This window comes from Leptidea sinapis, chromosome 15, assembly GCF_905404315.1.
Source record: "Leptidea sinapis chromosome 15, ilLepSina1.1, whole genome shotgun sequence".
In the NCBI taxonomy this organism is placed as follows: domain Eukaryota; kingdom Metazoa; phylum Arthropoda; class Insecta; order Lepidoptera; family Pieridae; genus Leptidea; species Leptidea sinapis.
In genome coordinates this window covers 10,015,284-10,159,462 of record NC_066279.1, presented here as the reverse complement: position 1 = coordinate 10,159,462, position 144,179 = coordinate 10,015,284, and the positions used below count along the sequence as shown (strand labels likewise).

Below are 144,179 nucleotides of genomic sequence, written 5' to 3'. Positions count from 1 at the left end.
TAAGGATTAGTGTATTAAAAGAAAAATAGCAAATTATACAAAGATATTTAATATTAATACAATGTAACAGGTTAAACAATAAAAAATGTACTCTCTATACAATTAATATAATAACACGTTTTCCATTTTTGTATTGTACTTTCTTCGCATTTTCCACAAGTCATGGTTAATCAGTGAAATTTTTCATTGTATTTTAATCGTGGCGTGTGGAAAGGGCCAAAAGGTTTATTACATTTATAATACATGTGTTAATTCTGTAGACCCATACTTGAGTATGAGCGTTATTTAACAAAGCAGGGTCGTATTTAGATGAATATTTCAGTCATTTGGTCGATTCAAGGCTTCTTGTATGGTTTCTCGGTGGCTTCGACGTAGGGATGAGCCTTGATGTATTCGAGAGCACGAACGATATAGTCTGGGATGGGTTGTGGGGGAGGTGGAGTAGGCAACAAAGCGCCCTGTAAAAAACAAAAATAAATCATTAAAAAAACTGAATAATTAACGCTTTTTGAACATTTAATTAATACTGCTAATGCTCACAGCGGGTTCAAAGATAATTGACTTCCTCGTTGTTTCAAATATCATGATGACATGGCGATTGAATTAGCGAGTGGTTGGCAAATGTATCTTAATAAATATCTCTTTATTAGTAAAATAGATTATTATTTTTACCTGTGGTTGGTATCCGTTTTCATTGGCAATATATGTGAACTCTACTTTCTGTCCTTCAGGTGAAATATAGCTGTTTGACCCTGACACCTCAAGAGCTACTTCATCCTGCAAACAAAGTAAACATACATTTGATATTTGACAATATGTCTCTTAAATCTTTAGGTAACCAAACATAAGTCAAAGAAAATACGACGTTTTACAAACAAGATAAATAAGGGAAAAGATTCCGAAATCATCTTAAAATTTCTAGCGTGAATATTTGTCGCATCACACACACATTATGATTTCACGAAAGTCTCTCTCTTTCAGTATTATATTTGAAACATATTATTCCTACCTTTCCATACACTTTAACTTTTCCTTGCGCATTCGACGAGATTCCATTGTCAGTTTCATAACTGTACTGGTAGTTGCCATCTGGGTCACTCTGGAAGTCACTGCGGACTATTGATGACGCTTGGTCAGATGGAACGCTGGCTGCGAAGACGCAGGCAACCACCACGGATGAGACTACGAAGAATTTCTATAATAAAAAGAAGACACTTTATTAATTTATGAGTTTTGTTGATAATTGCGAGCAAATTAATTAAAGGCTTTTCAAATTGGTTTTATATAAATATATATTAGATCACTTTGAAAAACATTAAGACGGGTAATTATGACTGAATTTGGACATAAATTAAGACCGATATAACGCTTATTTTAATCCATCCAATAAGAATGTTATTTAAACTTGCATAATGAAACCAAATTGTATGTGTATTTATTAAAATATATATCGGTGATATAACTAAAGTATATAAATGTATCTTTCGAATCTTATGAAATTATGTATCCGTCTCTATTACTGTCGCTTTTTCGCTTCATCTAGTTTCAGATCACAACGATGCTAAGGAAGTTATCACTTCAAAGTCGAAAACACTTGGTACGTGACGGGTGAGGACCGATCCGGGGGCACCGAGGTGGAAGTTAACTGTTATACCTAATGCATTACCGACCCTTTATAGAATAATATAAATATTAATATAAAAAATAATTAAAATCTGTAGGCTACCAACAGCTTAATTTTACTGTTTAATTATTGTATTTATGTTACAAATTAACTTATAATGATGTTAATAATGTAAATTCAAATATTTTTATTCAAAATAGGATGTGACATCACTTATTGAAAGTCAAAAAAACCACCACCCATTCCAAAACGCAGCGGGCATTTTTTTCATCAAAAAATATGTTTACAAAGTAACATTATACAGTTAAACTTATTAATAGATTATAATTTAATAGCCTGAGGGCGGTCGCTCCATTCCCAATTTGTGGTATCATTAAGAAAGTCATTTATGTTACAGTAACCAACATAAACGTTTTTTAACAATTCTTTTGAATAACTTAATACTTTTACGTTTTGAACATTTTCTGGGATCTTGTTGTAAAAGCATATACATTGCCCTAATGTTAATAACCATTACTGAATTATTCGAAAAAAAATCACTTTGTTGACCTTATATGGGATAAGGTATCGTAAAATAAATTTGACCATTTATATTTTCAAATCTGCCTGAGACAATAATAAATAAAATAAATAAAAGTATTTATTCTAATCGCTTATGTTAATTTATACCAGATCTACCTTCGATGGGGGCAAAAAATAGCTTTGCGACTTTTGCAACCTTGACCTTTAAAGTTTCCCATTACCTACACGTAGCTTCGAACAAGATTCAGTAGAAATGTTTGATCAATAATGAAAACAGATTTAAATTTTAAATTATTATTATCTTGTTCGGAATTGACTTACAAGTGATAAAATGGAATTGCTGGAATCAATTTATTGGACAACTGGCTATTTACATTCACGCACTAGTAAAAAAAGGATTCCGCGCCGTGATACAAGTGAAGCACCTTTATGCTAGTGTGTGTGTGCGGTTACGGGGTATACCAAGCACACAATTTTTTTCCCCTTAAATAATCATATATCCAAAAATACTTTTATAGTATTGTTTTTACACTTTTTCACAACTCACGACGGCATTTTTAAAATATTTTATTGAGACACAATCTGATCTAACACAGACGATGGCGAATCTCATAATGGCGGCCGATCGGCTTGTATTAGTGTTAGTGTATGCGTGGGGCTATGTATTTACACGTTTACCGGCTTGTTTTGGTGCCTCACTGATATGAAAGGTGACACGGAGTCCTTCTTGTTTTACTCGTCTGTGTTTACATTATCATGTTTCGACGTGACAAATTTCGAAAGCGACACATTTAAAGACAAAAAGTCAGGATAGAGATACTTTTCAATGTGTATTATCTTAAAACTTTAAAACTTGTTAATCCTCTTCGCATAGGATACATTCGGAGATGTTTTAATTAAGCAAAAACTCGACCAGACGGGCAAAATTATTTGAATTAAATATTCTATTAGATTTGAGAGAACTTTTTAATTTTTATGTGTTATTTATACGAGTACAAAGGACCATAAGCGTCGATTATCTTATATATTTATTTCTTGTTACGCAATATGATTTTTCACATTAAAATAATTATATTTTTTATCCCAGAACTGAAAGAGATAAGTAAAAAATAACAAAATGCTTAGATTTGAAAGAGTAAAGCAAGTTGAGAGAGCAAAAAGTGTTGGAAATTTCAAGTCAATTTTAAATCATACAATTATTATGGTTGGTTAAGCTGTTTGTCCAAATGATTTGACTTTTCTTTAGTGTTAATTCCGCCAATATTTGTCTTTAAACAATTCGACAGGTGTTTCGCCTGTCCACGAGGCATCCTCAGGACATGTTGACTCGCCAAAATCTGGCACGAGAGTCAGTCTCGTGCCAAATATTGGCGAAATTAACACTAAAGAAAACTCAAATCATTTGGATAATTATGGATTTCCGCAAAGTAACGCCTGCTTCAATAAATTTCCTAAGCTGTTTGTTTCAAGGGAGCGATTTTTCCGAAGGTTCGAGTCGTGTATCGTCCATAAATTCTGTCACATATAAAGATTTGTTGATATCCGTCATCTATCTATTTTTATGTTATAAATTAGAAAGACGTGTTACTTTTTAATTTACTCAAAAACTACTTTAAGCACCGAATAATATCTTTTATCGTATAAAATTTATATCGCCATATACTCGTAGAGAGATTATAATTAAATATTAAGTATGTAAACATCATAGCTAATGTTCGATTGCAACACTTTGCTATGAAAAAACCGAAAGGCGTTACTTTACATAAAGGCGTCGCGTTACTTTACATTAGCTAAACTGGCTAGTGGCTTACATGATGGTAACCGCCCTTAGACATTCACAATACTTGAAGGCATGAAGGAGTATACTCTATGCTTGAAGGTTTATTAGTCGCATCGGTTCGTGAGAATACATGCTGACGGCTGGTATTATTACAGAAAATGACAGCCACTTTGTGTGTGAGGTAAAAAAAATGATAAATGCCAGACTGCAACGTGATTCTAGTAAAATGATAAATGCCAGACAGCAACGTGATTCGAGTAAAATGATAAATGCCAGACAGCAACGTGATTCGAGTTAAATGATAAATGCCAGACAGCAACGTGATTCGAGTAAAATGATAAATGCCAGACAGCAACGTGATTCGAGTAAAATGATAAATGCCAGACAGCAACGTGATTCGAGTAAAATGATAAATGCCAGACAGCAACGTGATTCGAGTAAAATGATAAATGCCAGACAGCAACGTGATTCGAGTAAAATGATAAATGCCAGACAGCAACGTGATTCGAGTTAAATGATAAATGCCAGACAGCAACGTGATTCGAGTAAAATGATAAATGCCAGACAGCAACGTGATTCGAGTAAAATGATAAATGCCAGACAGCAACGTGATTCGAGTCAAATGATAAATGCCAAAAAGCAACGTGATTCGAGTAAAATCTTGTTGTTGCTGACCAGAGTAGCTTGTTGTTCCCCAAAAATTCCTCGTGGTACGATTAAATATGTATGTATGTACAAATTGAAAATGATTGTACATATTAGGATTTATAATTTTAATAATGCTTAGATCATTTAAACGTCAAGATATACGTCGAAAAAAATAGCAGCGATCTGTTAACCTCTATTTTAAGCAATGCACGTACACTTACACAAAACGATATACATATAGCTAGTGTAAGACGTGGCTTGCATGCACACTAAAGTTAACTTGACCTGTTGTCATGCGTTGTCTGACAGCAAGAGGCGCTATCTAGACATATAAAATACCTTATTTATGCATTAATTTATAATCTTTTTATGCATATTTTCGGTCAATTACAAGAAATTACAAACAAGTACAAATCAATACAAAGTTTTGCCAAATGTTGACATGCAATTGTAATTGTTATGACTGTCGGCTCTCATCTATACATCTATCTATACATAATAATATATAATATAAATAAAATTGGAGTGTCTGTTTGTAGTATTGAAATAAGCGTTTTTTACTATATGTATATGAATATATTATATAAGGTACACACACCAAATTAACATTTTTTACAACTTTTACTGTCTGTCTCTTTGTTCCGGCTAATCTCTGAAAAGGCTGGACCGATTTTGACGGGACTTTTCTTGGCAGGTGTCTGATGTAATTAGGAGTAACTTAGGCTACGTTTATTTTAGAAAAAATATTTTATTTAAGAAAGATAAAGTAGTGTTGCAATGTCCAAGAAACGCTCTAACTCTTAAAATAATTTATACTTATGGCAAAACGACGTTTGCCGGGTCAGCTAGCTTAAAATATAACTGAATCTTAAGAATGGAAATCAATTTAAAAATAGTAATAATTATACTTACCATGATGCTTTTCTTAGTTCTTCAAAACGAATGATAACTATTATCGGCAGAATTTGGTACTTATATACTTTTGATGGGGATTTCATATCTGACCTATGCTCGTATCAGACGGACTTTACCATTTGTTGTTTTTTCAATTTTTTTTTCCCAAAGTGCACATTATCTTATAAATTGTTCAATATTTCGTGAAACAGCTGTTATTTTTACTATTAGCAAAAAATATTCACAATTTTGTCTCTCAAAGTAGATAATTAAAATATCGTTAGGCTGGTTTCACATTAAAGTCAGTTAACAAAATACATTTCAATAAATTGCGAAACTTTCGAGTTTCTTTTGTTTGAGGGGCTTCTATTGTTGGAATTTCTTGAAAGGGTTTTTTTTATTTCGTAACTTTATGAACAAATGCTAGCTGTCATAACGTAGTTGTTCCCTGTGAAGTTCTTTACAAGTTATAAGTTTACAAGTAATATTATTATGACTATATGATGTGATTATATTATATACTAGAAATATTAAAGTTTATTTATTTATTTATTCTTAATGATACATCAACAGTACACACATATTACAATTACATAATATAGAATTACAAGAAATTAAATTACTGATGTGAGTACCAATAACAGATGTACACAACATTCATAGTTGCTGCTGTGACAATTAACTACTTACTACTTACAAACTTATTATTACTAACTTTTAACTAATAACATAATATAAACTAAGATAAAATAACAATTTAAAGTTGATTATGTAATTTAAGATTGTATAAGACTACAATTATTAAGATTAAAAAAGGAATAAAAGATAAAAAAATAAATGCCTGTTGGTTTTTATTAATTGGGATGTTTTCGTAGGTTAAGTTTAAATTCCTGTGGACTATTGGTAAATATAGTTAAGTTCTCTATTTTTCTATTCATCTCATTGTATTGCCTAAGCAGTCGTGGTAGTGGTGAAAACGATCTTAAGTTTGTTCGATAGCGTGGTATATGAAAAATACATGAATCATTAGCTTCATAGTCCGGTCAATTTCGACATTCGAAATTACATAAAGTCCCAACAAGCTGAAATCAGTGAATTTGTTCAAAAAATTGTTATAAACAATGTTTAAAAGTTCCCCATCATTCCCATGTATGGAAAAAAAAATTTAAGGTCAAAGGTCAAAAAAATGAGTTTTTCACGATTTTCAGCAAAACGGTAAGTTTTATCATGAAAGTATCTCAGACAAAAGTTGTATATCATAAAATTATCTATAAAAAATAAAACAATACCTTTTTCTTACGAGCCACCGTTTCTGAGATATAAAGATTCAAAAGTTATTAAAGTTGTTATCGTCATAATTTATTAATATGAACACGTTTCCACGCCACCTATGAGGTAGTTGTACTTAGTGCGTTTTTATAACTTTTTGAATCGTTATATCTCAGAAACGGTGGCTCGTAAGAAAAAAAGTATTGATACATTTTTTATAGATAATTGTATTATCTACAATTTTTGTATGAGGTACTTTTATGATAAAATATACCGTTTTGCTGAAAATCGCGAAAAACTCATTTTTGTGACCTTGAATAAAAAAAATTCCATACACGGGAATGATGGGGAACTTTTAAATATTGTTTAAAATTATGTTTTGAACAATTTCACTGATTTTCAGCTTGTTGGGACTTTATGTAACTTCACTCTCATTTTTTGGTCTAAATTGACCGGACTATTACGAGGCATATTATGAGCGATGTATAATTTTACAGTTTCTAATAATTTTGGACAGTAAATAATACCGTTTATTAATTTATACAAGAAAACTGAACCTAAATTATTTCGTCGATTGTAGAGAGTGTTCAATTAAAAAAATGTATTTCTGTCTCTGTAAGAACTGTGCGATATACCCTGAGGAGTATATGCCAAATATTCAGTAAAATCCTTTGTATGGTTTCCAGTATTTGTGAATGAATCCTATAGCTTGGGCTCCAGACTATGCATGCATATTCTAAGATACTTCTAACTAGAGTATTATATAAGGTGATTTTGGTATTTATTAGTTTGAAGTCTTTCGTGTTGCGTTTAACAAAAGCCAGCATTTGTGCATCCTTTGAAACTACAGAATCTATGTATGCCTTAAAATTTAATTTTGAGTCCACTATAATTCCGAGATCCTTTGTTTCAAACACCTCCTCGAGCTTAGAGTTATTTAGGTAATATTTACATACAGTATGAATGTTTTTCTTAGTAACCCTCATCACAAAACATTTTTTTGTGTTTAGGACCATATTATTATTATAACACCATACCTGTATGTTGTTAAGGTCAGCCTGAATTAAATAACAATCATTATTATTACTTATTCTATTTTTATTACTTTATATATTTTTAGATCCTCGGCAAATACGGAATCATGACAATTATGGATATGATTGGTAATGTCATTAATGAATATGGTAAATAAAATCGGTCCAAGATGGAAAATAAAATCCTTGTGGGATGCCAGACGTAGCAATTATAGTATCCGAGTCATATACATTTAGTGAAACTACTTGAGGCCTATGATTGAGATATGATTTAAACCAATTTAAAACAGCTCCATGTAATCCATACCTGGCAAGTTTTTTTAATAGGACTTGATGGTTCACTTTATATATATATAAGCGTTAGAAAAATCCGTCGATTTGTGCACCGTGGTCCACATGCCTGGAAAGATCAGATATAAAGTGTACCATATTGGTATGAATTGAGCGAGTTAAAGTTAGTAAGAAAACCACCAAATTTAAAAAAATATTATCAGGTCCCCGGCACAACATACCTCGCTATAAAAAAAACATTAAAAATATTTCAATAACCTAAATTCACATTTCTTACCCAATGTGAATTTTTATAATATGTTACGAAAATATTTAGAAACTGAAACAAATATTAATAAATTCGTAAGCTCTTTAAAGAAGGTACTTCAATACTTCGAGGAAAAAATTTGAATGTCTGCCCCTCTGCTCTTTGATCCCCAAAATTTTTGTTGTCATTTTCATATTGTCAATAACTAACGACCTTGCTAAGAACCAAATAAAAAATGCAAGTGTATCTCTGTATCTTTTACTGTATTTTTTTTGGCAAAGTCGCTATAAGATTATAATTTTCCATGTGAACTTGTTTATTACAGTGTAACGCTTTAGCCGATCATCATGAAATGCACATACAATACCAGGAATACTGAAAAGGATATACAAGGTTAACGTTTTAGTACCGAAATTTACAAATGATCTCGAGTACCTACACATGCATATAACGCGGATAAGTCGCGTACAATAGCTAGTATTATATAAAATAATCAAAAATTTTCGATTATTAAAATTTAAGATTACTTTAACTCGTTTAGATATTTCACATTAGTGACTGTAAAAGACAGAAGGTATATCATATAATATTTTCGTACTTTAAATTAAATTACACACACAGAATTAAACATAAAATGCGAACTTTTTTCTCTCTTTGCAATACCTGTTTTTATATCAAGTAAGTCAATTAAGAATTTTGTTCAGCCCATATAATTATATAAAACCCCTGTTTTCTAATATTTTGTATTATATTTCCTAGCCAATAAGTGTTCTCTAGATTTAATAAAATAAAATATCACACGCTTTAACAGCAAACGAAATACAACTTTTTTATTCAAATGGATCAAAGAATACAGAAATTGTGCGCTATTAAATAGCCATCTCGCAAAGAGCTGTAACGTGAACGCAGCTTTATTTGACATTTGCCATCAAATATGAAACACGTTTTGGTCGTTAATTAAAAAAAAAGTTGTTTGCCGGCGCTTCTCCGCTCCGAATAGTAGTTTCGACAAATAGAACGTTTGTATGGCAGATTATATTCGATTTAAAATTTTTTTGTTAATTATATTAAGCAATTGATTTGTTCGCTTTGTGTGTTGTGTTTGTTTTTGCAGGTGACTTAGATCATTTAAAATAAGTATAAAAACATATTACGAGGACATCGGTTTTTTGGGGATACAAAGATTTGCCCTCTGTTGTTTATGTATATGTTTGACTTGTTCTTGAAGCTAAAAAGAGATACATTAGATATGATTGCATAGCTATGTATACGTATTAAATTTGAGTGGATTTCCAACTACTTAAAATCCTTTTATCAGATCTGAATTAGGATATGTGACATTTTATACGAAAAACATTTTTTTCGAATTCCTACAAACACTACATCTACAAAATGCTTGCCAAAAGTTTTCCCTGCCATGTTTGATAGCGACCAAATACTGAACTCCGCGGGATATTGCTTCACCAGGATAACTCGCCCGCGTACTAGCACTCTAAACAAAGGATTTCCTGAAGACCACACCGGTCAAACATACGGGTCAACCTCCTTACAGTCCTGACCTAGCACCCTAGGGTGCTAGCACCATGTGACTTCTTTTAATTCCTTAAAATAAATAACCAACTGAGAGGGATCCAGATTTCGTCGCCGGAAGTTCGAGAAGGCCGAAGAAGACGTTACTGCGGCTAACTGGAAAAAGTATTTCAAAAACTGGCTTAGACGAATGAGACTTTGTAAAGATGCTGGTGGAGAGTACTTTGAAAAGATTATTTAGTTTCTCAAAACTTTCTGAGTAACCTACGTAATATAAGACTGTCGCAAACATTTAAAAATTCACGCAAATTGTAAATCCCCTCCTTTTCTCGTCGATAGAAATATCGCACCTGTATTTAACTATAAAAATATTGGTTTTAAATCCACCAAAATAAAACACATATCTTAATTTTTTTCATTACATTATAGATAGTATACTCGTAGTTTAACAGATGACAGTTAAACTTGAATAATATTTAAATTCTATTAATATCTCATGCATTAATTGACATTTCCTGAATGCCTTGAGATTAAAATAAGCAAGATGAATCAAAGTTTAATGATGAATGTTAAAGATTTAAAAGTAATATTTTAAGAACTGTACAAAAAATTGAAGGTTTTCAGACGAATAATAAAATTAATACAAATATCATGGTTTCGAGGCTCTTTTTCGGATTCCGTACAGAAAAAAGAAACATCTGTCTGTCAAGGAACTAACTGTCTTTCTCCCTTGAAACATTATAAAAATCAAACTAAAAAATTTGCCTGCCATTTGAGAGGATGCCTAAAAAACAGATTGAAATGGGCGTGGTTTAATCGTGATCTAACCCTTTTAACCCAATCCCAGGTAACCGAGGAAGCAAGTTTGTGAAAGCGATGAAAAGCAATTTACATAAGCACCATAATCCTTTTTTTTATTTGTAAATTAATCAATGATTGTGTGGATTTTTTTTGAAGTTTAAGTAAAAAAAAATAGAAGTCTACAAAACTTTTTAACATCATTATATAGTAGTAAAAAAATTTTTTTGAGATCGGCCGACAAGGCCATAATTGAACACTTCGCGGGTACGTCGCGTCGAGTTGCGATATAAAAAGTTTCATATCCTTTAAGTCGCGCGTTGTAATATAAGCTTTTTTATAATTTGTTTTAGTTAGTAAAAAGTAGTTGAAACTTCGTGTTAATAAATCTTCATGGTGCTGTCCAGCATGTAGAGAAGATCGGATTGAGGACATTTTTTTATGACTAATGTTCGCGACGAGCAGGACGTTCAGCTGATGATAGATGCACCCTGACTTTTGCTGTACCGCTCAGGATTCTTGAATCCCAATAATTCCGAGCCATAAGATGTTAAGTCTCATTTGCCCAGTAATTTCACTAGCTACGGTGCCCTTCAGACCGAGACACAATAATGGTTACACATTACTGCTTCACGGCAGAAATAGGCGCTGTTGTGGTAACCATAATCTAGCCGGCATGCTGTGCAAAGGAGCCTCCCAGTGGTGAACAACTAGACATGTCATAGTAATGCCTTACATACTATCTGTTATCATGCGCCACGTTAGTCTGTCTAAGATTGTAAGTAGGTATTATATTAAATGATTAAATTTCAAGAGTGATTTAAGAAATATTTGTAAAAGTCTCATTATTATCCATTGTATTCAACTGCTACGTTTTAGTAGTTGAGAAATCAAAGATTATAATTTGTTAGTTCCTATCTTGCTTGGTCTTGGCAGAAATGTCATTTATGGTTTGTTTTTTGCACAAGTGTATTTCTGTTTTGTAACCATTTAAATAAAACACTTTTAAAGGATTAAGAGGCGTGTAAATGTTACTGTTTTTACATTGTTTAGAAAATGAAAAACGGCTTAATGTAGAAAGTTGCCAATACTTTTATTGTTTATCTTTAAGTAATCTCCGTTCCTCTCTACACATCGTCGCATTCGATGGAACTACTGAGAAAAGCAGTGGGCTCATTCTTCATTAGAGGTCTCTTCTATGGCTTACACCGCATCTTCAGAGCTCGTAAAGCGAATACCTCGAATTTTATCTTTAGTCCTTGGGAATAGATAATAGTCGCAGGGCGCCAGGTCAGGACTCTATGGCGGATGACTCATTATCTCGACACCTGCCATGGTCAAATATTCAACAGTCCGTTTTGCGGAGTGCGCATTGTCGTTGTGAAGGAGGATCCTGCTTCAAGGGCGCTGCTGTCGAATTTTTTGCAAGACAACAGGCAAACAGCGATTAACATACCAGTCTGCAGTAACTGTCCTTCCATATTCTACACAACTGTCGCGAAATAACCTTTCCGACCAAAAGAAAGGAAAACTTTCTTCCATTCTTTACCTTAGTTGACCGATTCTCGAAAGGAAACACCCACTGAGTTCAAATTCAAATTCAAATTCAAAAACACTTTATTCATGTAGGTCACAAAAATGACACTTATGAATGTCAAAAAATATATATAAATATTGTTTCTTATTGAATTTACCGCTACTTCGTAAAGGGTTAGGCTAATGAGAAGAAGTAGCAAGAAACTCATTGCCACTCTTTTAAGTCAAGATTTACATTTTAGTTGTTTTACAAATCATTTCAATTACAATATATGCAAAGTGACGCAACAAAAATACTCAAAAGTCAAAAACTGAAAGGCTTACATGAGTAAGTCAAAAAAAGAAAAAAAAAGAAAATTAATACTTATAAACACAAGAGTTATTGAGTATAGTAGATGCATCAATCCACACATACCGTGAATAAATAGAGGCATTATGTGAGCATTTCATAAAATAAAATATATAATAACTTTAACTTTAAAGGAAATAATAATAATAAAAAAACACATCAAGCAGACCTCCCGGTAACAAGATCATCCAGCCCCCACGAGTAGCACCCGTTCACGAGCATGACGCATGGACCAGCCATCGCCTCCCTCGACCATATTTTAGGGAAGGGAACGACCCGCCCCACGTCGCCACCACAAGCAGAGGCATTTAAGCGAGCATGACGATACCTGCCACGAGAAATCTACCGAATAACAAAACAATTCAAGTTCATCTATATATTATGCAATACTTACTAAATGCCTCTACTTACAATTTTGTTTCAAATTACATAACTCATGATAATGATTATTAAAATTGATTAAACAACAGAAACAATATCCTTGAGCCTATCGTAAATAAACCTACACGAATTAATTCGTGCCTAGATCACATTCACGTAACTTCTAAGTACCACTCGGAGTCAGTTATTTACAAATCAGATATTACAGATCATGATTTTGTTATTGCCGGAATAGTAACTAAAGATACCAAACAACATAGAACTTGCAGACTCACAAAGAATTATAATCTAGAGCGCATTGTAGAAGAATTAAGACAGGCTGACTGGACAGAAGTCTATAATAGCATTGATATAAACAAAGCAGTATCTGTTTTTGATACTATTCTAACAAACATTATAAGCAAACATTTAGAAGAGAAACGAATAAGTCGATCCAGAATTACCTTCAAGCCTTGGATGACGCCTGGTCTAATTAGGTGTGCTAGGCACAAAGATCGCTTACATTTACACTTACGTAAGAATCCCAACAATAACACGGTCAAACTCATTTACACACGTTACCGAAATTACTATGATCTTTTGCGAAAACTAAAACACAAACATGAGTCATTTGAATTGGAAAAAAACAAACACGACCCTAAAAAGCTCTGGAAGAGTGTAAGAACAATTTCCCACACCAAGAAAATAAATCAAGTACCACTAGAACTCACCAATATTAAAGATACTGTAACGGAATCTCTGGATTATTCCAATGAATATTTTGCAGGCATAGGTAAAACTCTTGCAAACAAGATACTCACAGCATGCAATGAAACAGAAGTTTCACTCGCTAGTAAGATAATACTCGAAAATACTCCAACGCAATCATTTTTCTTAGGACCCACTGATGAACGAGAAATTGAATCCTTGATAACTAACTCTAATCTTGACAGTGCTCCTGGACTGGATGGAATATCAAACCGCCTTTTGAATATTAGCAAAAAATATATTACTCCCCCCCTGACAAGCATGTGTAATCTAAGTTTATCTCAAGGCATTTTTCCTACTGCCTGGAAAATGGCTGCAATTGTTCCTATTCATAAGTCGGGTAACAAATTGAATCCTACGAACTATAGACCGATTTCTTTATTAGGATCATTCTCAAAAATTTTGGAAAAACTAGTACACAACCGATTGACAAGTTTTCTTGACGCACATAAAATAATATCTGACAGACAATTTTGGTTTCGCACTAAAAAATCAACGGAAAACGCTGTAGACTTAGTAACAAAAATTATTTCTTCCAAACTAGATAAGCAGCAAGCATGTATCGGTGTATTTTTAGACCTCGCGAAGGCTTTTGATACAGTCTGTATTCCTATACTTTTACGAAAACTTGAGCTCCTAGGTATTCGAGGTAATTGCCTGAACTGGTTCAAAAGCTATTTAATGTGCCGAACTCAGTGTGTTATAGTGGATCATAAGAAAAGCAATCCAAGTACAATAGATTTTGGCGTCCCCCAAGGAAGTATATTAGGCCCCACGTTATTCCTTTTGTATATAAATGACATCAAAACTAAAGTATCCAGCTCTGACGTCATCTGTTATGCCGATGATACAGCTCTTTTATTTTACGGGAAAAACTGGGATACTGCACTACACACAGCGGAACAAGGAATGAGGAATATTGCAACTTGGCTACAAAATAATCTTCTCACTTTAAATCTCACTAAAACACAGTACATCTGTTTCCATAAAACGAAAACTTCATCCCCTTCCCACATTTTTGATATTAAAGTCCACTCATGTCCTGTTGCTCTATCTGGCCCTTGCTCTTGCAATAGTATAAGTAGAACTACTCATATAAAATACTTAGGAGTCGTCATGGACGAAAACTTAAACTTTAAGCAACATCTTAATACAACAGCGAAAAGAGTCCGCAAGCTGATCTATATTTTTAAGAACTTACGCGCTTCGGCATCTTTAAATCTGCTAAAAACCATTTATTTTGCAATCGGTCAATCTGTATTATCTTATTGTATCACCGTATGGGGAGGGGCGCCTACTTCACACATGATACTCTTAGAAAGAGCACAGAGAGCTGTCCTTAAAGTGATTTTTAAAAAACCTATTAGATACCCAACACATAAACTATATAAAGACTTAGAACTTCTTTCTGTCCGAGGTATATTTATCTTGCGTGTTATGACAAGCATGCATAAGGAGGTCTTGAATTTGCCTAATTATAAAAACCTACTAGATAGCCGTTCGTACAAGATTCCAACACCAATAATAAATACAACATTTGCAAGTAGATTTAGCCCATTCTTACATACATATATATACAACAAGGTAAATTTAAAATGTTCTATTAAAAATTACTCGGTCCATCAGGTCAAATTTAAAATACAGAGATGGTTACACACACTCACTTATGCAGACATGGAAGCTATTCTTAAAGTGATAGCTTAGCATTCATATAATGTTAATACTTTGTAACATGATTAATCAGATACTCACACTCACTCACACCCACCCTCACACACACACACACACACACACATACACACACACCCAGAGACACACACGTGTACACACACACATATACAGAGTGCACTTTTTGACCTTTCGGTTCATATTGTTAACCTTAGGATGTAAATTGGTTGCCTACAGGACAGGCTACGCCTAGTGTAGGGACCAAATATAATGTAATATTATGTGATAAAGTGTATATAACTATAATGACATTTATCAAACTAAGACAGACATGTAACAGCCCAGCACCTCAATCCCAAGGGTTCTTTAGATCCAGATATTCAGATATTTTATAGTACCCTTTTGTATACAACTTTTTCTTTAGCACTGATTTATATTCATTTAAAGGTAAGTTCTGAATATCAATAGGGACCTTATTATAAAAACCTATACACAGACTTCTGAATGAAGTTGTGACTTTTTGGAGTCGACTTACATGAACAGCAAGCCTATCCCTATTTCTAGTATTGACATTATGAGTGTCACTAATTTTTTTAAACGAATTTATATTTTTTTTTACATAAACAAATGTATTGCGATGTCAAAGTCAAAACTTTTATTTCCTTAAATTTTTCCCTTAGTGACACTCTTGGTCCTAATTTATAGATGGCACGAATAGCTCGCTTCCGCAGTGTGAAAATGGTGTTAACATCGGCAGTATGTCCCCAAAGTAAAATACCGTATGTCATCAGACTATGAAAATAGCTGAAGTAGACCATCCTCGCGGTATTTATGCCGTAAGTTGCCGAATTTTTTTAACTGTGTATGCTGCGGAACTAAGCTTTTTCGCCAAATTCATAATATGAGGACCCCACTGAAGTTTGGTATCTAAGGTAATCCCTAAAAATACGGTTGTATCTATAGGTTTCAACTCATCGTCTTTTACTACAATATTTGTGTCAACCTGTCTAACATTAGGCAGGGAAAATTTAATACATTTGGTTTTTTTTCATTAAGAAGGAGATTATTCGTAGTGAACCATTCCACTACTTTGGAGATAGCATTGTTCACGTCATCAAAAGCAGTATGCTGTCTATGTAGTTTAAAAAGTAAAGAAGTATCATCTGCAAACAATACTACCTCATGTTTATTTTGTACAAAGTATGGTAAATCATTTATATATACAAGGAATAGGAATGGCCCAAGAATCGAACCCTGTGGAATGCCCATGGTAATGGGAGATCCAGCTGACCTCTTACTGTTCACTTCAACCATCTGAAACCTGTTGCTCAAATAAGACTTCAGAAGGCCAAGTGCTTCTCCCTTGATACCATAATGATGTAGTTTCCTGATTAAGATTTCATGATGAACACAGTCAAATGCCTTGGATAAATCACAGAAAATGCCAACGGCATCCTGAAAATTTTCCCAGGCTTCAAAAATTTGCTGAATAATTCTTAAGTTATAATTCTGCCTAAAATATTGGAATAAGTGGCCCCAGGCATACAGATATTTAAAATATTTTGACCAAAGTTAAGATTCAGTTGTAAACAAATTTTTTTTCCAATCTCATCACTGTACATAATAATGTTATGTTTAATATTGGTTTGTAACTCTTGATTTTGTGAGAGGGAAATAGTTGATATGTCTAATGATATGCAAGGGTTCTGCACTTGAGGTATAAGCGACTCATGCTCCGGCTGTTGGCAAGCTTGAGAAGGTGTCCCACAAAATATGTTTTTTGCCACTAGCGATTCAAATGTTTCTAGGTTATACTGACTAGACTTAATAAGCTATTCCATTGCCAAAACATGTTCATTTATCTTATTTTGAACCATATCATATTTATACGTTATTTCCTGTAGGGTTTTGTTCATATTAGAGAGTTCTGAATGAAGCTGCTGTATCTCATATTCATAATTACACCTACATGATTCTAAATCTGAATTACATTGATTAAGTTTGTTTAACAATTCTGATCTTTCTTTACGCAAGTACAAATTCTTACTGAAATTATGATTTTTTTTTTATTAATTTTTGGGTCGACTTAATATATTTGTTAATTTTAGCATATTTTTTAAATTTATTCCTACTAAAGGACAATGTTTGGGCAGTCACAGAGGTATTACATGAAGAATTTTTACCAGTTAAGTCAATAGTGACACTGGGGGAATCAGAATTACTAGGTGAGTTAGCAGAACACATTGTAGGTGAATTGCAGATTAGTTCTTCAAACAGTGACTGTGTGTGGGACATATTCCTGTTATTTTTTTGTGAGTCCAAGATAGTAATTTGCTTATGAGCATCCCTTAGCTCCCATTCTAAGTCAGCAATGCGTTTGAGGGCAACATCAAAAGCATCACTGCTTTGGTCAAAACCAGCCAACACTGTCTGAAGTTCATCTCTATGACTTTGTATAATAAGCATTTCAGAGTGCAATTCTACCAACTCACTTTTCATCTTTTGGTTTTTTCCTAATATACTCAACATTTCCCTCTCACTATCCTCTCTCTCATGTAGTAATTGCTCACATTCTGCCCTGGATGACTTTAACTCTTTGAGAGCCTGATGTAGCTGGTCTTCCAATTGACGGATAGTTGTTTTGCGGGTGTTCATGGTTTAAAAATGTATAATATTTCGCAAAAAAATGAGGTGAGCAACGACCAAAAGAGGATAGAGCGTAGATTGATATTTTGTAATATAATATGTACCTATATTTTTTCGATAAAAATATTATGTATTACTTACGTAAGTTATTAAATAAACAGCACTACACTTCAATCAAAGACCAATTTTAAAATTGGCGACAACGGACTTTAGAAACAAACACAATTATTTCCACAACACTTACGTGCATAGTAAAATTTTGTAAGAAATAATACTACAATAAATAAGAAAGACACTGGGATTACATATTATCATCAGTTAGTATTTGGTATTCTTATTAATTTCAATGTAAAATAACATGAAGCGTATGCTACAAACTTTGAAAGATGCCATTGAGTGTCAAGACACACACACAAGCATCTAATAGTTACCGTAATAAAGAAGCTATTGTTCTGAGGTAGTGCGGAATCTACATGGAGAGCAGCGGAGACCAATCATTAATCTAAGTTTATAACCTCAGGTACGTAATTTTGTTAAAAATATTTAAATTACTTGATAGAATTTAAAATTTATATTTGAGTAAAATGGTAGGTATATTATCACTGAGTCACATGGGTCGTATTATATTCAAAAAATGCAAATATCGCAACAAATTTGGTTTCAAAAAGTAATAAAGAATTTGTTTTGTGAGACTTTGGTGCTAAAAAGAGGCAGGCGCTATTTTTTTGTATATTGTCAAATTCAGCTCAACAAAGTCGGGGCGAGTGGCTAGTGTGGCTAGTGAACAATTAAGATATAATGTAATATTCGCAATGTATCCCCACACGACTTCAATTACATAGACTTCAAACACTCCTACGTGATTACATACACCTAGTAGGTTTCGCGGCAACTTAAGGCTTAATAAAGTCGGATTAACCGCCGTCACGCAATTAACCTCCGCCGTAGTCTAATATTATAAATTGTGCTTCACGCTTCGGGGCCTACGTGACAATTTTCCGTTAAGATAAGCCCGGGATTAACTTTGATTTGTCACTCATTATTTGCTGTTATAAAGAAAAACATTTTATTTAAATACAACACTTTTTGCAGGTTTTAAATGCGTATAATTGTTACTGTTAACGTTTACAAATTCCATTTTTATAATTATTTTAGCTAACCCGACTTTTTAGGACCTTTCCAGGGGAACTGATATTACGAGACGTTATACGTAGGGTGAACTAAAGTAATAATAAAAATGTAACTTTTACACAGTCTTGCACGATTTAAGGCGCAACGTATGATGACTTAATATTATTATGCGGATATTAATGCGGTATGACTCCAATTAGTCTAATGAGTTTTGGACACTGGCTGCATGTTAATCTGAGACTTTAAGATTATCTCAAGTGCCAGAAATTACTCCGATAACTACAACTGGATGCGCCGTATTCATCGATTCTTTATTTTATTTTTATGGCAAGCTATAGTGCAGACGGTTTCTGTAAAAAAACATAGATAGATACCATAGACAACAGACGCATTGGTATCTGATTGGCTAATCTACGGCAATACTAATACTTCATGAGTGGTAACGACCGAATCGCATCGCATCAAGTTCTCTGTGTAACGCAACTAAATTACATTCTACAACGCCAAGAGGACAGTAATACCCACTTTAGTGGTGCCAAAGGAACTCCACATAGTTCTTAGAGGATTGGGGGCAGGCCCCCGGCTGCAGACCATCTCTTCTCGGAATCTCAGGTATGTCTGTCTATATTTCGCCATAAACGATTTGCATTTTTAATATCATATGTTTTCCTACGCACGTGCTAATTCAAAAATCTTACCTCCGTAATATAACAAAACAAGTGCACTATTTGATGGTAGAAATTGAAATCAAATGTATAGTGCCGCTCAGAATTTTTGGGTTTTTCAATAACCTTGAGCGGCGCTGCATTGTAATGGACAGGGCGTATCAATTACCATCAGCTGAACTCCCTGCTCGTTTGTTGAATTTGTCACTTATTTTCATTTTAAAAAATCTGGACATGTGGCTTTCTCTTACACTGAGGTTTTCAAGGAACTTTATTAACAAAACATAAACCCTATTGAGGCATGTCAATCTTTCCAGAGAGAAACCAGAAACAGGTATACTTCTATAAATAGCAATTGTATAAAAATATAACAATGTGATTATACTGAAGTAATAAGGCAATCCGTATTCAGAAAAGCACAAATTGATATAAATAACGTCATCAAATCCAATTTAGTTACTAATTTCACATTGAAATCGGGAGAAAAATCCCCTTCCCATTCAGAGACGTACGATTGGCTATTCAAAACGATTTCCGACGACGCTTATAACGAACTTAGTATAGGAGAATAAATTGCCATCTTTGATTTCAAAAATTTGTTCATTCACGTATCATTTTATAGGAAAATAAATGATAAAAGTATTAAAGTAGGAATTAAATTTTATCTATGAGAAATAATAATTTAAGTCGTTTTTTTCTTGAAAATTATGTGGCTTCCGCCGAAGACACATAATTTTCAAGAATTTAACTCATCTTAAGTCGATTTCTTATAAAATCACCAGACGATGTGAGTCACCCGTCCTGCCTAAATACATTCCTTAATTCAAGAGCAAATGAAAACCATAGTAAATCACATAGTGCTGGTAAATCACCGTAGCTTTGGAAAAAATGCCAAAGTACCACACAATAAAACAAACAAGTACTATAACTTTATAAGTGATATCACAAGAAACTCTTAATTTATTCTTAATAATGTTATATATGTACATAGGCACTTAAGTGAATTTGCTAGAAACTGTCATAACCTTAATGTTATCAACAGGACCATACATACATTGCCTACTACTCGGTTAAGTCAAGAAAAAATGATTGTGTGGTAAAGGTTGTTATAAAATAATTGACTTCTTTAATGATACACAAATTGAGAATAGTTCGATCGGCCTCAGGCTATTAAATAATACATTTTATTGTACGATATTACATTGTAGCATGTAATATTTTTATAGAAAAAAAAAGAAGCCCGCTGAGTTTCTTGCGTCCGTTCTTCTCAGGTCCAAGGCATACTTTTTCGAATGGTAATGGTAGTTTTTGACTTTCAATAAGGAATTTTATATCTTATTTTGAATAAACATCTTTGAATTTGAATGGTTACGTAGAATTTGGTGCGAGAGCTATACCAGCAAGTCCTCTATACAATCTGTTTAAAGTACTTGCTACTATGTTATACAACTACACTTATAGGATCATATTATTTTCGTAAGTACTAGATAACTTCAAATAGTTATTCTACTACGCCTCAAACAAATAGCACATGAATCAATAGGAAAAGCTAATACTTTCCAACACAAAAAGTTCGTTAGAATTGCGTACGTTTTGGAAAAAGAAATAGTGGGGAAAGTATCCTCAATCTTCGAATTTTTTCTCAAGATTTTTCGGATTTCGAAATTATAATATTACAATTTGTCAACTCTTCATAGAACAGCAATGCTGTGATTGCTCTGGAGTTACAAGAGATGATGTTCCGCGGTGATCTCAAAGCAACACGTGCCGCGTATGCTCATTTCTTGTATGACATACATGTTTAAGATACCGTGCAGATATTTTATGAAGAATAAATTAAACGTCTGGTGAGTAAACATTTTTCTTCGCATATATCAGGATATTTGTAACAATCTCAATAATTATTGTAACGAGCCAATTTAACAAGAGTAAGTAAGAAAGATATGTTGTTTCTAAAGACTCCTACGCTAACGCAAATAAGCTGGTGTCTTCTTCGAGAATTGTCTGTGATGACAAAGGAGGTCTAAGGAATCTGCAATATATTATTATTTTACCAAGTGGTTATTTCATGTTATTAATACGCATTAATTAGCTTCATACGTATGATAGTATGTTGGGATGTAACCGAAACTTTGAAATTGATTTCCACCCACATTAAAATGTTGGATTGAATTGAAACTCTGTACACTTATCAAATACCTATATATATACATTAATTTAAACAGTCTGTTCCACTTTTATTAGCTCAGTGTGTATGACTGTTTGTATGTTATGGGATCTTTGAATGTGATTTTTGACCTCTTCAAAACCTCGGATTACTTTGAATCTTTGTACACTGGTCAAGGATTGGTGTCAATGTAATAATTTTATGAAGCATCTTTCAATTTTCTCAATAAGTCCGATACATGATAGGGTATAGGGCTTATAGCAAAGACTATATGGCGGAAGCTAATTCGTTTCGACGATATTGCCATCGTTTTAAGAGGAAAAAAAAACAAAATTAAAAAGTAGGCAGAAAACAATACCAAAAAGCTTTTAAAGAAAACCAAACAAAAAAGAAGGAAATATGTTCTTACGATAAAATACCTTTTTTTGTTACTCACTCACACTTTTTATTATTTATCCTTATAATTCTCTACTTTTTACTATGGTTTTCTATAAAAGATTGTGTTTAAGTTTTTTTTTCTAACCATTACTTATTTTTAATATAAACAGACAAAAGGCACACGCAAATGGAAAGTGAGTAACCAGCTCATGTACATCTGCAATAAAAGAAATCAAGAGATGCATTGCCCAAGTTTTATTTCAAGTAAAATCCGGGATGCACTTGCTAAAATATATTTAACGATTTTGTATCGTTTCCATCAAATATTTTCTTCTTATTTAAAATTCTTTGTTCGTTATTAATTGCAGCTTACAAATATTTTCTAGGTAAAAAAAGCGGCCGTTTGGTTTGTTGCATGTTCTTCTCACGAGCTTTAGTTTTTCCCAACATAATATTATGGTAGTTTCAGTAATATAAAAGAAATATTTAGTTTAAGCCTAGGTTTTCGTTTAAGCCCACATTCATTCGGCGCTCCACAAAGCGCATTTTCTGTGAACGGCTGGTTTACTTGGCGGTGGGTTGAGACGTCGCTTCATTGTGTATCTTCTACCGCGGGGAGTGTTCAGAAGAGCTGTTACACCTGATTCGTGCCTCCGAATCCCACCTTTGCACGACTCGCCATAAATTAGGATATACCCAACATCTGGATGTGTGGTGGTCCTCCACAGTGCGGTTTTCAGGGAGCTTTCTTCCACGTACTATAAAGCGTTGGCATGAACTTCCTTGTGCACACAGCACAAGGAAGTTCATGCCAACGCATATACATGTTCCGGGACGATACGACATGGGTACCTTCAACAACTGCTCGTACACCTTCCTTAGAGACCGGCAACGTTCCTGTGATTCCTCTGGTGTTGCAAGAGAATGTGGGCGGTGGTGATTACTTAACACCAAGTGACCGTTTGTCCTCCTTTTCCATAAAAACGTCTTGTTGAATAAAGTTTATTTGGCTTTTAGTTTATTTTGGAACTTTGGTAGATAGCGGGCGAAGATCGAACCGGGGGCTCCGTGGTGAGAGTCAACTATTATATATATTGCGCCACAGATTCTTTACTCGTATGCCTGTTACTTATTTATACCGACAACCCACACTGCTAGTAGTAGCTGCACAGTTATTTACGGCAAAAATAGTAACAGTATAGTAGTAGCACAGCTTAATCTTTAATTACATATAAAAATTTTTTAACTGGGCAATGGAGAGTGCTATGCTAGGAGTTTCCCTACGAGATAGATTCAGAAATTAGGAGAACCAAAGTCACTGACATAACCCAGCTGGTTGCGAAACTGATGTGGCAGTGGGCAGGGCACATAGCTATTTGTTGTTTTGTACTTTAGTTACATAACGGACATATGGCCGTTGGGGCAGTAATGTCCTCGAATGGTGACCACGTACCGGAAGACGCAGTGTTTGTATATCTCACACAAGGTGGACTGACGATCTGGTCAAGATCGCTTGAGGACTTTACTGGGCCAACGCACAGATGGCCGTTGGTGCAGTAAAATCCTCAAATGGCGACCACGTACCGGAAAACGTAGTGTTGGTAGGACTGACGATCTGGTCAAGATCGCTGAAATGGAATAGATTTAATTGTTTAATTAATTCGCTATTCTTCCAAACACGATACGTGTTTATAAACAAATACTTAAACGTATAACAATATGAGTGTGACAGCGAACTGCGTGAGTGATTACGTACACTAGTTTATATCGCTATTATAAGTGTGTATGTTTTGTCAATATCAATTAAGTAATACATACTATCGACGATGATATCAATAAACAAATACTTCAGATAGTGCTGCTATAACAGGAATGATAAAAAAAGACAGCTTAATACAATATGTCTGCAACTGTTATCAGTTGGTTGTGACTTTGTCATTACTTTTGGAACATGAAAAAATATAATCATTAACTTAAAGCAGCAAGTATTAAAGTACTTCCCCGTACCCCTAATAATTGCACATGCGCAGTAATGACAAACGACAAAGACAATTCGCAAGCGGTTCGATACATTAAAATCATTCCAAAATAATGTGAATAAATATAATTAGAATTGTAGACAGCATAACTAAATATTAAGAATGTGTTAAGACAAAGTTTTATGTGAAAACAAACGGATAAACAAATAAATAGAGTGTCGCTTACATTGCACGTGAATATGGATGAACGTAAGATCTTATTTTTTATATTCTTTCTTATTATTTACTGTCTGTACAACGTAAACATGTGGTTAATGGGGATAAACAATCGCGAAACACTAACAGAAACAAAACAGCAGCCAGAAATAAAACGATTTATCCCTGAAAAATCAACAGAGCGCAAACCGATTCCATTATTCTTCAAAGACGCATGCAGCGTTTTAGATATTTTTACGAAGGCGCCTAAATTTATTTATAAACCCAAAGTAAAGAAACGCAAAACAATGGATACCGCAAATAATACAATATCAATGATAGGAATAACAGTGTTTCTAGTTATACTAGTTTTGAACGCTGCTATAGAAGTGATCAAAGAGAAAGAGGAAAGAAAGAAGAAATCTGTACCAGAATTAGATAGGAGACAATCTCTAGCAGAATTTGCGAATAAAAAACCACTTAGACGTGAATCTAGTAAGTTTGGCCCGCAACTATTCCAAATTGATGAGTCGATGGGAAATGATTCAGAAGATAAAGACAGCCGTCGTAGAACCAGGCCATACACAAGAGGAGAATCGATAAACTCTTATCTAAGTGATAAGAAACAAGAGGTGGAGACAGCGCCTGGCTCAGTGGGTGAGACAAATGCTGAGCGAAAAATTCTTAAACGGCAATCGATTGGTAAGTTGATTGGTATTTCCTGAATATTTCCGCAAATTAAATGTTCCATGTTTAATGTTGTATGCAATGCTTAATTCGATTTACTTCATAATTTATATATATTTACTACGGACCGATTTTAAAACTAATTTCAAATCCATACTTCAATACATATATGTTCGGCTACCTTCCTTTATATTAATTTAATACAAATTTCCTCTAAATCCTTTCCTCGTAATTGCTTATGTAAACAAGACTATCTATTACAAATTGTTTGTGTGTATGGTTATATGTTAATGTCTAAACTATCTTCTTATTTATTTTTTCATCGCACATGGTCTACCAGCTGACGTTTGAGCAATGTAAGTAATTCATGTTTAAAATATCACATTTTAATCATATGCATGTTTATTAATTACTTAAATAATACATCGTTGCCCTAAATGAAAACGTATTCTCAAGTCTAAGTCCAAGTAAGTCCTACTAGTGAAAAGGATTCACAAGCGTATGTTTTCAAGGCATAATGGCAATATTGACGTCATAAGCAGTAAATGGTATTATTTAAGCCTTGTATCACCAGGATCTTTTCTAAATGAATGGTTTAATTAATACAGTGTAAGTGTATGGGATACCCAGACACTTTCTAATACGAGTAGCTCTGTGTCTGTTAAGATAAAAAATGGGACCACTATGATATGCTCAATATCGTATATAAATAAGGTTTTATTAAGAACTAAATAAGTATTATGAGTTTAATTAAAGATTTTAAAGTATTTTTGATGTTAAGGAAGAATTCAAATACTTATGATTTTAAAGGTATATGATTTGTAGGTTTATGGGAAAAATGCCTGAAAATAAATGATTTATTATTTATTATTATTATTATTAAGGATTTTATTAATGTCTCTACATTTAATCGCTTCTGACCATTATATTTACATAATTTATTACAGTACTAGTAAGAGAACTTAGCTATAATAAGACAATAAAAAAATCAATATTAATTATAAAAGCACGATTATGTGCTTTAATAAATAAGATTTAATAATTGTACAATTAAAATAAGTAAAAAAATCTTAATGTTAACAACTGGCGGGCGTTTTTGACTTACCGGCACGGCTCAGCCACGTGCTGAGGATTTGTTTCCATTAGGTTCCAACCTTCGCTTAGTATTCATGGGTACTGAAACGGACGGCTGCGATACATATCGATATAAAGTGACATATCGGACATCGCAACAGTGGAAGTCTCGTCAAGTGACGCATCCATCTGACCTACTCCAATCCGCACGCACGCCGTTCCTTCACCGACACCAACAAGTGGAAGGAAACGCCAAATATATTTTATTCATAAAGTTTTGCATCCCCGGCAGCTGAGCCGGTAAAGGTGGCGTGACGAGCCGACGAGCTTAAAACGCCCATTGGCTAAATAAGATACGAAGAGTTCAAATTAGCAATCATTTGTGACATAGAACATTTTAGTGTCAAGCCGCAAAAATATTTGTTATAACATTTATGGGGATGAAAAATAGATGTTGACCGATTCTCAGACCTACCCAATACGCACTCAAAATTTCATGAGAATCGGTCAAGCCGTTTCGGAGGAGTTCAAAGTTTAACATCATGACACGAGAATTGTTTATATTAGAAGATGAATCTACATTATTGACCTGTAAAACTTATATATATGGCGAGCAAAACACGATTCTAGGACAAACTAGTTTTCCAAGACCAAATCAGTTTATCCTTTAGGTGATAGGATAAGCCGATGATTAAAAATAGATTTTAAACGAGGCATAACTAGTATAAATTAGGTCAAACCAGAGTTAATCTAAGGTGTACTTATTCATGTTAGGCTCAACTAGTTCAGTTTTGTCCAAACGGGTTTGTCCAAAGGCCGATAGAAACTACTACTTCAATACTACATTCAATTAAATTTTCAGGAGCGCGGCCAATTCCAATGGTTCGGAGATCTTCATTTCCCGCGTTGCCTCTGAATCCAGAAGTCCAAGCCTTGATGTTAACCAACAGACAACCGTCTTTAGACAGTGATGATGAAAGTGATGGAAAAGCTCGAAGAGTTCGAATTATACGTCGATATTAAACAATTGGATATCGATTTTTAAAACCAATTCCACATATAACGAACAACGGCAAGCGAAAGCTATTCCTCCTTTTTTAACTCGCCGCGCCACACATAATCTTTCTTATTCTCTTTCGTTTCTTAATTCGTTATATGTGGACCAGTCTTTAGCATTTATAATGCGAATACGGTTTTTTGTGATTCAATTTAATGAAATTTTATGCTACACATCATATTCTGCTTACCTTTCAAAATATCTTTTTATCCAGTTTGACTGTAATAATTGTGTGAGTTTTGTATTTCTATCCTCCTGTTAAAACGAGTTCATTATTAACTATGGATAGACAATATGAAAAGAATTACTTTTAAATAAATGCAAAATAAAATCTTATCAGAGTATTGTTACATTTATAAAATTTACATATTATTGTTAACTTTTGAAATAAGTCTTTTGTTTGACCTATAAAGTTGGGTCCAAAATGATATTTATAATTAATGTTTAAATTGATTTTAGCACCTCTGATAGAGAACGACGCCAATTAAATAATACTTAAACAAAGCATAATATTCTTGGAATTTCAATAAATTTTTGACATTTAGTCAAGTTAACCAATTGTACATGTTAGAAATTGACGAATTTCCAAATTTTTCTTACTGAGTGCTAAAATATTTCTAAGTTTTTACTGAATATTTCGAACATCTTACCAAGGATTCTACTATAGCACGTATGTACCTGCTCGAATGTATATATTATTACTTATTATTTATGTAAAGTACTAGAGACTGAACTAATAAGTTATCAAAAATAATTAATCGAATCTTTATACTTAATAACAATTTTTTTATTTATGGAAAAGGAGGACAAACGAGTGCATGGGTCACCTGGTGTTAAGTGATCACCGCCGCACACATTCTCTTGCCTGTTATAGAGTGCAACCAGAAGAATCATTGGAGCGTAAGGTGTACGCGATCTTTTTAAAGGTACCCATGTCCTATCGTCCCGGAAGCACCGTAATATAAGCCTCCAGCGGATGTCCCCCAAGATATTATATAACGCTTATATCAAGGTCCTTATTCTTATATAGAAAATGATATTTAGAAAATATAATAATTTAAAATAGAATATTATATACACAACTTCAGAACGCCACAAGTTAAATGCCACCTCATATTTGACATTAAAACAGACGTCGTGACAATTCCCTATTGGCCTATTTAGCTTGGGGCGCAACTTGGGCGCAAGAATGGGAAATCCCAATGCACCTTACCATTTTTCATCCACATAAAATTATTGTCAATAAATTATAAGCATTACAATTATTTGCTGTTTGATCTCGTTTGATGTAAGATTCAACACCAAGTCGCTCTCTCTAACATCACTTATAATAAAAACGTCCCTTATGTGTCACAGATTAGCCTTCCTTCCTAGGCAAAATCGCGAGCTACACCAACGTAACAGGGTAAAGGAAAATTATTTTTTGTCGAATAGTAAACAAATATTAAAATGGCTATCGGCAACCTAAAATTATGATACTCACAGAAAGAGCGGCATTGTCAATACTTTTCTCTCACTCGCACAACAGGTCTTTTGTAGTAAGTTCGTTGCTCCGTTCTAAGTCCTTACTCCTTAACCTAGAGCTTTACTGGTGGCTAACCATTTACTGTCAAAGTATTTGACAATGTTTACAGTAAATTACTTACTTCTGACTATCATATGTTTTAGAAAATATTCAAATGTTTGTATTTTATTATGTAGATACTTCTTCTGACTGAATCAATGTGATAATCCTTTTTCTAGAACTAATAAGATCCAAGCGCTGGCAGCTATTACGGCCAACGGAAATGCTGCCAGTGTTCTTGGTACACTACCTTGAAGTGATAAATATTTACTTCATGTAATAATATATATAGTTATTAGCATTGTTTTGTTGTATAAATGTATTAAATGTTTTCTGAAATAAATAAGTACATAAAATATGTGATGTTTGTTTTAGCACCGAGCAGTTCTTACTTAGAATATGCGCAGAGTAGAAATCGGGATAAAAAAATAGGCCGTGAATGCTTAAGCTACGAATTCCTTGTTTCTCTTAGTGTGCGTAACGCAAAACATGCGTGTGTGTGTGCATGTTACATTGCTAGTTTATCTGAAGATACCAACACGCGAGTCGTTTGGAGATTGGCGTAGTTAGAGCCAATATGAAAAAAGTTTAACTGCTCGCGCTAGAACAAAGCGGTTCGTAGAGACAAACAAAAGTGCCACACAAACATTTATTGTATTATTTGTTTATAAGCACCATATGTTTCGTACAAGCCTCGGCCTACAGCGTTTGGAAATACGCCAAATATGTGCTCACCGTTCACATAAACATTAGCGCAAGACATGTGGGAAAATATGCGAATGAATTTTTGAGCTGACACGCTCGAATATGTTACGCTTGTTTGGGCTAAGTAAGGAAGCGTAATTAGTCAATTCAGAGTAATATAACATATATTTATTTACCCCTGTCTAATCATTTAAGTGTAAATATTTAGTATTTTGTATTACTAACCTCTCCTGAAAGTTTTCAATTCTGTTGTTAGTTTTTATAAACTGTGCTTGCACACATCATTTTGGAACGAAGTTCCTTAAGGGACGATGCGGAGGGGTACCCTAACCGGGAAATACGCCCAGAACGTAAGATTATTATTATTTATATATAAATAATTGACAAGTAACAATTATTGACATTTGACACATTTCTGACAAATTACATTGATTGTTTATTTTATTTATTAAGATTTTGGAGCATTCGTAATAAGGCCAAACTAAACCAAAATACAATAAACGAATATTTAAATAGGTTTATAACTGCAAAATTACATTCACACAAAACATGTACATAATGTGTACCTTTTTGATGTTATTGAAGATAAATTTCTTTGACAATTACGTTACGCGCGCACAACGAAATCTAAAAAAAATAATAGTTAAAAAAAACTAAAAAGCACGCTTTATATAAAATTCAACTAAAAAATAGAAAATAAATTTAAATTGAAAATAGTGTAAAAAAAATATATTTTATTGTAAAAAAAAAGTGTGGGGTGTAGAAGAATTATTATTTTAATAATATCGTAAAAATATATTTTTTTTACACTATTTTCAATTTAAATTTATTTTCTATTTTTTAGTTGAATTTTATATACCTAAAGCGTGCTTTTTAGTTTTTTTTAACTATTATTTATTTTTCATTTTTTAGTCAAATTAGTGTAATGTCATCGGTCATAAATCTACAAAGTTTGAACGAAATCTGGCCGTTTAAAGTGGGTCAAACTCGCGCTCAAAGAAGTCCGTTACAAACATACCAACATACATACAAACATACAGGTGAAGCTAATAAAAAGCGTATAATAAAAGTTTTCAGAAATTTTTTGACGCTTGCGATATTAATTAATATTTTTGGTTTCTTCGTCCATTATTAGGACAGGCAAAGGGTTCAAGCCAATACAGCCGTACTCGTTAATATTCAATAATTTATTTCACGATTTTTACAATATTGTTCTTTCTAGAAACGTAGAATAGCACCACGAATAAATAATTTTAAGGATTTGTTTTGTTACGCCAAAGAAGTATAACTTCTTGCGTGCACACATACACTTTTTTTATTTTAGGCAGTGGAATTCAGTGGAAACTGCAAAATCAGTAAAATTAATATTTTTATAGTACGGAACTTCGTTCCTATCCGGAGTGCCACGACACCACAGGGTGATACACAAAATGTATGTAAAAAAGGTATCTGTTGTTACCTTAACCGATTTTGATTGACAAATCTTAAATAGTCACCTGATTCCTGCTGCCGAATTCCACCTTCGCACGACACGCCACAAATTAGAATATTATCCCCACCATCTGTTTTCTTCCACGTACTACAAAGCTGTGGAATGAGCTTCCTTGTGCGGTGTTTCCGGGACGATACGACATGGGTACCTTCAAAAAAAGCGCCGACTTCTTCCTTAATCGCGGCAACACTTCTGTGATTCCTCTGGTGTTGCAAGAGAATGTGGGCGGCGGTGATCAATTAACATCAGGTGAACCGAACGCTCGTTTGTCCTCCTTTTCAATAAAAAAAAAGTTGTTACCCACGCTTGGCAGTAGCTCCTTAGTATTTTGAACAACTAGATAACGCACGAATTAACATATTAGACAAAATTGGTCAGGTCCTCTTTACGCTAGTATATTCTGTGTATATATTCAAAAGTCAACAAAGGGTGAGTTATAAGTCAGAGAAAACACCCCGCTATAATTCATAAATAAAGTACGCCTTTAAAATATATTTATAGGCTGTCAAAAAGATTCAAATAGATTTCGCATTGATTTTGTGTTCAATTTATAATAATTGATACTTAGATTATGGATTGGTCTCCGCTAGGTTTGTGAATTAATTCCAAAAGTGAGTCACAGTATAGTATCACTTTTAAAACATAACAAATTGCTTAGATTTGCAAGAGCGACATCTAAAGTCAATTTCCTAATATGCAAATATTGGGGTTGAGCAGGTTATAGTAATTGATACGCTCTGCCCATTAAAACGCAGTGCTACTCAGGATCTTAAAAAAACTTAAAAACTTCTGAGCGGAACTAAAATTGCGCTCGTCACCTTGAGACATAAGATGTTAGGTCTCATTTGCCAAGTAAGTTCACTAGTTCCGGCGCCCTTCTGACATAAACACAGTAATACTTACACATTACTGCTTACCCATCATCTAGCCGGCATCCTGTCCAACTGCAACTGGGGAGATCTTTATATCTTTGTTGGTATGAAGTACATGAAAGGACCTTATTTTTTTTCCCTTTTTTTATTTCTATAACGGTGCAGAGGTACTCGTAGATCACAAGCTAGTTATCGTCTTATGGCCGTTTTCAATAACCTTTCTAACCTGAATTTAACTTACTAGAGGTAGACAAATCTATCCTTTACGCTTACTTACACTTCAATAGCCTATCGACAGAAAGCATTGGACTATAACTATATTGGACATAACTATGTATACTAACTTGCAATGTATCCGTAACTAGAGATTCGTTATTGAAAACGGCCGTTAATCGCGTGTTTATATTACTAGTGAACATATCGGCATGAGAGATATAAAAAGCGCGGGGGAATAAAGAGATCAGGCGATTAATGAACAACATACAAGTACACCCAAACATTTTGTTCGCAAGCCGTCCAATCACTATTAACAACTCACATCCATTTCGATTACAACACTTACTATCACGCAGAAAGAGCATCAACTAATCCTAAATATAACCGAAAGGCCTTGCTTCAGATTCAAAAATAATTCACGGTTACTCTCGATACAACAGTATTGTACATGCGTGATTATAGTGAGCTCGTGTAAGAGAAATAATGTATTAATGTGATAAATAATACTCAATAATATTATTGGTGTTTCGATCGCAATAAAAATGGATGACAATCGTGTTACTACCGTCTTACACTGGAACTACCGCGGTTTTACTGAATTCCCTCTCCAGACACTTGAAGGCGAAGAATCCGACATAACAGATATATACTTAAAAGAAAACCTTATTTCTAGTATACCAAATGATATTTACAAACTTAGAAATTTAGAGAGTCTCTACTTCAGCGGTAATGATATCACAGAGTTGCCTCGCGAAATATCGATGTTACGTTGCCTTAAGTGCCTGGATGTTAGTGGGAATAGATTAAGATATATACCGGAGGAGCTAGCGGATGCACGGAACCTGAAATTTCTGATATTAGATGAGAATGAGTTATGCAGATTACCTTTACGACTGGGAGAGTTGAGAACGCTGCGCTATCTCTCGGTTTGTGGTAATCATTATGCTTACATTGTTTTAATATGTTTTCTGTGGATGGTTTTATGCAATTCACATTAAAATTTTGTTACAGTTGTAAACAACAAATGTATAGGAATTGAAAGGACTTATTTATTACATAAACATTGCATACAGATTTAGATTTCAGTAAATTATATCTCGTTATAATTACATTCTTACATTACTTACATTGTTTTAATATGTTTTCTGTGGATGGTTTTATGCAATTCACATTCAAATAGTTTAAGGTTTAAGTTTAAGGTGTATTGAAATTGAAAAGACTGATTCATTACATAAACATAAATATATACCTAGAGATTTAATTTTTTGTTAATTAAAACTTGTTATCGAGTGTTTCTATTTAGGTAATTATAGTAATGTAAACCAAACAGACTTTGATAAACAATTGAAAATGTTTATTTGGTGGGGTGAGGGGTTAGGTTGTAATTCTGTATTCTAATCTTGGTAAGTGGTAATTCTTTAATAGCATAGATGCTTTATTTTAACACAAGTGGCCTAGTTAGTCGAGCAATGAGCCGTGAATTCGGTCCCGATAAGCTCTCATTCGTAAGGAAGACTTTTCGAGGTCTATTAGAAAAACATTGAATGAAACAGAGAGTGCACAAGAGAAGGTTCTTTCACAAATCCTCTGATTGTCGAACTGTTTTTAATACATACTTAGAGTACTCTAAGTGGGTGTAACTAGGTGATAGATAGATTTTGGATAGAGTCTTCTTTACAAAGCTTTTTAACGGGCATTTATAATAAGCGCTTAATATCTGAGGCAAATGCATTTCTCTCAAATCTCCGAGTTTTCTTAATTTATTCAATATAAATTAATTGAACAAACATTCTACCGCAGTTTTCTCAGCTCATTAATACCTTCAACAAAAGCGTGTGCACCTTAAAGAGATAACGTCGAGATAACCCGACGACAGAAACGCGTACTTGTCGCTATGCACTCGCTCGTGTAGAGCATACCTTCACGTCAAAAGCTGGTAATGCGTGTCTTAGGCTGAGATCTATAGAGCGTACTTAGACCTTGCTCAGGCTTACTTACATAAAACTTAGCTGAGTGTGATAAAATACTTACTTGACTGATACATTGGGCTGTCTTAGCTTAAGCAGAGCATAACCTCAGCTGTGAAATGACTATAAAAACGAAATCAAAGATTATGCTAAGCTTACACTCAGCTAAGTTTTTACACACAGGTGGTTCTTACCACATCAGGAAAAGGAGGACAAACTAGCTTACGGGTCACCTGAGGTTAAGTGATCAGCGCCACCCACATTCTCTTGCAACACCAGAGGAGTCACAGGAGCGTTGTTGGCCTTTAAGGAAGGTGTACGCGCTTTTTTTTAAGGTACCCATATGGTCTCGTCTCGGAAACACCGCACAAGCAAGCTCATTATACAGCTTTGTAGAACGTGAAAGAAGGCTCCTTGAAAAACGCACTGTGGAGGACCGCCGCACACATCAGGTGACAGCTCTTAGGAACACTCCTCGTGATAAATGCGGTACAAGACACACAATGAAGCAACGTCTCGGTTTGATGTATCTATCTATCTCTACGCAACGCCAAGTGATCCAGCCGTTCACAGAGCACTGGATCCCCGACAATTCGAGCTGCCAAACGGATCGAGCTGATACTGGGGTGCACCAGACCAAAGATGACAGCAATACTCCATGTGTGGCCGGACCTGCGTTTTGTAGAGCGCTAGAATGTGGACGGCTTGAAGTATTGCCATGCTCTATTAATGACAACCAGCTTCTTCCAAGCCGAATTGGCTTTGCCCAGACGGCCACGGAAATGGCATTGGAATTTCGAGACCCAGTATTCCGATACTAGGGGAGACTTTAAGGGAAGTGTTGTCGAAGAGCGGTGATACGACAATACTGTCCTACAATAGCGATCTTTAGTTACCTTTGTAATGTAGAGCGATGATAAATTAATGAATAGAACATAAGGAATTCTTATTGATAAATAGAAATTGTGTAATTTGCTATAAGCATGGGGAATCAATGAGGAAACATTAAACAAGATTTACGTCCCGTCTGCTATTCTAAGCAAACTGATTTTACGATCGACACTAAAATCTGGAGGCGTGTGATACTTGCCGTGTGGCACTAACGAAATTTGGTTACGAATTTGTGATTTTGTTCGCTGAAATTCCCCAGTTTTAATGTCTTTCGGGCTATAAAATATCTTCACCACAGTAGTCCACTGTTCTTTGTTATACAAGCTTTTGCTTCGCATTCGGTTTATTTTATAATGGCGATGTACTTTATACGATCATTTACTGTAATTTCTAGAATTTTTAATTGTTTATTACAAAATGATATATTTATTTGTGTGGTCGTTTGGTTTTAGATTTGAAATACAAATCTCATTTAACTATCATATTATATTTTTATATGTAGGTAAGTTTATTCATACATATACAGCTAATGACAATCCGACTACTACGACCTGTGCGGTCAGGTTAGGTCAGGGTACAAGATCTACTTGACAGTTGAAAACCTGCTCAACCCTAATATTTGCATGTTAGAAAATTTACTGAAGATGTCGCTCTTTCAAATCTAAGCAATTGTTATTTTTTTTAAAGTGATAACCCTCACTTTTGCGATTGTACGATACGTCACTGGAACGGTTAGCTCAATGGAAAGAGCGCTCGCACGAAACGCGAGAGGTCGCGGAGTCGAGTTGCGCATTGATTCATAAATTTTGTTTTAAAATCTTATTTGTGTAATTAATCCAATGAGTATGGGTTATCACTTTAAAAAAAATAACAAATTGTTTACTTTTTTTTCTAAATTTGATGTTTAATTCAATAAGTTTACTCATTCTTGAAAAGATTAAAAAAATAAGAGTTAAAACAATCCCCAGTTGTGCGTTAGAGCTGATTTTTACGTATGTACTAATTTCATTATGAAGTAGCGATCAAAATCAATATAAGTAATTGTAAATAATTAGATTATGAGGTGATCACTTTTGGATTTTTCATACTTTTTTCTTTAATGTTATAAATCTTTCAGATAACAGACTGCAATGGCTTCCTCAACGGCCTGTATTTAATTATCACCACTGTGAGCTGAGGTTCTGGAGAAATGTCGACTTGAAGACCGTTCCCTATTCACTTTGGTACCACATGTTCAGAGAACAGCAAACGAGAAGTCTCAATATTGGGTAAGCAATATAGCATTTAATTATTTACATATCTTGTTAAATTAGAATGTATTGTCACTATTTGCATGTAAGTCACCCACAGGTCCAACTATATGTGATATAGGAATTGCAGACAACGTGCCTGCAAATAGAAACCTATTTTTTTATAATAAAAGTATAATTAAATTTATAGGGTTGCGTACCTCAGAAATATAAAAACTAGGATCAGTGTTGTCTGTCTATCGAGAAACTTATTCTGTGGTAAGCCACGTCTCCCTAACAAAAAGTTTCTTACGATACGAGAATAACTTTATTACGATAGAGGTACGATGAACAAAAACATAAAAATACTTACGTCTCTGGTCCCTTTTTTTTATGTAAAATGAGGACAAACGAGAGTACGGGTCATCTGGTGTTGAGACGTGATCACCGCCGCCCACATTCTCTTGCATCACCAGAGGAATCACAGGAGCGTTGCCGACCTTTAAGGAAGGTGTACGCGCTTTTGTTGTAAGTACCCTTGTCGTATCGTCCCAGAAACCCCGCACAAGGAAGCTCATTCCACACCTTTGTAGTAGGTACGTGGAAGAAAGCTCCTTGAAAACCGCAGTGTGGAGGACCGCGACACATATAACAAGTAGGATACTTCATATTGTCATATTATAATTATAAGTAACTAGGCTTCTTGTGGTACTAATGACAAAATAAAATAACTGTCAAATTATAACATTAAATGTTATCTTTACATATTATATGAGAGAATGTACGTATGTATGTAATATAATCACCTTAAACTCGAGAACCGTCAGCCTAATTAAAATTAAACTTTGCACTTTGTTGAGCTGGTGGCAGTGATTTTTCTCATGCACCATAGGTTGAATTAATATAAAATCTTGTATAATATATGCTTATACTTAATAAAATTTGTGGTTAATGCTGATCAAAGACTGATATCACAGATTGGGAACGGAGCAACCGCCCTCAGACTATACGACATAGCATTGCAACCATTTTATTACGAAAAAAAAGCCCGCTGAGTTTCTTGCGCCCGTTCTTCGCAGGTGTCAGGCATACTTCTTCGAATGGGTGGTAGTTTGTGACTTTCAATAATTCATATCATATCCTATTTTTAATAAAAATATTTGAATTAGAACTATAATACCCACTAATACATTTTACCAATTACCGTTTCAGATGTCTTAAGATTTTTAAAGGAAACTATAAAATACAAGCCGGTAAATTTTGTCTGAAGATCCTGAGCGATTCTTCGAAACACGATGCAATAATAAACGTACCAGGAAACTATCTTAATATTTTACATAGACAGACGCCAAGACCGGCAAGTCTATTTGAATTGAGCAAACGAAAGTTTTACGAAATTATTTGTGAAAAAATAAAACATTTTAATGATGTGCAAATCAGTATCTATTCAGATATATATCATCATTTTGATGGGAAAATGAGAGATAGAAAAGGAAGTTTAGCTGATAATTATTTATATTACGCATCAAATAAATGTATTGAAAATAACAATAATATACCGGCGGCTTCAAGACAAAGGAAACCATACATTGTTCCCGCTGATATTATAAATGAGTTGTACGACTTTTTGCCAAGCTTTATTAAAAATGATTTATGCAATGGCCCGGCATCGACATGTGAAAACATATCATGCAGAAAACCAATATTTGACTATGTGTATTTAGAGTTTTGCATGCAGTAAGTATTTGAACGTTTGGTTCTATGAAAACTGTTATATTTAAGTCTATACTGGATGATAAATATATCGTGATTAATCTCCATTGCTTAGAAGAAAATAAGATGAGAGATATTATTATTCATTACATTTGTCAAAGAGCAACATAATTTATTGCTTGCTGCTAGACAACCGATGAAAACAGGCCAGGTTTACTACTTTAGTGTGCGTGACAAGCCATGTCTTACACTCGCGATTTGTACGTCACTTTGTGTTAGTGTGCGTGCATTGTTCAAAATAGAGATTAACTGCCAGCCTCCTTATTTATAGACGTTTTCAAATCTGTACGACTCTCGTCTTTCTGAAGTGTCTAAACGTAAAAATCATCTAACCATAAAAATATGTAGTTTAGTGATGATTGGAAACAATAGACGTAATTTGCACTATATACTAGAAAAAGCATCACACCTTGATTGTTTGTAACACTAGTTATGGACAGCTGTCCTGAACTCAGTTAGTCTACATTAGGCGTTCGAAGCAATAACACATATTTCAGTGTCTGCTAAGTTTTTTTTTCATAATATTATGATCCTGTTTTATTAAATCTCTAATACAAGTGAATTTTCACCAGTAATTTCAACATAATATAATCCGAAAAACACGCTTTATAGAATTATATATTGTCAATTTAAGTGGTGACGCGTAATCTCGTTGACAACCGGCAATTTTTATATAAACATTGAATTAATATACTGCTTTTATCAAGTTGCGCCCTATAAATTTGTTCAGAATAACTTCTCTTGTACGTAAAATTAGTAATATACTATATTACCTCAATCTCTTATCCCTGAAAATTTCTAACGTCCCTTGTCAAGCTAAGTAATATATAAATCAGACCAGTAACCGGCATACGCGAGTCTACATGGTCTCCTATACAATGCAAGGAAACGTGAGGTCATGGTATTCAAGGCTGGTAACAAGTGTCGTAACACCAATAAAACTGAACGATGAACCTCTAAAAAAGTGTAGAGCAATTTAAATATCTTGGGCACTTTGTTACCGAAGACTTAAAAGATGATGTAGATATGGAGAGGCAACGCAGTGCGCTGTTATTTCAAGCGAATATGATAGCACACAGATTCGCGCGTTGATCGACAGAAGTAAAAATAACTCTTTTCAAAGCGCTACTGCTATTGTGAGGCACGCCCTCAGGCTACTCGAGTACAATTAATCGTACAGCGCCCTGCGAGTCCAGTATAACAACACCTTCAGAGCACTGTTGGAGCTGCCACGTTTTCGTAGCTATGTTTGCACACGCAGAGGTCTAGGTCGATAACTTTAACACGTTCTACGCAAAAAGCGGCTTCTCTACTCCGCTGAATACGAGGCAGCAGCAACAGTTATATGAAGGCGATAGCCGACAGCGGGGAATGTCCGTATGTTGGCCATATAATAAAAATAAATATGTCCCTTCGTAGTTATAATTACTAGCAATGGATCGTAGTTATATGAAAATAAACATTTTATTTTTATTATTATTATAACCAATCTAATTCAACGCCTTTGTTATTCCAGGAAAATAATTCTTATTGAAAAGTCGGAAGACATAGTCCTGAGTGCAGCGTTCTGTTCAAAGGCCTGCGCTGATTCGTGGAAAGCTGAAAAAGACGTTGTTGAGTGGGAAGTTTTATGACACTAACTTGAGTATCATTTAATTATCATATTTTGTTACGAGATACACTTTTTATGTTGCATCTTACGTCTAGTTGTGCCAAACGATAAAATATATCTCTGATAAGTCTTGGTTATGTGGTTAGATACTTTATACGTCTTGATAGAGCCTCTTGCTTCTAGACGACCGATAAAATAGGCAAGGTTTATTACTTTAGTGTGCGTGACAAGCCACGTCGTAGATCACTATGTGTTAGTGTGCGTGCATTGCTAAGAACAGAGGTTAACTGTCAACCTCAATTCCTTTCGACGTTTTCACAGCTGTCACAGTCTATCTAGACGTATAAATGATCTTAGTTTGTGTTATTTTGGCGTTAAATTAAATTTTTAAATAATAGAGATAGAGTTTCTGTTGTCAGAACTTTTTTATTGGAAATTTCTTCCGCCTTTTTTGCTATCTTTTTTGTTCTTTATGTGTTAAAAAGAATTTTTGCAATTTTTTTGCAATATTCCATCGCTCATATATTTAGGAGATTTATCAAAACTTACCACATTTTGACCTTATTGACTAGACTACGACTAAACCACAGTGAAGAGTGGTTGGATTTATCTACTCATACCTATTAACATAAAATTTGTAGAGAATTTAACGAAATGCTTATATTAATTTTTTACGTAGAAATATTATACATTTGTTTTAAAATACTCATTATACAATTAGTGTTTTATAGTTTACGTTCTATTATTTCTTGTTAGATTTAAATTTCAATCGACCTCTTATATAATTTCTGTTGTTTTCTTTTCTTTTCTTTTCTCAGTTGCCGTATTTGTTGAATGCTGTATACAATTTTAATTGGATCTGAGGATCACATAAAGTATCTTGTAGTTGTTATTTGATGACAGTTTTATCCCGATATCTGGTATTGTACCCAATTATAAAAAGAAAAGGAAATAAATCTTATTAAAAGATTAATTTATTTATTAATACAGCTTTACTCACGTTTCATCGGTGTCGGTACCGACTAGTTTCGCACCATTCGGAGGTTCTTCATCAGGGTGAGTGTGTCGCGAACCTACCACACTCAGTCTGATGAAGGACCTACGTATTAATAAATATGACTCACGAAAGTTTTAATAATTTAAAAGATTAATTTTATACAAAACCTTTAAATAATATTAAACATTGTATACATTATGTAAAGCCACGGATACATAGACAGTAGTAGAGCAAACGGTCGCTAAAAATAGCGTAGCCATTGCGCACATATAGGGAGTGTCGTCAATACAGGGCCGGACTAAGACCGCTTATAGAATTTTATCTGAAGATGTTGAAACACCCAATATACTTACAGAAATTTATATTTTCAGGGTATAAGAGTAGATTTTTTTTACGAAATCTTAAGAAATTAAACTACCCATCTATTCCAGTGGGTTATCGAAAAAGGAGTATTATAGTTCTCTCTACTTCTATTGAAGGCTGGCATGACGGTATATGTATCGTATAGAAGAACTAGCCCTGCAGTCATCAACCCGAATGCCCATCTTGTTGAATCCTAGTGTTGGTAAGGCAGAATGCTATGAATTTTAATAGGTACATGAGAATTACTATAATTAATATTTAAATATTATTTCACTTGTTTTACTATACCGCAGTTCTTAAGATGATATCCTTGAGACGAATGTTTCTCGCTGCATTCATGTTTTTTCGTTTTAAAATAAGATAAACTTTCACAATAATTTTAATTAACAAATGTACATAGTCATTTGAACAAAATTAAGTAATAACCGATTATTTAATTGGGTGCTTCTGAGAGACAAGATGTGAGTCCATCTCGGTCATTAAATTTTAATAAAGAGAACAAAAAGTTTATAGGTTTTCTTTTCAGTTTGTCAAAAAGACTATACTTACTTAATTATATATAATGGTATTAGATGTCGAATGAAAACCAGGCTGTTGGTTAAACAGTTACGAGGTTTTTAGTCGGACTTATTACGACCCGTTTCGGGGCCTAAATACGTAAATGTATTTTCCTCCTCTCGAAAAAAAAATATGTTTGTCTTTGATATATTTAGATAAGGGCAGAATTAAATAAACAGGCTATGAAATTCTACATAGTAGATATATATAATAATCGATAGATATTTATTAAAAAATCATTTTGGATAATCCGTTCTACAATATATATATTTGTACTTTACTCGATGCTGGGTGATCGTTGCCAATGCCGAGAATACCTTTACCACCCGTCCCATTAAAGAAAAAATATTATTTCATTATCATGTTAGTTGTTTAAAATAGAATTTGCCGCGTGCCCGTTTGACCCTTCTCTTCAATGTTTTTATTACTTACAACTTTGCTATTTAACTTTTTTCCATAGGACTAAGAGTTTTGCCGAAAATCGTTATAAAACGTTTTTTACCATTGAAATATCCCCTCCCCCACCCTTGCACTTCCCGCCCTCAAATCACCCGTAAATTATTTTTCCTTTCATTTTTATTACTTATATTCTTTTCCAATGAGTTTTATCCTAACATTACCATTTTCAAGGCTTCCGCCCTACTGTAAAGCTCAACTCACGTAAATTTATAACTCATTGCCCATTGTTATATAAATTAGATCGATAGGTACATTAAAGTAATTAAATTTAAATTTAGTTTTTTATTTCACGTTACTTTTTAGTTTGCTATCAATATGGCCTAACGGAAGTCAAACGTAGGTTTTCAAACAGCAAACATGCTGAGATGGGACCTTTTTTTGAATCGTATGTTTCAGTCTTTTTATTTTTTGCTTGTTTATCTCTATCATAAGTATTATTTTATATTTTTGTATTTGTGTGTACATAATACTTATACGTTTCAAAATAAAATAAATATGTCAGGTGTTGCGAAAAATATTAGTTTTAACTGTCTATTGGGTATATCTTATATATAAAATTCTCGTGTCACAATGTTCGTTCCCGTACTCCTCCGAAAACGGCTTGACCGATTCTCATGAAATTTTGTGAGCATATTGAGCAGGTCTGAGAATCGGCCAACATCTATCATTTGTCATACCCCTAAATGTTAAGGGTGGTCCACACGATTTTTTTTTATTTTATTTTATTGATATTTTTTGTAAATTTGTTTGAGTATGAGTCAGCATTAAAAAATACATACAACTTCAAATTTTCACCCATCTACGATCAACAGTTAGTTTTGTATCGCGATTTTAATATCGGCAATACAACGTTTGCTGGGTCAGCTAGTATTATATAATTATTTGTTATGTCAGAGAGCTAGAATTTATTGCAATAAATTTCAGCAGCGACAAGCTATTTCCAAATTGACTGTGTGCAGAACGACAACTATAAATCATTTGAAATTTGTATCGCAGTTGGAATGCTAAGAGGCAATGCTACTCTGAATCTACGGGAAAAAGATTGATGTTTTGAAGTCTTTCTTCATTATTATATATCCCATACTTAATTTCATAATTAAGTTAAGCTAAATTTAAAAATTAAAACAAACTTATAATTATTGTTAGTAAACTTAACCTAACTTAAGTCTAATATTATAAGAACTTAAAAAGAGAATAGTTTTATGTTAGTAGTTTTGTTCTATTTCTTAATAATAAATGTTTAATTAGTAGTATGGGCCGCTCTTTGGGTGAAGGCCTCCTCCATTTTTTTCCACACTATTCGGTCTTTGCCCAATATTAGCCAGTCTTTTCCAGCGTATTCAATCACATCATCAGCCCACCTCTTACACGTTCTTCCAACTTTTCTAATGCCCACCGGCCCTTTCCATTTCGTTGTCTTTATCGTCCATTTGTTGTCTGTGAGTCGTGATATATGAGCGGCCCATTGCCATTTTAGTTTCAATGCGTGGGTCAGTGCATCTTTTATTTCTGTTCTTTGTCTAATTAGAACATTTCTTATCTTTTGAATTTTTCTTATTTTCAATATACTTCTTTCTATTGCTCTCTGTGTCGTTCTAATTTTTTGTTTTACTTTATTCGTGACATGTCCATGTTTGACATCCATATAGAAGACAAGGTAATAAGCATGTGTCAACTACAGTTTTCTTCAGCTTTAGATTGAAATCTCCCTTTAGTATTTCTTTCAAAGACCAAAATTTTTTCCAGGTTAGATTCCTTCTTCTTTCGACTTCTTCTTCGTTGGAATTTTTATCAAATGATATTTGTTTGTCTAGATATATATATTTCTCAACGTATTCAATTTCATTGCCGCTAGTGGTGATGGGTATTTGAAAACTGTTGGTCATCACTTTGGTTTTATTGCAATTCATTTTTAATCCAATTTTTAAACATTCTTTGTCTAGTGAATTGTTCATACTTTCTAGGTCTTTTGGAGTTTCTGCTAGTACTACGATGTCATCAGCGAACCTTAGATGACTCAAGAAACAGCCATTAACTATTATGCCTTGTTTACCCAGTCAATATGTCGAAATATATAATCCAGTACCAAATAAAAATTTTTGGGGACTGAGGTTCGATTTTTATTGACTCTCCTCTTGTTTCCAATTTAACATTACTGGTACTATTAGAGTAGATGTGTTTTATTATGTTCTGATATTTTTGAGGTACATTCAGGGATTTAAGCGCTTTCCAAATTGAATCATGACTAATACTATCGAATGCTTTGTTATAATCAATGAAAGCTGCGTAAAGTGGTCTATTGTACTCTTTATATTTTTCGAAAAATTGTTCTAAGGTATGAATATGATCCATTGTACTGAAACCTGAGCGAAAGCCAGCTTGTTCTACAGGTTGTTCGTTATCAATTTGTTGTGTAATCCTTTTTAAGATTATTGAGGAAAATAATTTATATATGTTTGCCAGTAAATTAATAGGCCTGTAGTTCTCTTTATTGTTAGGATCGCCTTTTTTATATAATAATATGATATCTGATGCATTCCATTGTTTCGGTACTACTTCTGTCTCAATTATCATATTAAATAGCTTTGTCAGATGAGGAACAAGAATGGGTGCATAAATTTTAAGTATCTCATTACTTATGTTGTCCGGGCCTGGGCTTTTATTTGTTTTTAGGTTTTTAATATTGATGACAATATTAAAAACCGACGTATTCATATACACAAGTATATGAATACTTCTGTTTCTTGTATTATAATATCATTTGTCTGTGTACATTTATTAATTGTATGTTTTGTTATTTCAGACCTCAGTTCCTCTTCCTTTGTTTTACGATATAATTCTTTATAAAAATTTGATGCTTGATCCATTATATCTTATCTAGTATTTGCTATGGTTCTTTTATTTTCAATTTTGGGGATCCATGTTTTATGAATACACAATTCTTTGAAAGCTCTTTTTACGCTTCTGTGCTTTTCTAAATTTTTTGTGATAATATTTTTGCTATGAGTACTGTAATCTTTTTTTATCGATTTTTTAGTTTCTTTGTAAATTTTACTCAATTCTTCTTTAAGTTCTTTATTCTTATTTTTTGTATTTATCAATTCTGCTCTTTTTTTAATTAGATTGTCTGTTTTTTCACTAAATATTCTGTTCCGGTTTTTCTTTATCTGCACTTTTTGTGGTGTAGGTCTTTGTAATATAGCCTCTACTAGAAAATTGTAATAAGTTTGTACATCAATTTCTTTTTCCCATTCCCCTTGTTTCTTTTCCATGTAACATTTACAGTGTACTAAGTAATTCTTTGTTTCTTCTTCTGTTTTAGGGATGGGAAGCTTTGTTATGTATGACCTCCTACTCTTCTTGATACAACTTAATATAAAAGTTAGTCGTAACAGTCTATGATCCGACGGAAAATTTAGTTTACTTAAGACCTCAAAGTTTGTGACAGATTTTGGTGAATTCGTCAGGGCAAAATCGATTTCATTTTTGACTTTTTGATCTGGCGACATCCACGTCCATTTTTTTTGTTTTTTATTAAAAAACGTATTAGTTATTGACAGTTTGTGTTCAAGAGCATATTCTATTAATCTTTCTCCTCTTTCGTTTCTTTGTCCAATACCATATTTTCCCATGACCCTACTTTCTCTTGTTTTAGGTTGACCTATTTTTGCATTGAAGTCTCCTATAACTACAACCTTGCTGTCTGCTAAATCATGCGCTTTTTGAAGGTCATCATAGAATTTATCAAATTCTATATCACTTGCTTTTTCTGTAGGTGCGTATACCTGTATTATTGAAATTTTTATTTCGTTAAAAGACATTTGTAACAGTGCTACTCTTTCCGATATTCCTGTGAAATTTTATATATTTTCTTTAAATCTCCTCTTCACCAAGAATCCTACTCCATGCTTGCCATTAGTTTCTCCCATGTAACAAAATATATATTCTTGATATTCTTCTATACTGCAGCCTAGTCTTCTTACTTCAGCAAGTCCTATAATGTCACAATTAATAGATTGTAGTGCGTTAGTTTATTCTAAAAGTCTTTCTACCGAGGACAATGATCTCACGTTGTATGTACAAATTTTTAATAATTCTTTTTCTTTGGATGGAGGGTTTTGGTCTAAATCCTCACGATGACCAGTCGGATTGAGGATTGGTTTCTTATTTTCCTTATAAGTATTGTGTTTTTGCTTGCTTTTTCTTTGCGGTTTATTGCGGTGGCTGATGATTATTTCCTATGCTGGGTTTTTTTCTTTGGTCATGATTGGCGTTAACGATGATAAAGTGCCGCTTCTTTCTCTCATCACATCAAACACATTTTTTCTATCCACTTTGAGCTATTAGTCCGTTTGCGTATTTGGCTTAGAGGTGAAGATGGCTTTTTTTTATGTCGTTGGGTAGTTTCTGAGGAAGTACTATCTTTAACTATGAGTTTATCAAATTTGATAATTGCAAAGTTTCCTTTGCTTCTTTCCTCCATCATCTTTATTTTTAGTGCTTTACTCTTTTCAATAACTTCCTTAGATTAATCATCGGTGATATAAATGTCTTTAAATTTCTTCTTGTTTTTTTATTATTTCGTATTTCATCCATCTGTTCGTTAGTGAATTGAGTACTGGCCTTATTTTTCTGTGTTCTTCTACCTCTTTCTTTCCTATTCTGTAAATGTAGTCAATATCACTGTTACTCAAGTTTATATTTAATTCGTTGTTTAGTTTTTCTACTGCTATTTCCATAAGATTAACAGTTGATCGTTCATTCTCTTTAAGTCCGTGTAAAAAAATATGGTTTTTTATTTTTATTGTAAAATAATTGGTTGTCCAAATTTTTCTATATGAACCATTAAAGAGGCCAATTTTGTATCCATTTGCGATACTATCCGTTCAGTTTGATGTTGCATTTCAGATCGATACGTACATTAAAGTAATTAAATTTAAATTTAGTTTTTTATTTCACGTTACTTTTTAGTTTGCAACCAATATGGTGACGTCATGATATATATAATATATGGCTTAACGGAAGTCAAACGTAGGTTTTCAAATCAGCAAACATGCTGAGATGGGACCTTTTTTTGAATCGTATGTTTCAGTCTTTTTGTTTTTTTGCTTGTTTATCTCTATCATAAGTATTATTTTATATTTTTGTATTTGTGTGTACATAATACTTATACGTTTCAAAATAAAATAAATTCTAATGTCAGGTGTTGCGAAAAATATTTGTTTTAACTGTCTATTGGGTATATATTATATAATTATTTGTTATGTCAGAGAGCTAGAATTTATTGCAATAAATTTCAGCAGCGACAAGCTATTTCCAAATTGACTGTGTGCAGAACGGCAACTATAAATCATTTGAAATTTGTATCGCAGTTGGAATGCTAAGAGGCAATGCTACTCTGAATCTACGGGAAAAAGATTGATGTTTTAAAGTCTTTCTTCATTATTAATATTATATGCATATATTATTGCTATTGTACGAACGTTACGTTTTAAAATTAATCACCATGGACATGGCAAGGAATAAGATGTCATCCGTGAATCTCGATTATTATTCAATTCCAATAATTTTGGGATTTTTCGGGATCTCGGGATAAGAAGCCGTTTTAAAGAACTATCCTTGAAAAATTATCAAAAAACTGATTGCAAAATGAGGTGAAAAAGTGATTTTGATTTTAACTAGTTAGTTAGGCCTATAACTGTATGCTGAGTGATAACAATTCCGATATTCCATAGTTAACGAAAAGGACGGGATCGATTTTTTAAAATGGAACTTAATTACCACCTAGCTCTAACTAACATAATAATATTCTAATCATAATATAAGCAGTCTATGATTTTTGTTTATTTCTGCTGTTAGACAACCGATAAAATCAGGCCAGGTCATAATACTTCAGTGTGCGTGACAAGCTACGTCTTTACACTCGCAATTTGTATGACACTTTGTGTTAGTGTGCGTGAATTGCTCTAAATAAAGGTTAGCTCTAAACTCAATTTTTTTCGACGTTTTCACAGCTGTCATAGTCTATCTAGAAGTATATATGATTTAAGGATTCAAATACATAGGTAGTAATGCTGGTTGGCGGAGTCCTCGCGTACCCAGTACTAGGTACATAATGTTGAAGCAGCTGGAGTGATAATTGGAGCAAAAGAAGTTTCCGATCAGACTCAAGAATAAAATACTCAAGAAAAAAATTCTACGTATTTACTACTTTCTTATATTTTAGTATAGTATATATTATTATTATGTGTGTGTATATTTTTGACATTTTTCTTACCCTTTTAATGTAGGTAGGTACTGTCTTTCTCTTTTATTGTACATTTCTAATGGTTGCCTGGAAGAGATCACTATATGATTTGATTTGTTTGATTTTAATTTTATCTGTTTGATATTATTTATTTATTATTATGAAATTTAGTGTATGACTGAACTTAAGCCATTGTAAATCAATGTTATAAGTTCATTTATTACGTTTTGATTTTGATTTTATGGTAATAAGGCCGCCATTTGCACCATATGATGTTATTATGTATGTTAGTAGTTAAGTTACATTTTGTTGATGTAGTGTCAAAAAAAGTGTATCTAATAAATAAATAAGTTTTTCTCAATTCGGTTTCAATCCAACACCTTTGCAGTTGGTGTTATTATTTCACATTGCTTACTTATATATTTCTGTCCAGAATACGCAGTGTTGGTTGGCCTCCCCTCTAGATGGACTGGTGATCAAGTCAAGGTCGCCGGCAGGTTGGATGGTTGAGCAGCGCACGACCGATCGTCGTGGAGATCTTTGGGGGAGGCCTTTGTCCAGCAGTGGAAGTCTTCCAGCTGCAATGAATAACTTATATCTTTAAAAAAAAGTATTAACTAGCTTCACTTGTCACAAAATTCCGCCAACATAAGTACCTAACCACAGACATAGATCCAAGTAGATAACGCTAATCCCTCCGTCTGTATGAAAACCAAGCGGGCCCTTTTTTTTGTACCTACTGTGACGTCGTTAAAAATCGAGCCTAACGTTTAGCCACTCACCTCATCATTAGTTGACGTTTTCAGTACATCAATAGTTGGTATTGCTTATTAGTTATAAGCAATGTTTTTATCCTATCGTTCTGTTGTCATGTATGTAAAATTGTATTCTTTTGTGTTCTCAGTGAAACTGTTCTAGGATATATCTAATATTGTAATTTGTATATTTATTTAACTTTATTTGTACTATAGTGATATCTGTTTGTTTCCTTAATAAATAAATAAATAAATAAACAATGTATTATAAATCATCATAAAAAATAAAATAAAAGCGTCCTCTTTTTGACACACGAAGTACATACACTCGCGGCATCTATTTGGATCCATATCTGTGTACCTAACACACCTAGTACTTACCTAAAGCGCAACGTCTTTCTCTGATTCATATGGTGTTGCAAAAGGGAAATCCTTATAAGAGTAATTATTATTTTTAAATTTTAATTATTATTTTTATAAACGTTTCCATTACAGATTATTTTTACAATTGTTACAAAATGCGTTACCTTTTATGATACACTGCAGCGATGTGTACGGCGAATTCTTTCATTGCATTGCATTACATGTTACTTACCAATCTTTACACTCCTTTTGGTCGTCCCATATAGATCGAACCTTTAGGTTGGCGTCATAGGATGCCAACTGTACTTTTGAAATATCTGCCTGGACATGACACCAATATGACGTCACTAAAATGGCGGCCTGTCCCTTTCAGAACGTGCGGGCATTATTATTTATTGTTACTCTACTGAAAAATGGTACTATCGCTAGGTATATTATAACAACATTAAAATAAAAAACAAAATTATGAATTTAAAAGTTTTATTAAGCGTTTCCAGCCACCACTTTAAAATAATTTATCTTATAATTATTTGTAGTATTTCACCGACAAATCACAATACTTTCTATCAAATCTAAGGTGAAAGTTGATAAGTAATATCCTATTCTTCTATCGGAGTATTTATATATAAAAATAAATTTGATTTTGCTCGATTCCATTTTCCTCGATTTGGATTGGAAAAAATATTTAAAATTAAGTACTTTCTTTAAGATTTAACCTATAACCGTTTACATTATGGACTATTTATATAATCATCTGTTTTAATTACATAATCTTAAGTTATATAGATAAAAAGATATCTTAATAAGGTAGGTGCCGGAAAACTGCCTAGCATTGCCAACATCATGCCGGGGGGTCTAATATACAAGTGTGGGAGTTGCGCACCGGAGATTTAGAGACGTATAGGTATGGATACGGACGCCATGACCCGACTCAGTAACATGTGGAAGAGAAAGGGAATTACCGATGCCACAAAGAACCGGTTATTACGCGCTGTTATATTCGCAATTATCTTGTATCGAGTGGAAACGTGGACGATACGAGCTGGAGAAAGGTAAAGGACAGAAGCATTTGAAGTTCGAAGAAAAATAAGTTATCGACTTTAAGAATTCGCCGTCAATACGTCATTATTGACGTATACCATTATACCTTACCATACTTATGTATACCATAGTTTCTTAGAAAGCAATTTATGAGGATACAACAAATAGAATTACCACGAATTAATAACTCACATTAACATGTGTTTTTTTGCTTGGTGTCAGGTGTTCAATTTTAGTACATATTTTTGGTTTTATTTGAACTTCAGCGAAACATGTCATTTTTAGTTGAAAAATTTATAAGAATGAATCTCAACCAATTTATTTCGAATTAAAATACGCCCATGCCGAGTATAGATATAATTTATATTTTTTTTCAACTCCAATTAATTTTGCCACTTTCAAACTTTCACTTTCAAACCTATCAATCACACTTTAGATTTAAAACAGATCTATATTACCTACGTGAATTACAAATTCAACGTATGGAAAGATAGAATGATGAACATCATCAAAAACAAGATACTTTCTTTTATCTACACTTATCAAATATATAGGTATATATTTTACAATTATAGATGAACGTTGGCAGTATATATTAAAAAGGAGCAGACATGTTATAAGCCCGCGCATAGCGTGACTCAAATGCGTCTTGATTGGGACACATTTTGACAGTTACATTTTTACACAAAGTTTTACACTGAAAAACACTAGCTGTCTATTCGTCGTCGATTTGTGAGTGTATTACGCGGAACACTGTTATCAGTTGTTTTGTACACACACACCCTTACATTTTCGTTCTGTAGCTCTCATCGCTGTTGACCCGGCATTTGAATAAAATTATAGGAATGAATTATCTTTGAAGATTAATGCTAGAAGCTATAGATTTTTTATCTTATAAAATATATATACCATAAACAACAAATAAATTATCTGTCCGTTTTTATGTCACACTCTTCCAACTTCCTAACAGGCCCGCCTCCTGGGAATTCTATGGCGTCGTAAGACAGTTTGGACCACGGTGATCATATAACATCAGGTAACCCGAAGGTACGCTCGTTTGTCCATATCTTCCATAAAAAACACACCAACTTATAATGTAAAGGTGTACCTTTATTATAGTCTGTAGACTATAATGTTAAGAAATAGCAACCAACAAACATGAACAAAATGTAAGATTGGTAAAAATTGGATCTTTAAAGATAGTTGAAATCAAATGTCGATTTTCACAAATATGTGATCTTATTTTAGACTTTATTCTACCCAAAAACAAATAAAAATATTTAAAGACCCCCCCACAATTTCGACAACCAGGGAAGGCAAATGATGAAATATAAAACGACTCCAATTAATTAATCATTTTGAAGAATAAAAATTTGTAATTTATGGACTGATAAGAAAGGTTATATTATGTTAATATAGATAGTGACGCAACTATTTTAAAGTTTACTTCTTCAATTGATTGTAACAAACAAACAAACATAAAATTGTTATGCCAACTACTCGGTTAAATTAAGTTTGTAAGTCTTTTATTGGGCGATGTATATGCGTTTACAACATGATCCCAGAAAATATTCAAAACAAATGTGTTACGAAATTTAAAAAATTGTTAAAATGCGTTTGTGTTGTAAAAGTTATTATTACATAAATGTTTTTCTTCACCTTCACCCAGAGGCTATTTAACTATAAATGTTTATTGTACGATATTACATCTTAATCCATATTTTTATTTAAAAAAAAACCGCAGAGATTCTTGCGCCTGTTATTCTCAGGTCTGAGCCACACTATTTCGAATGAATAAAAATATTTGAATCTCTGTTGAAAGAGTATTTATTGGGACGCATTTTGACATTCATTAACGTTTGTTTACACTCACACTTGCAATTGACGAACACGTACTTTTTGTTAACGTTTATTATGTCATACTTTTTACATCATTTCAATGTGTCAGTGCCGTGTTAAATATTTTATTCGGTTGTTCTGTTTTGATTATTATAATATTCCTCGAACTAATTAACCAGATCTGACACATGTGCATTTCGAAAATCTAAGCTGGCTCTTATTCACACAATATCATCAACCCGAACTTTCTGGTTTCAACCATCCCGGGAATAAAACCCTCATCAAGGAACTGGACAATAAGGGACGAGACGAGCAGGACGTTGAGCTGATGGTAATCGATACGCCCTGTCCATACAATGCCGATTCTTCCCAACAGGATTCTTCAAAGACCAGAAGAAAAATTCAGAGCGGCACTACAACTGCGCTCGTCACCTTGAGACAAGATGTTAAGTCTCATTTGCCCAGGCTAACTAACTAGGCGCCGACGACACACAATATAAGTCGAAATCTAGACACAAAAATCTCAAAATGTATATATTCTATTCTAAGGGACTAACAGACGTAAGAATTTATATATCACCTACTTACAAGATTCAAATATGTCTGTACGAAAAATGATTAAAGTTTAACAACCAGTATAACCGCTCTTTAAATCTACTCATCACAAACTCGTACAGTCTCGCTAACTACCGTATTATAATTGTCATTACAAGCATTCAAACTATAAATTTTTTACCCTAAAATTATAACCTTAAATTGGAGTACTTAATACTTAATCGTGGATCTTGATTAGGAATGCAATAATTAATTTGTAGTAATAAAAAACGTATTTTTATAGTATGAAAAACCAAGCATACCCCGTCGTATGCACCAAAATAAATAAAGATTAGTGACTACAAGTTTTGTTCAATGTTTATGTAATCAATCACTCGATTGATCTCAATTGATCGAAGGCACACATTCAAAATACAATGAAGCAATGAAGGCGTGGCTCTTAAATAATTTATACCTCTAGATAGATTTTGAAAGCTGTGAAAATGTCGAAAAAAGTAGCAGCGAACTGTTAACCTCCATTTCCAGCAACACACGGACAGCCATGAAAACAGGCAAGTTTTATTACTTTGGTGGACGTGACAAGCTACGTCTTACACTCGCGATTTGTGTGCCATTTTATGTTAGTGTGCGTGCATTGCTCAAAATAGAGGTTAACAGTCAACAGTCAAGTTTTCACAGCTCATACAGTCTATCTAGTTATCTGCCACTTTTTACATATCTGGTTTCTTCATTTGTGTTATATTTAGGTCCTAAAAATTATATATGTTTAACACACGATAATTTTGATGGAATTCTTTAAAAAATAAATACTAAACTATTTTCTCTTATATCTAATGAGCGCACACTTACGAGAGAAGCACTAACACTACACTTATTCAGATTCACTTTTTTCATTAAGTTACACCATAGTTTTTTCATTAAGTTCATATCCGTTCATATAAGTGTGGGGTCGCCCCATACTTTAACGGATATACTTGACGTCTTCAGCGGACGGGCCGTTGCTGTGGAGTAAAAAAATAAAAATATTAATTGAAATATTAATGGGTAGGGAAAATAACCAGACTCAAAGGCTTTCGACGCGGACACTAACAATGAAGCGGTTCTAAACAACGCCAAGTGATATAGCTTTTCACATAGTAGTGGCAAAGAGGATATAAATACTACGTAATAAGAGACGGGACTGCCAGAGTAAAAACTGACATTTAGTTTAGTATGAAACGTGCAGTGAGATTTGACATAAGTTTGAAATAGTAATTACAATATGGTGATGAATTAATGATGATCCCTAAAACGAAATTGATTTCGGCTATCTCCGTTTTATACAAGATTATAGCCGTCATTTGTCAATCTATCAATGACTGAACTTTTCATACAATCGAGTGGATCGCTTTTTTCTAAGAGTTTCGCCAGGCCGAGTAGTGGATCACCAACAGTTCTATCAGCTCTGCGTTTCGGGCGGTCAAATGGTTTTGAACTTGAACTGGGGTGCACCAGACCACGATGAAACCCATATGTGGCCATTCTATAATGTGGGCCGGCTTTATATATTGTCTTATTCTATTTATGACCCCATTATTTAATTTACTGGAATAACATTAAGTGCCTGAACTTTAAGGACACAGACAATAGAGCGGTAATACGGCCAATTCCATAAATTATTAGTCTTTATAGATGAACAAGTATTGATGTTTAGTCGCACAAAAAGGAAACATACGAAATCACTATTAATCAGTTATAAGTAGGTACTAGCTTCGGATAAGGCGAGAACAATACCTTTTAATTCTTTAAAAATAAAACGAAAGCAACCGTAACGCACGTGTTGATAATTTTGGTTGGAAAACCACCGAAACGTGCGATAATTAATGATAATTTTACCAAAGTAAATTCAAATAAATTTACAATTTTTTTTTATGATGAGCAGGACGATCAACTGATGGTAATTGATATGCCTTGCCCATTACAATGCAGTGTCGCTTAGGATTTTTGAAAACCCAAAAAACTCCGAGCGGCACCACAACTGCGCTCGTCACCTTGAGACATAAGATGTTAAGTCTCATTTGCCCAGTAATTTCACTAGCTACGGCGCCCTTCAGACCGAAACACAGTACACATTGTTTACACATTATTGCTTCACGGCAGAAATAGGCGCCGTTGTGGTACCCATAATCTAGCCGGCTTCCTGTGTTAAGGAGCCAATTGTAGTGCCGCTCCGAATTTTTGGGTTTTTCAAGAATCTTGAGCGGCACTGCGTTGTAATGGGTTGGGCGTATCAATGACCATCAGTCGAACGTCCCGCTCGTCTCGTCCCTTATTGTCATAAAAAAAAGATAAAAGCGACAGACCTCATGGCAAACGGCCCGAGGAACAGCTAGGATATTGCTGTCATATCCTTCGCGTGGAGCACCTTGGTGTTGGTGTAGAACAACACGCAGGGAGACTTCCACCAGGCCTCGTAGTGGACCACCTCCTCCTCGTCCACTTCCACGATGCTGAAACATATTACACATACAACAGTTTGGATACTTCTGGTTTCATTTAAGAATTATGATTTAAAATATGATTGATGTCATTTTACTGATTAGATAACATGCTTTCGATATCAGTTAAAGTTTTTAATAGTAATGGAATAAACGCCTTAAAATATACATTTATATTTTAATAAGCTTTTACTTAGGTATTAACGATTTTATTTTTTATTTTTACCTAAATTTTTAGGTATCCAATAACTATTTATACATTAGGTACAATATTGGGTATGAATGATATGTTGAGGAATTACTTTCAATATGTTAGTGTTTATGCCATGGCGGTGCACAAAATTAAAAACAAAAAACTCAGCGCTCAGTCATCGACTGCGCGGGCGATGAACAGTCACTCAACGACTAACAACTGGCAGTTGTCACGAACTGGAGGTGGTACCTTAAAATGCAACACCCGCCCAGGATAGAAATACATTAAACATCACTTAACCGTTTTGGTAGAAACTAGGTAGAATCTCAAACCATTTCCTTTGCTACCTCTTATTGCCCCTGGCTATACAACCTTCCGTAATCCGTATACAAGGTGTTCGTACCCCAGGTCGTTGTACAGGTACCACTGGCCCTGTCGCCGGCAGTAGGCCGCCAGATGCCGGGGCTGGTCGTCCACACTCAGCACCACGCCGGTCAGCGTGTACTCCGACTCCTCGGAGGCGGGTGCCTTCTTCTGTTTGCTGTGCTCCGGCTTACTCAGGCCGTGCGATTGGTCATCCTGCAATAATGATATTCTTTTATTCAATATCTTAAAAGCATGAAATTTTGAGGGTTGACACAGAGTGTTTGCAATATGGGTGTTCACCGCTAGATGGCGGTAAAATTAAAAATATATGTATCATAATTTTTATAGAATATTAATAAAAAAATATTTTTTACCAAAACAACACGCATTTTAGATAATGCGGTCTCGATACGTTAATTTTTGCAAGAAGTTACGTGACAAGAAAATGAACAATATAAAACGACTTTTTAGTAAAAGTAAAAAACATTAACTATTATAGTCCTCTTTGTTATACGGCCACTCATATTATTGTGTTAGTGCGTTATGGTTATAATAGGGGTATTTTTAAATCACAAAATTGACATGTCGAGAGCACAATGTCAACCATTTCGCGTTATGAGGTGTGCAGTATTTGAATTATAACCTCTATATTAATAGATAGGTAAGTACTTGTACCTCGAATGACACAAACTAAAATGTTAGATCCACCATATTGTACGAAAAAAATATGCGTAACATAACAAAAAAAAAAACCTAACATAACATAACAACTTCAGTATGTAGATCTTAGTAGTGTCATAATAAAGTCTTACTTATAAATAAAAAAATTCGTAATACCTTGCATGCCTACCCGGCAGATTGTAAGCACCTATAATTATATTATTACACCAATGTACCCACTCAATCTATACAAACAAATGACTTGATTTGATTTGATTTAGAGCGCAACTACCACTAGATTAATCTTCAGTGCTTACCTTGGTAGAAAACCAATGCACGCCCCTAGTTACAAGACGCTTCTATGTCCATTACGTGACTTTCCCCATGAAAAAGCCCTTAGATCATTTATACATTTAGATAGACTATGACAGCTGTGAAAAAGTCGAAAAAAAAAAGTTTTGAATTAGCCTCTATTTTGAGCAATGCACACACATTAAGACAAAGTGTCATACAAATCGCGAGTGTAAGGCGTAGTTTGTCACGCACACTTAAGTATTAAACCTGGCCTGTTTTTATCGGTTGTTACTCTATCTAGACGTATAAATTGTATTTTTTTTAATTAAAATAAGGGACGAGACGAGCAGGACAGGTAATTGACAATGTAGTGCCGCACAGGATTCTTGAAAAACCCAAAAAATTCTGAACGGCACTACCTACAACTGCGCTCGTCACCTTGAGACATAAGATAATATCAAATCTCATTAACCCAGTAATTTCACTAGCTACGGCGCCCTTCAGACCGAAACACAGTAATGTTTACACATAACTGCTTTACGGCAGAAATAGGCGCCGTTGTGTTACCCATAATATAGCCGGCATCATGTGCAAAGGGGCACCTTTACACAGTACAGACACTGAGAGGCATCCCACTGTCTTTACTATTTGTAAACGTTAAAAGTGAACCATACCTCATTACTGATGTAGACCTCGCCATCAGCCTGTAGACGAACATGGAAGTGGTAGGGTAGCATGCACTTCAGTTCGTGGGTCTCGCTGCTGGATTGGGACACGTTACCACTTCTGATAAATAATAAACAATATTAACACACTCTTACACAAATTATCTTGTCCCAAACTAGGCATAGCCTGTACTATGGGTACAAAGACAACGATATATTTAATACTTAAACATACATAAATACATATAGACATCTATGACTTGGAAACAAACATCCATATTCATCATATAAATGATTTCACCGACCGGAATTCGAACCCGGGACCTCTAGCTTAGTAGTCAGGGTCACTAACCATTCGGCTATATGGGTCGTCACTACTGATAACAATAATATCAATAAATATTCAAAAGACAGTATTTTTTAAAGACGCGAAGAGAAAACATATTAACGTTGAACATACCAACGTTTTCTATGATGATACTAGAAAACCAATACTTAATATTTTATAAATTATGTTTTGCATAAATTATATTTTTGCGACTAACAGCACCGAAATTACGCTTATGTACGTTACTTTAAAAATAGGATATTTCTTTGAGTTCAATAATAGATACCTACTATACAAAGTAAATAGAAATTAATTCAAATAATATTTCTAAACATTTTAATGAATATTTTAATGATATTTCTAATAAATTTTGGCGCACACTTGAAATACATATCAAAATTTTGGAAAAAGTTTGGAAATTCTTCAAAATTGAAGTATATTACACAAAATAAATGCTGTACAATGTAAATATAAATTGAATTTGTCGCATAATTTATTCTTCGTGTGCATAAAGGGAGTAAATTTTATTAAATATACATTATTATTTACCGCCACAAAAATATAGAGGTTCCCCCTCATTAATTAGTAAGGGCACTAAAATTCAGGAGTGGAGAATAAGAGGTGAAAGAGAATAAAATGATATGCCTGCCTTTCAGGATGTTTATATCTGCAACCGGGTCTCGTGCACTGGATTCCGTATCGACACGGCCTCATGTTTGCCTGTAAGCAATTTAAAGTTTTAAAATCTTTATATAAATCCAGTTTGTATCCAGTGAAGTCCTACACTAATTAACAGATTTTAATGGTGATTACTTCATGAAGTGCAGTTTAGTCCAGAGATAGGATGGTTTTTATTTCGATTTGGGACCCATAATTATTTTTATTTCCAATACAATTTGATTTGTATGGACATATTTTCTATGAGAGAATTAATTGAGGCACGGTTTGACAGTTCTGCTGTGAAACAATTTCATTATAACAACAGGGAGCTGATTTTACGAAATAATTCTTAATGTTATGAAATATTATAGACAAACTCATAATAGACAGTATTTTATTTATTATGTACAGAACAACGTCTGTCGTGTCAGCTAGTTTATATATAAAGATTTAGGTAATGAAATAGATTTGATATTTGTTTCCTACCAGTGCTTATGCTGAATCCATAATTTACCAAAAAATAGGTGCAAACAAAAATTAAAACAATATCTTCTACATCGAATCAAACGCAACCTTTTTTAGCACACGACGTTGATAGATAAAGATACTGCAAAAGATAATGATGTGTGTATTCATGATCTTTTAATGATAAAACTTAAATTTTGTCACTTTTATTACGATCAAGCCTTAAGCCATTTCTTCATAACTTAGCTTACTTCCTAGAGTTAAACTAAGAATGTGTCCATTAGCACTTTTCTTATAGCTTCTGTCAAGAAGACATTAATCCTTGGGTCTTAACAATTAGTACATCTGATTTTCACTGAGAGGTTCAGACTAATCCCTACACCAACTTTTATCTATCAAAGAGTACCCCATTAATATAAAAATTAAAAAGCCCACCGCCTTTTTGAGCCATATTAAATAGCCGTCCGAGTTATGTCACAACATGAAATGTACATTTAACTCGAATGGGTTTTATTCATTACCATTCTCATTTGCAGTAAATAATATTAATAAGTCAGAACCTTTGTAAATTAATGTAAATGTAAATTATTTGAACATTATCATCTTGGTCTACACCCTGCTAATCACACATACATAATGATACACTAAATTACTAATTACGATTGTAATAACTACCGTCTCTTTAGCCGGGCCGCTTCCCCAAAATGCCTTTTCTTCTGCCGACACACCGCAGTTGACGGACAGAATTGGCGGTAGTCTGTAAATAAATAGTATTTTTAGGACCATTTAATAAATCACTTATCATCCTTATTACCCTACACGTGGTTCAGTAAAATATTACAAAAGAAAAGTCAATCAATACTAGATGGATTTCTAGTCAGAATAAAGCTATTGTCAAACAGACAGCGAACCGAAAGCGTGGCGAAGCGTTTGCATTTTGTTATGTATAGTACATAATATATAGTTACCTATATAGTATCGTTTGAATCTAGTCACATAGAAAAGCGAAAGCAAACCAAATACGTAGCAAGCGCGCGATGCGAGTCCTGAGCGAGATAGTTGTAGTAGCTGGCTCTGTGTGACGTCAATCATGCGAAAAAGAGATAAGGAGACGTATAGGGATGTCAAAAATGTAATATCCCAGTTGCATAAGATAGGGAGAGACCGTAACATCACACGAAAAATTAAAACCAAATTGGTGACTTCGCTAGTTTTCTCCATATTCAGTTATGGAGCGGAGACCTGGACACTGAAAAAAGCCGACAGAACCTTTGAAATGTGGAGCTGGAGAAAAATACAACAGATTCTATGGACCTCCTTTCGCACCAACATGTCTATTCTGAGAGACCTTAATGTCAAAACTAGACTTTCCACTATATGCCTTCTTAGGGTCCTGCAATTCTTCGGACATATTGCTCGTAAAGAGAGTCACAATCTTGAACAGCTGATGGTGACAGGCAAGGTAGATGGTAAACGTCCCTGACGACGCAGTCCCACGAGATGGTCGGACCAAATACGATCTCCTCTGAACATCAACTTGCACAATGCCCTTCATGAAGCTAAGGAAGCAGATGGAGGGAAACCGTACGAGAGAAACTGATGCAGCGGGGGAGTCACGACCCTCAGTAATGAGGAAAACGGCGCGAGGAGGGAGGAGTACGTCAAATAGAGAGCGAATGAGAGACGCGAAGCGAGAGCGAGGGGAGGCGGTTGTGTTCATTTACAAACACGCGTGGCTTACCGTAACGCTTCGTTTTCGCTTGTTATTTGCTATGCCTTTTTAGTAGTTTGACGTCTACGCTTCGGTTTGCATTCTCCTTACTTTCAGTTCGGTTCCGTGCTCATTTATGTTTGATAATACCTTACAACCCTCAACAATTAATGGGAGAGTCACGCTGCCGTCTTTTGACGTCAGCACAATCGGGCCAGACTCGTCCAGGTTAATTACCACACTCGCACAGAATACCGGCGTGAAGTAGCGGCCTAGTGCCGCTATGTTTCGTATAGGTTAGTGTCGAGGACCGGAGGCCATTAAAAGCGAAATCTGCTCTCGGTAACTTCAGCCAGCCGTCCATATGCCGCCGTTGCACATGAGGAATCACACCCTGGCCCATACGGCAAAAGAGAAAGCCGATCTCCTGTGCGCTCTTTTCGCCTCCAACTCGACTCTTGATGACAACGGAAAAACACCGCCGACCATCCCGCGGTGTCAGAGCTCTATGCCTGAAGTACAGTTCAGACAGAAAACTGTTAGGCGAGCTCTGTTTTCGTTGGACGTCAGGAAGTCGAGCGGGCCGGATGGCATTTCTCCAATCGTGCTTAGAATGTGTGCCCCTGAGTTGACGCCGGTGCTAACGCGTTTATTCCGGCACTCTAATTCCAAAGGCGTAGTCCCTGACTCATGGAAATCAGCTCTTGTCCATCCGATCAAAAAAAAAGGAGACAGTTCGGATCCGGCAAACTACAGGCCCATTGCTATTACCTCCCTGCTCTCCAAAATCATGGTGAGCATAATTAGCCGTCAGCTTTTGATATACCTAGAGGGTCACCAGTTGATCAACGACCGACAATACGGCTTTCGCCATGGTCGGTCGGCAGGTGATCTTCTGGTATACCTATCACATAGATGGGCTGCGGCTATTGAAAGCAAGGGGGAAGGCCTGGCAGTTAGCCTGGATATAGCGAAGGCCTTTGATAGTGTATGGCACAAGGCGCTCCTCTCTAAACTTCCATCATTTGGGCTTCCCGAGAGCTTGTGCAAGTGGACCTCCAGCTTCCTTACTGGGCGCAGCATACAGGTAACGACCTGTCGACGGACATTGCTCGAACCCGAAGCCCATGAATGCTGGAGTGCCCCAAGGCTGTGTGCTATCTCTTACGCTGTTTCTTCTGCATATCAATGATATGTTGGACACCTCCAACATTCATTACTATGCAGACAACAGCATTGGTGATACCGTATACACAGGTCATGCAGGTCTCTCTCGGGAAATCGTCGACCAGTGCCGGGAAAAGCTTGTGTCTTCTATCGAGTCCTCTCTTGAGAAGGTTGCGGAATGGGGTAAATTGAACAATTTAACCACCAGAAGACTCAAGTTTACGCGTTTACCACAAAAAAAACTCCATTTGTCGTATCACCGCTCTTCGACAACACTTCCCTTAAAGCCTCGCCTAGTATCGGAATACTGGGTCTCGAAATCTCGAGCAATTGCCAATTCCGTGGCCATCTGGAGGGCAAAGCCATACTGGCTTCAAAGAAACTGGGCGTCATAAATAGAGCACGGCAATACTTCAAGCCGGCCCACATTCTAGCGCTCTACAAAGCGCAGGTCCGGCCTCACATGGAGTATTGCTGTCATCTCTGGTCTGGCGCACCCCAGTATCAGCTCGATCCATTTGACCGCGTGCAATGCAGAGCAGCTCGAATTGTCGGGGATCCAGTACTCTGTGAACGGCTGGATCACTTGGCGTTGCGTAGAGACGTCGCTTCATTGTGTGTCTTCTACCGCATTTATCACGGGGAGTGTTCCGAAGAGCTGTTTAACCTAATTCCTGCCGCCGAATTCCACCTTCGCACGACACGCCACAAGTTAGGGTATCATCCTCAACATCTGGATGTGTGGCGGTCCTCCACAGTGCGGTTTACAAGGAGCTTTCTTCCACGTACTACGAAGCTGTGGAATGAACTTCCTTGTGCGGTGTTTCCGGGACGATACGACATGGGATACGATATGACATACCTTCAAAAAAAGCGCGTACACCTTCCTTAAAGGCCAGCAACGCTCCTGTGATTCCTCTGGTGTTGCAAGAGATTGTGGGCGGCGGTGATCACTTAACACCAGGTGACCCGTACGCTCGTTTGTCCTCCTATTCCATAAAAAAAAAATCATCGTCATCCGAATACGGAATGCTGGCTACATGCATGTGCGAACAGTATTTGCACTCATGTTTGAAGGGGCCGTAGCTGATTAGGCGTTTTTTTTGCGGAAATCCATAATTGTTCAAATGCTGTGAGCCTTCTTGTGTAAATACCGCGTGTGTTTCGTCTGATTCAGTCTCGTGCCAGAATTTGGCAAGTCAACATCTCCTGAGGATGCCTCGGGTATAGGCGAAACACGTGTCGAATTGATTGAAGACGAATCTAAGCGGAATTTACACTCAAGAAGGCTCACAACATTTGAATACTCTGACGGCATCATAAATCATAAGGTGACAATTGAAATTGCGGTGCTATTAACAATTTTAGGTTTTTAGAATCTTGAGCGGCACTGTATTGTGATTGGCCTGGGCGTATCACTTAACTTCAGGGTCGTTTCGTAAATTTTTTCACATAAAATAAAATATCATTCAGCCACTGAAGTCTAGTCCGCCAGTTTTATATACGGCATCATCTTAATTCTCCGATATCATCATTTGAAGAGTGTTGTCTCTGCAAAGCTAGTTCTGTCTCATCACTTTATAGTTCCGCAAAGAACGGGATTACGGGGTGCGGGATTTAGGGGATTTTTCCTGACATTCGCATAATATATGCCTTTTAGATCCTTATCAGTATGATAGCAGACATAACTTACTCTGCGGCAGCCATTGAAGCGTCAAAACAGTGTAGTAGATGACACTCAGGCTACTGTTTTGGATATCATTTAAAACAAAAGAAGTAAAATATAAAATTAATAAAATTTTAATTTTAATTAAAGTAACAAACTTAGATCACTTTTACGTCTAGATAGACTATGACAGCTGTGAAAACGTTGAAAAGTATTGAGTTTTGCTTCTATTTTGAGCAATGCACACACCCTAACACGAAGCCTCAAATCGCGAGTGTAAGACTTGTTGTGCAACAACACGCACACTAAAGTATTAAGCCTGGCCTATTTTTATAGGTAGTCTAACAGCGAGAGACTATCTAGATATATAAATTATCTAAGGTTTACTAATAAGAGGATTTAGTTACCTAGTTATATAGGTAGGTTTTCACCAGTGGAAGGCTCCTTTGCACAGGATATCAGCTAGATTATGGGTACCACAACGGCGCCTATTTCTGCCGTGAAGCAGTAATATGTAAGCATTACTGTGTTTCGGCCTGGAGGGCGCCGTAGCTAGTGAAATTACTGGGCAAATGACACTTAACATCTTATGTCTCTAAGTGAAACCACAATTGTGGTGCCGATCAGAATTTTTGGGTTTTTCATCATCCTGAGCGGCACAGCATTGAAACGGGCAGGGCGGATCAATTACCATCAGCTGAACATCCTGCTCGTCTCGTCCTTTATTGTCATAAAAAATATACCGACGAATTGAGAACCTCCTCCTTTTTTGAAGTCGGTTAAAAAAGCTATAGGTACCTGATGACACGCGAGCGCTGCGTCGTGGGAGTGAACCGGCCGCAGGTCTCGCACCACGCGTGCGTGGACCGGCGCTCGCACAGCGACTGGCGGATGAGCTCCAGCAGGCCTCCCGACCCAGGCATGTGATACTGCAGCGCGCACGCGAGAACAACACATTCCCGTTCTTCCTGGTAAATATACGAAACACTCCAATGGTTGTGATCAAATAATATCCGCAGAAAACGAGTATACAGGACCTGGTGGTAAGTCATCACCGCCACGTCACTTGGAACAAAAGAAGAATCAGTGGAGCGTTTCCAGCCTAAAAGCAGTTTATAAGACTGTGAATGGAGCGAAAACTCTCAGGCTATTTAAGTATAAATTTTATTGTACATTGGAATCCATATTTTTATTTAAAAAATCCTACTGAGTTTCTTGCGCCCGTTCTTCTCAGGTTTGAGGCACGCTTTTTCGAATAGGTGGTAGTTTTTGACTGAACGTCAACGATAAGTGGTTTTATATCCTATTTTGAATAAAAAATATTTGAATTTAAATATAAGCCTTTGTTTTAACCTTAAATCTGTATCTGATATTACGGTGAATAATGCAAATTTTCAATTCAAATCAGGTTTACCAATACGCTTCATACCGCAGGATGCCAGTTAGGTGAAATTAGTTGGCTGATGAGATTTAACATATTATGTGTCATTGCACATGCGATGCCGCTTAGGATATTAGGTATTTCAGCAATCCAGTGTGGAACTTTTGTAATGGACAGAGCGTATCCTTTACCGCCGCGCTGGTGACGTCTTGGTCGACTCGACACTTGGTCTCAAATTTTTTTGCTTTTGTAAAAGTATATGATAACATCTAGTGATGACCTCAACTAAATTAGTCATGAAATAATGAAGGTCGGTATAATAGATTTAGGCTAGATTAACAAACATGTTAAAATACCGGTGAAGCAAAAAATGTGTTGCACCATTTGAAAATTTTTAGATTACGTCATAACTTTAACTGTTAACCGTGACCGTCCAATCTTCGCCAGTTAAAGCTATTATTAACATTTATTCGCGACCTGTCAACCGTTTCAAATAAATATTCTATACTGACTTGATATTTTACATTTTAACTTTAACTATGCCAAGGAATACGATGGTGCAACACATTTCGCATTCTATGTTAAAGTCAGCGTTTCTATGACACACAAATAAAATTTGAAAAACAAAACTTTATGAACGATGCGGGATTCGAACCCACAACCTCCGGCGTTCCGTGCCGGTGCTCTAACCAACTGAGCTAACCGTTCGAGTACAGCCTCGTTATAAAATTCTGTTCGCTTTGTTCAACTCTCAGGTTATGGCTTCTACTGTGTATTAATCCTTGAAGTGAGGGTTATTACTTTAAAAACATAACATATTGTTTCTATAACAGTTAATATGATACAAGGCAGCCTTATTATAGGTACTAAATATTGCAGATACATACAACTAACTCGTAATAAAACATAATACTCAGTAAATATTACCTCTTTATTACATTTAAAACATTTATTCAACTGTTGCCGCGCGATTCCGAACAGTTGAGATATATGAGAATCCAGTTTCTTGTATACTTGTCTGTTTGGAAGTTCTCTGGTGTCTAGGCGTGGAAGACCTTCTAGAACTAGAGCATAGAAAATAATATTTTAATTTATGTATTCATCTTGTTTGAGTGCATATAACATAAATAAATAATAATAATCCTAGATATGAATTAGTCATAAGTCATTAATTTTAACACAAATCGTCAAATTGTCTACAATCTACTACTGATTGATTTCTTATTATTGCTTCTATATCTACCGTTCATTATTAGCGTCAAAAATTCACACAATAAAGTCACAAAACAGTAAACTATCTCTACATAAAATAAAGAGTGTTAATAATGTTGAGTCAAGGTCAAAATTAGAATGTGTTTTGTCAGTTATTTTGACATGCGCCCAACGTGACTGATTTTCGGCATGACATGATTACGGTAACCAAGGGCAACTGGTACGCGTGCTTGACATATTGTCAATGTTTGTCAGATATGTGGACGATGTATGCGTTATGTATGAGGGGATCAGTGATGATGAAAGAAATGTATCTTTGAACTATACGTCATATTAGCTAGATATGTACCTTCAAAAAAAGGCGTACACTTTTCTAAAAGGCCGGCAATACTTCTGTGATTCCTCTGGTGCTACAGGAGAATTTGGCCGGCGATGGTTTCAATTAATAATTTTTATTTTTAAATAATAAATGAATTGTAAATAATAAATTAACTGTCAACAGAGTATTCATTAAAACACAAAACGAATACATATAAACCTTACTAACAAAATTGATATGGTTAAAAAGAAAACTAACTTACTTAACGAAAAACAAATAAAACACAGCGGAATACCATCCCACAAAAAGGCAAAATTAAAACCAAATCTGTTAGTTACTAAATAAGTATTATAATTCTGTAATAAAACCTTAGTAAAAATGTGCTACTACCTACAGTATGCATAATGTCATCCCACAAATTAAATACATTTTATTGTATTTTTAAGCAATTGGTCTACTTACACGTGAAAAATGATTTAATTCATTGGGACGACGATCCGTATAATTTCTGCACCACTTTATAACACATAAATGTATTTTAAATCCTTGTTTTATCTGCTTTGAAAATCCCGTCCGACCAGGATCCGAGCGTACTCACTCGCCTAACTGAACTGATCCGCGTGCCGGTACAGTTTGTTAGCCCTGCTCACTAACGGTATAGTTTTAGTTGCGCTTATTTAAAACGTCAGAAATGCTTTTATGTTTTATATCCGTTCTATGTCATCAACATTTCAACCGGAAGACGTCCACTGTTGTACGATATTATATTTGGCTACAAACGAGGCAAGTCCAAGTGGTGAGAGATAGGTCAAGTAACACTGGGTTTACGAAACTAAAAAAATTGATGTTAATAACAATAAAAGAACAAGAAAACCTGGGAACTGTTGTAGGAGAATTATACCAGCCTTGACTTTGTAAAAATAATGTGTAAGTATTGTTTATAATTTAGTTATGACTGTACACAACAATGTAAGGTAAGGAACATAATAATAAATCTAACTTTTAGCATATAAATATTTGTGTGTCAATCATATCTGTTCATCATTGCCATTTATAATCTTCATATTATTACTGAGTAATACACGATACAAGTAAATAAATTATAAATACCTTTAACTAGACCATTGATATTGAAACTATCTTGAGATCCATTCTGTAACTGTTGACCGTCATGATTATGATGCTCCTCCGAGTGTCCGTTCATTTGTCTTTTCATGTTTTTCACTTTAGGCCTCGGTTGACTCGCACCTTGAGAGAGCGCTTCCGATTCTTTTTCCTCATGCCATGTGTCCAATAACTCGAAATGGACGTGATGTAATATGAAACGACTCCAACTCTGCGAAATTTTATTTTTTTTTAAAGAAATCTTAACTATCAATAAAACTAATAAACATGAGCCATATAAAAATCTAGGCCAAACGGCAAAGATCCTTATGTACAGTTAGTTTGAAGTGGAATCGTATTTCCGCACTCAGACTATTCTATTGTGCGTAACTCAATTTTATCGAATTTAAACTTTAAAGGTTGGTACATACAAAGATTGACGACGCGACGCAGTTAATTTAACTCGGACAGCGACCAGTCTCGGCGGCGTACATCGTGACACTCAATTGATTTGTCTTCCCAAAATTATCCAAATATTGCGATTATTATTGAGTGTCAATTCCGCTAAGGTTTGTCTTAATCAATTCGACACGTATTTCGTCTCTACACGGGGCATCCTCAGGAGATGTTGACTCGCCGAATTCTAGCACGAGACTCAGTCAGTGCCAGAATATGGCGATTTAAATCATTTGGTTATGGATTTCCGCAAAATAACACCTAATTCAAAATAAACCCAAGATTGCTTAAGAACTGTGTAAATCGTGTGTATGTGTGCGTGCGTCGATTCGGACGCTCTAGTATGAAGTTAAGGTACTGTTGTGTTACTGTATTGTGATAGTAGTCTACATAAGAGTGACAACAATACACTTGCTCTGTGGATTACGTATAAAAGGGCATTTATTTTCTCAAAATTGATTCCTTTAGAATTCTTTTTGATGTCATTTCTAATATACTAGACACTACTACTGCTTCGGAAACAAATGGCGCTCTGAGAGAGAAGAAACGGCGCAAGAAACTCTCCCAGGATTCTTTTTTTTGGCTCTTTTTAAAAAAAATATACAAATAATCATAATCTAGTCCCAAAAAAATTAAATTTAAATTTTTCTAATCTAGCGGTCGCAACATTCGTGTACTCTCTAATCTTTCTAACGGCATATGCCGTAGAGCTTAGTCTATCTGCTAGTTTGGCTATATGTGGACCCCACTGAAGCTTTTTATCTAACGTGATACCCAAGAAGACCGATTTGAGACGATATTGAGACGGCTTCTGGAGTACGGGCCTTAGTGTACCTGTATCAAAGAGACGAGGTCGTCTCTTATCTCTGTGGGATGGTCTGGAAGTATCAATCCAAGCGCAGCCGCCTCGGGCACGGTGCGGAAAGCTTGCAGGAACTTGTTGGCGTCGCACGGTGCGCCCTCCGACCTGTCCAGTGTTTGGAAAAGGAATCCTGCGAAATATTAATATAACTATACAACTGTTTCAATGTCAAAATTAGGAATGAACTCCGTTGTGCGATGATACAGTACGATACGAGATGGGTTCCTTCAAAAAGAAACGCACATAACAAACCACTTCAGCTTTTAACGGCAACGCTCTTGTCGCTTGTTCTGGTGTAGCGGTCTGGCCTCAATGACCTCTTATCATCTAGTGGTCCTTGCGCTCGTTTGTCCTCCTCTTACGTAACCTCTCAAACGCCCATCTTTTTTATCACAATAAGGGATGAGACGTGGACATTCAACTGATGTTAATTGATACGCCCTGCCCATTACAATGCAATGCTCAGGATTCTTGAAAATCCCAAAAATTATGAGCGGCACTACAATTGCGCTCGTCACCCTGAGACATAAGAACACAAGTCTCATTTGCCCAGTTGTTTCACAAGCTACACGGTGTTAAATTGAACATTATTAAATATTACATTACTCAATAGAAACACAAGCATCCTACTATGAGATACCATAAACATAGAATTATCTTCCAAAATAATTACTTATTTACATTCAACTTTTTGAAAGTTGTGTACTCTAAAGTCTTGACTAATAATAATACCTCTTTTTTTTAAATTATGAAACTAAATTAGAAATGATACATAAAACTTTTAAGGGGCGTCTACGACCAAAAAGCCGCGCTAGCCGTTTTTTGGAGCTGTCTACTTGTTATTTAAAAGAAATATCAACTAATAAAAAATACATTCAATTTCTACGTAATCTTGACTCCATTATTGTTTTTTTCTTTTTCTTTTTAAAGAAGTACTTTTTTAATTAATCTCCTTACAACGAAACCAGAGAAATGAGAAATAATGATTGATATCGTGCATCTCCTCGTGAAGAAAAAATAATTTTAGTTTGCTACTGACACTAATGGATAGACAATTTAATAATCAACATTTTGCAAAAAAAAAAATCCAAAGACAAAATTTGAGTTTTTTAAGATTTTATTCAAAAATTTGGGCGTATTCACTACTGTAACTCATGCGCCGGGGATCGGGATTCAGTCTGCCGCAAGGTCTCGAGGGTGGAACTCGTGCTGTTTGTTACCGCGTCGGCTATCGCACTTGCTCACTCACGAGTCACGTGACACGTCACATTATTTGAAGATAATAACATTAGCTTATTGTTTTTGATATTTACGTTTGTTTAGTTTATAGCTTTTTTGTGTTAGCATAGACCTATTGTGTTATTTATTGCGAAAAGACGCTTTGTGTGTGAAAGAACTATTGAGTATTGCGAAAAGACGCTACTGTTTTTTAAACACTCAAAATGCCAAAATACAAGTAAATTGTGCGACAAGGACGTGCAAAAGTAGCAAAGATGATTGAAGCTCGGTAAGCTGTCTTTTAGTTATATTCGAAATAACATTGAAATTATTTGTCAGTAATTATGTATCGTATATTTTTAAATACATAGGTACTTTATTTAGAATATGTTTTTTAAGTATTAAAGTATTGTAATAATTTATTTATTATTATATATATTATAATACAATAATAAATATAAACAAAGCAATTTATTAATCAGTCAATTTCTTTTTGTCGGCTACAAAAAAAAATTGACTACAAAAATTGCTAAAAGAAATAGACAAAATAGTGACGAAACGCCAACCACTTCTAAAGATGCTCAACAAAATTACTTTGATATCAGGTATGTATCTAACTACTATAAACATACTACGTACTTCTCTAAGATATGAATAATTAGTAAAGTGATAACATCTCATCATTGTCATTTAATATTTATTTGTATAGACAAATAAAAATGAATCTTTGCACAAATCTTCGATCATGCGTGTGCCATAGAGTTATGAAACTAATGAAACTACAGACCTGAACATACATACATAAAATTGATTCGGTTCCTACGTGGTTCAACGCTTGTTGTGTAACTATTTTTGTGTGTTAATTTTAGAGATTTATTGTATTTTAAAGTAAATTATCTTTTTTAGGTTAAAAGATAACCAAAGTGATGAACAACCACCAATAATGGATATTTCTAATATACCTATGGAAATAAGCAATAATGAGTAAGTATTTTATAATCCTTTTCTCTATATCTTAATTACTTACAAATGATTATCAAATTACTTTGAAATATATATATATATATATATATATATATATATATATATATATATTGTAATAATTTATATATATATGTATATATATATATATATAATGAAATGAAATGAAATGAAATGAAATATATCTTTATTGCATACCACAAAATTATGAAACATAACAAAAATCGAGACTACAAAAAGCAATAGGCGGCCTTATCGCTTAAGAGCGATTTCTACCAGGCAACCTATAATGAATCAGTTATAGTTGAAAAGATAACAGAAGGTGGTGTTATCGATATGCATATAATTTAAACATACAGTAAATAATTCCAAGAAAAGAACTAGTATTGAAATTGTCACAGTAATAAATAATAATTATGGAGCGTTGTTTTGAAAGATTGGAGAGTTTGAGCCTTTCTGATTTCAGAGGGAAGAGAATTCCATAGGTTAACAGCTTGCACAGCAAATGAATTGTTGAAAAAGGAAGTTTTATGAACAGGTGTACAAAGCAAGAGATTATGAACAGACCGAAGATATAGTTGGTGAGAACTTAATGCTGAAAATTTTTCCTTGAGATATATAGGAGTTTTAGGATCAAATAGGACACGATAGAGATGTATAAGTATATGGAAATTTCTACGCAAGCGGATAGGGAGCCATTTGAGCTTTTTGCGAAATTCAGACACGTGGTCATACTTACGTAGTCCAAATATAAAACGAATACACATGTTCTGCAATCGTTCAAGCTTATCCAACTGGAGTTCGGTTAAGTCGACATATGAAATGTCAGCGTAGTCAAGAATGGACAGGAGAAGGGATTGAGCGAGTAAAGTTTTCGTGGGAATAGGAAGAAAATTTTGGAATTTTTTTAATGAGTGAGAGGCAGCATAGAGCTTCCTACTAACTTCTTTTAATTGATGGTGCCAAGACAAATTCCGATCAATGAATACGCCCAAGCTCTTAACAGAGCAGCTAAAAGGAATAAGAGTTCCTCCTACAGAAATGGGAGGTAGATTACCCCACTCAATTTTATGGGTTAGTTGTGAGCTACCAACAATAATACATTGAGTTTTCGACGGATTCACTTTTAGTCCATGGGCAGTACTCCATTCCACGATTGTAGTTAAGTCTTTGTTAGTGTTTTTAATAGCTAAAGGCAGACCCTCGAGAGAAGATTGTGAGTATATCTGGAGATCGTCTGCGTACATATGATACCAGGAAGTTAAATTTTTAGTTATAGAGTTAATAAAAATTGCAAAAAGAAGAGGAGATAGTACACCGCCTTGTGGAACTCCAGCGGAAAGGTTAGACCAGGTTGAAGTGTTATCATCAATCTTAGTCCTTTGCCGACGCCCACGTAAATAGCTTCGAAACCACCCTATCACTGTTGGAGATACGTTAATAGAACTCAACATGCTCAGCAAAATATCAAAGTCAACAGTGCAGAAGGCATTACTGAAGTCGAGTAGTGTAAGTATTGTGAGCTGTTGCTTATCCATGCCAGATCGGATATCATCGGTAATTTTTATAAGTGCAGTAGTCGTACTATGTCCTGGACGAAAACCAGATTGGAGAGGGTTAAGAACACTGTGCTTATTAATAAATATAGAGAATTGTTGATGGACTAAGCGTTCAAGAACCTTGGAAAGAAAAGGTAGTATAGATATGGGGCGATAGTCAGAAAGATTATGTGGTTTAGAAATTTTAGGTATTGGAATAACATTAGCGTCTTTCCAGGCTACAGGAAATTGGCCAGACGTTATAGAAAAATTAAGAATATGGAAGATTGTAGGAACTAGGATATCTATGATAGGAAGGATCATATTACGACTAATGCAATCACTACCAACGGCCTTAGATGTAACAGACAAAATGGTTTTTTTAACGTCAGAATCAGTGAAGGGAGAGAAGTTGAACGGTGGAAAGTCAGGGGTTGGGATTAAGGATAGGGATTTAAGCGTTTGAGCTTTAGTGTTATTGTCAAGAAAAGATGAATTTTGAGAGAAATGTTGATTAAGTTGTTCAATATTTAGATTATTGGAAACTGTATGTTGTTGCTTCCCAACTCCTAGCGTTCTTAGGAATTTCCAAACTTTACTGGTTTCACCGTTCTCAACAGACGAGTAGATATGGCGTCGCTGCGCGTCTCTGCACATTGTATTGCAACGATTCCTTAATCTTATATACTTTTCCCGGTTAAGATCAGAGTTATTATGCTTATAAATAGATTTAGCTCGATTTTTAGAAATTTGCAGTTTTTTAATATCATCAGTAAGCCAAGGAGCAGGTAAATGCTTTATCTTCACGGGTTTAACTGGCGCATGCTTATCATACAGCTGTATTAGCAAAGAATTAAAAATATCAACTTTATCGTTGATACTATTAGAATTAAAAATGACATCCCAATCAATAGTTTGTGCGTCTATAGAAAGACGTTGCATATCCATCCCAGAAAAATTCCGCTGCATCAGTATTTGGGGTTTACGTTTAGGGGGGCGTACTTTATAGGAGAGAAAAATGAGATCGTGGAAGGAAAAAGCATCCGCAGAGCATTGCCCATGCGAGTTTACATACTCGGGCTTAGAGACTATGATGAGGTCAAGAAGAGACGGAGTGGAGTGAGGAAAGAAGTGGGTGGCTGTAAGAGGAAGGATATGGAGATTGTAGGAATCAGTAACGGACAAAAGCTTTTTTGAACGATGGTCATCTTTAAGAAGACAGGTATTAAAATCACCCATCAAAATCAAGTGATCATATAGTGGTACAAATTTCTCGAGGATATGATCAAAGGAAGAGAAATAATCGACATTAAGTGAAGGACTGTAGAATACTCCAAGAAGGATTTTTGTATGTGAAAGGATAACTTCAACAAGAAGATACTCAACTTCATTCTGTGACATGGAATCACTAGAAGAACTTATGATTGAAAACGGAAGGTGAGATCGAAGATAGATTGCAACGCCGCCACCAACTCTACCCACACGGTCGTTGCGAAGGAGGTGGTAGCCTGGAAGGTAGTAAGAGGAAGAAGGGAGGCTGGGCTTAAGCCACGACTCAGAAATAAGTACGGCATGAACATTGCTAGAATCAAACGACGCCTGAAGGTCAAGATAATGTGCAGGAATGCTTTGTGCATTTAGGTGAACTATATTAAAGTTTTTCTGTGTGTCTGGGAAGTGATTACTGAGAGCAACGTCAATAGGAGTATAAGATACACTTTGAAAACTTTCTTCACCACTAGAACCAGAAGAGACTATAGACTGAAAATCATCAAGGCTAGAGTTATGTGACATTTTGAATCTTGATAATATTTAAAAATTATCTACTGTTTATTACTACTTATACTATTACACAAAAAATAATCCTATATAAAATAATATCCAAATGTATACCTGCAACGAGTTTCCTAAACTAAAAAATAATATACAAAAATAATTAAATTAAATTAAATTAAATGATTAACGAACCCACCCGCCAGTTGCAAGGAGAGATTAATTCACTTCTTAAAACAAACAATAATAAAAAATAAAAAAAAAATAAAAGATAAAGTAAAAACAATCAAAAATGAAAAAGTAACCCTTTTTTCCTTTTAGCAAAAATAAACTATTTATCTCAAAACCCTCAAAAAACATAGGTAGGTTTTAAATAGGTAACTTAGAGGACTAAAAACTAAGTGACTAAAGACAAAAAATTACAATAATAAAAATGAAGTACATATACAAATTAAAAGAATAAAAATAATATAAACTATATCTATGAAGCTGTTTTGAGATAGACTTGTAATTTTCACGTAAATTATTATAAAAAAGAAATAAAGATTGCGCGCCTCCATCTGAGTACTTTAACTTTCGCGCCTCAATTAAATTTATATATATATATATATAAATTTAATTGAAATTGTGAAAGTATTAACTAGTCGGGTGCTGCAGAGCTGGAATACTTCAGAAAAAAATACTCGTATTTGCATAAAAAATACTTTGAACTTCCAAATTATTTTTTTTGTCGCAGAAACGATTGTGCTCCTTATTTATATTTTTCTGTGCAAGTATTTTCAACTCTGGAAGCCGAAGGCGCCGGGCTTTTTTTAATTTTGCAATATCATCGTATTTGATATTATCATCACTATGCTAATCATCCGAACCTAAAAAGTATATCATCACTATGCAAAATATTTTTCTTTTACAGTTTACGAGAGGACTTTGCAGGAGACTTCACGGAAACTGAAATCACTGATGAAACCAATAAAAACATTGAAAAGGTAAGTTTCTGATACCTTCCTCGTGTGTTTCAAACTTGAGTAAAAGTTAGAAAAGGTAGTTTCTATTTGAAAAACATTTTCAGATAAAAATATAGATTGTTTTTTGAGTAAGTACATACTAAATACGTTTTTTTTTATTTTAGTTTCAAATTTCGTATGAAAAGGAAGCAGAAACTAACGAAAAAATAATACACAGAAGAATTATTGATGTCAGCCACTTCCTTTCCCAATTAAAACGTATTTCAAACTATGGACCACTTGGATGCAGCTTCACAGAACTTGACCTCATATCGGAAACCCTAATTGGTCTACAGTCAAAATTCACATTGAAATGTCGGTTTTGCAATCTAAAGTTTGTCATAAATGGAGACAATTGCAGTGAAAACTACCTAAATATTAATACGTGCGCTGTCGCAGGTACTATTGCAGTAGGTGCGGGGCATTCACAGCTGGATGAACTTATGTCAGCAATCAATCTCCCGTTGTTATCTGAAAAGACGTATTCAGAGAACCATAAACTTATTAGTAGGAAATGGGAAGATGTTTTATTAGAATCTATGAGTCAGGCTGCAGAAAGAGAAAAGCAATTCGCAATTTCTAACGGCAGGGTGAACAAAGATGGAATTCCCATAATAGATGTTATTGCTGATGGTTGCTGGTCCAAACGTAGTTATAAAAAGAATTAAAATGCTCTTTCGGGCGCAGCTGCCATAATTGGCAAACATACAGGAGAAATTCTGTTTTTAGGCATAAAAAATAAATACTGCTTCATCTGTGCCCGTGCAGAAAACAAAAATGTGGATCCGTCAGAATACAAATGTTTCAAAAATTACAGCGGTCCATCCACAAACATGGAGAGTGAAATAATTGTAGAAGTATTAAAATCTATAAGAATGTACAATTTGATTTACGGAAAACTCATTTCCGATGGTAATGCCAGCACCTACTCTAAAATATTACAGGCTCGCCCTTATCGTGGCCTGACTGTTGAAAAAATAGAGTAACCACATCTTAAGGAATTTTTGCAATAAATTACAAGCACTTGCTACAGACACTAAATATAACATAAAATTCCGAAAATTCATAACAAAAAGAGCTATAAACAAGCTACAAGAGCTACGAACAAGATCTACTATTTGCAAATTAATTAAAAAACATAAGTGTAACTCTGATGTTCAACTTCTGTTTGACGACTTATTAATTAGTCACCTCCATGGTTTCGGGGATCACACTAAGTGCCGATCATACTTCTGTAATAAAATCGGCCAAATGGACCTGCCAAATGATTTCATATTAGGCCCTTTATGGCAAAAAATATGTTTTATCATTCAAAATGTTGCAGGACATGCTCGGAGTCTTTTATATGACGTTGATAGCAACATGGTTGAAGGATTTAATAGCGTGGTGGCTAAATTGGTTGGTGGCAAAAGGGTGAATTTTTCTTTAAAAAACTCGTATCAAACTAGATGTCACGCCGCTGCCGTAGCTTTTAATGAAAAAAAATCAACTTCTCTGCTATACAATGCAATTAGTAAAGGAGACAGCCCTCAAGGAAAAATAAAACGGCTAGAAAGCAAAAGAATAAACAATACACAATAGGAAACCAAAAAAACGAGCCTTATTCTTAGAGAAATCGAAAGACCACAATTATGGTCAAGACTGCACAAGACCTGACATGCCGATCGATGTTTTTAATAAAATTAAAGAAAACTTTATGTTAAATCTTAAGAAAACTGACGAGGAAAGAAGTTTAATCGAAAGGGCAACCGTTTTACAAAGTGAATGCAGCGAGTGGCTAGAGTTGCGTAGGTCGTTATTACGCGTTAGTTCTCACGCGGCGAAACGACACAAGTTGTCATAACTTTGTAAGAGACCTATTGTACAAAACCAATATTGACCATGTATCGTCAATTAAACATGGCAAAGACAACGAAAACATTGCCATCAAGCAATTAGAAAGGCAAGAAAAAATTAAAATTGAAACTTGCGGACTTTTTATTGACGAAGTGTTACCATTTTTAGGAGCCACTCCGGATGGCTTATGTAGCGACGACACTATTGTAGAAATAAAATGCCCGATAACGGCATTCAAATTTGGTTTAGAAGAAGCCATAAAAAAAAGGAAAGTGACCTTTTGGAAATACACAAAAAAACAACACGTTACTAAACGACTAAAGTGCTTATTTGCAGTTTGGTCAAATGAGAACTCTCCGCTAAAAACGGAATACATCGATAGAGATGATGAATTTTGAAACAAGAAAATGAAAGATAAGCTTACGTCGTTTTATAAAGATTGTTTGTTGCCAGAATTGGTGGACCCCCGCTACACTCGAGGTATGAACATATGAAATCCTTCATACATTGAAGAGGCAATGAAAAAACAAAAATTTAAAGAAAATATTGAACCTCGATTAAATAAAGAGTTTGAGTTGACAGCAGATACAGATACAATTGAAGGTGACGAACCTTCTGACGTAAATATGCCTACACCGACATGTAGGTACACGACATTTAGATTTTGGGGATATGTTATCCCGAAATGTTAGGAACGAAGTTCCAACTCACGTATATGTTATATACGTATTATTATATATTATTACGTATATATTTTCTCAAAGAAAAATTTAAAGAAATAAATATTATGGCAAAGGCATAAAAGGCATGACTGTTCATTGTCAGTACATTTATGAAAATTTAATATACGTTCACAAAAATCGTCGTCTTTTTGCTCTTAATAGTGATTTTCATTATTATAACACTAGAAATAAGGGATTGTTTGTAACTAATTCTAGAAGCTTCATATGATACATAATAGCTTTAAGGGTAAATGTATACACTTCTATAATAATGTCCCAGCCACTGTTCAGGCATTATCTATAAATAAATTTAAATGTTTTATAAAAAAAATGGCTCTGTCGTAAATCCTATTACTCCACTGCTGAATATCTAAATGATCGGACAGCCTGGGACTAGATTGTGATTATTTTATAGCGATAGAAATGACTGTACAATATTGTATATTTTCATTGAAAAGAGCGCAAAAAAAAAGAATGCTGGGAGTTTCTTGCGCCGCTTCTTCTCTCTCAGAGCGCCATTTGTTTCCGAAGCGGTAGTAGTATCTAGTAGTTATTAGAAATAACATCAAAAAGAATTCTAAAGGAATCAATTTTGAGAAAATAAATGCCTTTTATGCGTTTCTAATTTAGAAACAAAAACAAAATGTCCGCAGCCGCCACCCTGGATTCACATTTTACTTGATTACAATGGGGCCCCCAAATTGAAGGATTGGCGAACAGACTTAGTTCTGCAGCATACGCGGTTAAAAAGAATAAAAAAGCTAATTTAATTTTACCCTAAAATTATTAGATACCTACTTTGTAAAATAATAAATGATAATAAAATTGACTTTGTTTTTTATATTTTATTTTTCTACTTTTTATGGTCTGAATAACAGGTAACTCACCTGCAATCTAAAAAGTAAACACCGCACAGTGTTTATTATAGATCACCATGAAAACTTGTACACGGCTAACATTTCAAACTATACAAACCATTATAAGCTTACCTCTTATTGTTCCAAAATGATATACAATGCAAGATCAGCTTATACTGGAAAATCATTTTATATGAAGCTTGCTTGAAATGTAGCCGTGTGTACCTGAATAAACGTTGAAAGTATTCATGAACGTAAGTAGAATCACTGAATTCATGAATCAAAATTATTTATGCGCAGTAATACACGTTTCTTTCTTAGAAATAAATATTTTTTATAGTGAATGCCGTGTCTGCGGATTCTAAGGTCTATGAATTTACTTGATTCGTAAATTGTTCGCCAGATGACGCTCTAGTAACGTTTTACGAAGTATTGTAGAGGTGAGGTGCGGTAAAGAGGGAACGAATGCTCAAGGTTATTACCTCAGCGAAGGGCCTTAATTTCTAGTTTCCCGCACTTCTTTTTGACGTGGGCATAATATCGATTTGCCGTGCGTATAAGTATTAAATATTATTCTGGTTTTATCAAGAATGGTGCTAATATAATAATTTAATTCTGATTTTCTTTAATCAAAAAATGCAATAGTAGAAGTTTATTAGAATGTTTATTAGTTAGATTTAGACGGTTTATTAGGTTGTTTTGTATTGGACTTAATTTTAACAAATTCAAATTTCTTTATTGGTACCAAAAGTTATGATACATAATATAATTGGTTGGGACCTTCTTTTAGGTGACAAAACCTGTGTCAGAAGATCCCGCTCTTCCATATCTATAATCACTAAGTAGGTACCTACTTAACACTAATAAGGTGTGGGTGTGTGTGTATGTGTGCGTTTGTGTGAGTAAGTGTGTATGTAAATGTGTATTGTGTTCGCTAGTATATTATGTAATAAGTTTTATAAATAAATAAAGAATAAAGTTCTTATGAATTTATTTTATCTATTTATTTTGTTAGAAATATAAAAAGTTAATGTAGTAATAAATTAATACATACTATAGAGTAGGCAGATATTATCTATTTTTTTTGTTACTTTAAAATACATCAAAGGGTCTCCGTCTTCTCATAGTTTTTGGTCATTATCCATCTTGTTACAATGTTTTTACAGTCATAATAATTTTTCGAATATATATTTACGTGTTTATTAACAATGTTGTACAGTTGTGTAGATTTATTTAAGGAATGATTTTGCGCAAAAGCAGATTTAGTTAATGAACTTATAAATATCCCGTCACTTCTTCTTTTTGTCTTAACATTACTATCATAAGCTAAATTTTATGCACTTTTAGAATTTTGAGTACTATGTATAATTTCCTCACAGTTGATAATTGACTTTCTTCATATAGTTATCATATAGTGCGTCGATTTTTTGGGATATGAACAGTAGTAGTATTTTCATGCAGGGACTCAATTATATTATTGACTAGTAATTCAGTCACGATTTCCGGATTATTACAATTAAGGAGTTCAAAGTTCTAAGATTCATTTTAGTTAGGCTAACTAGAGCATTAGTAAAATCAGTGGTAGTCTTAATTCTACAGTACGGATTGGTTCTGTTCAGAGCTGATAAATTAAAAGCTATCATAGCGTGATCGGTTAGTCAGTTGTATTTAGTACAGCGATATTAGCCGACATTTTTTCCTTATCAAGTTTTAACATAACATGATCAAGACAGTTGTTCTCTCTAGTTGAGTGGGTATGACCAGACTATCATGTATATATGTATTCCATGCATAGCTAACATATTTAAGTAACTAAATCTGTTGTACTTGTCGTAAGTTTGTTCAGTCTCCTTAGCTATCAGGTTTATATTTATATCTCCTGTTACTGTTATTTTTTTTTGTAAGATTTTAATGTCTCTAAATGTGAGTTTAAAGAATTAATAAATATTTCTGCATTTGTATTTGATGGCGAACGATAAATACCTAATATGGAACTACTATAAGTATCAATCTATAGACAAGAAGCATGATCAATATTTACTTGTTTTATGTCACTCCATTCTTAATATACACAACGTCTCCGTCACTTTGGTTAATATGACGGGTTATTATAAAAGAGGTATAATTACTTAGAGTAGGGATAGGTTTATCAGCTTTTAACCAGCATTCAGTTAAAATCACAATGTCGGCGGGGTAAGATTTCAGCATTGTTAAGTTTAAGTTAAAATCGTCAATATTTCTGTAGACACTTCTTATATTTTGGCAAATTACTTTAAGATCAGAGTCCAAAATAATTATGCATTTAGTGTAGTCTGCAATATCACAACGAATGTTATGAGCAATTTTAATATCGTCTATTTCATGCAATGTTTTAAGCGAATTATCCATACCGGATTGACATATAGAGACTGCGGTAGTAGCATAAGTAGTGCAATTTTTTAAGTACCTATATATTCTTTTAAATTGTGGACATATTACTCCAATTTAATTGAAAAAATATTGTATGTAAAATAATTTAAAAATAATGTTTGAAGAAGCTGTATATACTGAATTTGTATGATTATTGTTGTATGTAGGTGTGTACATGAAGTGTTTGAAAATGAATAATATATGATTAGTGAGAAATTAATAGCAATTATTATTATATAAACATAAATGGGAGATAAACAACGTTGATAAACGCAATTAAAAAGTAAGCTAGTACGAAAAAAATTGTAAAATATGTAAATATATACCATATATATAATAGGGTCTAGTCATTGTTCTTGCATCAACTTGCGCCTCCGGTCTTATAGCAATAATCGGCGAGTTCTCTCCTTACATACACTCTATGCAGTCCAACAGAATTTGTACTTTTTCAACCTTGATAATCGGGAAACTTCGGCAGTCAGCTGCTCTGATACATAAATTGGTGTATCTTCTAAAGTCTTATAGCCTAAATGCTGGGCACGCAACTTAGTCTTATGTCGGACATTAAAAGTTTTACACATTTTAATCATATTGGTCTCTAATAGAGTGGAGGTTGTTTCAATAACAATGGGTCTATTTTTAACTCCTTCCTTCTTTCCTCGAACTCTGTAAATATCTTTAATGTCACTTTTTTTCAGACTACTCCCCACAGTGCTAGACAGGATGATCACCATCTCTATTAAATCTTCTTTACTTTCTGACGGTTTTTTCGGGACATTTTCAACCTTGTCTTCCAACACCTTAATATACTTTTTGTCTTCATATATAGCGTTCTCTAACTGATTTATTTTATTTTTAAATTCCTCATTCTGAGCAGGTAAGGTAGTTATAGAGGATTGAATGTTGTGATTACCCTGGTGAATATCAATTAAAATCTGCCTATGATTTTGTTCTTGTGATGAAAGCAAAGCCTTTATTTCATCTTTAAAATTTTTCATTTCCGTCGAATATTCATTATATGTCCTCCTCTTGAAGCGGGCAACATTCGGTGTAGGACATAAATCAGGGTTTGAAGCTAATCTTTCTATGTCTATCTATCTATATCTATCTATTCTCCATTAGGTACTCGTAAAATATTATTAAAAATTACAGTTTACACACAGAGACCAGCAGCGCTTAACAAACTAGTTACCTGGCGAACAGTTATGGTATGGAGTATAAACAATAATCTTCCCTGCACGAACAGCGAGAAGCGTAAGTATTGCACTTAGGCTATAGAACCGCTCGACAAAGTACCAGGCAATCATCAATCGCACAGAGTAAGCAGGTATTCGTTTGTATTAATAAGCGTATAGTCACTCACACAGCCAGACGCGTAGTCCAGTCGTAGCGCAGCCGCAGTAACGTAGCCAAGTAAGAGCGAGACGGGAAACAAGCAGGCGCAGCTGTTACAGTCACTCCAGTAGGTATTACGCACCAGTACAATTTCAATCTCCTTATGTTTATGCAGTCCTATTCTGCGTTGCGATTGTCACGCGCAGAATTGTTTTGATTTCTTTTAATTAAATAACCGCGGTTACTATAAATACACGTCTGTACACCACAGAGGTCCGGGGGAAGAGGAATATAACATAATAATTAGATAAAACTGTAATTATACTAACATAATATTTAACTATTGTAATCCAAGTTGTTTATTATGGTAAGGAAGGTAACAGATAATGAAAGATGTATTATCCTGTAAGTTATCTGTACACTTAGATATATATTTATGTATTAGTGTCTGATTTTTGGATTTCCGAATAAATAAATTAGAAGACTGAATTTTCACACACACCTAGCTCGCAAGTAAGACAGAACTCCTTGGTACAAGTGTGTGCAATAAGTATTGCCTTCAACGGCGCCATGTTGTATAAGATCTGAAACATAACAAAAGGTTCAGATTTATTAAAAATACATGTATTACTGATTCACCATACACCCCCATGTATATTCGAAGTCTCGCTATAAATACTGTTACAATAAAAAAAATACTAGGATTGAATTTGGAACCATCATAATGTTATCTCACATTCGCACCAAACCTTGTTACATATTCTGGTCATATTAAAAATGGACTGGGGTGATAAAAAGAAGCAAATTTCTGCAACATAGACATTACAAAAAGTAGGTATGGAGCCAAATGCATGTTTGTATATATATGTGGTATATACAATGAAGATAAAGAACATCTTAGATAATTTATACGTATAGGTAGTCTCTTGTTGTTAGACAACCGATAAAAACAGGCCAGGATATTAGGTTAGTTGCGCAAAATACAAGTTAGTACTAAAGTCAATTTTTTCCGACGTTTTCACAGCTGTCATATTCTATATAGACGTATTTAAATGATCTAAGCTTAACACATTTTAAGCTTTATATTATATTGAGCACTGACTGTTGTCAATGTTCAATATAAAATCAAAGTTACATATCACTTTTCACTTTGATTAACATTAGTATTAAAAATAACTTTTTAAAGGATAATAATACGCTTGTATTTAGAAGTGAATTTGAAAATAAATTACTTTGGAAAATTTAATTAATTTTCTGACATTTCCATAACTTTCCAATTCAGTACCTACTATACGGCCACGGTTAATCCATTTAACAGTATCATCTTTATTTAACATTATATATACTATGCATATAATAATAATATAGCTAATTTAATTGATAATGAAATAATAAATACCTGTAACATAGGATTGCAGTAGGAATTAGGTAAGGTAGCCTGAATCCCTGGTAAACCAGTTTTGTTGAGACTCTCCAATTCTGCATTAGGTTCATTTTTATTATATACTATAACAATCTAGGGAAAAAAGTAAAGATGGCATTACAATAGTGTAGATAAATTAAAACTAAAACAGTCTAGTATTAAGTATCCGATAAGGAAGTTGCTAGATATTCCCAATACAAGATTACTTACTGGGAAGTCTCAACCACTAAAATGTATATGCAATCTTTGAAATAAAAGAAAATTACTTATTTATATTCGTTTGTGCCTATATGTCAATCAGGGAGTCATTATTTTACCAATATAACTGAAGACGTGGTAGTTCGATTTTTGGATTTTCACATTTATACGGTATTATACTGAAATAAAATATTATGCTAAAAATCAATAAAAACGTATAATAGAGATTATTACCATTATGCTGGGATTGAAAATATTTCATTTAATTAATTTTAATCTAGTCGGAATCATGTTGTTATTGTGACCTGTAGTATATTTAAATAAGTAAATATATTTATTTGATAACAATAATTTGTGTATGATGTATATATAGATATAAATGATAGTTTAACAAACAGAAGTTTAGCATGATAAGAGCTCTTATTTAAATTTGTTTAAAAATTAATTGAAGGCAAATTTTGAGAATCATTACAGCCTTTACCACCATCGTGACGTGAAATTATAATCATAATATTATCTAAAATAGTGACACCCGCAAAATAAAACGATAAATAGACGACCCCTATAGCCCAGTGCTTAGTGACCCTGCCTACTGAGCTAGAGGTCCCGGGTTCGAATCCCTGTAGGTGCAATAATTTATATGATGAATATGAATGTTTGTTTCCGAGTCATGTATGTTTATATTACGTACTTATGTATGTTTAAGTATATTGTATTAAATATATCGTTGTGTTGTACCCATAGTACAGGCTATGCCTAGTTTGGTGAAAGATAATTTGTGTAAGATTGTGTCAGTATTAATATGAATGAATTAGTGTGACATAACATTTAAATATCCATACCTTCTGATATTCCTTTGGCGGTTTGACGGACAATACTCTTGATTTGTTCAGGTCGTCCAAATTGTCGTCGATGTATGGATACTATAACAAGAGTAGGGATTAGTTGATATAAACAACAATCTTCAATTTAAGTGCACCAAACGATTTGATCAGGGTAATATCCCATTACGCTACGTCTCACGAAAATGCTGTACTACCGAAACTTACAACTGTTATTAACCATAACATCATAATTAACGTTAAATTTATGTTATAGAGACGTCTATATCAGGGTGTAAACAGACAGCCTCCGAACAGGGAAAGGTTTCGTTGATCTAGGTTTAAATATCATTTATTCTCATCAAAAACATAGAAACTGTCACTTACATGAAAACAATATTTATACATAATAATCTATGAATCGCCCATATGACAAACATAGGTATAAAACTAAATATAAGTGTGCGATATCCCTTTATCTGAACAGCTATTGGCATTTAAGCCAGAAAGTTGAGTAGTTGCAGAAATATTTTTCAAAGTTTACAATCAACTTTTTATAAACGGACTGCATTGCATTTTTATTGTAAAAACAATTAAAAATAATCTAGAGTTTCTGTTTTGAAAAATTTCAGTGCTTTTATATTCAGAAAAATAGTCCATTTGGAACCCCCACTTTTAGTATGTAGTTGTTTACATACAGGACATAAAGGAGGATGTGTATTCAGTTCATGTGTCTAGTCCGACGACAATAGTTACGTCTGTGCCAGATAGATGGCGCTGGCGGCAGTGATTTTTATGTCATAGGTCAAATTTATATGTAATTTTGTATATAATATGCTTGTGGCAGCATTGGAATACTAACTAATATGGTTAATCTGGTAAATGCGGACGAAGTCGCGGGTAACAACTAGTTTGAGTATATATTTGAGAGTATCGAAGTTCACTAATGAATACCTACCAGATTGTGAGTCCTATTGTTGGGGTTCGGTGCGTATCCAATCGGTCCCTGCATCCTTATCATCCTCAATAGTTCTGGATCGATCGGTTTGGGTCTCCTACGCGAAACATAATCAATGTAAAATAATAAAATCAATAACGATTAAAAACAAAATAATGGGATAAACAATTAATTGTTTATCTTAAGATAAGACGGAGTTTTAGCACAATAAAGTAATAGAACAGTACTATAACTTCAGCGCCCGGATCGACGCACGCATACATACACACGACTTAAACGGACGCTAAGGCCGATCCTACATTAGAAGCGGAATTTCTCCCGACCAGAAGGTCGTGGTGGGTCTGACCATAGACAATACACTATATACCAGAGATAGATGTGCCACTGATGTTTTTATTATGTAAAATCAGTGTACCTAGGCAAAGAGATGGCACTGCGTTATTTTTAGTAAAAATATTTTACGCCCGTACCCGTGGTGTACCGACTACCGTCGCTAGATGGCGCTCGTTATGTTTATACTTTATCTATTGTTGTAGACCGTATTGATTGCATATTGCCCTATTGATTAATATTGTAATTTGTTCTTTATTTGTGGATGGAAATTCATAATCCCGTTAGAGTAGAAGTGTACTGTGTTTTTAACGGTGTTTTAAATTTCTTTATCTACACCCATGCTTTAAATCCTCTATTACAGATTCTGAAACAGTTAGCTTATTGCCAACATTAAAACACCCAATGTTATAGTAACCATTACATCATCCAAAAGAGTGTTGTAATGTTGTACTGACTTTCATAACAACACTCCTATGTTTTTTTAATCCCTTCATCCGCAAAGAGTTTCAACAGACAGCCACATTCTTATTGCTCGATGCGTGGTGTCTGTATGAATTTCAAAAAAAGAACATTTTCGTTTACGCGCGTTCCACACTACCAGAACGTCGCGCGCCGTTGAAAAAAGTAGGTTATTCGAATCCCCGCCATTTTTCTTCGATATTTTTATTGTTTTGTTTACAAAAAATGAGCGATTCATTTTAAACGCTGCAAAAGAACATTATATTCGAGTGAATTTTAATTATTGCACTATAGTAACTAAATATATAATATAATTACTACTAAAATAAATAATTGTTTCATTAATACTTAGTTTATTTGTATACAATCAGTAATGAATGATAATAAGTTACTACTAGGACTGGTGTTTTAATGTTAGCAGTAAGCTAAATGTTTCAGAATCTTTTAGAGGATTCATATTCTGGGTGTAGGTATCTGGGTCTTGTATGCAACTGTTGATAATTGGGTATTAAAAGTACTTGTCCGTAATTCGAAGCTTATATTTGAGATAGGCACTTCAGTTTCCCGTAGATTTTACCAATTTTTCGAACTCTTTGTACCTGTGGATGACGTATTTCCTGTGTCTCACCGGCAGTGGCGCCACCTAAACCTTTATAAAGCGGTTGCAGCGCCATTTTGGCTCATTGAAGTTTTAGTTCCCGTAGTGTTAAAATTGGAATATTTAATTTTTAAGTGATTACTAAGTTAATTTTGGATATATATTGCTACCGTTGTGAACGACTGTGGACCTGATTGCAAATAACATAAGTATTGCTCTGAGCACGTAAGTAACCTTAAACATTATTTAGTTGATTTCTTGAAAAGATAAAAGTATATTAGAAGTCATTAAAACTCATTATATCCATAACCTATATTGTCGATAAAAGAATAGTTTATTATTCTTACCTGTTAAGGTTCGAGGAGGCATGGATAGGTTATAAAGTGATATAATAATTATTAAAACTTCGATATAAGACTTTAAGATAATTTCAGAGAAGGTTTGTAAAAAAGTTTTTTACTTTGTTAACTTGAAATTTATTATTAATATATAAAATATATTTATATGTAGTGTTGAATATAGCAACTAGATACTCAATAAATATAAAGGAAATCAATTATATTAAACGGTTTTTTCCGTTCGATAAAAATATGTAGTTAATATTTATATCAGTTAAGCTTTTATCTGAAATATTTTTAGAATGAGTGAAATTAATAAATCTCCTGAAGAGGAGCCAGTGGCTGGGCCGAGTGGCGTGGGTCGCAAGCGATCCCGCAGCAGCAGTACGAGCTCTTCTAGCAGCTCCAGTTCTGATTCATCATCTCGACATTCCAGCAAGCGATCGCGTCGTCATCGCCGAAAGAAAAGGTGTGATCATAAGATGTTCCGACAACTAACGAAGGAGATTAGTGAGTTGCGAAATTTTATTACCTACCCTACCAATTACAACATGTTTGAGGATGATGTATCTATTTGCTCAAAGGTCAGCGGGGACCTATATGAGGAAGTTGAGGATCAAAATCCACAACCATCTCCTAAAAAGTTAACATCTGAATTTTCTTTCGACATCGAAACAAAATTGAAAGAACCGACCGTTCCTAAAACCCCTGAGACTTTTCTTAAAATGTTAACAAATGTTCAACGTTTTAACAGCCCAGATTGGGCCGAATACCTGAGTATTCTGATACTCAGAAAGGTTACAATCACTTTCCTGGCTTTGTCGATCTTGAAGTGAATGGTGAAATTAAACCTTATGACAGCTTGATACATCTAGGCAAGGCTGACAAGGCATACGCAGCTATAACGTTTGGCATTCTTAAACAAAAAGAGTCCTTACAAAAATGTATACGTAGTTTATTATCGTGGGCTAAATCAGAAACTGGGGTTGTGGATAATTTAAGTAATAAAATTGAGGAACTCTTTTTAAAAGGTGAATTTCATAAAATTTCAACTGACCTGTTACAAATGGTTTGCGGTCATAGATCTGAAATTATAGAAGTGCGAAGAGATGCGATTCTCAAACAAGTAAAAGACCCCGCAACTAAAATGTGTTTAAATAAAATACCTCCCTCAAACACTCACGTTTTTGAGGCGAATGCTTTCTCTTCAGCTCTGGAGAAAGCAGGTGGTATTCGTAAATCTTTTTGGCCCCTTAAGCATGAAACTTCTTATAGAAGTCTTCATAAATCCATTAAGCAACCATTGCGTGGTAATTGCAATGCAAGGTTCATGGCACTATCGAGTAGTGCCCAAGTTCCCCACTACGCTCACTCAGCACAATTTAGACCTATTTATAGCAACATGCCACCCTCGAAGGGAGGCTATAGTATAATATGAACCAAGGTGCTAACGAATTTAATTCAATAGGTCAAAATACACGAGGCTCATTTCAAAATCGGGGCTCGAGGCTTCGTAGTTCAAAGAGAGGGGGAAGAGGAAAAGAGCCCATGCCTTATACCCATAGAGGGGAATTTAAGCGATATCCACAATGACTCGAGGTCATTCAGGGCCGGGCGACTGATTCACTACTACGAGAGCTGGAGGGAAATGGGAGCACCGGAAACCCTTTTGAAATTAATAAAAGGTTACCGCATACCATTCATTCGAAAGCCTCCACTGTCTATTCCAAACGAAAACAGTCCGTTTCGCACGATAGTTTCTCCAGAAATGACTGCAATAATTCAGGAAATGAAAGCTCAGGGCATTCTAAAGCTAGCTCAATTCTCCCCCAGTTTCATTTCCCCCCTTTTTCTGGTACCAAAAAGCGATGGATCGGCCCGTCCCATCATCAATCTGAAGTCCCTCAACAAATTTGTAAAAATCGAACAATTTCACCTAATAAACATGCACAGGATCCCCGACTGTCTTCAGCCGCAAGACTGGATGTGCAAAATCGATCTGAGCCAGGCATATTTTCATTTGAAGGTTTCAAAAGTACACAGATGTTTTCTTCGATTGAGTTACGACAACGAACTCTTAGAAAGGACCTGCCTGCCTTTCGGTCTAAGTACAGCCCCCAAAACCTTCTCCATACTGACCAATTGGATTGCTCAAAAGCTTCGTCAAAGCCACAATATAAGAGTTCTCGTATATCTAGACGACTTCTTGATCGTCCATCAGGATCCTGTCATACTTCAGAGTCACGTTCAAATGACGTTGGATTTAATTCGAGATCTCGGGTGGTGCGTGAACTTAGAAAAGTCTGTAACGATCCCGCAAAAGGCTCTCACATATCAAGGCGTTCATTGGAGACCCTGGGACAACCTGAAGTCTCTACTAGTACAGAAAAGCAGCCTAGTGTTGAAAAAGGTTTGTCAGGTCGCAAATTTAGGAAAAGCGAATTTAAAAGAAGTCCAAAATCTCGTAGGACTACTCAACTACGCCAGCTTCATTGTGCCTCGAGGCAGATTAAAACATCGTCATCTTCTGAGATTCATGAATTCCCTACTGAAACATCCGATAAAAAAGGTAGAACTTCCTCAAGAGAGTCTGTTAGAGTTGAACTGGTGGATTCAGAACTACCAACTCTCATCAACCCTATTTTATCCTCCTCCAGTTCACTTTCTTGCAACGGACGCTTCAGACCTAGCCTTCGGCGCCCAGCTCGACAATGTCGCTCTGAATGGACTTTGGTCGACAGAGGAGAAAAATCTGCATTGCAATCAGAAGGAGATGCTGGCCATCTTGCACGTCATTCGAAGCTGTGCCCAGATGTTGAGTCGCAGCTCAATACTGATTCAATCCGACAACAAAACTGTAGTGGCTCATCTCCGAAAAGAAGGGGGAACAAGATCGGTGGCACTGATGAACTTGACTCATCAATTGCTAGAGCTGTTAGACCATCATCGAATTTTCTTTACCATCCACTACATTCCGGGCAGATACAACAATCACGCGGATCATGTGTCGAGACATCGGCTGCCACCGGAATGGCACCTGTTACCAGGATGCCTGAGGGTGACATTCAAGAAATGGGGGACACCAGTAATCGATCTTTTTGCATCCGAGAGAGCTCATGTTGTTTACAACTATGTATCTCTAGACCAGAAAGATTCAAAAGCGCTCTTTCACGATGCATTCAGCGTTCAGTGGAATTACCCCCTGGCATGGATATTTCCTCCACCATTCCTTGTACCCAAAGTTCTGTCGCATCTAAACCAGTCGACCGGAGTATTTTTAATAGTAGTACCACGATGGCAGAAAGTATTTTGGAGGGCAGATCTCAAAGCGAGAGCTCTCGAAGCTCCATTTGTGTTAAGGAGCCTGAATGTGAATTTAATAGACACATCAACGGGTCTTCCCCCTCCAAACTTGCAAGATCTCATACTCGAAGTATGGAAATGTGGGGGTGGACTGAGGCGTTAAACGGTTGGAATACTGATCAAGTATCCTTGTTGAAGAGCTCCTGGCGACCATCAACGATGAAGACCTACAAAGTAGCGTGGAAGCGTTGGCTCGGGTGGTCCAAATCAAACAAAGTCAATTTCAAAAATCCTACTGGTGCCGAACTTGCTCAATTCTTAGCAGATTTACATTTAGTTCATGGTTTATCATATAACACTATTCTTTAGCATAAGTCTGTTGTCTCCACGCTTTCTAATTCAGATACATCTAATCATCTGAGTTCCCATATCTTAGTTAAGCATATTTTGAAATCCATATCTTTAAAACATCAAAAAAATATAAAACCGCCTATTTGGAATATTAACGACCTAATAAATTATTTATCCACCTATTCTATTGATTATGATAATATTTATCAAGCATGCCGACACACAGCAATCCTTTTGCTTTTGTGTTCCGGACGCCGTATCCACGATTTAACGCTTTTTAGAGTAGATTCAGAACCGTTGCATTAGGAATGATAACTATGTTATTTTTTGGCCAGAATTTGGTTCTAAAACCGATAAAAGTGATTACAGACAATCAGGGTGGAAGTTATTAAGTAATAATGACAATATTCAATTTAATCCAGTGTTTTGGATAGACCACTTAATAAAATTATAAAAAATTAGACGAGAAACCTCTAAGACAGGTAATTTATTTACAACTATCAGAGGTCCAGCCAAACCTGCCTCACGGGCAGTAATAGCAGGTTGGATAAGGCATTTGTTTAAAGAAGCGAATATCCAATTTACACCCGGTAGTGTACGATCGGCAGTAGCGCCGCACAACTATTTAAATTTACCTTTAGAGGATATTTTGGCAAGGGGTAATTGGCGTTCCGCCACTACTTTTCAAAAGTTTTATAGTCGACAAGTAAGACTCAGTGAGAAGTCGATTAATCTAACAGAACTGTTTTATCCTATTAATTAAAATTATGACAATTTATATATGATTAGTGGTTGATATGATTATTTGTTAAGGAAATTAAGTCTCTTCAGAAGTATAGAGTTGATTATCTTAAAAAGGTTACTATGAATCATGATTAATACTCAACTTTAAACAGTTTTATTAACGCAAGCCAATTGATCAATATTCATATATTTAAATGTCCATGTACAGACTTAACTATACTAAGACAATAAAATTGTTAAAATAATATATATATTAAGTTAAATCACATTGGCATATTATTTTTAAAAAAGTATTTCCTATGTCTCACCAGGCGAAAACAGACACATCTCAAATATAAGCTTCGAATTACGGTCAAGTACTTTTAATAACAGCGTTTTCCCTGAAAGAAAACGCATATTAAAATACTTTATTTATTTATTTATTTATTATTAAAGTAATCAACAGCGTACACAACAATTATTTTTACAAAATTAACCTAGGTTTTACATAAAGCCACTAAGGATTACATAAATTTTAAATTATAAAAAGAAATCATATATTAACAGAATAGACTTAAAAATGTACTATATATACTAACAAATAAAAGATTACAATAGCGCGCGCGTGTCTGTGTGTGCGTGTGCGTGTGTGGTGTGTGTGTGTGTGCGTGTGTGGTGTGTGTATGCGTGTGTGGTGTGTGTGTGGTGTGTGTGTGTGCGTGTGTGTTTGTGTGTGTTGCGTTACCTATTATTATCATTTTTTACGATGATGTTTTATTATTTCTGTTTTTAACTTAATTTTTGATAAGTGAAATACGTCAAACTCAGCGTACTATTTATTATAAATTCGTGACAGACGCGGAATTATGGAATTTTGGGCATAATTTGTATTAGGTTCAGGTTAGGACAGTCGATGGAGCCACTCAAAATTGCTTGCAGAAGTAACATGTCACTTTGATTCCTTCTTTGTTCCAGTGTGTCGATACCATAGTGAGAACACGCTTCCTCATAACTGTTGAATTCTTTAAAATCTTTAAAAGTTAAGTATTTAATAAACTGTTTCTGTATGGTTTCAAGCCTTTCGATGTGTATAATATATTGGGGTGTCCAGACATTACATGCGTATTCAAGAATACTCCGGACGTACGCAAAGTAAAGTGCCTTTATACATTCCAGATTACTGAAGGAACGGGTCACTCGTTTTATGAAACCTAGTTGTTTGAAAGCTCTATTTGCTACATTATCAACGTGCTCATTCATTGAAAACTTAGCATCGATTTGGATACCCAGGTCTCTAACCGCAGTCACTCTGGGTATACATGTGCCATTAATTTTGAAGTTAAATGCAATTATATTTTTTTTACGAGTCAGAATAATATGATGGCACTTTTTAACATTAACTATAATTCTGTTCCTTGCGTAGTATTCTGTCAATGCATTTAGGTCATGTTGTAGTTTATGACAATCGTCAAGTGAACGTATTTTGACAAATATTTTTGTGTCGTCAGCGAACATTAAATACTGTGCAAGGTGGAAGCAACTTCCAATATCAAATAGGTAAGCGTAATATAAAAGCGGACCTAGGATGGACCCCTGTGGTACTCCTGAGGGTATTATTACAAAGTTACTTCTAGCACTACCCGTCACAACTGCTTGCATACGGTTCTTAATGTATGAAGTAAACCACCGAAGTAAGCTCCCATTTACGCCTAGCACGCTTAGTTTTTGCAGTAGAATTACGTGATTTACTCGGTCAAATGCTTTTTCGAAATCCGTGTAGATCACATCCACTTGATATTTCTCGTCCATGCTCTGTACTACGTAATCCGTAAAAACAGCTAAATTTGTAACGGTAGAACGGTTCTTCATAAATCCGTGCTGCTCGTAGGGAATAGATCTAGTTATAATGGGGCATATGTATCTATAGACAACTGTTTCGAATAACTTACTCATTGCGTTCAGAATCGATATGGGCCGGTAATTCTCTATTTGGGCTCTTGATCCGCTTTTATGTAACGGTACTATAAGTGCTTCTTTCCACACATCAGGGAAACTACTGAAGACGTTAATGGAGAGATTAAATATTATGGATAGCGGTAAGGCTAAATTGTTAGCACACTTATTTAAAAAAATCGGTCGGATTTCATCACTGCCAGCTCCCTTATTAATTTTTAAAGCTTTAAGCAATTTACGAACCTCATATACACTTATAGTAATTTTGCAAATGGTTTCATTATGATTCAAGTTTAGAGAACTTGGTTCATCGTACGAGTTTGCTGGTTTTACAAAGATGCTCTCAAAGTATTGACTGATTACAAACTGAAGTTTCACCTGTGTAAGTACTATTACCAAGTGTAAGCTTAGTGGGGTATCCTTGTTCGCTGTTTCTAAGGGATTTAGTATAAGAGAAGAGAAGTTTAGGATCTTTACGAATGAAGCATTGCATACGCTCAGTGTAGTTTTTGTAACACCTGCTCTGAACGAGTTTTTGGCGAGCCCTGAGCATAACAAACTTGTCGTAATCACGAGGATTTTTATCTTTTTTCCATTGTCTATGCTTTTGAAGCTTCTCTTGCACTATATGAATTAGAGACTTAGAATACCACACAGGGAAATTAGTTTTATGTTTAACTTTAACTGGTATAAATTTATTTATTGTTTCGTTTAGAATGGAATAAAAAAGTTTGTTTCATTAATTGAATCAGCTACTAGTAATTCGTGCCAATTGATTTGTGATAAGTAATCATTAATTTTGATATAGTCCCCATTATAGAAATTGGGCCTATTGACGGGTTTCTGACGAATATTACGAATTAGTGAGTTCGAGAGATTAAATTCTAGACATGGATGATATACATCTTCTGTAACGAGGGGAGTAAGGCAGTGGTGAACTTCAAAGTCAATGTTGCTAAATAATAGATCTAAGGTGTTTCGCTTACTGTTCGAGATAGTGTTTTGTTGTTTCAAACCAGAGAGGTTACAAATATCTAAAATATTTACAAAAGCATTTTGCAATTCCACTGGGCCACGTTTTTGCAGTGTAGGTCCGGAGTCAGTCCACGTGACATTTGGTAAGTTAAAATCGCCACATAAAATGAAATTGTCATTGGGATAGGTTGCCAAAACTTCTGCGAGTCGAGAATATATTGATTCGAGTCTTATAGGTAACTGTGAGTCAGGTGGTGCATATACTAATCCGATATGGATGTTGCGGTTCCCCGAAATTTTGAGAGTTTCAGCTGGTATAGTTGCCCACAAGAATTCGACGCCAGGACTGGCCCACTCGCGTTGATGTTGGACATGCATCTTCTTAGAAGCACATAGTAGGACTCCCCCTCCCATTTTTTTAGTAGATGTTCCCTGGTTTCGGTCACAACGTAAAATGTCATATCTATTGTCACAGATCTCACTATCATAGATACCGTTAGTCAGCCATGATTCTGTTATTAAAATTATGTCATTATCGTGGTTAAGTATGTTTTGTCTAAATTCATTTGTTTTAGTGCGTAAGCCACGCACATTTTGGTATAGTATTTCTATTGTATTAGCGCCCTTGCGTGTGCAATAAGTACCAAAATATAGAAAAATTATATATGTATAATATGGACAGTAATGTAAGTAAGTTAAGATAAGCTAAATTGTACGGATACTTAAGGTAACATTTGCTTGATGTTCGAAACGGAATAATTTTGATGTTTCTTTTAAAAGTAGAATGGGTGTGGTAACAATATTGTTTAATGTCTGATTTGTGAAGTTGGGTGCGAGTTAAAAAAGAAATATATTTTGTGTAAGAGATAATAAAGTGTGTATGTGTTAATTTATGAATGTAAGTGTTAGTGTATTGAGTGTGATTAAGTAGGAGTTTATTATGTTGTGGAATTATACAAAAAACGCTAGTAATCTTGAGCAACAAGAAAATACAAATAACCAAATTAACTGTAAGAAGATAACTCAAAAATAGTTTAACGCACAGAGTCACTTTATCTTGGCTAAATCCTTTTCGAGACGAATGTAAAGGACCGGCGATTCTTCGTTTTTTCTTAAAAAAATGTGACAATTCCTAACCCAAACAAACTTGTACGCTTTCTCCTTTGCTAAATTTTTAGTTGTTTTTAATAACTGTTTGTTTTCAGGGGTTAGGTGCTCGTTTACGAAAAATTTTTTCTCAGTTCCACCGATGCCTATATCTCTGGTGCAGATGCCCTTTTTGTTTTTCAGGCCAGAGAGTATTTTATCTTTGTAAAGACGGTCCGCTAGCTTGGCTACAATGGGTTTAGGTCTACCAGCTATGGCTTTCTGAGGCTGGACGCGATGTGCAAAGTCAATATCCCCACGGTTAAGCACCACGCCAGCGTATTCTGCAATTTTCAGTACTAAGTCGACAGGCGATTCACTGCTGGTTTGTGGCAACCCTACAATTTCCAGGTTATTCATTCTCGCCTGTTGCTGCTGTCTACAAAACTGTGAACGCAGTTCCAATAGTTGATCCTCCGACACGCTGATACGTTCCTGCAGTGTACGTACGTCACTCTTAAGATGGTCGTTTTCGTCCTGAAGTTGACTATAGGAAGTCTGCAACTGAGACATTTGGGAAGATAACGAAGCTATTTCATTTTTTAATTCGGTGAAGATAGTAGCTTTTAATTCTTCAACAATTTCATATTTAATCGACTGCAGCTTGGCGTCTAGAATGTTTTCCAAACGATTAATTATTAGGTTTGCATCCTTATCTATCGAGGCTGCAGGGACATCGCATACAGACACTGAGATGTCGGAATTGGCGGCTACAGTTCGCGCAGTTTTGTTTATTTTTTCTACTCGTACTGGTGTGTTACTGTTATCTCCACCTTTTCGCTCATTTGCCACGCATTTAGGGCACTTCCACTGCGTTCGTGCGGATGTTGAGTCGCCAGTAAATCGTACACATTCAGAGTGGTATATGTGGTTACAATTGATACATTTTATGCGTTTCATACTTCACCTACCACTTACCTAATTCGAAGCTTACTTTTCAACTCTGCCTGGTGAATAAAAGCCAATGAGCCAAAATGGCGCTGCAACCCCTTTATAAAGGTTTAGGTGGCGCCACTGCCGGTGAGACACAGGAAATACGTCATCCACAGGTACAAAGAGTATGAAAAATTGGTAAAATCTACGGGAAACTGAAGTGCCTATCTCAAATATAAGCTTCGAATTAGGTAAGTATTTTAATATGCGTTTTCTTTCAGGGAAAACGCTGTTATTAAAACACTCATGTGATACTATTATCACACGAGGCGAAGCCGAGTTCCACATTCGTGTTTTAATACCTCTTATTACACAACAGTTGCATAAATAACTATTGATTACCACACGATAGTCAAGTCTTGTTTTAATAAGTAACTTAAGTAAGTTTTTTACTATCACTAGCTCCATCTATCCATCTATCATGTATGTAAAATGATCGCAGTCGTGATGAATTTGGAGCGTACCTAATAGAATAGATGACAGCACTTTCAATACAAATTTTTATCATGTGCCAATGTAGGGTAGTTGCATCCCCCTGGGTCTGACTGAACAAAACAAACATAGTCGCGCCGTGACCCTTTCTACACTGGAGCCAGTGCTCACTCCCGGTAGGCGGAACAAGTCTGAACTGGTCTGACAACAACCAAACAGGTTTGTTTTTCATCTAGTCCAGAATCCAGTTTTTCTGCTGGCTCTATACAAGTCCTGAAGTTGCTACACTTCCTTAGATCTACTTCTATGTGAAACAGAATGTAATCAAAAGTTTCGACGATCATTCTATGATACTTTTTGAATTTATCAGGATGTTGGCGCATAGGTAGGCAGGTTGTGTAAAATTATTTTTTACGGTGGACTTCATTGAACCCATGGACCTATTTTCTTTAAGTTAGATTTAATAATATGTTCCTGTCCAATAACATGAAATCAATAAGTTCGTCGTCCATCTTTCAATGGGTCAAAGGTATCTATAGAAACTCACAAAATTTGCACTAGACACCTTTGCTCGTCAGAGTTCACAAAGTACTCTGGATTCTGACTGGTTCGTCCGCTCCTGTCTAGCAGTGTAGGAGCGTCGAGTCCTGCTGGCCAGACCGACTCCGCTTCCAATGTAGGACCGGCCTGAGCAATCTTGGGGAGACACTAACCACTTACAACTATGGCGTGTCACGCCGCACGCCTTCGAGACTGGTCGTGTCCGAGTTAAATTAGCTGCGCTGCGTCGTCAATTAATGTTTGTACCAACTCTAGCGCTCCGCTCAGACATAGATATAAATTTCAAGGAGACCGCTGAGTTACGTTATTCTAGTACTTGTATTGTGCTTTTAGTGAGTTTGAAAATGGTGTCTTAATATCAATGGACGTGTATATCACATACGATTCTAAAGAAGATAGTTGACTATGTTCTAGAGCCAAGAATGGTATCAAACAAGCGTGGTTGGAATCAAACGTTGAGGAGAGGAATTCAAAGCTGAAGACTGACCTTCATCTTACCCGATCTTAATCAGTTGGATTATGTTTTATAGGCTAAGAGAGTTTGGCATGCTCTAATCGCCAGAATATAATAATGATATATTATCAATTATATGTATATTTATGTCCGATAATATTTTCATTGAAGAATTGCCTTGAAATTGATTGGATAACTGGCCTCATCATTAAGGACAAATTTTTAATGAGCTTCATATTTTTCAGAAACAATAGGAATGTAAGTTATTAATTTATATGTATTCTGGACTCCATATATGTGTTAGCTGATATATGTTAAACACATATTGGAACATTTTAAAGCCATTTATACCATATAGCCATCAAATATACGTACAAATTATGCTGTTCCATAAACGTAAAATGTTATTAATATATTAGGTAGCTGGAGACAAAATCTTAAGTCTTTCTTATTCAACAAAACAGAACTAACAATACCTGAAAACTCTCCTGAAGAATTCGTCCGGCAATACGTTGAAAGGCATGGTCCCAGAGGCGAGAGGCGGACACGGTACGGATGGGATTCGAAATGTTGGATCGTTGAATCCAGCTCTAGGAATTCTGAATGGAGTCGCAAATTCCGTTTCCCTGAAATACCAAGCATGTGAAATTTTATACTAATCGCTCCGCCGACTTCGTTCAGACTGAATTAAGATGTGATTTTTATAAAACGCCTTATTTTCAAATAACAGCAAAATTAGTTACATTAAGTTCAAACTAGCATTAGCTACAACAAGGTTAAAATCTTATATATAAAATACTCGTGTCCCGGTGTTTGTTACCCAACTCCTTCGAAACGGCTAGACTAGACTTAGGTCTGAGAATCGGCCAACATCTATTTTTCATGCCCTTAAATGATAAGGGTCACCCACCCCTAAATTTTTATTTTTATATTATTATGATTCAGCATTAAAAAATACATACAACTTCAAATTTTCACCCGTCTACGATCAACACCTATTTTTGTGTCGCGATTTTTATATTATTAATTGTGTTCCATCGACAGATCCGCAGTAGGATTGCAAGATGGCAATCGAATACAAAAATTATTTTAGTACGAGGGCTGCACTAAGAGTATCGGGAATGGAATATTTTCACTGTTCCTGTCAGATTAAAATCTTTTTAATTGTAAACTCATTGGTTTTAAAAATCGAATTTATTTATTTAAAAAACAAAATCTCGGTCTTGTCACAAGATCTTTTCAAACTTGTTTAGTCGTTGAGAAAATGGAATTGACTCGAGAAAATTCTAGAGCGATGATTTATTATTACTTTCGAAGTGGTTTAACACAAAAACAGTGTGTTGATCGGATGATTTCTGCATTTGGTGATGAAGCCCCATCCAAAACCACAATTTATCGCTGGTTTGCTGAATTTCAACGTGGACGTGTCAAGCTCAGTGATGATCCCCGTCAAGGTCGTCCAAAAGCAGTCACCAAAGAAAACGTGGATGCTGTGCGTAAGCTGATTGAGGAAGATCGACATGTGACATACCGCGAAATTCAGGCAACTTTAGACATTGGCATGAGTCAAATACAAATAATCTTGCATGAACAAGGTGTAAAAAAGTTGTTTTCCCGATGTATACCGCATTTGCTCTGTGAAGAGCAAAAAGCGGTTCGTGTTACTTGGTGCGTCAGAACTCTCGAAAGATTCCACGCAGGATCCTCAAATGCTGTATACAACATCGTATCAGGTGACGAATCCTGGATATACGCGTACGAACCCGAAACAAAAAACCAGTCACGAGTTTGTGTGTTCGAAAATGAGTTAAAGCCAACAAAAATTGTTCGTTTACGGAGTGTTGCAAAAAAAATGGTGGCCACGTTTGTCTCCAAAATCGGCCATGTTGCGACTATTCCTCTTGAGGGATGATGAGGAAAGAACGGTTAATGCAGAATGGTATACTAGAATTTGTTTGCCACAAGTCGTAACTCCGTAAACAGAATTGCAACCGCCGCATCATCCTCCATCACGACAATGCGAGTTCTCACACCGCGTACAGAACAAAAGAGTTTTTAGAGCAAGAAAATAAATTATTAGACCATCCGCCGTACAGCCCCGACCTAAGCCCTAATGATTTCTATACTTTCCCTAAAATAAAGAATATTTTGCGTGGTCAGATATTTTCAGCACCTGAAGAAGCTGTGAACGCCTACAAAACGGCAATTTTGGGGACCCCAACTTCCGAATGGAATGGTTGCTTCAACGATTGGTTCCTTCGTATGGAAAAATGTGTCAAATTTCGCGGAGAATACTTCTAAAAGCAATAAATACATTTTTAAATAGTAATGTTGTGTTACTTCCTTGATTCCCGAAGTTTTCAGTGCCGCCCTCGTATAATAAATTTTATGTACAATATATCTGATTAGTCTGAGAATCGGCCGTCATCTTTTTTTTATACCCCAAAACTTTTTATTATTGAATTACTATATATGGCAATAAAACGTTTGCTGGGTCAGCTAATGTTTATTATAATAGTTAAATTTTGGTTAGCATCTCTATTTTTTTTAATAAAATAATGTTAAATAAAATTCAGTTAAGTGGCGCAACAGCACTGCCTCCAGTCAGAGAGGTAAAAAGACTTTAGAATAAGACGTTAGGTAAGGTAATAAATCAAATGCAGTTCTCTCTCTCACCCATACTATAACACGTGAATTTTAGACAAACCTTAGACAATTTATACGTCTAGATAGAGTCTTGCTGTTAGATAACTGCAACCGATAAAAACAGACCAAGAATATTAGTTTAGTGTGCGTGACAAGCTACGTCTTACACTCGCGATTTGTGTGACATTTTGTGTTAGTGTGCGTGAATTGCTCGAAATAGAGGTCAATAGAGGCAAACATTGACACAAGTGATAAAAAAAATATGAATAATAATGATGTGAATCTTTCATAATGAGAACAAGAAGTTTCAATTCAATTTTAATACTACAGTTTAGTATGGCCATTCCATATATTTTTATATCGTATCATAAATCTAATTGTATTATAAAAGTTTTATGCGGTTTAAGACGAGGTTTCATTCACTTACAAACTTCCTAAACTCCATTTGAATATACTACTTACATACTTACCTTGAGAAATTATTAAAGACAGGTTTGTCATTGTGTTTAGAGGAGAACAAATGCAAGTGCCCCGCTTCGTCTCCAAACACAAACGCTTGACTGGTTGAAGACACATCCATCACACTGCAGAACGATCCCTGAGTGTCCACCTGCAAGTAATGTGCACATTAGCAGATGAATAACCACTAATTTCTTGATAAGCTTGACTAATTTGACCTGATACATATAGAAGGGATTACAGCCCTCAGCAGCCTAGCGAAACTCTTTAAGAAAAAAGCGATTCACTCGAGTGTATTAAACGTACAGCCATTTATAGATTGACAGATGACGGCTATATTTTTTTTAAGTTTATTAGTGCAAAGAATGGATGTTGGCTTCGTGGTTCAATTACAAGTTACCTGAAAAACAGATTGTTTGTCTGCTTCACTAGGTTCGTTGACGTGTAGTATCGTGACGTGGCCATCGCTCGACAGCGCGGTTGCCTTGCCCGACACTGAGGGCAGAAAGTGTAGCAGCAGCGGTGGCGACGCGACAGGTATCGTCCACGCTCCGGTACCGTTCAGGTGACGGACGTCCCAAACCACCACGAACTGTTCAGGTACTTGCGCTGAATCTCTAAAAATTACTTGTTAATTTATTGAAGTGATAACTTCTCATGGGAGGGTAAACCGCTTTGTAACGTAACGCGTTATAGCGCCAGTTTGTCTGGCTTCCCTTTCTCTCACGCATACGGCAGCGGTAGGCAGGCTACTCCTCTCTCACTCTAACCAATTGTTACTTTTATAGGATTAAATAATTATACTGACAATGAACATATACAAAATTCCAATGTACATATTCAAGAATAAAAATATGTTACAATCAATGAAATATTTATTAATAACCTTTCCTTACATTATCATATTAATAAAGTTCAAATTTAAGAAATAACCTAAGCTTTTCTCCAGTTAAACAATTTCAATATTAAATAGTTTAACTTAGATTAGTTTAAATTATCACTTCTGTCAAATATAAAAATCCAATACAAAATAATGACATACTTTTAGTCACATTGATATTTACTTTTCGTGGAGTATTTGTTTTTATATTCGACTAGCCGTTCCCGCCCGCTTCACTAGGCGAATTTTAAAAGGAAATCAATTAATTATATATAATGAAAATGGTCTTTGGTTGAGGCTCTTTCACGCCTAAACTCTATCGGCCCTACAAATAAACTTGGTATAAAGTTATAATTGAGAACAAACTAAGAATACACAAATGTTGATATCGCTGACAACACTGTCAATACAATGATAATTCAAATATACGCGGGAAACGTAATCTACATACATATATATATATATAGATTAGGCAGCTTGGCGAACCTATTCTCTGATAAAAATTAAAATGCAGCTGCTCATGGACAACTGAACACCAGCGGTCTATAGATGTCTCTCTGGCCTATAATATGGGAGGACTTTGAGATAATGTTATCTACTCTAAATTTTGGGCCCGATGTATTAATTTTAACAGAGTGCAGATTAATCTGCACTGCAGAGCTTAAGCTCTGATAAACCCGTTCCCCAACTTAATAATTATAACTCCTATATAACTACACGTCAAATGAATCAAAATGATGGGGTAACGGTATATGTAAAAAAGTCACTTAAACCAATAATCCAAGAAATACAGCTTCCTCAAGCATCTTGTTTGCAGATTGATGTTCTAGATAATGTTGTCCTTGGTATCTACCGTTCTCCCTCATATACAAACATTGATAGCTTCATTGAATCACTCAGTACACACTTAGATACAATACCACAACCACAAAATAATTTAATAATAGCTGGAGATATTAACATCAATATTCGGCCTAAAGAATTTGAACCATTTCATGAAAATAAAAACCGTATATTCTTATTTTATCTTAATGCCTAGTCGACCTATGGTATACTACCAGGTCATATATTACCTACTAGACAACGGAACTGCCGGATCACTTTATGTTGAGAATCAATAGAAAAAAAACGTCAGCTTCTATTGCTATTTTGCAAACAACAATCACTGATCACTACACAACATTATTATCACTATCCAAAATAAAAAATGATGAATCTGTTAATAAATTTACAGCTACAGTACACTATGAAAAAGCCCTAAAGTATTTACAAGAAAAAAATACCTCTGACTTAATATTCTGTGACGATCCTAATTTACTTACCGACCATTTAATTCAGAAAGTAGTTGACGCCATTAAAACCAACTCTACTACTACTATAATTCAAAATAGTAAACGTGTAATCAAGCCATGGATTACCCCGGGAATACTTCGATGTATCAAAAACCGTAACAAGCTACAAAAACATTCTAGGAACGAACCACATAATACAATTTTAAAATTAACTTATTGTCGATATAGGAATTATTGCAATAATCTCATTAAAAAATTAAAAAGGAAATATAAGAATGAACTTCTTACTAAATCATTAAAAAACACAAAGTTACTATGGAAAAATGTAAAATATATAACTTACACAAATAAACAAAAAAATCAGAGTACAGAATTATTAACTATAAAAAAGACTCCAGATCAATCAGTGAATTTTGTAAATGAGTACTTTGTGAACATTGGCAAAGACTTAGCTCAGCAAATTCAGCCTAAAGCAAAAACCTTCTCTGTCGTACGGCCCAATACATAACCTCCACAAATAAATTCTTTGTACTATTAGATACTGATCCAGTGGAAGTGGAAAGAATTTTGAATGGCTTAAAATCAGATAGCGCCCCAAGATGGGACAATATCACGACTAGATTTCTAAAGTATACTAGCAGTGAAGTTGTTCCCATCATTACTCACTTGGCTAACCTCTGTTTCAAAACGGGCATCTTTCCAGCAACATTGAAACAGTCCATTATTACTCCGGTACACAAGGGTGGGAGCAGAGATTATGTTAATAATTACAGACCTATCTCGATCTTACCCGCCATATCTAAAGTCCTAGAAAAAATAATTAATGCAAGGCTCGTAAATTTTCTAGATAAATTTAAAATTTTATCGTCTACACATCGAGTTTCCACCGATGATGCAGTTACAGCACTTAGCTCGCTTATAACTCAGAGTGTAGATGAAGGTCGCAAGTGTCTGACTGTATTTATAGATTTACAAAAAGCCTTCGATACTGTTTCTGTCCCAACCCTTGTGTCCAAGTTACAAAAAATTGGAATACGAGGAACCCCTCTAAAATTATTCAAAGACTACCTATGTAATAGAAAACAGAGGGTCAAGATAGCATCCTATACTAGTAGCGACGCAGATGTGTCATTTGGCGTACCTCAGGGAAGCGTGTTAGTCCCAACATTATTCTTGATATATATTAATGACCTCTGTAACCTCCAAGTCACAAACGCAAAAATCTTCTCCTATGCCGATGATACTGCAGTTGTCTTTCATGGGAAGACTTGGTCTGAAGCAAAGGATTGTGCTGAGAAGGGCATGTCACAAATTTATGATTGGCTTAAAGACAATCTTCTTAGCTTAAACACAGCTAAGACTAATTGTATATTTTAGCATATCCAATCGTTCACAACCAAATAAAAAATTTAATATCAAAATACATTCTTGTGAAAAAATGTTAAATAACTGCACATGTCCAATTATTGAATAAGTCTTATATACAAAATATCTAGGTGTCATTATTGATCAAAAGCTTAACTGGTACCAACACATTGAGCACGTCACTGGAAGAAATAGAAAACTGGGATGGATATTCAAAACACTGAGACATGTTGCATTAAAATCAATAGTCAATGAATCAGGCACCAGCAGAAATATTTTAAATGCTAGATTGTTGTATCCACGTGTGGGGCGGCGCTGCTAAATCCAAATTTATTGAATTGGAACGTGGACAAAGGAGCCTAATAAAAAACATGTATTTCAAAAAGACACGATATCCCACTGAAAGACTATACAATATCAGTAACCTTTTATCTGTTAGAAAATTATATATTATTGCTACAGTTCTAAAAACATTTAAAACTCTTCCATATGATGCAAGCATTTTATTAAAAAGGAGAATGGATATTATTGCAAAAATTCCTGCAACAAAAACCGGATTTGCAAATCGCCATCACAGCAAGCTCTCAGCCATGCTTTATAATAGGGTTAACAAGGAAATATATATCCATTCAAAACCACTTTATGAATGTAAACAAATGCTAGTAAGTTGGATAAATTCACTCGCTTATACAGAAACTGAAGAACTTTTAACACAATCATAATATTAATTTAACATTCATTCATTTGATCACAAACAAACATTGACTCACACACACTTCATAATACCTCTCACACCTTACTTATCACTCACAACACACCCAATGCACACACCTTACACACCTTATTTCTTACTATACATACTTTTTAGATATACTACTTAGTACTTAGAGTTTGATTGTCTGTAAATAATGTAATAAATATTAATAAGCTATGGAAGAGCGGAGTCTTCTAACACAGGCGCTATAGTGCCTAAAAGGAGGCTCCAATCATGAATATTAATTAATGTACATACTTGCTAAAGAAAATAAATATTTTGTATTTGTATTAAATTAAACTTACGTATCTGTAAATCCAGAGCTGATAAGCATATTCCCTTGCATATCTAAGTCTGATAGACATCCGGTGTGCGCCCTGAATATATGAGTGGAAATCGCCGGTGTCCTGATATCGCGAAGGTTGACCATTCCATTGGCACTTCCGCACGCCACTAGCGAACCGCCCCCACTTCTTAGTACAGCACAACCATCTTCAGTTATAGGCTGTAGAAATAAAATGCTATGCTTTGACACAGAGTAATTATACTATAGATAAATCAATGCAATATGGAAGGTGATGGTTTTAGGTGCGTATACGACAACATATATCAATATTTAATCAATGATCAAGTGTGTTTTGTCTGCATGAAACAGACAAAATTCACTTGCTAGCGGATTATGTATTGAAAAGGCTTCTGGAGCATGGGCCTTAACACGAAAGCTCTGAATTTTTTGGTCCGGAACCGATACGTCTTATGGTGATTCATGTCCAGGGCATTATCACGAAAGCGGCTTAATTTTTTTACTTCTACTACTATACTCTGTAACATAAATAAAACCTAAATTTAAACTGCTCATTTTTATAACAACATATAAACACCTGAGAAAGAGCGACACCATATGCTCCCTGCGTCTTTTGAATTAAATTTAATTTGTTAGCAAAACCAAAGTAGATTTCGGTATGAGCATATAATACATGGAAGCATTTCTGACACTTTAAAATAGTGCAGCTAAAACTGTTCCGTAGTGGGCAGGGCTTACAAACTGTACCGGCCCACGTATCAAATCAAATCAAATCAAAAACAGTTTATTGAAAGTAGGTATTTCAAAATACACTTTTTCACGTCAAATAATTACAATAATAATTTATACGACATCATTAAAAAATACAAATAATATGTATATAAAATATACGAATGTCATTCAATACAAATTAAAATAAAATGTATACAATATCGATCAATAATACAGACTACACTTATTAATGTCAAACATATATATTAAAAACTAATCAAGGGCACTTGAGAGCAATATAGGTATGATATTTTTAGGACCAAGCATTCTTGTCATTAATATAATCAACTACCTTATAATAAGCTTTCTCAATTAGTTTACTTTTAACATAAGATTTAAATCTATTTAGCGTTAAGCAAGTTACGTCATCAGGAATTTTATTAAAAAATCGTATGCAGTTCCCATAAACGAGTTGTTCACTTTTGTTAATCTAAAACAGGGATTAACTAATTTTTGCTTACTTCTTATATTTACATTATGTACATCACTTTTCTTTTCAATTTTTTTAATATTTTTACATACGAACACAATATTTGAATAGATATATTGTGAGGGTACTGTGAGTACATTAATTTCTTTAAATTTCTGTCTAAGAGAGTCTTTGGAACCCAACTGAAAAATTGAGCGGATTGCCCTTTTTTGTAACACAAATATATTGTTTATATCAGCCGCATTGCCCCACATGAGGATACCATACGACATGACACTATGGAAATAACTATAATACACAAGACGTGCGGTCGGTTCGTCAGTCAGTTGTCGTATTTTATGAACAGCGTAAGCAGCTGAACTAAGCCTTGTTGACAGAGCTGTTATATGAGGTCCCCATTGGAATTTTTTATCAATTGTTACGCCTAGAAACACAGTACTATCAAGAATTTCTAAGGGCTCGTCGTTAATATTTATGATTGTTTCATAGTCTTTCACATTTGGCATGGCAAATTTAACGCATTTAGTTTTCTTTGGATTAAGTACAGGATTATTTATGCTGAACCAAATTTATTACTTGAGATAGCGCATTGTTAACATCGCTATAGCTTTGTTTACACCTATTTTAAAAATTAAAGAGGTGTCATCAGCATATTTGCTGTCTTTTATATTTGCTATTTTATATTATTATTATTTATTTTGATATTTGCAATCTTTTTGTGATATAATACTATTGTACTATATCACAAAAAGATTGAGCATAGAACGGTAAATCATTTATATATATTAAAAACAATAATGGACCCCAAATAGAGCCCTGTGGAATTCCCATTTTCATTAAAGACCCATCTGACCTAGAACCATTTATGTGTTTGTGGTTAACCTTTCACTGAGGTAGGATGACACTAAATCTACTGATTTATTTGATATACCGTAATATTTCATTTTTTCTAATAAAATTGAGTGTTGTACACAATCAAAGGCATTTGAGAGGTCACAGAATACACCAATAGCGTTTTTCATGTTTTCCCTGGCATCAAAAACATGTTTCATAAAAGTTGTACCCGCATCTACAGTTGATTTTACTTTTGTGAAACCATATTGCTCTTTATGTATAATTGAGTTTGTATTAAGTGACTCAATAGTTGGTCCAATTAATTTTTTTCAAAAATTTTGCTAATAGCGGGAAGAATAGAAATTGGTCGGTAGTTAGTTGGATCCTCTGAATTGCCATTCTTGAATAAGGGAATAACTTTAATACATTTTATCAAATTTGGGAATGTGCCACTTTCAATGCACTTGTTAAATATTAATACTAGATGTGGCGCAATGATATATATTATATGACTAAGGTCTTTTACCAATATTCCCCATAGGTCTTCAGTATTTTTTTTTGTAAAGAATTAAATGCGCTGATTATTGTTTTAGAATTGATATGGTGGAAAGAGAATTCTGATTCACATTTGTGAACATTATCTTTAACTATATCCAAAGCACGAATGGGGCACGATTTTAATGATAAACTACTACAATTACGTAGTGGGAATATTGGAAAAGAATTCTTGAAAAATATTGGCAACTTCTGCATTTGAACTAGTTTTTAAGTTATTATGGGTTAAAATAATATTTTTATCGGTGGATTTAGCTTTTCCGGTCTCTGAGTTGATGACTTTCCAGGAGGCTTTAATTTTATTAGCAGACTATCTAATCTTACTACCTAGATGAGGCACTTTGCCTTAGCCTGAAAGCATACTTTTTTTTAAATTTTTGAATATTTCCTAATATAATTTTGGAAATTATCATTAAAAATAAATGTTTTCATTTCATACAGTTCATATAATGTTGCCCTACTTTTATGAATACCTACAGTAGCCCATTCATTAAATGTGAACTTAGTTTTTGAGATTTTGGTATTTTTAGGGAAAATAATGTTAAAATCATTTTGTATTTTGTTAAATAAAGCCTGGTATAAGATATTAGGGTCCTCACCGACATTAGCCACAGTGTGTATAGTGGATTCCATAGTATTTTTAAATCGCGCAATGCCCTCGCTTGTGATATGTCTGTAGGTTACTCTCATTTTCTTATTTCGGTCATTAAAAGGGAATATAGCTAGTTGGCCTGTGTGATCAGACCTTAATTTATGAATAATACATTTTTCTATGCCAGAGTTGTAAATGTTATGAAAAATATTATCAATACAACTCGTGGATGAACTTGTTATTCTAGTGGGTTCAATAAAGAGGTTTTGCAAATTAGAAGATTGAAACAAACTCAAAAACCTTATGCTTAATGAATTATGCTTAAGTAAATTAATATTAAAATCACCACAAACAATAAATATCTTTCACACTCTTATTTAATTTTTTAAAGGCATCTTCTAGTACCACTTCAAAATTTTCATAAGAACCGCTTGGGGGTCTGTACTCTGTATACACATATTATTATATATTGCTCCAGCTCCACACATGATAATTCTATAGTTTGTTCAATAGACAATGCAGTTATGTCATTACGGTCTTTATTAAAGATGTTTTCTTGTATTAAGATCATTGATCCACCATTGAGGCAGTGTTTCTAGTGAACGAACTAACTAATTTAGTTTTATCCAACCAATGTTCTGTAAAACATATAACATCCAACTTATAATGGTGTAAAAATAAACTTACTTCTAACTCTTTGCCAAAGAAGCCTTGTATATTTTGATGAACTATTTTGAGTTTATTTATTGGCTTCTTTGTTGTCTGATTTAAAAGTTTAAATTATTGGGAATATAAGTATTGTTTGAGGTATTTCTAACTTGTATACAATTGGTAGTTATTGTGGGAATAACTGGATCATAAATATTAAATGCTAATAAAGAAGCAATTTGCTTCTTATAATATTTAGACAGGTACATTGTATCCTGAGTCAAATTAAATTTGATGTAAATTTATTTATGTCAAATAAAAATATAGCATTGCTATGATGATTTGTTATTACATCTAAATGCAACTTCAAGTTATACACAAACCTATTATACTGTCTATTTAAATTTGAACAATATGGTAATGTGCATAACATGAACTTGCATTTATACATTGCATGCATAAGTAAAAATCTATGTACCACATCATCCAGATTGTTTCTTCACATTTATACTATTTCCTACAATTAAAATTACTGTTGTATATTTGTTGAAAGTTCTCTGATCTCGATCAATAATATCCAACAACAGACTAAGGGAAGCTCCCGGGTAACATAAATTTATAACATTTTGTCTTAAACATGTATTGACAAAATACCCTAAACGTCAGAATATATTATGGTTTTTCTTTCTTGAGGATCTTCTGAGTACTTATCATATACTGATGTATTTTTAATTTGTTGGTTGTCGTTATTTGATTTCAATGGTGATTTGTTTGTACAATTCTCATTAAACAGGTCAAGTATTCAGGACAGGTAGGTAAGGTCAGTGTATTTAATAAAATATCTACATTTGTCCTCTTCAGAAGACTCATACTTGTCATTTAAGTCACTAAATGCCTTTAGAATGGTCTGTAATTTTTGTTCAAGTTTGACTTGTTCACGTTCAAAGTTTATATATAGGTCTGAATGTAATAAAAATAAATCTGAGATTTCGCTATCCCTTAATGATAATTCACTTTGTAATTTAATATTTTGTTTTCTGTATTTTCTACTCTCAATATAGGCCTTGCATTTTTTTATCATCTTTTGTTTTTTCTTAATTAGTTTCGTGAGTCGAATATTCTTTTTAGATTTAGTTTTGCTTTGTAAATGAATACTGTTCACATCCCTAAGAACTGAATTGCAAATTTATATAGTACTGTTGGATTTATGGGACTCGATTGTTGCTTGTAATGAAGAAATGTTTAAGTATGCTTCATTCAACTCCTGTTTCAGCTGATATATTATACACAAGTTATTTTCGTGTGACTCCATGCAACTACAAAGTATTTGCGATTGTTCTAACAACCTATCACGTTCAGCAGTCAGGTCTACATTTTTTAAGTGAAGCTCAGTGAGCTCGTTCTTGAGTTTGGCTAAACGGATGTTAATTTCGCTTATTTCAATGTCAGAGTCATCTCTCTCCTCTAATAATTTGGAATTTAGCCTATTAGCTTCAGAGAGCTCGTAAATCGTAGCATCAAGTTTTTGCCGTAGGTCCTTAATAGTGGCATTCCTTGTGCCTGCAGCCATATTATTAATATTATATGCTAATCACTAAATCTTATTGAAAGTTTTTGAATACTTACTGCGCCGTAATCGCCTCAATCTGCTAGACATTAAGCACTATTTTTGCACAAAATCGTTCCTACTATTTTTCGGATCACCGTCAATAAAAAGTGGTTTCTCACTCAAAGTTGTTTAAATTACATAATTTAACCAATTACTTGTTTACGCTTTAGTCAAATAAACTTTCTAACAACAATATAGATTTATAAACAATTAACAATAAATTTAATCAACGTTTTACCATGCTTTATTAATTATTTTTAACTGAACTTGTGTTAACGTGTTAATCGCTAACCGTCGCGCTAAGAGAATCATTGAAAAGTTATCAGTTCAGTTAGGCTAGTGAATAGGTACGACTGGATCCTGGACGTACGGTTTTTTAAAAATAAATGTAAGAAGGATTTAAAAATAAGTACTTATCTGTTATAAAGTGGTGCAGAAATCATACCGCAGAGACTGACCGGCTCCTCGAACACATCCAAATGGCTACAGATTCCGTGTTGGAGCAGATCCCCACTGCAGAGATCGTGTTTCTTGGCGATTTTAACGCCCACCACGCCAACTGGCTAGGCTCACGTACCACCGATCATGCAGGGAGATCTGTCCACGACTTCGCCTTAGCATATGGTCTGACGCAACTGGTTATTGCGCCAACGCGAATCCCAGATGTGCAAGATCATACACCTTCACTGTTGACCTCACATCCGGACGGCTACCTAGTTTCCGTTGACCCTCCTCTGGGATCGTCGGACCACTGCCTGATCCGAAGCACCGTGCCGATCACACGCCTAAACACGGCCCCGATTCTTAGGCTGTCGCCGCGTGTGGCACTATAGGTCAGCAGAGTGGGACTAGATGCGGTGCTTTTTTGCATCCTACCCGTGGAGGCAGATCTGTTTTTCGCTGGGAGATCCAGATGCCGCTGCTGACGCTGTTGCTGATGTGGTATTGCAAGGTATGGAACTCTTCATTCCATCCTCCTCTGTGCCCATCGGTGGCAGGTCCCAACCATGGTTTGACCGCTCCTGCAAAATGGCCTCTCGCCGAAAGCAGGAGTGCTATCAGGCTTGGGTCAATGCGGTGGTATCTAAGGATGTGAATTCCAGCGAACTTAAAAAACACTTCAATCATGCCTCCAGGTCCTTCAAAAGAGTTATTGCTGACGCGAAGACGAAGCACATTGGCAGAATTGGCGAGAGACTTGCACGCCTTCCCTCGGGAACTCGTGCGTTCTGGTCGCTCGCCAAGGCTGTCCAAGGAAACTTCTGCCAGCCAGCCATTCCGCCACTGCACAGGGATGATGACTCGCTAGCCCATGACGCGAAAGAGAAAGCTGATCTCCTGGGCTCCTTTTTCGCGTCCAACTCGACTCTGGATGACCAAGGTGCACCACCACCGCATATTCCGCGGTGCGAGTCATACATGCCGGAGGTAAAAATCCGGCATGGCACCGTGCTTAAGGCGCTTCTCACCTTGGACATTCACAAATCGAGCGGGTCCGATGGCATTCCCCCGATAGTGCTGCGGACATGTGCTCCGGAACTGGCGCCGGTCCTAACCCGTCTTTTCCGGCTCTCTTACTCATCAGGCGTAGTCCCGAAATTATGGAAGGCGGCTTTAGTGCACCCGATCCCTAAGAAAGGTGTACGCTCAGATCCGTCCAACTACCGCCTCATTGCCATTACCTCCATTTTCTCCAAAGTAATGGAGTCGATCATCAACCGCCAGCTCTTGGGATACCTAGAGGGGCACCAGCTGATCAGCGACTGCCAGTACGGTTTCCGTCAGTGTCGCTCAGCTGGTGATCTTCTTGCATATCTCACCCGTAAATGGGCGCAAGCGGTTGAGTCGAAGGGAGAGGCGTTGGCGGTGAGTTTAGACATAGCGAAGGCCTTCGATCGGGTGTGGCATAAAGCGCTTATAGCGAAACTGCCATCCTATGGGCTTCCCGAGAAGTTGTGCAAATGGGTCACTAGCTTTTTGGCTGATCGGAGCATCAAGGTTGTTATCAACGGTGCATGCTCCGACTTAAAACCCATAAACGCTGGTGTCCCGCAAGGCTGCGTGCTATCCCCTACGCTATTTCTTCTGCATATCAATGATATGCTCCAAATCAGCAATATTCATTGCTATGCAGACGTCTGCATACAGGGTATGCCTCCTACACCGGCCGTGCCAACATGTCCCGGGATAGCGTGAACGAGAACCGGAACAAACTTGTGTCTGAAATCGAGACTATGCTTTGCAAAGTCTCGGAATGGGGCCGACAAAATTTAGTCCAATTCAACCCCAAGAAGACACAAGTTTGTGCGTTCACCACTAAAAAGTCTCCCTTTGTCGTATCCCCTCGATTCGAGAACACTCCTCTAACTGCCACAGCCTGTATTGGCATATTTGGCGTCGATATATCGAGCGACGTTCAGTTCCGTGGTCACTTGGAAGAGAAGGCCAAACTGGCCTCAAAAAAGCTTGGTGTACTCAGTAAGGCGAGACAGTACTTCACTAAAAGCCACCGCCTGCAACTTTATAAGGCGCAAATTCGGCCTCACATGGAGTACCGTTCTCACCTCTGGGCGGGTGCTCCCCAGTACCAGCTTCTTCCATTTGACCGCATACAACGAAGAGCGGCTCGAATCATCGACGATCAAGTCATCTCCAATCGGCTTGATTCTCTAGCATTGCGTAGAGATGTGGGTTCTCTCTGCATCTTCTATCGCATTTAACACGGGGAGTGCTCAGAGGAGCTGTTCGGGTTGATTCCAGCGGCCGAATTCCACCACCGGACATTACGTGCAAAGTACCATCCGCATCACGTAGACGTCTGGCATTCCACAACCGCGCGTTTTGTCCGAAATTTCTTGCCTCGCACAGCCACTTTGTGGAATCAACGACCGGCAGCGGTCTTCTCGGACAGATACGACTCAGGGACCTTCTAGAAAAAATCATACTACCACCTTAAAGGCCGGCAACGCATTTCTTGACACACCTGTTGTTGCGGATGTCCATGGGCGGTTGCCTCACCTCTCCCCATCCCGTGAGCCTCTTGCCCGTTTGCCCCCTCGCAGACTTCATCTACAGGATCTACTATACAGTTAGAGTTATGTGTCGTCATAAAATCTTGTATGCTTTGTTCTGTAGCACTATGCAACTCTGTAGCGCTGTAGTAGCACGTTTTATTATAGAACTAAAATATTTATTTAGTCACAAAAAAAATTGGTTTTTAATATTGCATTTTTGTAGGATGGTATTCTGCGAGTTTTTTTTATTATATTTATTTTTTATAGATATATATTAGATATTTAATTTTGGCACTAATAATCAACGGGTAATATCAACAAGTATGACAAGACTGCTTCCATGTTTCATATGCCTTCATTGGGTACAAGCAATAGTACATAACTTACAACAACTGTCTCATACATCTGTGCAACATCAAATTCAATGAGCGTGTTTTGGTGTCCTCCCATTAACAGTTTAGTTCGACCTGCTTGGAAGAGACATTGCATATCTGACATGTGCATGGATCTGAAATTAGTGAATAATTATTAGAAAATATTGCCAATATCTGTCTTTATTATTAACAGATTCATAAAACAGTGATAATAGGGTATATGCATGAATTTGAAAAATACTTAAATTTGATTTTTTACATCCTAAAAATTATCGAAGACATCAAATTATAGATAAAAACATTCTTATTTAATTAAAAAATAAATATTCTTTCCCGGCAAGACATTTCGGCGGCGTTTCTGTGACGTCAGAGTCTATCCCAAGAATCTATATTGTACTAATAAATGTATGGCCGGCTTTTCCTTCGGTTATACTGCGTAAAATACGAAAAAAATTGGTTCTAAATAAGTAATCACCAACATATTATATACTAAAATCTTCTCCGAAACACGCTACATCTAATGGTACGACGGTAATTTATACAGAATTATTTTGATTGGTTCAGTAGTTTTTGCAGTATAACCGAAGGACAACCCGGCCACACATTTATTAGTACAATAAAGATTCTTGAGATAGATTCTGACGGCACACTGCGCTTCAACCAATAGCATTGCGTTTCGAAGTTTTATATTTCGCGCGTATTTATTGCAGTTTTGTATATTTAATATTTATTATTCAGCACAAATTTAATAAAAAATGACTATTTAAGATAAAATAAATAATAATAGAGATTAGAAAAAATAATATTTCAACTAAATATAAGTTACATGCATATACCCTATTATGAAAACTTTGATTACTAATTAAATCTAACTTAGTACTTAGTAATTATGTAAATTATAAAGAAACAATACTTATTACATTAATACTTAAATTAAAAGTTACAGAAATTTACATATAATATAAGAAAATTGTTTCCTCTCGATACGAGGGCTGCACTAAAAGTATCGGGAATGGAATATTTCCACTGGTGCTGTCATTAAAATCTAATTAATTGAAAACTCCTTGGTTTTAAAAATCGAATATCATTTATTTATTTAAAAAAATATTCTCGGTCTTGTCACAAGGTCTTTTCAAACTTGTTTAGTCGTTGAGAAAATGGAATTGATTCGAGAAAATTCTAGAGCAATGATTTATTATGACTTTCGAAGTGGTTTAACACAAAAACAGTGTGTTGACCGGATGATTTCTGCATTTGGTGATGAAGCCCCATCCAAAACCACAATTTATCGCTGGTTTGCTGAATTTCAACGTGGAAGTGTCAAGCACAGTGATGATCCCCATCAAGGTCATCCAAAAACTGTAGTCACCAAAGAAAACGTTGATGCTGTGCGTAAGCTGATTGAGGAAGATCGACATGTGACATACCGCGAAATTCAGGCAACTTTAGACATTGGCATGAGTCAAATAAAAATAATCTTGCATGAACAATTAGGTGTAAAAGTTGTTTTCCCGATGGATACCGCATTTGCTCTGTGAAGAGCAAAAAGCGGCTCGCGTTACTTGGTGCGTCAGAACTCTCGAAAGATTCCACGCAGGATCCTCAAATGCTGTATACAACATCGTATCAGGTGACGAATCCTGGATATACTTGTACGAACCCGAAATAAAAAACCAGTCACGAGTTTGGGTGTTGGAAAATGAGTTAAAGCCAACAAAAATTGTTCGTTCCCGGAGTGTTGCAAAAAAAGTGGTGGCCACGTTTGTCTCCAAAACCGGCCATGTTGCGACTATTCCTCTTGAGGGACAAAGAACGGTTAATTCAGAATGGTATGCTAGCATTTGTTTGCCACAGGTCGTTTCTGAACTCCGTAAAGAGAATTACAACCGCTGCATCATCCTCCACCACGACAATGCGAGTTCTCACACCGCGCACAGAACAAAAGAGTTTTTAGAGCAAGAAAACATAGAATTATTAGACCATCCGCCGTACAGCCCCGACCTAAGCCCTAATGATTTCTATACTTTCCCTAAAATAAAGAATAAATTGCGTGATCAGAGATTTTCATCACCTGAAGAAGCTGTGGACGCCTACTAAACGGCCATTTTGGAGACCCCAACTTCCGAATGGAATGGTTGCTTCAATGATTCGTTCCATCGTATGGAAAAATGTGTCAAATTTCGCGGAGAATACTTCGAAAAGCAATAAATACATTTTTAAATAGTAGTAGTAGTAATGTTGTGTCACTTCCTTGATTCCCGATACTTTTAGTGCAGCCCTCGTATATCCCAGTTTAAGTGCTGCCTACTCAGTTAGACTTCCGGTTTTGCACTGAGTACTAAATAGACGTTCGAATCCCGGTAGGTGCAAAAATTTACATATTTCATGAATATGGATGTTTTATTTCCGAATTATAGATTATTAATACTTTGGTCACACTAAAAGTTTTGGGTAACTAAAAAAAAACATTTTATAACCAAAATATTCTGTTTACTACTTTCAAAATACTCTCCTATACATTTTTAACATTTTATAATGCGATCGAACCATTTTTAAAACAGGAGGACCACAGATCTGAAGGCATGTTTTCTACGTGCTGATAGAACGCTATCACTGCCTCTTCGGAATTGGTAAAAATGAAACCTCTCATAAAATCTTTGATTTTGTGGAAAATACAGAAATCACAGGGTGCTAGGTCGGGGCTATGTGCAGGATGGGTGACGAGTTGTACTTTTTCGGAAGCTAAAATTGACTTGGTTTTGTTGGCAGTGTGTGAAGAAGCGTTGTCATGATGTATGTATATATATATATATATGTATTTTTTTATTACTTAAAAGGTTGCAACGTTTCAAAAATTATAACACTCGAAATTCAAATAGTTCCGAGTAGCTAGAAGTGCAAGTTTACGTGTGCCACATGTATGTATTTATTTATTTATGTTTAAGTATGTATAACGTACTAAATATATCGTCTTGCACATGGGTGTAACCAAGCAGGCTATGAAAAGTTTGGGGTAAGATAACTTGTGTAAAAATATATGAATAATCTAGAATCTGATAACCATACTGTTAACACCAGAAACAAACAAAAACTTCTCATTCGCGTCAATTATGTCTAGTTTTTAGTTAGGCGACATATGTGCTGTATTACAACTATATCTCAGAAAGTGTAAAAGACACAAGTGTTTCGAAATTCAAAAGAAATGTTTAAAAATCGATGTCTAACTGTACACCCATTTTGCAAGAAATACACTGGGTTCATGCCCCTGTAAGCTCAGGGCGATCTTCACAGGTGTTGTGTAGATTTCCTCACTATGTTTTTCTTTACAGTAAGAGGGTCAAATATATGAATCGAAAAACCGAAGACACATTGTTACGTAGCGGACAGCAACCAAACTAGCACCTTCCGTATGTATTATGTATTCCGCCTATAGCCACACAGCCAGCATAAATGAATAAATTATTATTATTATTAATATATATAAATCCAGTGTCATGATGTTGGTTCCCAGTGAACTAAACTTCATGGAGTCCACTTTAGTCCAACTTGAGAGATGGGATAAGTAGTTTTTATTTCAATTTGGGACCCATAGTTGTTTTTATTTCTAATATTTGTTTTGCATGGACGGATATAGTTTCTAGAGATTTTATTAACGCACAGTTCAACAGTTCTTTTGTAAAACAATTTCATTATAACAACAGGGAGCATATTTTACGGAATAATTCTGCGGCTGCCCAATTTTAAAACACATTAAGGGACAAATTTTTCAAAATGGATTTACTAGTATTTTTCGAACAAAAAGAGTTGTGTGAACATAATTCAATTAACATCATTATTTTATTATTGTCTCTTACTGTGTTTTAAAATTGGGCAGCAATTTATTATGTACTGAATCTGTTATTTCAGCTAGTAGATTTATATAATACTTGTTTTGTCGTATAACTTAGATAATAACACTTACGTATGAGTAAACTTCGGAATACCTCTTCTTATCTGATGCCTTAATTGTGTTTTTGACAGTACATATATACCTTCATCGAATGTTACTATATCTCTTATTGCTTCTGTCGCATGTACTCTAAATGAAGTATATTTTTTCATATCTGGTCCATAGAAAGAGGTTAAGAGTCCCTGAGATAATAAATGAATTCAGTCAAGTCAAGCTGTTTGACTGATGATCACTACATTTTTTCATTACTGTACATTACCACAGCTCTTGGTCTTAGAAATGAGAAAAGTTTGTATATATTTAAGAGGCAGCTGATTCCACAAAGTAAGCAGCTTGTTATAAATATATTCATGTTCTATATTAAAATATGAACAATGTAGTAGGTCATAGGGTACTTATGAATGATGTATATGTATAGACATAAACCAGATGTCAGTAACATACATTTGATAAGAAAATTCTGCAGCTGGCTAGCCACTATCTATAGATGTCAAGTTTGTGAACTATATATATATATATATATATATATATATCTCATTCTTAGTTTGTAGCCTCATTGAGTCTAACCTTTATCTAATATTTATTATACAAGCGACAACTTAGATACATTCCTTCTAAAGTATGAACAAAGAGTAAGTATCATGTAACCCATCACACATACTATAGATTATCTTTGACAATCCCAGTGCTAAAAGTTAAAATATTCATAAAAAGCCATCAAGAAAGTTCCCCACATGTTAATAAGGGGGTTCAATATAGAATGACTTCATTATGTGATGACAAGAGTGTCCATGGGCTTTGTTATGAAGAAATCTAATGTTAATTGAAATGACATATATACTAGACAAAACCAAACTTGACTAGAAAAATATTCCCAAAAATCAGATAATACTATGTGACACGCCATTCCAAGCAATATTATAATCAACCAATATAAGATCTTGATGAAATTGATTCTGACTGTCACCTGTCCACTTCAAATTGTGCCGTAGCTAGTGAAATAACTGGGCAAATGAGACTTATCATCTTATGTCTCAAGGTGACAAGCACATTGTAGTGCCACTGCCCCATTTTTTTCTGTTTTTCAAGAATCCTGAGTGGCACTGTATTGTAATGGGCAGCTAAATGTTCTGCTTGTCTCATCCCTTATTGTCACAACAGGATAGACAAATATAATAATAATAGATATCCCAAATTAGACAAAACATGTATTAAAACAACCATTGGGAATTCTAGAACAACCAATGTCAATAACAAACTTGTAATTGAGAGTGCCATTTATCATGTTTATGTATTGATACCTGTATTTTGTCAAATCAGGGTTGAGAAGTTTCAATAGCTACACTAGATTTAAAAAAATATATAAAACAGATATCTGAACATACTCTCAGTTCACTAGGCTTTTTATTAATCTGTCAAAAAAGTGATGATTTCTTTGATGCTATTTCAAAACAATAATTTCTTATTCTGAACTTGTTGTTAATGAAGAGTAAGACAAGCCAGCACACAGGTCAATTAATCTGAAGTAATGACCGTGATTGCATTGGGTGCACATAAGGACACAGCCCTTGTTATTGTTACTTGGTGTAACTCATGCAGGAATAACTTTGTATTATGCCCTAGGTCCCACCATAATCATCACTGTATTGAACCTAATATGAAATATACCTAGTAATTTAATTATATCTCTTAAGGGACACAATATTTACTTTAAGTTTACTAGGAGATTGGTCCAAGGAATATGATCAGACTTATCAAACTGTATACATACTGACTGTGTACATACCCCAGCATGGCCCATCCAAATAAGTTCCTCATACTTATCAAAGGTAATAGCAGTCACACCAAACTCGTCAGCTTCATCAACAAGGACACCAGCCTTTTTCACATACTCAGCATCCGGATTATTTGCTCCATACGGCTGAGGAAAGTCCGACACATACGCATCATCTGGATATTAATGAAACGGATCATTCGAAACTAATATTTTCAATATTTTTAGGAATATAAATATGTAAAATATTTAAATGTATCGATAATGAAATTTTAAACATAAAAGTATCCTTTTGATTTTTTTTCTTAATTAGCTGAGAATTGTGGGACAAATATTAAAAATATTTATCATATTACTTGCCATTGGAATCATTTGGCGAACCCATATCAGGATAACGATACGCCATATTCAGAAATATATAGTATAATTTGCAATTATAATTTTATTTCTGAATGAATTTTAATAATAGTAATAGCATATCACTATATTTATCATTCGTCGCTACCATTATTTTTATTTACTAAATTTTAGAATGACAATCTGCAACCCACTTGCATAAGTCCGACTACGCCGGAAAAATTGGTGAGCTGTCGACTGTCAAGTGTCAATTCTACGCCGTTTTTTTAATTTCCACTCCGTTTTGAAGATTTTGGCTCGCACATTCCATTCATTCGCCGGTTTCAAGTTTTCTTTTATTATTAAAAGATCTACCAGGATCTGATAGCAAAAAGGGAAAAAAGAAATTGACGCTAGCAATACTGGGGAAATTGGAGTAAAACGTTTTGATACTTGTTTTAGCTTATAGGGGCTGATTCTGTGTGTGATACACGCAAATATAAAAATATATCCAATGATCAAGGATAATTTTCGAAAATCTTACTGTGGCGAATGTGGGGTTCGAAATTTAAATGAAAACTCCAATTACTCTGTTCATGAGTTTATTAATTAATTATAGGCTATCAGAACTTGAAAATAGTTCCAAATACTGCACATCCATAAAAAAGTCTTCATCGGAAGAGGAAGACGCAGTATTTATGATAAACCTTTCCTCCTGCATATCAATTAATCGATCTTGTTCTGTGAACTGATTTTCAATTTTTATTACATGTTCACAAGATTTTCGCCATTCACCGTTCCCTATTTGAGAAAAAAGCTGTTAAAGGTTTTAGATCACTTGCAGGTCTATTAACGTTTTTACCCGCAACTTTTTGTTTCATTATTCCCCAGATTAATTCTATGTGGCTTAACGGACAATGGTGGGAGCCTCAAGACTTCGTGTCCGTGTGATTTTAAAATCTCATCTATCTGATATTTAGGTTTAGACTTATGATTTTTCACTGCTTCCAATTATTGACATTTCCACCAATTATCGTCGTAAGGGATATTTTTTGATTGAATCCATTCTTTTATAACAGCAATACGGTCGGCTTGTGTAGGCGGTTTGTGTAATTGTACAGAATGGTACTTGGCGTTGTCCATGACAGTTACAGAAAGTTTTATAACGTGGGAAGCAACTTCTCCATAACCCATTTTGTATCTTTATACATATCATGGTGGTAGTCAGCAGATGTACTCTTCGACCTATACACCAAACAACAGTTTGGCACAAAACCATATTCTCCACTAGCATATCACGGCTCTTCGACAACACTTCCCTTAAAGCCTCGCCTAGTATCGGAATACTGGGTCTCGAAATCTCGAGCGATTGCCAATTCCGTGGCCATCTGGAGGGCAAAGCCAAATTGGCTTCAAAGAAACTGGGCGTCATTAATAGAGCACGGCAATACTTCAAGCCGGCCCACATTCTAGCGTTGTACAAAGCGCAGGTCCGGCCACACATGGAGTATTGCTGTCATCTCAGGTCTGGCGCACCCCAGTATCAGCTCGATCCATTTGACCGCGTGCAACGCAGAGCAGCTCGAATTGTCGGGGACGCAGCACTCTGTGAACGGCTGGATCACTTGGCGTTGCTTAGAGACGTCGCTTCACTGTGTGTCTTCTACCGCATCTATCACGGGGAGTGTTCCGAAGAGCTGTTTAACCTAATTCCTGCCGCCGAATTCCACCTTCGCACGACACACCACAAGTTAGGATATCATTCTCACCATCTGGATGTGTGGCGGTCCTCCACAGTGCGGTTTACAAGGAGCTTTCTTCCACGTACTACAAAGCTGTGGAATGAACTTCCTTGTGCGGTGTTTCCGGGACGATAAGACATGGGTACCTTCAAAAAAAGCGCGTACACCTTCCTTAAAGGCTGGCAACGCTCCTGTGATTCCTCTGGTGTTGCAAGAGAGTGTGGGTTGCGGTGATCACTTAACAACAGGTGACCGGTACGCTCGCTTGTCCTCCTATTCCATAAAAAAAAATAGCATGTACAATGATCCACCCAGGTCCTGCCGAAATACTTTTAGATAGGCCTGCAACATCTTTATTTTGCCAGCATTTGTTCACTGAAAATTGTGTATGTAGGTTTCATCTAAATAACCATTGCAACGTCCGACCAATGACAGCTGGCAGGTAGTGAAACGTCCCGATGACGCGATTAAGATTATCCGACGGCGAGCGCCAGATTCATCATTATTAAAAGCGATATAATTACATAACGACTGCACCTATGGCTATATAAAACATTCGTGTAGTTAAAAGTATAGAAAAACAACATGTATAATAATTAAATTATGTTCTTGAACCTAAGTTATTGAAATAAAAGGTTAAAGCTTGAGATTATAGGTAGAAATGTGATAAAATTTTTATATTAAGTTTTTATGTTAAATATTAGCGCGCACATTAATAAAACTTGTTTATTATTAAAATAGACTATATAACATATTTTTTGATATTAATATTATGTCATTACTTCGACCTACGGGATTGCTGCATTAAACTAAAAAAAGCACCCATTCATTAACAATTTCATTATCAATGCCGTCCGCAAATATATTGCAAAATGGCCGCCTGTTGGCCGTATTTAAGCTTACTCCATACTGTTCATTCGTAGGAACACACAATAAAATAAGTACTATTTTTATTTTATTAATATGCAATAATAATAGTATGTATAATAATAAAATAATATAGGATATTAATAAGTATAATTTACTTTCTACACAATAATACAAATAATTACATACTATAGAAAAAGTTATCAATTAGATCCTATTTATCTAATATTGTTGGAAATTTACAAATTTCGTATATTATATGTGGAATCTTACTTTGTAACCCGAGCCGTTGCGTCATACGGTGACCTTGAAATCGAAGAGCAGCTTACTTGTTTGTGTTTGAGAACGCTAGGTATAACAACGGTTAACCGACTTAACTAAAAAATAAGGTTATCGACTTCATTCGTTCGTACGTACGTAATATTGTTAGAAATTTATAATTTCCATATACACATAACACAAAGCGCGATCTAAACTTGGGAAGGAAGTGGATGCTGTCAACCTTCTCCGACAGCCACGTCTGCTACCACCTCCATTTGATCTACAAATGATTAAATAAATACATTGAATATTACGATTAAACAAATCCTATTATACTTTATAATATTTTGATTATGTAAACGAGAGCAATTATAATTGTTGAATTTTAGACAGTTTGTTTACTTAATAGAGCATTCTAATAAATAATAATTTCAATACTTAATAATAACAATACACTAATGTTGTCTTCGCACGACACGCCACAAATAACCATCGGGATGTGTGATTTTGTGTGCCGTTTCTGTACAGTGCGGTTTTCAAGGAACTTTCTTCAACATACAATCAAGCTGTGGAATGAAATTTCTTGAGCGGTGTTTCTAAAACTATATGATATGGGTAAAAAAAGCGGGTACACCTGTCTAAAGGCCTGCAACAATCCCGTGTTGCAAGTGTGAGCTGCGGTGATTACATAAACCTAGGTGACCCTCTCCACCAGGCTCGTTTGTCCTCTTATTCCATAAAAAAACACTAAAACAAGTTCAATGTGGTTTCCATTCATGAATTCATTCGTGATGTGGCAATCTTTAGAAATATTTTGTGCTCGCTCAGTTTCATTTATTTGACAACCAAAAAAATTTCTACACCGAAAATTACGCGTGCTAAGTCTCGACCGCTCGTTCGGTGTATATTTTATATTTACTTACAAATACTTATTATATGGAATACTCACTGTTGAATCTGCGACGCGACGGTACGTCGCTGGTGCATTGGCCACCACCATCATTATTTTGACTCTTAGACATAAAATGTTAATACAAAAGTTCAATTATGTAATGAATAATCATTCTCTTAATAGCAAGTTTGTATCATATGTGAAATTTTAAACATGTCGAATAGTGTTACTTCATGCTTATTCATTTTATTTTCATTAATAACTTTTTTTTCATATAAAAATTTAATTTTGTTTTAAAGTAAAATAAAATACATAATAATTAAAATAATCTGATGCAATATATGAAAAGGGTCCACACAATATAAAATGACCATGATTGACTAAATAATACATGCGCAAAACGTGTTTTTTTTTGTTTAAACAAACCCATATTTCAACTTTGTTCAAACGATAAAATGGCCGTTTAGTACATCCGTACAATTTATCTGCGGAAAGCACAAGTAAAACGTGAAATACTTGGTTGTCTCAATACATCCAGATTGTTGTATAAAAAACATTATATTTATGATATTTTGTCCCTATTACAAGCAATGATTTACTGATAATTAATTGGATTACAATAAAAATTTGATATTTAAACCATACTGTATCGATCATACTGTTATAACTTGTCGATTTAATGTCGTAAGAGGAATTGTATGTAATTTGTAGATAAAATCGGAAACTAGATATCATGAGGATTAATTTCATATATAAAACAAATATAATACGTAATTAAAATATTACACTTACGTTATACACAAAACAATAAAACACTTGACACACAATTGACAATTTCGCCCGCAAAGCGATTTTCAATAAATTATTTCTCAAAATTTTTGTAGAAGAGCCGTTTCTGTAGACCTGCCCCTACAGTAGGCGTGTTGAGAATTGTGAATGGGCTTTAGACTAAGAACATCTTGTCTTATGTACCTATCCAATGCTTTCTCAATAACCTTCAGGAGAAAGCTTCTTTTTAGCCCTGTTAAAGAGCCTTCTGGATTTCATCTTGAGTTTGTTCAAGTTTGAGTTCCACCAATGTACTTTACTGTTCGAGAGTTGTGTGGAAAGTGGGCAGCTAGCCTCATAGGCGTCGGTGATGCCATCCGTGGTTACTTTCACTGCCAATTCTAGCTCATCCAGGGTTCTGATACACTTTGGGATGTTCTCCAAATTACTCCTGAGTATGTCATTGTAGACATTCCAGTTTGTTTTCTTTGGATCCCTAAACTATATATGTGGTTTTCAAGGCAAGCCAAGAATTCAAATACTATATGTTGGTGATACAATAACGAAATTTCATCACTGACACGCCAGTTCAATATTCGCCTGGCAATGTTGTCAGTAGCGAAAGTAATATCTAAGACTTCGTGCCTACTCGTGGTAACAAAGGTTGGCTTGTTCCCCCTGTTTTGTAACTGAAGGCTAGTGAAGGTTAGTTTCTGGTACCTCCCCAACCTTTGAAGCTAACTTTGATAGTCTCAACAGTGATCCCACAATAATAGTCCCCAGCTAAAAAGTGACAAACAAATTAAATTTTAATACAAAATTTATGGATGATGCAGGACTCGAATATGCGACCTCTCGCGTTCCCTTGTGTTGTGTAATAAATCCCAGAAGAGAGGGTTATAATTAAAAAAAAAACAAATTGAATGCATATTATGTAAAATGATCCATTTAAATAAATGAGACTGTATATTATATATATTTTTTTATAAAGGCGAAAATATAATTATTTAACAGCAGCAGTTGGTAAGAAATGTTGATAATAACTTTTAGTAAATTCGGTCATTAAGTCTGGCATTGCTTCAGGTAATGTTGTTACTAATCTTGCTGGACTTCCCGAATACCTTGCAAATGAGGGAACAACGGTTTCAGCTGCCAACACTGAATTGTCCTCTATTATGCAACAATCTTTAAGCACACATCTTCTACCCTGGAAGTCAATAAATATTATAAGCTCAAGATTTTTAATGACAATAAGGGAAGTGATGAGCAGGACATTCAGTTTGATGTTGACGGATGTTGATGGTAATTGATATGCCCTACCCATTACAATGGAGTGCCAATTAATTAATTACAATAATTATGAGTGAAATGTTATTTGATTTTAATTTGAATTATTAATATCTTCCTCAAATGTGAAAAAGTTTTTGGAGACGTATAGTAACCAACTTTCGCGAAGAAGAAGAGCATTTGTTTTTGGAGACCTAAATCTAAATCTACACAGTAAAGAAAACTCCATCAAAGAATATAAGATAGTACTAAAGGAAAATGGTATGAGAGTATTGAATAAAATTGACAAAGATCACTGCACACGCAAAACAGAAACCACTGCAACGTTATTAGATCAAATGTGTACCAGCTTAAAAAATAACACTTTCCATATGGCTCTCATCGAAAGTTCTTTTTCAGATCACAAACAAATTTATCTTGAAGTAAAGAGAGTCAAACCTGAAGCAAATAAACGAGTACAGTATGAAGCCGTTAATTATAAACAATTATTTTTCACATTAAAAGACATGACTGAGACTAATCTGTATAAAGACTTTAACTTATTAGAGTCTACTCTATTAAAAGCAATATCACAAAACAAGGCAACGAAAATTAAAGTTCAAAATCAACCCCAGAAAGATTGGATTAACAAGGATTTGATTGTTTCTATAAACAAAAGAAATATTCTCTGGCATCAATTAAAGCGTTCTCCTGAAGACAAAGAACTAAAACAAAATTTCTTGCAGGAAAGGAGCTCGGTACATGTTGCTATACAAACTACGAAAAATCAGTACTACTATGCCGCTTTCAATAAATGTGAGAAAAATCCATTAAAAATGTGGCAAATTATAAATAATTTAGCACATAATAAAATAAAAAAAAACCTAATAACACCTGCAAAACTAGATACTCCTTCAGGCCAAATTACAGAAAGTAAAGATATTTGCGAATATTTTAATATATTTTTTTCTAATATTGGAGCTGAACTAGGTGGCCAAATTCCTCAAAAATATCATACAACTCAAAAGATTTTAACGGCTGATAATACTTTACAAAATGACTCAGCCCTACATAAACTGAAACTTGCCACTGTAAACGAGGTAGAAAAAATAATAAATAATTTGGACTCAAACACAAGTTCTGGTATAGACAAAATTACAACTAAAACCATAAAATGCGTTAAATCTTTAATAGTAGAAAGTCTCACTCATTGTATAAATAAGTGCTTTACTGACGGCCATTTCCCCGATTCTTTAAAAATAGCCAAAGTGAGTCCATTGCATAAGGCAGGAAGTAAAACCAATCCGAACAACTACAGACCAATATCAGTACTACCTATATTATCAAAAATATTTGAAAGAATTTTACATAATCGAGCATTTAAATACCTTTCATTTAAAAATTTCTTATTTAAAAAACAATATGGTTTCCGGCCTAAATCAAATACTCTTACTGAGGCAATGGATTTAATTACATCATTAAAACTCAGCATAGATCAGAAACATATAATTCTTGGTATATTCATCAATTTAAAAAAGGCGTTTGACACTGTTAGCCATGAAAAACTTTTAATTAAATTAAAATCCATAGGAATAACTGGATCGGCCTATGAAATCTTTCAGTCATACCTCTCAAATCGATACCAAATAACGAAATTAGGAGATACCCAGAGCAGTCCCCAATTAGTAATTTATGGCGTTCCACAAGGTTCAATTATTGGACCGTTATTATTTTTAATTTACATAAATGATATTCATGAAATCGGTTTACAAGGAGATATAACATTATACGCTGATGACACAAGTTTATCTTATTTAGTCTACACGGGTCAATCAATAAATACCATAGTAAAAAAAAGCACAACATGACCTTGATCTTCTACATGAATGGTTGCAAACAAATTTATTAACCATAAATACAAGCAAAACAAATTATATTATATTCGCTGCAAAAAATAAAGAAATTGGTCATTACAACCCATTGACTATAAACGGTCCAGTTATTAACAATGTTAACAAAGAGAAATACTTGGGATTAATTCTTGACCCTCAATTAAAGTGGAAACCGCATATAGAAAGTGTATGGAGCAAACTTACATCCCTAACAGGAGCGCTTCGTGGAATGGCCCGATGCCTCCCAAAAAAGGTGCGGTATTTAATATATGATTCCATGATAAAGCCACATATAGAATATTAAGTGGAAATTTGGGGAACGGCGGAAAAAACTAACTTAAAAAGCTTACAAGTCAAAATAAAATTTTAAAACTTTGTTTCGATACAACTACCTAACTCCTACTGTTCAAATATATCGGGAAACAAAATTAATGAATTTAAATCAAATATATAAATATAACACATGTATTCTCATAAGAAAAATTTTAACTAAGGATTTACATACACAAATTACATTCACAAAAAGAATAAACATTCAAAAAATTCTAACAAGACAAGCCCTCAATATTTGCTTAATAAAACCTAGAACAAAATATGGAACAAGAAATATAATGTACGAAGGGGCAAAATTGTATAACAACCTACCAAAAGATATTAAAGAATTACAATCATTAAATGTTTTTAAAAAAACGTTAAAACACAACATTTTGAAGGATTTTTCATAACTTATTTTGTTAGACCGCTTCCGGCTATGACTATGAATGAGACCTTAATAAACAAATACCCTCATAGCTGTCATTATAACAAATAATCAAATAGTATAGGTATTTTATTCATTACTGTAAACATTTATATTATACGTTACCCACCTATTTCGTTATTAATGTATCTACCTAATTAGTATTTATTGTAACTCTGTGTCATTATTGTAACTTTAAATATAACGTCTTAAATTGTGTATAGTATATAACGATTTGCCGCTCAATATATGTATCATGTTAGTTTAAGTATCTCAGTAAGTGAATTTGTATTCTTTTTGAGATAATAAATATTCTGAAGTCATAATACTTTGATATAAATTTTATGAGACAATAGAAAATATGTAACTTTTTTACAGTACTTAGTACACTTTTGTATAGCCCACTTGTATGATTCCTATAGTGTATAAGAAAGAATGAGCAGCGGTGATAACTTATCCCCAGATAATCTATATTATGTTTGTTCTCGTCTTCCAAATGAAGAATACAAGACTAAATAACCAAATGACACTGTCATTAATAAATTTTTGTAGGCAACAGCCTATGAGTTGTCTCTTACCTATAATTAAACATATTAAAAGATACTTACTATGACAACATTTTTTCCAATATACACATAAGAGCCAACAACAGCTGCATTTACAACTGTGTTTTCACCAATATACACATGGTCTCCCATTTGTAAGGGGAAGAATGCAACTCTGAAATTTTATGAGTATCAACAATATAAAAAAATAAAAAGATTAACATTTACTTACAATTTGTAATGTTTGTATAGTCTAAGAATAAAATTATTAGTATTAAGGGTGTATGTCAAAAAAGGGCTGTGATATATTATATAGCAGTTATGACATAACATAATAAATGATCACTTATAGGGTTGTGCTCATCCTCCTCTAACAATATTTGAATCCTCCCAATACTCCTCCATACATATTTATCCTTCTATTATATAAATAATAAAACAATCCTCACCCTTTGCTGAACTTTTTAAAAGGTGGTCGTATTACTGATCCTTTGCTGATAATGCAGAACCGACCTGTTTTAACACTTGCCAAATCTCCTCTGATAATAGCATCACTTTGTACAATTACTTTACCATGTAATACTATATTTTGAGATCCACACAAAACAGTCTGACGGCTTACTTTATTCCCTGATGCCTTAAAACAAAACATTTTGTGTAATTTTATAAAAAAATTTTTATTATTCGTTATAAACTTTCTACTTCAATATTATGCTTACAGTTTCAACATATTCAAATTTATTGTAGTAGATGTCTTGCAGTTCCATTGTAAAGTTTTGAAATGAAATCTATTTACATTTATTTCCTTTTTATTTTATAAAATTTATTGTATTGTATTTAAACACTTTGATTGGTACTATAAGTTACTTATTTAAGCCAGATTTTAGTTCCAAAAACTTAACAATTATCCTACATGTAAATAATTATAAAATACAAATTTTTGAATTATAATGTAAAACAAAAACAATTCAATTTTTATTTCTTCTTTTAAGACGTAAGAAGTTTGACTTTGACAAATGACAACTCGAATAGTGAAGTGTGGATTAGTAATCAACATTCACATTCATATTTTTTTTTTGGAGTTTATGGCCTGGTATCTAGACCTTTAGGCCAAGTCTTGGGTATTTTTATTAGGTATATTATAATTTCCCAACTGTATTTTTGATGAATTTATATAGAGGCACGTAATAGGATCTATTTTTCAACATATCACTCAGGCGGCGGGAGGGATCTTGCACTGTCAATTGATTTTGCAGTATTTCACTAATTTCACTGACAAGAATCAATCTGTCAAACGAAAAGCACTCACATTTAAATATGAAATGTTCGATATCACCAACAGAATTATTGCAGAAGGTGCAGTAGCTACTCTCCACTATGCCCAACCGAGCCAGGTGGGCCGGGACGGTGGAGTGACCAAAACGCAGTCTGTTTATAGTCGTAATAAAGTCCCGATTGGCCATTTTCAATTTGTTATACCATGGTGCCACAGGTAAGTTTGCTTGAATATTTCCATACCATTTACCCTTCTGTTCTTGGTCTTGTTTCCAAAATTCGACCCATAAACTATTGACCTGGTTGTCAATAGATTGATAGCAGTCGGTCAAAGGTACTTTTACTATGGAGCTAACATCCAACATGTTGGTTCCATCACGTGCAATTTTATCTACTGTCTCATTTCCTGTTATGCCCCTATGTGATGGAATCCACATGAAAGAGACCTTTATACCCTTTTGTGCATAACTAAATAACAATTTTTTTATATTATACAAAATATAGTTTTTTTTAAAGTCAAATCTGAGATTGGTTAAACTTTGGACCATACTTAAACTGTCTGTTAAAATTAAAAAATTATTAAAACTATTTATACGTGCAATCCACTTCAGGGCCTCGAGGGCCGCATATACCTCTGCAGTGAAAACACTGCACTTAGGGTCCAGAAGAAAACTTTGACCAAACTTGGATTGGAGATCATAAACAGCACTGTGCACAAAGAGCTCACTTTTGCTACCATCTGTATACAAAGTATAGTAGTTATTGTTGGAAAGAAAACTTAATAATTCACAATTATTAAAAATTTTTTAGTAACAATATTGGTCTCAAATATAAAAGAGGAATATGGGTATAAGTAGCATGTCCACTTTGATTGTTTAATTACATTTTTAAAATCTTCATTCATATGCAGTACAATGAGAGGTAGAACTGGGAAATAACCTCCTAAAAGATCACCTCCCGAAGTCTGCTGAGCCAAGCATTGTATAGGAAAAGGTACTATTTTTTTGAGAACATTATCATTACCAGATAACAGCTTTAGTAAATATCTTTCTATTAGCAGAAGTCTTCTAAGACACAGTGGCATTATTTTGGTTTCAACTTCCATAGCTCGTATGGGAGTTGAACACATAGCCCCAGAAATAATTCGCAGAGCTTTGTTTTGAATTATGTCTAGTTTTTTTACACAACTACTATTTAAATAGGCTAAACAACTGTAGTCGAAGTGGCTTCTGACTATAGATTTATATAGCATACTTAAAACTTTGGGGTCTGCACCCCAAGTCACAACAGCTAAACATCTTATAATATTTAAGCCCTTAAGAGAATTTGTTATAATGTGATTGATGTGTAAATCAAAACAAAGTTTGTTATCAATGACAACACCCAGGAATTTATGATAAGGTACAACTGAAATTGAATGATTATTGTAGAGTATGCCATTAGAGGGAAAGTCTTTACTAAAAATCATGGCCTTGCTTTTGTTGGGGTTAATCTGTAGAGCCAACCTGTCATTATAATATATGTACAATTGATCTAAAGCATTATTTATACTATTTACAGCTCTATCAACATTATGGTCTGTACAATATAGTACAAGATCATCTGCAAATTGTAAAATATTTACACCTTCTATATTTACAAAATTAAGAATTTGACTTGTATATACATTGTACAGCAATGAAGATAATGTAGCCCCCTGCATTGTACCTTTGGAGACCCTTCTTGGACCATGGAGAATATTATTATGCCTTACATACAAAATTCTATCTGTTAAAAAATTAAATAACCCATGGCAAAGTATGCCTGGTATACCAATGTCAGAAAGAACTTGAACCAAAATGCCAGGGTCTACATTATCAAACGCACCTTGAACATCCAGAAAAACACAAACACTGGACTTATTATTTTTTTTGGCATATTTCAGATCTGACAAGAGAGAGATGAAGCTGTCAGCACAACTTCGGCCTCTCCGGAAGCCATATTGAACATGTGGAATGATGTTGTTCACCTCTACATAATACTCAAGACACATCTTTATCATGTTTTCATTAAGCTTCCCAACACAAGATGACAATGGTATGGGACGATATGAGTTAGGATCTTCAGGTGGCTTGTCAAGCTTAAGTAGAGGGATAACACACTGTGTTTTCCAAGATTTAGGAATTTTCTTTAAGTGCCAAAGAGCATTAAGATTAGCTAATAGTTTCTTTTGAACGGGCTCATTTAGGTTTTTGATCAAAATGTATGGACAATCATCTAAACCAGGGGTTGTGTTTCGTCTGGATTGTAAACTTGTACAAAACTCACTCCAAGTAAAGGGTTCTATGAGGAAACTGGACTTCTGAAGGCTATTATTAATTTGAAAATAACTTTCTAGATTATCAATAACCCTACATCCATTTTGAGATAATTTTTCTAAGAGAGGGACAACAAATTCGTCATTACATGTTCTGTTATTGCATTTTATTCGTTTAAATAACTTGATGTATTTCCAAATAATACTAACAGGTGTAGTTCTGTTAAAATTATTACAGATGTTCGCCCAACCATTGCGCTTATGTTCTGAAATAGTCTTTTTCTTAACAGCATCAATTCTTTTGTAATTAATGTAATTATCAATGGTTGGGTCCCTTCTGTACTGTTTTAAAGCTTCATAAGTTTTAATAACACTCTGTTCACATGTGTTACTCCACCAAGGTGCTGGAGGTTAGCAACGATAGTTATTTGCTTTGACAAACTTTGGCACAGTATCCCTCTTAAGTGTATCTAGCCTTTTGATAAATTCGTCATATGACTGTAATGGATTCTCATTATTAACTTCAAAATTAGAAAAAACAGTTATAGACAGCTCATTGTATTTCGTCCAGTCTGTCTTGTTGTATAAGAATTTTTCAATGGGAGGATTAATTTGGTATCTATCAACGGACAATAAAACACGAGTAAGCGTAGGAAAATGATAGCTCCCCATACAATCATCATGCACCCACCATTCGCATAGTGGAGTGATTGGAGCACTACAAAAGCTGACATCAATAGCCGATGGATTTCGGTTAGGATAATTCATAGTAGTGAAGCTACCATTGTTAAGGACACATAGATCAAATTCATCAAATAAACCTTTCACCTCTGAAGTAAAAATATGATTTAAGTAAACTGGGCTTTTATTTCCAAGTTTAACTTGTTGGTCCTGGCTTTCAACAAAAACCTTGAAGTCTATATTTGTACAGTGTTCAGGATAAAGTCTCAGATAACCTGGCTTAAAAAACGGAGTAAAGTCATCCTCACCGCCGCCTTCTTCAGGTCCACATTCCTTCGCACCTCTTTTTCGAACAATTTTGGTTCGTTTCGGCGTTCCACCTGGGTCCTCCGGTGTACAATTATTTACACTGACTAAAATAAGTTTTGGTAATATTAACACAATATATTTTAACGAATAACAGTAAAACTAATTAAATCGACCGCCACGTTTGGAGTTCCCGCCAAAAAAAAACTCACATTCAGATTCAGTACGAAATACCACAGAATAATAATACTGCTAGCGGAGCTCAATACCTTCTCAATACCTACTTTCAAGTTTCAACAGTCACCACAATTTTTTGACAGTTGTAATTATCTCTAATACATAAAATTCTCATGTCGCGGTGTTTGTAGTTAAACTAATTCGAAACAGCTTGACCGATTCACATGAAATTTTGAGTGCATATTGGGTAGGTCTTCATCCCCCTAAATGTTATGGGTGGTCCTCGACATTTTTTTTTAATTTGTTTGATTATGAGTGAGCATTAAAAAAATATACAACTTCAAATTTTCACCCATCTACGATCAACAGTTACTTTTGTATGGCGATTTTAATATCGGCAATACAACGTTTGCTGGGTCAGCTAGTCTATATATATATAAAAATGAATTGTTGTTCGTTAGTCTCGCTAAAACTCGAGAACGGCTGGACCGATTTGGCTAATTTTGGTCTTGAATGATTCGTGGAAATCCAGAGAAGGTTTATAAGGTGAATAAATATGAAAATGCTCGGATTTAACTAAAAACGACAATTTTGTTTTTCCTTTGATATGTCCCCCGTCGTTCAGAAATCAAATTGAAAGAAAAGTTTAAAATGAATAACTTACTAGAATTTATATCCTTCTAACTTTCTCAGGAGGTAAAAAATAAAGTTAATTTTATATACAAGAACAACGTCTGTCGGGTCAGCAAGTTGGCAATATACACTGGCCTGCAAAAGTAAGTATCACAATTTTCAAATTTTTTTTTTCTTAACTATAGAAGGTAGAGATTTAAGATTAAAAACGTTTTGTTGCAAATTTTATCGGCTTTAATTCTTAGAGACTTAAATTATACATTAGTAACATTATTAACTTAATAAAGATAAAACAATGAAAATAGACATTTTTAGTTTAGTGTAAAAAAAATTCAACTAAAATGTATTACATATTATTTAATTTTTAATAACTGGTATTGCCTCCTCGAGCTCTGATTACAGCTTGGAGCCGGTTTGGCATACTGAACACTAGGTTTCGGAGCCGATGTTGGGGAATATTGTCCCATTCTTCTACCAGGGCCTGCTTTACTGCCCTGAGGGTAGCCCTGGTGGTGGTCTGCCATTACTGACTAGCCTCCCAAGCTCATCCTAGGCGTGTTCAATCGGGTTGAGATCAGGACTTCTTGATAGCCAAGCCATCACGCTGATTCCGACCTCCGGAATATACTCTTGTACGATATGAGCCATGTGTGGCCGGGCATTATCATGCATCAGCATCGATCCATCACCCATATTTGCTAAATACGGCCCTGCATACTCATTGAGAATCTCTTGAGCATATCTTTGCCAAGTGAGCGTGCCATTTTCTATGGCTACTAGCTCTGTGCGACCTTCTGAAGATATGCCAGCCCATACATGTACACTGCCTCCACCGTATTGGACTCTTTCTGAGATGCAGGCTTGAAGATATCGCTCACCAGGTCGCCTGTAAACACTTCGCCTTCATCAGAAGTGTAAAGGGAGAATCGAGACTCATCTGCAAACAAAATTCTTGACCATTCTTCTTCATCGCACTGCATGTGTTCACGGGCGTATCGCAGTCTCGCTACTCGATGCTGTCTCTCGAGTTTTGGGCCACTCGCTGGTCTTCGGGGTTTCAAATTTGCTTCAGCAAGTCTTCTTCTCACTGTACTGTCACTAATGTAGTCCCTCCGGGTCTGAAGTAGCTGTTGCTGGACTTCAACTGCATTTTGGTGGCGATTTCTTAACACAGTGGAAATAATATAACGATCTTCTCGGGCACTGGCACACCTGGGTCTGCCATTACAAGATCTCCTCAGATGGTGTCCAGTCTCTTCGTACCTTCGCTTTACCTTCTGGACCGTTCGTACCGTCACATCCACCATTCTTGCAGTGCGACGCATACTGATGCCTAGTTCCAGAAAAGCCATGATCCTAGCACATTCTTCAACTGAAAGAGGCATGATAAATAAATGTTATGTGCTTTTTAGCAGAAATTTTTAAAGCAAGACCCATCGATCTTGAAAAAAATTTTAAACAGAATGAAAAGTGTGAATGGTAAAATTGTAATTCGGAAACGTCCACTTTGAAAAAAGAATGGTTTTGTTTTTGAAGTTTTTTTTTCAGCCAATTCTTAAAAGAAGGTTACCGACTATAAAGTTTTTATGTACAAAATTAAATTCTCTTTGGAGTCCTTTTTATTTCGAAAGTATATCTTGTGAACTTAAAACGTTATCCCAATTTTAAAAGTGTGATACTTTTGAAGGCCAGTGTATATGCCAACTAGCTGACCCGACCGACTGCAATATATATCGCAATATTTTTAGTCACATTTTACATGACAAAAAATGGTATTTGTTATAAAATATGAAGACGGGCAGCCACGTAACAATACAATATTGATGGCAACGACCTGCAGATGATATTAATTTACTCGTTTATTAGGTACCTATGCCATAAGTGCAATAATTAATATCCCGGGACCCTAATAATATATTCACTTCCAGGATGGTTGTCCCATTCACTTCACGTCGTATAGTAAAACTATAAAGATTAAAAAAAACATTAAATTCAAATTCAAAATCAATTCAATTCAATTTTTGTGATATGGCATGTACCAGTCGGGCGAAAATTCAAAATCAAAAATACTTTATTCAAGAAGGTTACGGAAATGACACTTATGAATGTCAAAAATAAAAATATTTTTTCTTATTGAATTTACCGCTACTTCGTAAAGGGTTGAGCTAATGAGAAGAAGTAGCAAGAAACTCATTGCCACTCTTTTAAGTCAAGATTTACATTTTAATTGTTTTACAAATCATTTCAATTACAATATATGCAAAGTGACGCAACAAAAATACTGAAATGTCAAAAACTGAAAGGCTTACACGAGTAAGTCAAAAAAAAGTAAATTAATACTTATAAACACAAGAGTTATTGAGTATAGTAGATGCATCAATCCACACATACCGTAAATAAATAGAGGCATTATTTGAGCATTTCATAAAATAAAATATATAATAAAGGAAATAATAATAAAAAAAACACAACACCAAGAGTGCACCCGTTCACGAGCATGACGCATGGACCAGCCATCGCCTCCCTCAACCATATTTGAGGGAAGGGAACGACCCGCGCCACGTCACCGCCACAAGCAGAGGTATTTAAGCGAGCATGACGATGCCTGTCACGAGAAATCTACCGAATAACAAAACAATGTTCATCTACATATTATGCAATACTTACTAAATGCCTCTACTTACAATTTTGTTTCAATTTACATACTGCCCTGTGCTGCCCCAGGGCGTAAAAAGAATAGGGTAGCCCCAGGTCCAAGGGTGTCGTAAGAGGCGACTACGGGCTTTTTGAAAGTGGGAGAGTCACGCTGCCGTCTTATGACGTCAGCACAATCGGGCCAGACTCGTCCGGGTTACTTACCACACTCGTACAGAATACCGGCGTGAAGTAGCGGCCTAGTGCCGCTATGTTTCGCATAGGTTAGTGTCGAGGACCGGAGGCCATTATTTTGCATTGGCGTATGGTCTGTCCCAATTGGTTGAGTCGCCAACGCGGCTCCCGGATGTGGATAGCCACATGCCGTCCTTATTGGATCTTCTGCTGACTACACATCCCGATGGTTACCAGGTCTCTGTCGACGCCCCTCTCGGAATGTCCGACCATTGCCTGGTCTGGAGTGTAGTGCCTATCCGACGCCAACGTCGCAGACCACCAGCGACCCGCCGCGTTTGGCACTACAAGTCAGCAGATTGGGATAGGATGCGTTCCTTTTTTGCATCCTACCCTTGGGGCAGGGTTTGTTTCCCTTCGGATGATCCTAGTGCCTGCGCTGTTGCAGTAGCCGATGTGATACTGCAGGGCATGGATATTTTTATACCAAGCTCTGTAGTACCGATCGGTGGCAGATCACAGCCCTGGTTCGATGCGTCAGTTAAAGCAGCATCTGACTGCAACAAACAGGCGTATCGAACTTGGGTTGCGGCGCTAGGCTCAAAGGATCCGAACTGCAAAGTTCTGAAGAGGAAATATAACCGTGCCTCCAGATTTTTTAAGCGGCAAATCGCCCGTGCGAAATCGAAGCACGTCGTCAAAATTGACGAGCAGCTTTCTAGCTACCCGACCGGGACACGCAAGTTCTGGTCGTTGTCGTAAGCTGCTCTTGGTAACTTCAACCAGCCGTCCATGCCGCCGTTGCACATGAGGAATGACACCCTGGCCCATACGGCAAAAGAGAAAGCCGATCTCCTGTGCACTCTTTTTGCCTCCAACTCGACTCTTGACGACAACGGAATAACACCGCCGACCATCACGCGGTGTCAGAGCTCCATGCCCGAAGTACAGTTCCGACAGAAGACTGTTAGGCGAGCTCTGTTTTCGTTGGACGTCAGGAAGTCGAGCGGGCCGGATGGCATTTCTCCAATCGTGCTTAGAACGTGTGCCCCTGAGTTGACGCCGGTGCTAACGCGTTTGTTCCGGCACTCTTATTCAAAAGGCGTAGTCCCTGATTCATGGAAGTCAGCCCTTGTCCATCCGATCCCAAAAAAAGGAGACAGTTCGGATCCGGCAAACTACAGGCCTATTGCTATTACCTCCCTACTCTCCAAAATCATGGAGAGCATTATTAACCGCCAGCTCTTGGTATACCTTGAGGGTCACCAGTTGATCAACGACCGGCAGTACAGCTTACGCCATGGTCGGTCGACTGCAATCTTCTGGTATACCTAACACAAAGATGGGCGGCGGCTATTGAAAGCAAGGGGAATGCATGGCAGTTGGTCTGGATATAGCGAAGGCCTTTGATCGTGTGTGGCACAAGGCGCTCCTCGCAAAACTTCCATCATTTGGGCTTCCCGAGAGCTTATAGAAGTGGACCTCCAGCTTCCTCACTGGGCGCAGCATACAGGTCGTTGTCGACGGTTATTGCTCGAATCCCAAGCCCGTGAACGCTGGAGTGCCCCAAGGCTGTGTGCTATCTCCCACGCTGTTTTTTCTGCATATCATTGATATGTTGGACACCGCCAACATGCATTGCTATGCAGACGACAGCACTGGTGATGCCGTATACACGGGCCATGCAGGTCTCTCTCGGGAAAACGTCGAGCAGTGCCGGGAGAAACTTGTGTCTTCTATCTAGTCCTCTCTCAAGAAGGTCGCGGAATGGGGTAAGTCTTACCTTGTCCAATTTAACCCCCAGAAAACTCAAGTTTGCGCGTTTACCACTAAAAAAACCCCATTTGCCGTATCACCGCTCTTCGAGAACACTTCCCTTAATGCCTCGCCTAGTATCGGAATACTGGGTCTCGAAATCTCGAGCGATTGCCAATTCCGTGGCCATCTGGAGGGCAAAGCCAAATTGGCTTCGAAGAAACTGGGCGTCATAAATAGAGCACGGCAATACTTCAAGCCGGCCCACATTCTAGCGCTCTACAAAGCGCAGGTCTGTCCTCACATGGAGTATTGCTGTCATCTCTGGTCTGGCGCACCCCAGTATCAGCTCGATCCATTTGACCGCGTGCAACGCAGAGCAGCTCGAATTGTCGGAGACCTAGCGCTCTCTGAACGGCTGGATCACTTGGCGTTGCGTAGAGACGTAGGCTGTTCAACCTGATTCCTGCCGCCGAATTTCACCTTCGCACGACACGCCACAAGTTACGATATCATCCCCACCATCTAGACGTGTGGCGGTCCTCCACAGTGCGGTTTTCAAGGAGCTTTCTTCCTCGCACTACGAAGCTGTGGAATGAGCTTCCTTGTGCGCTGTTTCCGGGACGATACGACATAAAACGCGTACACCTTCCTTAAAGGCCGGCAACGCTCCTTTGATTCCTCTGGTGTTGCAAGAGAGTGTGGGCGGCGGTGATCACGGTGAACACCAGGTGACCCGTACGCTCGTTTGTCCTCCTATTCCTATGACATAACTCATAATTATTATTATTATTATTCGTATTAAAATTGATTAAAAAACAGAATAAATATATAAATATTTAAATTATATAACTATAATGACATTTATCAAACTGAGACAGACATGTAACAGCCCAGCAGTTCAGTCCCAAGGGATCTTTAGATCCAGATATTTACTATGCATTGCAGAATGAATACACTATAGTAGTTTATAGACTGAGCGTTTGGCGATTAAATAAAACAACTGCTTGACTGTGAGGAATATGTGGAAGATATGATTTATTTGAAAGTTGCATGATATATATTTTTTATTTTATTTGGAAAACTTACAGTGTTACAATAACTTAATTACTAAATAATAGTGTGAACATTTTACACCATTTAATAGTTTTCGCATATTGTTTCTAATAACACAGCGTAATAAAGGTACATCTTTTTTATTTATTTTTTCTTATACAGGTATTATATATAATATGTTAATAATTACATAGGTATTACATTTATTATGTTCAGAGAGAATTTAAACACTACGTTCAATTATGTTTATAGTAACAGTTAGGGAAACACATTAAACCAGTTTTTAGTAATTTTTGATCTGATAGAATTTGTGGATGAATTAAACAGGTCAAAATCAGGAAAGCCTTTAAGATTATTTATGCAGTGAGATGCTCTTGAGAAGAATGAGTTTTGTTTGTAATTTGACGCACAGTGGGGTATATGTAAATATTTAGGATGTCTTGCAGAGATTCTGGGAATATTTAAATTTATTTTCGAGAGAAGATGGGGAGCGTCAATGTGACATTGTGCTATTTTTGTTAAGAATAGAATATCAGCTATTTTGCGTCTCTCGTGGAGTGGTAATATATGATATCTCCTGCATCTTGAATCATAATCATTGTCGTATGTCTTGCACTTATATTCAAGGTATTTAACAAATCTGCGTTGGATTGATTCTAATCTGTTAATATATATATCATACTGAGGGTTCCAAATTTGTGTACAATACTCGAGTATGCTACGAACATATGTACAATACAACGTTTTTATAAACTTGAGAATTGGGAACAGGATCTCTTGATAAATCCTATACACTGGTTGGCCCTATTAGCGATGTTTTCAATGTGTTTATCATATGAAAGCTTAGAGTCGTGAATTACGCCTAGATCACGTATCTCATTTACAATTTTGAGTGGATGACCATTAAGTGAATATTGAAATTTAATAAAATTAGGCTTACGGGTAAATGTTATAGCGTAACATTTCGGAACGTTCAGGTCTAGTTTGTTGATGCTACAGTATTTTTCAAACCTATGCATGTCTTGTTGTAATAAAAGACAGTCATCTACGTCACGAATTTGTTTAAATATTTTCATATCATCTGCGTATAGTAGGAATTTGGAATGTTGAAAACAAGCAGCGATATCGTTAATGAAGATATTAAACAACAATGGAGCCAACAAGGATCCTTGAGGGACCCCAGAGGGCACGAAGTTCCATTCTGATGAGTATCCGTTGAGAACCACAGCCTGTGATCTGTTCTCAATGTACGAGGTAAACCACCTATATAAATTACCATGAATTCTGCCGAAATAATTTTCTGGAGTAGTATTTTATGGTCAATTCGATCGAATGCCTTGCGAAAATCTGTGAATATAGAGTCTACTTGACCCCCAGAATCCATGTTAAATGTTGTGTAATTTAGGAATGATAGTAGATTAGACGTAGTTGAGCGATTTCTAATAAATCCATGCTGTTCGGGGATAAATAAGGTTGATACACTATTATAGACTTGGGTGTAGACGAATTTTTCAAAAACTTTAGCGAAAATGCATAACTTTGAAATTGGCCTGTAATTTTTAATGTCATTTCTGCTGCCATTTTTGTGTATGGGGGTGATAAATGCAGACTTCCAGATTTTCGGAACTACTAATTCCCGTAATGAACGTTTGAATAATATAGTAAGAGGTTCCGTTAGTACATCTGCGCATTTTTGTATAAATAATGGGGGAATTCGATCAGGTCCTGCTCCCTTAGTAAGGTCTACAGATTTGAGTTGTTTATTAAGCTCATCTGGTATTATTTCTATTTCACTTATTGAGAAACTAGAGTCTGGCTGAGTCCTGTTCTGATCGCTTTGGTTAGTAGTGGGTGAAAGAAACATCGATTGAAAATAATCTGAGAAGAGACGACAAACTTCTTCTCCTGTGTCTGCCGATTGATATTCATAAGAGACGGGAGGGAGGAATGTTAGAATTGTTTTTTATAGATTTTGTGAATGACCAGAATAATTTGGGATTTTTTGTTATTGATTCCTCGCATCTTTCTATATAGGTTTTATAGCATTGGTCCTCTAGAACTTTCGCTCTTTTGCGCAATATAGAAAATGTATTGTAATCAGATGTATTGCCGTAAGTATTGTATTTCTGAAGAAATTTGAATTTTTCTTTGAGGACCTTTTTTAGTGATGCGGTGTACCATGGTGGAAAGTTATTGGGCGAGTAAAATTTGTGAGGAATATATTTGTTTATAGTATCATATAGATTTTTGTAGAATACTTCTATTGCTTCTTCTATGGGATTGATTAGTAGATAGTCGTCCCAAGCCATTTTACCTAATATTAATTTGATATTATCGTAATCACCTTGTTCATACATGTATTTCTGTCTTTTGTTTGTCTTTAGGTGATTACGATTTTCTAAATTTAAGATTATTCTTAAAGATTTATGGTGGGAGTCCTCTGGTATTAAGGGGTCATCAGAAGAAGAAACTGCAAGGTAAGCATTACTTAGTACTAAATCTAGGACTCTGTTATTAATATTATGGCATAAGTTATATTGTGTGAGGTTACATTCAGACATGGTATCAACAAATAATATCTGTGCTTCACCTGAGGCACCTGAGTATTGCGGATGATCATGAGAGCCAGGTGACCATTGTATGTTACTCAAATTAAAGTCTCCCATTATAATAAATATATCATTTGGACAAGAATTGATTATGAGAGATAGGTTTGCTGTAAAATTATTTAATTGTGAGTTAAAGGAGTGACCAAGTCTTTCACTACATAAATAAATACAACAAAAATGTATTTAAGGCGTTGTTCTATTATTTTTGTAGCTGACCGTAACCCATATATCCTCGGCAGAGGTGCGCCACTCCAAGCGTTCTTCTGCGATAAGTCCGCGTTTTATGGCCAAAAGTACTCCCCCGCCACACCTTTCACGTGTAGCTAAATAATTTCTGTCCCTTCGCCAAATAATGTATCGGTCATCGAATAATTCAGAATCATTAATACTGCTAAGCAACCAGGTTTCCGTCAATGAGATAACATCATATGAATTTAGTTGTATGTTTCTTTTAAATAAGTGTGTTTTTGTTCGTAGCCCTCGAGTATTTTGATAGTAGATAATTAAGATTATTAGGCGCCATTATTATCAGCTGATAACAAAAGTCTCAAGCAAATCTTTATATAAAAATAGTATTTTAAATTACAACAA

At 35.2% G+C, this 144,179-nt stretch overlaps 5 protein-coding genes and 1 long non-coding RNA gene across 7 annotated transcripts; 3 read left to right on the top strand and 3 right to left on the bottom strand.

The window, feature by feature from the left end:
* Positions 1-33: 33 nt before the first annotated feature.
* Positions 34-5,643, bottom strand: LOC126968506 (larval cuticle protein LCP-14-like). The gene is made up of 4 exons (XM_050813585.1): positions 5,487-5,643; positions 1,010-1,195; positions 673-777; positions 34-458 (listed from the first exon to the last, which is right to left on the bottom strand). Exons 1-4 carry the CDS (start codon positions 5,487-5,489, stop codon positions 336-338), a joined length of 417 nt encoding a protein of 138 aa, XP_050669542.1. The 5' UTR covers positions 5,490-5,643; the 3' UTR covers positions 34-335.
* An 18,712-nt stretch (positions 5,644-24,355) lies between these two features.
* On the top strand, positions 24,356-29,217 carry LOC126968489 (uncharacterized). 2 transcript variants are annotated; one of them, XM_050813564.1, is made up of 3 exons: positions 24,356-25,183; positions 25,500-25,522; positions 27,103-27,252. In XM_050813564.1, exons 1-2 carry the CDS (start codon positions 24,524-24,526, stop codon positions 25,515-25,517), a joined length of 678 nt encoding a protein of 225 aa, XP_050669521.1. In that variant the 5' UTR covers positions 24,356-24,523; the 3' UTR covers positions 25,518-25,522; positions 27,103-27,252. The 2 variants fall into 2 exon arrangements, with proteins under 2 accessions (XP_050669521.1, XP_050669519.1); XM_050813562.1 differs by lacking the exon at positions 25,500-25,522 and having other exon boundaries at positions 24,356-25,181; positions 27,103-29,217.
* A 3,372-nt stretch (positions 29,218-32,589) lies between these two features.
* On the top strand, positions 32,590-48,603 carry LOC126968479 (uncharacterized). The gene is made up of 5 exons (XM_050813544.1): positions 32,590-33,079; positions 36,122-36,272; positions 37,446-37,970; positions 39,523-42,335; positions 47,031-48,603. Exons 1-4 carry the CDS (start codon positions 32,689-32,691, stop codon positions 39,638-39,640), a joined length of 1,185 nt encoding a protein of 394 aa, XP_050669501.1. The 5' UTR covers positions 32,590-32,688; the 3' UTR covers positions 39,641-42,335; positions 47,031-48,603.
* Positions 48,604-49,823: 1,220 nt separating this feature from the next.
* On the bottom strand, positions 49,824-121,223 carry LOC126968454 (PAN2-PAN3 deadenylation complex catalytic subunit PAN2). The gene is made up of 22 exons (XM_050813495.1): positions 121,024-121,223; positions 120,676-120,839; positions 118,902-119,071; positions 114,954-115,074; positions 106,115-106,314; positions 101,919-102,135; positions 101,530-101,669; positions 98,890-99,039; positions 85,855-85,951; positions 84,918-84,998; positions 83,854-83,970; positions 82,957-83,038; positions 68,754-68,911; positions 67,470-67,695; positions 65,756-65,892; positions 64,246-64,415; positions 59,579-59,660; positions 58,428-58,498; positions 57,460-57,571; positions 55,869-56,044; positions 55,138-55,284; positions 49,824-53,796 (listed from the first exon to the last, which is right to left on the bottom strand). Exons 1-21 carry the CDS (start codon positions 121,067-121,069, stop codon positions 55,164-55,166), a joined length of 2,838 nt encoding a protein of 945 aa, XP_050669452.1. The 5' UTR covers positions 121,070-121,223; the 3' UTR covers positions 49,824-53,796; positions 55,138-55,163.
* Positions 121,224-126,453: 5,230 nt separating this feature from the next.
* Positions 126,454-130,962, bottom strand: LOC126968500 (dynactin subunit 5). Its single transcript, XM_050813577.1, has 4 exons — positions 130,691-130,962; positions 130,421-130,608; positions 130,035-130,146; positions 126,454-126,736 (listed from the first exon to the last, which is right to left on the bottom strand). Exons 1-4 carry the CDS (start codon positions 130,736-130,738, stop codon positions 126,533-126,535), a joined length of 552 nt encoding a protein of 183 aa, XP_050669534.1. The 5' UTR covers positions 130,739-130,962; the 3' UTR covers positions 126,454-126,532.
* Positions 130,963-131,045: 83 nt separating this feature from the next.
* On the top strand, positions 131,046-134,399 carry LOC126968508 (uncharacterized). Its single transcript, XR_007730215.1, has 3 exons — positions 131,046-131,463; positions 132,157-132,239; positions 133,171-134,399. It is a non-coding gene; the product is annotated as an uncharacterized LOC126968508 (long non-coding RNA).
* The last annotated feature ends 9,780 nt before the right edge of the window (positions 134,400-144,179 follow it).

Bases quoted from the DNA above. Each gene is read 5' to 3' on its own strand.
- LOC126968489 (XM_050813562.1), top strand. From the start codon at position 24,524: ATGGATGAACGTAAGATCTTATTTTTTATATTCTTTCTTATTATTTAC. The intron at 25,182-27,102 runs GTAAGTTGATTG...TTAAATTTTCAG, and splicing joins TCTTAAACGGCAATCGATTG to GAGCGCGGCCAATTCCAATG.
- LOC126968454 (XM_050813495.1), bottom strand. From the start codon at position 121,069: ATGGCGTATCGTTATCCTGATATGGGTTCGCCAAATGATTCCAATG. The intron at 102,136-106,114 runs GTAAGTTTAATT...AGTAATTTTTAG, and splicing joins AGCTCTGGATTTACAGATAC to AGATTCAGCGCAAGTACCTG. The intron at 68,912-82,956 runs GTGTGTGTGAAA...AATATTTCGCAG, and splicing joins CTGTCTTACTTGCGAGCTAG to GATTCCTTTTCCAAACACTG.
- LOC126968506 (XM_050813585.1), bottom strand. The intron at 778-1,009 runs GTAGGAATAATA...CTTTGTTTGCAG, and splicing joins AAGTTAAAGTGTATGGAAAG to GATGAAGTAGCTCTTGAGGT. The intron at 459-672 runs GTAAAAATAATA...TGTTTTTTACAG, and splicing joins AAAACGGATACCAACCACAG to GGCGCTTTGTTGCCTACTCC.
- LOC126968500 (XM_050813577.1), bottom strand. From the start codon at position 130,738: ATGGAACTGCAAGACATCTACTACAATAAATTTGAATATGTTGAAACT. The intron at 130,609-130,690 runs GTAAGCATAATA...TTTTGTTTTAAG, and splicing joins AATTTGAATATGTTGAAACT to GCATCAGGGAATAAAGTAAG. The intron at 126,737-130,034 runs GTAAGTATCTTT...ATTGACTTCCAG, and splicing joins TTGGAAAAAATGTTGTCATA to GGTAGAAGATGTGTGCTTAA.
- LOC126968479 (XM_050813544.1), top strand. From the start codon at position 32,689: ATGGATGACAATCGTGTTACTACCGTCTTACACTGGAACTACCGCGGT. The intron at 33,080-36,121 runs GTAATCATTATG...TAAATCTTTCAG, and splicing joins GCGCTATCTCTCGGTTTGTG to ATAACAGACTGCAATGGCTT. The intron at 37,971-39,522 runs GTAAGTATTTGA...TTGTTATTCCAG, and splicing joins TATTTAGAGTTTTGCATGCA to GAAAATAATTCTTATTGAAA.